The sequence below is a fragment of the Magallana gigas genome, chromosome 6, assembly GCF_963853765.1.
Source record: "Magallana gigas chromosome 6, xbMagGiga1.1, whole genome shotgun sequence".
Taxonomy (NCBI): domain Eukaryota; kingdom Metazoa; phylum Mollusca; class Bivalvia; order Ostreida; family Ostreidae; genus Magallana; species Magallana gigas.
Genome location: NC_088858.1, coordinates 51,822,508 through 51,946,068, shown reverse-complemented (window position 1 = coordinate 51,946,068; position 123,561 = coordinate 51,822,508). Strand labels below are relative to the sequence as shown.

The 123,561-nt window shown below is 34.4% G+C and overlaps 6 protein-coding genes, 2 long non-coding RNA genes and 3 other non-coding genes across 23 annotated transcripts; 5 read left to right on the top strand and 6 right to left on the bottom strand.

Annotated features, from left to right (window-relative positions):
* Positions 1–4,604: 4,604 nt before the first annotated feature.
* Positions 4,605–20,949, bottom strand: LOC105327618 (regulator of G-protein signaling 9-binding protein). Of its 2 annotated transcripts, none has more exons than XM_011428198.4 (8): positions 20,159–20,949; positions 10,963–11,249; positions 10,654–10,820; positions 9,696–9,826; positions 8,868–8,985; positions 6,761–6,864; positions 5,850–5,908; positions 4,605–5,066 (listed from the first exon to the last, which is right to left on the bottom strand). In XM_011428198.4, exons 2-8 carry the CDS (start codon positions 11,092–11,094, stop codon positions 4,956–4,958), a joined length of 822 nt encoding a protein of 273 aa, XP_011426500.3. In that variant the 5' UTR covers positions 11,095–11,249; positions 20,159–20,949; the 3' UTR covers positions 4,605–4,955. The 2 variants fall into 2 exon arrangements, with proteins under 2 accessions (XP_011426500.3, XP_019922545.3); XM_020066986.3 differs by lacking the exon at positions 20,159–20,949 and adding an exon at positions 16,199–16,223.
* Positions 20,950–27,111: 6,162 nt separating this feature from the next.
* LOC105327617 (BTB/POZ domain-containing protein KCTD7) lies at positions 27,112–29,687 on the top strand. 2 transcript variants are annotated; one of them, XM_034467237.2, is made up of 2 exons: positions 27,112–27,217; positions 28,270–29,687. In XM_034467237.2, the coding sequence occupies exons 1-2, from the start codon at positions 27,206–27,208 to the stop codon at positions 29,005–29,007; spliced, it is 750 nt and encodes a 249-aa protein (XP_034323128.2). In that variant the 5' UTR covers positions 27,112–27,205; the 3' UTR covers positions 29,008–29,687. The 2 variants fall into 2 exon arrangements, with proteins under 2 accessions (XP_034323128.2, XP_065944257.1); XM_066088185.1 differs by lacking the exon at positions 27,112–27,217 and adding an exon at positions 27,919–28,112.
* On the bottom strand, positions 27,919–27,993 carry Trnac-aca (transfer RNA cysteine (anticodon ACA)). The gene has a single exon. It is a non-coding gene; the product is annotated as a tRNA-Cys (tRNA).
* Positions 29,688–30,611: 924 nt separating the features above from the next.
* LOC105327615 (MFS-type transporter SLC18B1) lies at positions 30,612–45,649 on the bottom strand. Of its 7 annotated transcripts, none has more exons than XR_010714959.1 (17): positions 45,124–45,290; positions 44,435–44,924; positions 44,205–44,300; positions 43,367–43,440; positions 43,076–43,105; positions 42,872–42,989; positions 42,407–42,475; positions 41,895–41,985; positions 37,867–38,003; positions 37,555–37,653; positions 37,325–37,419; positions 35,285–35,380; positions 35,052–35,126; positions 34,785–34,878; positions 33,386–33,477; positions 31,674–31,853; positions 30,612–31,629 (listed from the first exon to the last, which is right to left on the bottom strand). XR_010714959.1 is itself a non-coding variant. In XM_066088588.1 (15 exons), the coding sequence occupies exons 2-15, from the start codon at positions 44,750–44,752 to the stop codon at positions 31,781–31,783; spliced, it is 1,557 nt and encodes a 518-aa protein (XP_065944660.1). In that variant the 5' UTR covers positions 44,753–44,924; positions 45,124–45,285; the 3' UTR covers positions 31,646–31,780. The 7 variants fall into 7 exon arrangements, 1 of the variants encoding a protein (XP_065944660.1); XR_010714956.1 differs by lacking the exon at positions 43,076–43,105 and adding an exon at positions 45,518–45,558 and having other exon boundaries at positions 30,613–31,629; positions 42,872–43,019; positions 45,124–45,194; XR_010714958.1 differs by lacking the exons at positions 43,076–43,105; positions 45,124–45,290 and adding an exon at positions 45,518–45,649 and having other exon boundaries at positions 30,613–31,629; positions 42,872–43,019.
* Positions 35,280–42,116, top strand: LOC109618683 (uncharacterized). Its single transcript, XR_002199544.3, has 3 exons — positions 35,280–35,417; positions 37,876–38,013; positions 41,873–42,116. It is a non-coding gene; the product is annotated as an uncharacterized lncRNA (long non-coding RNA).
* LOC117681446 (uncharacterized) lies at positions 38,239–41,831 on the bottom strand. Its single transcript, XR_004596116.2, has 4 exons — positions 41,191–41,831; positions 40,097–40,227; positions 39,793–39,880; positions 38,239–39,466 (listed from the first exon to the last, which is right to left on the bottom strand). It is a non-coding gene; the product is annotated as an uncharacterized lncRNA (long non-coding RNA).
* Positions 45,650–50,003: 4,354 nt separating the features above from the next.
* Positions 50,004–50,084, top strand: Trnas-aga (transfer RNA serine (anticodon AGA)). Its single transcript has one exon. It is a non-coding gene; the product is annotated as a tRNA-Ser (tRNA).
* Positions 50,085–50,406: 322 nt separating this feature from the next.
* Positions 50,407–70,175, top strand: LOC105327616 (alanine--tRNA ligase, cytoplasmic). The gene is made up of 22 exons (XM_066088587.1): positions 50,407–50,771; positions 53,610–53,798; positions 53,897–54,042; positions 55,388–55,585; positions 56,301–56,445; positions 56,620–56,768; positions 57,443–57,548; positions 57,645–57,683; positions 58,214–58,325; positions 58,819–58,958; positions 59,248–59,338; positions 59,747–59,916; positions 60,250–60,366; positions 60,575–60,712; positions 61,172–61,315; positions 61,788–61,864; positions 61,964–62,072; positions 64,254–64,364; positions 65,935–66,054; positions 67,087–67,158; positions 67,685–67,780; positions 68,025–70,175. Exons 1-22 carry the CDS (start codon positions 50,535–50,537, stop codon positions 68,220–68,222), a joined length of 2,904 nt encoding a protein of 967 aa, XP_065944659.1. The 5' UTR covers positions 50,407–50,534; the 3' UTR covers positions 68,223–70,175.
* On the bottom strand, positions 69,510–91,305 carry LOC105327613 (chromodomain-helicase-DNA-binding protein 1). Of its 5 annotated transcripts, none has more exons than XM_034468940.2 (40): positions 91,065–91,305; positions 90,859–90,975; positions 85,639–85,802; positions 85,331–85,550; positions 85,126–85,215; positions 84,978–85,027; positions 83,895–83,975; positions 83,106–83,246; positions 82,893–82,937; positions 82,668–82,807; positions 82,147–82,372; positions 81,921–82,021; positions 81,612–81,805; positions 81,367–81,497; positions 81,059–81,275; positions 80,440–80,529; positions 79,981–80,171; positions 79,711–79,846; positions 79,552–79,604; positions 79,302–79,452; positions 79,045–79,197; positions 78,721–78,942; positions 78,223–78,368; positions 77,928–78,027; positions 77,672–77,834; positions 77,386–77,504; positions 77,076–77,299; positions 76,844–76,983; positions 76,501–76,636; positions 76,153–76,303; positions 75,920–76,027; positions 75,528–75,797; positions 75,153–75,269; positions 74,888–75,066; positions 74,287–74,392; positions 73,839–73,996; positions 73,195–73,350; positions 72,713–72,808; positions 72,267–72,461; positions 69,510–70,585 (listed from the first exon to the last, which is right to left on the bottom strand). In XM_034468940.2, exons 2-40 carry the CDS (start codon positions 90,865–90,867, stop codon positions 70,489–70,491), a joined length of 5,466 nt encoding a protein of 1,821 aa, XP_034324831.2. In that variant the 5' UTR covers positions 90,868–90,975; positions 91,065–91,305; the 3' UTR covers positions 69,510–70,488. The 5 variants fall into 5 exon arrangements, with proteins under 5 accessions (XP_034324831.2, XP_065944656.1, XP_065944655.1 ...); XM_066088584.1 differs by having other exon boundaries at positions 82,147–82,366; XM_066088583.1 differs by having other exon boundaries at positions 85,331–85,547.
* A 206-nt stretch (positions 91,306–91,511) lies between these two features.
* Trnav-cac (transfer RNA valine (anticodon CAC)) lies at positions 91,512–91,584 on the top strand. The gene has a single exon. It is a non-coding gene; the product is annotated as a tRNA-Val (tRNA).
* Positions 91,585–100,995: 9,411 nt separating this feature from the next.
* On the bottom strand, positions 100,996–103,353 carry LOC136276486 (uncharacterized). Its single transcript, XM_066088575.1, has one exon. It carries the CDS (start codon positions 103,181–103,183, stop codon positions 101,048–101,050), a length of 2,136 nt encoding a protein of 711 aa, XP_065944647.1. The 5' UTR covers positions 103,184–103,353; the 3' UTR covers positions 100,996–101,047.
* Positions 103,354–123,561: the final 20,208 nt, after the last annotated feature.

Sequence of the window (123,561 nt, the reverse complement as noted above, 5' to 3'; positions counted from 1 at the left end):
AGGATTACAAATTCTGGTAGTATATCATATCATAAAACAAGACTCAAGTTTTTGTTAATTTCTTTATTTTTTTTAGTTTTTTTTTTATCAAACAAAGAATTATGAACACTGTTTGTCTCCTGTAACGTTACAAATTAAATTCAAATTGTGTTGAAGCTTTTAAACTCCCGAAATTATCTATTCTAGCTGAAAATTTTATGCTCAAATACCTCTACTTGTTGCAATGGAGTCGATGTATATTTACTTTTGTCAGAAAATTTGTTGGTGAAAACTGCGACTTAAAGCGAAAAAATATCACTGTAAGAGTTATGAACCGTGGTAGTTACTTAATAAATTGCCTAATATAAAAGCTATGACATTGCTTACAGCTACTTATACATGGGTTTTCGTTATATTAAGTATCAGTTTCAGATTTTTAACTAATTATAATTCTCTGTGCAATGATAATTCGATGATTTTTTTGCTTCAAAGTTTAAATAATCGTTTGATATTCGATAGTAATGAATACCTAGCTCTGGATTCAAACGATATTCAAAATGGGACCCTGACAAATCTTGTTATGGTATTACCACTACTAGGGGTAAATATTTTAACCATCATATGCCTGCAATACATGTATCTTGTTTCTGTAAAGTTTAGGGGAAACATTGCGAATCTGCACGCCAGTTATCCTGGCTCCATTGAGTTTTAGAGGAAGTCATTCAACACGAGCTACGAACATGACATGTAGATGCTCTTATTTTGATCACATAGTTATTTTTTTTTATCTACTGAGACTATAAATTGCCTGATGAAAAATACTTCTTTTTTGTTAATTATCCGACAAAAATATAGAATTCGTCAAAACACAGTTTTCTAGTCCAATTTATAATCAATCAAATACATGTATATGATTGGTTTGGACAAATATCTAATATTTCTGAACAAATACATATTTCGTCTGACAAATAAATATTTTGATCTGACTCTTCTACGTCTCTGAAAATATTACCAACTTTCTTCATTTTTTGGCGAACAAATCAACACTACACGTGTACGCTCTTACTTAGTACTGTTGACACGCCACGTAAAGACCACCACTTATTATATGAATAAATGGCTGCCGTTGCTATCACTGCGTTGTATTTACATCTACCAAGTATTATTTCCTCTATTTCTAACGGAAACATATAATGAATGCATAGCTCTAAAGGAACAGCCATACTGAAATCTACACGCCCCGTTTATCGATTGGTCGAAATCTACGGCGGCTGAAACTAACAAGAGACCGACAGGACAAAAAATTGACACGCCCTCTTTATCGATTGGTCGAAACCTACATCGACTTAGGAGAATTCACGAACTGCACGATTTAATCCTGATGATGTCAAACTCAAAGTCTCACAGGAGACTATTTGGCTGTTTCTTTTAGCTAACGTACTTATGTACATCAACAGTAATTTAGTGAATTTTCGTTACTTTTCATAACCAATTTATTAATTAACTAAAATAAGGAAAATAAAAATTAAATTTTTGATCTCAAATCGTCCCTTTAACAGTAATTTAGTGAATTTTACTAACTTTTCATAATCAATTTATTAATTAACTAAAATAAGGAAAATAAAAATTAAATTTTTGATCTCAAATCGTCCCTTTAACAGTAATTTAGTGAATTTTACTAACTTTTCATAATCAATTTATTAATTAGTTAAACAAAGATGTTAATATAAACAATAAAATGCTTTCTTTAATTATTCATGCGAGTTATGAAGGTAGCGATCTTTTCAGAAGAATTTACATAACCCGCTAACGCGGATAACGTATTTTTTTCTGCAACGTCGCTACCTTCATATCCCGAATGAATCACCAAAGAAAGCATTTTATTGTTCAAATGAATCATAAATCAATTTCAATTGCATATTCCATGTTCTTGATCAGGTTTTGATTATCTATATTCTTCGAGAAATTCTCACTGCCAAAAATCTACAAAAAAGTTTTGATGTTAAATAGCAAAAAGGTTGCGTTTGATATAAATTGGTTTTGTGCATTTTGTTCATTTATTACACTCATTGCTACATTATCTGGTAGGACTAAAAAGAGCATAACAATTATTAGATGTCGGTACCGTGATTGTACGCACTGCAGTCCTGTGTCCTTTCTTGTATTTGTAAATTGATTGTTTCGACTGAATAAATTGAATTCACAAAGAAAAATGTGTGTGAAAAAATTATTATTTATTACATATTATTATATTAAGATGTATAACAGTGGCGTTGGAAACAAATTTTAAATGGGGGGGGGGGGGTAGACTTGTCAGAAATCTTCACAAGCATATAAAATAGGATTGTGATTATGTCTAACTTTGTAAAAAAGTTGGGGGTATTAAGCCCCCCCCCCCCCCCCCCCAAGTTTCCGACGCCAATGTATAAGAGGTATAATATAATATATCATTTATATCATTTTACTACGGATTTGATGTTCAATTTTAAAACGAATCTATCGTTTGCTCACCTTACATGCAGTTTTGACCTCGTTAACCAAACGACAAAACATGCATCATATTATGTAAATTAGGTTAAAAAATAATGATGATAAAAATTGGAACCATTTTTTCAAGAGGTTGGACTTCGTGTAGTTGTGTCAAACAGCAATGTGACGTAGGCATGTTTATTTCAAAGCTGGCCACTCAACTGTGGCTCATTCAGATCAACAGTCTGAACTAAACTGCGCAATCGGTGCATACATGTCTTTCGCTGGAAACCGGCGTCATTTTTATCTTATTTTGACGTAAGATTACGTCCTGCCGAATGTTAAGGTATCCGATCCATAATAGCCTCGGATTCAATGAATCTGGATGCATAACTGATATGTTTGGGCCTAATACTCAATATATTTGGACATAATTTTCCTACTTAAGTATCAATATGTAGTAGTGGAATGTGTCCCAATTAATGACCTTTTCCTTTTTTTTGAAGAGTCGCCCCCCTTTGTTTTTATTCTATAAAAATTAATTCTAAAAAAAATCTACACGGTATAAAATTTATTTTCTATAGTTTTTGTGGTCCTTATGATAAAATACATCTTTCCACCAGAGCATTTTTTGATATTCCAAGTAATTCCTTTTTTATTTTAAAAAATGTGTTCGTCTCCATAGACCTTAATGCAATCTTCATTAATTAATTACTGCTTAGTTAATAATATTTTTCAAAATTTCTCTCGGTGAATCTTTTTCTACTCTTAAATGCTTTAATTGAATATCAAAGTATTAAATATATGATTGATATTCAAGGTTGGAAAATAAAATATGGATCGGATACCTTAAAATGGTTATATTATTTTCAATCAAAACTTCTTGAGCCTTTTCGGCAGGCTTGAAAAAACTCTTCAAATGTATGAACATTACCGGATGTTAGAATGGAGTCGGTTTCCGTTCTGTATCGGCTAGACAGTCTTGTGTGTCGCTTCTGTGTTCTATTTTGGGGTATATGATTGACTTTTATGAAGTCTAACTCACAGATCAACAGATCGTTAAATGTGTTGAATTTATATCAAGTTTCATAAAAAGGGGGTCGTCATGAACGCCTACACATGTAGGTATTTGTTTTTCCGAGCCTGCTGGAAAGGCCCAAGAAGCTCCTATTGAGATCAAGATATTGTTTTACAAAGTAAACTCTTTAAAGAATGAAATGATTTCTTTGTTAATTCGTACGGGTATATTTGGTTACGGGGAAACTGTAAACCCCATCAGTTAGTTGTGTATTCTTCAACAATGATTGCACCATAATACTGCTCTATCCCTATACATCCTTAACTACAAATAAAACGATCTATTGTTTTATTAATATCATCATTAGATGATTTGTATATTGCTTTAAAAATTATCAGAATAGTACACAAAATGAATAGCTAATATTTACAGGATCTATAAATATTGGAAGCAGACAACTGATATCTAAATTTTATCTAATTAAATATTTAAGTACAAGAATATCATCTACTCATAAAAATAAATATTTGAAATGCCTGTGATCAGGGTTAGTTGGTTGTGAATCCACGGGCCAGTTATCTTGTTTCCGTTCAGTTTTAGAGGAAGTCAACATGAGCCGTGGAAACAACACGGGCATGTAAATAGTATTTTTTTCTCTCCCTTTTTATCCTTTATAAATTACGGGTATGAAGGGCCAAATGGAAAATGTCTGCATTTACCTAATGAAAAATAGACATTTTTATCTGACTCTTTAACGCCTCTGTATTATCACCAGCTTTCCTCATATGTTGACGAGCAAATCAACATTACACATGTCCGCTCTCAAGATTATTGTTTACACGTCACTTATACTTCTATATTTATTATATTAAATAAATCGTTCTCATCATCATTTTTCTAACTAACTTACACATGAATTACAACAAACAAATACTTCTTGTAAACATATTTAATGTGTTTTTTTCAATAATTAATTTTAAACTACAACCATATATTCTAATTCTAACAAAATCACAGTATTCATATACATTAATCAAAGAGCATGTATTTCTTTTCAATTACTTATCAGGTTTAACATACATACATGTTATCTTTAATTTAAACTTAAAAAAAAACCAATATTATAAAAAATAAATATTATAACCTTTAATTAAGCAATTTCAATAAAAAATAATTTCGAATCAAATAGTATTTTCACTATATTTTTACACATATTTTATACAGAAACCATACTTCAATTTGTTTCATACCTATCTCAGAAAAAAATATTCAGATTAAATTTGTACAATTTTCTGTTCTTTTTCAAAACCATTCTAAACTGGAAATACAAAATAGATAAAGATATATATCTTTCATTTTGACAGAGTTATGGGGTTTTCATTAAGTTCACATCTAAATACGAAAATAGATAATCATGGCATACATAATTGCACCGTGTTACTTTGGTATATGGGGTCTATGATAAAACATTTGTAACAAATAGTCAAGTTTATTTCAACAGTCCTAAACAGACTCCAATAATGGCGGCTGATAACAGGACCGCAACAAAGGTCATGATGACGACACACAGCCAGCGTTTCCTCTTGTTGTTAGGTTCCACCTAAAAAAGCATAATTACTGAAAATGTTTTGACAAGCATAATCATAGTTTTCAGTACGTTTAACAGCGACACACGTCAATAATGTCAATTAACATATTTTTTAAGTATGGGATTTAGCACATGCATAAAAAACTATGTAAGGACAAAATACACTCACTAACTAATTCAATCATTTCCCCTATCAATCAATGGGATAGTTGAATTAATATTGATCGATATTTACCATTTTGATGTCAATCGATGAATCAATATTGATCGATATTTACCATTTTGATGTCAATCGATGAATCATTATTGATCGATATTTACCATTTTGATGTCAATCGATGAATCATTATTGATCGATATTTACCATTGTGATGTCAATCGATGAATCATTATTGATCGATATTTACCATTTTGATGTCAATAGATGAATTATTATTGACCGATATTTACCATTTTGATGTCAATGGATAAATCATTTGTTGATCGTTATTTACCATTTAGATGTCAATAGATGAATCATTATTGATCGATATTTACCATTGTGATGTCAATAGATAAATCATTATTGATCGATATTAACCATTTTGATGTCAATAGATGAATCATTATTGATCGATATTTACCATTGTGATGTCAATAGATAAATCATTATTGATCGATATTTACCATTTTGATGTCAATAGATGAATCAATATTGATCCATATTTACCATTTTGATGTCAATATATGAATCATTATTGATCGATATTTACCATTTTGATGTCAATCGATGAATCATTATTGATCGATATTTACCATTGTGATGTCAATCGATGACGCTGTCGACCCACTGGTTGACGATTCGGACTTGCAATCTAAATATACACGTTCCACGAAATTAATATGACTGAGTAAGGTAAAAAATATAAACTATGCAATGGTCTAATATCATTATGTATAAAAACATGCCACTGTATGCATTACTTCTAACGAACCCTTTTTACGGTTTACAATTGTTTACTCTTTGAAAAAAAAATATCAGGATTTTGTACAGGATTTGTTTTTTGGCCGCTATATACATTTGTAATTTTTTTTTTATTTCAACTTTAATAAAATTTATTATATTTCTTACTAAGTACATTTTGAGTCAATCTACATATGGTTCATTGTGAACATATGATGCATTTAAACCAGGAAACACTGACTCGTCATATAAAGTCGTCTTTTGTCTTACTTCTTTTGCATGGAAATAATCAAAGAATATTCTATCTTTTGTATATGAGTTTTTGTAATACACATATTGGTTATAATTTACAACGATCAATGTGTATTGCAGAGATTGCAAATGTTCTTCAACCAAAGGTAGACCACTCTAACTATCCAAAGCAAATCCATCACAGTGCAATTATAATTGTAGTTAATAGTTTCAAATGAATAAAACTTAAAGCAATTAATCATTTCACAGTGTTACTCGTTGTTTTACAATCCTTATAACTAGTTCGATCACCCCCCCCCCAAAAAAAAAAAATATAGAAAGTAATCAAATAAATAAAAACAACTTCTTTAGTTGTTATATGTAACCCCCGTTCAGCTACTTTGTTGACAGGTGAGTCGGCGATACATCATATGTCTTATGTCGCACACGACTACCTCTAAGCTTTATGTTGGATGTAAAATAAAGTGCACGTACCTATTACATGTATGAATAGAGTTAACCGAAAGCTTACCTTCGTCTTGCTGAGAAGTTTCGTTGTACGTGGCGGCCGCCCAGGGCTGGACGGCAATTTTCTGATTTATTGTGAAGAGGAGGTCATGAACATCGGCGATATCCCTGCAAAAAATACAAAAGCAACATTTCTTGTGCTTCCATCGCTAGGGCAATATACCATAGTAACGTACGTGGAATGTCATAAAACAAAATACCATTTTTAAAGAATCATGTTATATACCTCTATAGAACAATATACCATCGCCACACATCATATACCCTTCTCAGAACAAAACAAGATAGCCATCCACTGTGTTAAACAATTTAACATTGCCACACCCAATGCTTATTTACAACAACAAAGACATATCTGCACCCAATATACACTTCTTTAGAACAAAACAACATAGTCAAACCCCATATATTTATTTACTTATATTTTTATTTACTTATAAATTGATATACTTATTTAAAACAAAATAACATAGCCACTTCTTTTTAAAAACGAGATAACATTACATAAATAGTGCCTGTTTGGGAGGGTAACAGTTGAAATTGACACCCCGAGGAAGGTTGACGCGAAGCGGAGGTTGACAATGGTTTTCGAGGGGTGTCAATTTTAACTGCTATCCTCCCAAACAGGCACTATTTATTTTATTATACTAAATGTCTTGATTTTAGATATTTTTTTTACTGCTTTTATATAGAAATGACGTGAATTTCACGACGAACCGTCTGCGCATAATTTACGCGCATGTAACAATTCGTTGTGTTACCCGTTGCTCAGTGTGTTGCTAACGCTTAAGGTAATAGAACAGATTATCAACTACGTCTAAACCAATCAGATTTCAGCATTTAACATGAAAGTATAATAATACCCTTTGTTATAATTTACAATACCAAACACATATCTACACCCTATTTATACTTTCTTATTAGAAGATGATATAGCTTCATCCCAGTTAACACTCCCTTAGAAAAAAAAATAGCTAACATCACACAATATACAATTCCTGTGAACAAAATGCTATCATTTTTCATAGCATTGTGATAGGTCAGATTGTGAAACAGAAAGACAAAGAAGAGTCAAATAAATACCGTTCATTTGTCTTTAAAAAAAAATTACCTAACATTCAGGTGACTTAGACAGTTTCATTTTGTGGATATCCTTAAAACAAACAATGTCTTGCAAATATTTTCTAATTGTGATGGTATATTATTGCTTTATACAAGAATTGTCTTTAGTTTATATTACCTCCCCCCCCCCCAAAAAAAAAAAAAATTAGGACAAATAAAATACTGTGTTGGTCTATTTTATACATTTTAACAGGGTCACGATACATCAAGTCGTTAGATGTATGACACTTGTGTTCTTCATTGGTTTCTGCACATTGAATATTTTCAAAAGGACATTCATCAGTCAATTTTATTGAAATATTTCAGGATTTTCTTATTATACAAATCTTTCTTACGTCAAAATGTGAAATATAACAAACTTTTTTTAAACATCATTAGGATAATTAAAACATTGATTTACACACAAAATCAATTGTTAGAAAAGTTTTTTTCATATCGTTGATTAAATCATTCTGCCATGCATGTGTCGATTTTTAGATGAATATTTTCATCGATTGAAACCATGAATAAAACTCAAAAGAAGAAAAGAAATATTTCAAATATTAAAGTTATGAAGTGTTTAAAAAATAGTATTTTTAGTCTTTAGAGCAAAATTGGACCTTTACAAATTTGTCAAAAAGAAAAATTCGTTTCATTTCATTCCTTTTTAAATTCATTGATTTCTTTTAACTTGCAGTACATGTATATGATTTTCTAGACTTAGTTGTTATGCTACAAACTGAGGGACATTCTTCAAAGACGTTTGATTGATTCTTTAATATTAAAGTTCTTCTCGAGAATCTTTAAAATATATCAAGATGAGAACCGCATATAAACCGAATGTTAAGGAGGCTGCATGGTCAACAAAGTAACCGTGAGGTCTTCCTTAATCATTGAAAGCTGAATCCTTTGCTACATCTCATACAGAGCTCTTCTTCGTGGGGAGATAAATATAATCTAAGAATGGCCAAAACCATCCAGCCCTCTTAATACCCTAGAACCTTTTGTACCTCTCTAACAAATTGATTTCCTCCGACTCTTTCTGTAAGGACACCTCGGATATGTTGATCTGTGACTTACATCCCAGAAAGGGTTCTGATGTCCCCACGTTTATCAGAAAGTGGACACCTATAGGAAAGTAAATGCAAACTGTCGTGAAGCAAAAGTAATGCTCTAAAAGAAAGAAAACATAAAGTCGGGGACATTGGCGACATTTCGCGTAACGCTAAAGAGATCGTATCTAATTCACTTTAAATTGCTTCACAAAAATTATTCAGTTAACATTTTAAATCAAGGACAACTGATCAACCCGTTGTTGTTGCCAAGATGCAGTCATGTAGAGGAGACACCCGATCATTGTTTTACCAGAGTCCATCATATAACTATCTTCACCTATAGGCAACAACTCAGGAGAGTTCCGATCAGAAAATTAACAGTATTTGTGTAATATATTAGGAAGTAGTACTCGATAGCATTACTTGGTTGGAGGGAGCTTTTTATGGAGTCTAAAGTGGGTGTTCGATAGCATTCCCCGATTGGAAAGGGTTGGGGTATTCTTCCATCTAATAAAAAAGGCTGGAACTACTTGAATGAAGAGGAACATTGGAGGTGTGTACTTGATAGCATTACCTGGTAAGAGGCCCCCAGAGGGCATTTTCTGTTACGAATCAATAAAAGTTGTTCAATATAATAACTATTTGATTGGAGGGGAAACACAGGGTTTCCTCAATTATATTTTCCGATTAGGGGGGGGGGCATTCTTTGTTATGAATTAATTAAAATGTGTTCGGTAATTTTTTTTATCACAGTGAAACGTTGGGGGTGCTCGAAAACATTACCTGATTGTAGTGGGAACATTTTCTGAAGTCGGAGGGTTTGGAACAGCTCCACCTCTAGGAGTTCAAGGCAAGAGGAGAACATATTGTACAGCCGCTCTAGCTGCTTAGCATCTTCTTCACACACATTTTTTCTGTAGTTTATCAGAGTGTTATATAATGTAAGATAATACAAATGAATACAAAAACAAAACCAATAAGCCCATACACACATTTTTCCTGTAGCTTATCAAAGTGTCATATAATGTAAGATTAAATTGCATAATACAAATGAAAATAAAAAGAAACAAATAAACCCATACATACATTCTTTATAATGTTTGATTTACTCGTATCTTGCTAAGAAAAATCAAAACAAATCAAATAGACCCATACGTGCATTCGTTTGTAGATATTAACGCAAACAGTGATGATTATACAGAACTAATACAAATATCAGAGCGCAATTATAGGAATGATAAATACAAAACCAAAAAAATCGATATCCTCTACAAGATATCACTAGCGTCAAATTGACCAATTAACACTTGACTATATGAAATATGAATTATAAGATAGTAAGTAAACTATAGCAAAAAAACATTCATAAGAGATTACCTTTCACTCTTTGAATAACGTTAGTTGCTATGAAACAAGTTGCAAAATAAAAACGAAATCTTTTGTTGATTCGTCATTATTCATGACACCTATGTCTATCATACATAATTGCATAATTGTAAATACAAGGCATTGTTTAAACTATATTGCATTGTGATATTATTCAAAGTATCATCATGACATCAAAAAGGGCAAATAAATGCAAGTGTTTCGACAAAAAATCTAAATTTTTTAATATTTGGTAAATTAAGCAAAAGAAAAAAAACCTATTCTTATGCAAGATGTTTTCATAGCATTGACGTTTAATTTGTCAAATAATCGATAGTTTGTTTTTTCAGTGTTATTTAAAGTAACATTGTCTTACTTTCGTAAGGCAGGAATCAGTTTCTGTTTGTTTTGGCGCGCTATTTCGAATGCCCTCTGGCGGATGTGCTTCAGTTCATCGCGCAGGTCTAAGGTGTCTTGACTTCCGCCAAGGGCAACGGCCAAGTTGCAGTACTGGGCAGTTTCGTGGTTTAGGTCACCTGTGAGCTGGATGATCAATGTTAAGCTTGTCATTTCAATGTAGCATTTATATTATTCTCCCATAAAACATACTCAAAATTTGATGATTTGCTTTTAATATTTCTCAATTATACATTAAATACCTTTACTAGTGGTTTTAAAAACAAACCTTTGTAATTTCCTGTTTTAGGTTGTTGTCGATTTTTTCCGTCCTGCAGTCTTGAACCAGAGAGAATGACGTCAGTTGCACAAGATTACCTCCCTTGTTCCTGATGCATCCTGCCACGGGTGAGGTCATCATTTGGTAAGGTCATTCTGACGTATCACGTGACAATATTATCGTGTTCGAAGTGAATCATAGGTCAGACCATAGAATATCCCTTGGAGTCGAATGCCTTAAATCCAACGTATGATTGAATATGTTCATCGAACGGAACCTTCACTGTGTGATCTGTCCTGAAAAGGCCAAGTATATAAAGATAGATTTCTTGTTAATACAGGGTTTATATAGTTCGCTTCAGAGCACGTGAATCTGCGCGCAGTTGGAGTTGGTTACGAATCAATGCCGCAATAGAATGAAATTGTCAGCCTTATTAGCGCTTAATTTGCACGTCTTCGTCATTCCGTTAATTAAGTTTTTAGTAAATTCATCCCCCGTGAGGGATTCATCATTAGCTAATGGGTACGGTCAAGATTGTGCGGGATCATCTCTCATTCGATCGACTCCACACACTGAATACATACGACGAAGAAACCAATCTTTTCATTTTTTTTACGTATAAATTTCAACGCTCATGAAAATTGAAACAAATCCCTGAAGGCAGACATTGCAGGATAACCATCCACAGATATAGGTTAACAGTCTATTCCACAAACAACAATGAAGCTTCATTAAAGATTAGCATGTTTAGAGGTATCAATTCTTGTGGACTAATCTTGGAGGGTTATTGTTCCATACATACCTTATGGTCTGCTCAATCAATGCCTCTAGCTTCCGGGTAAAATAATCATTGGTAAAATAGTTACAGAATATTGGCTGAAAATTTGGCTAAATTTTAAAAAAATTACATCAAAAATTGTTAGCTTTTCTTTAAAACCCATGTAATTCTTATTTTGCTGAATAATAAGGTGGTTTGTATGAAAAGGCTAATGAGATCATCATTACTTTTCATCTGCATGATTATGATATAACGCGTGTAAGGGTTGAATGTTGAGTATAATTCAATGTACATGTATGAGAGAGAGAGAGAGAGAGAGAGAGAGAGAGAGAGAGAGAGAGAGAGAGAGAGAGAGAGAGAGAGTGAGTGAGTTTTTTTTCTCAGAACTCCATCGTATATTTCTGGATAATCTATAATCTACGTTCCAGATCACCGAGTACGGTGCCGTCCAATGTTTTCTTGACATGAAACCCGTTATTAATTGCATAAAGCTATCTTATGAAAACAAGAGAATGAAGAGCAATTCATCAGACAGGATGAAGGAATGGTCATCAAAGACTGTTCCGTCGTGTTTCAACTGTACACACAGACGGTGACATAGTAAACGACGCGACCACGGACAGACACCGAGGGAAATACATCAACTACTTCTTATACCTAGAACTTCCTTTGTAGTGAGGAAGCGCATATTTCTGAGAATTTTAAGATGAAATAACTCTAGATGGTGTTCGATCTATTTACCAGTATTAAACCGGCATTCTCACGCAAGCATCTAATGGCTTCAAGCTTCAACCTATGCATTAAGTGTCTTTCTGTGTTCTAAACACGCCACCGAGCGATGGAAACAATAGTAGATCTATGGCTCTTGTACCGAGACCTGATGGAAATAAATGCTGTGTCGGTAACAACATCTGTTTGTTACGAGTTTATCCGAGAGAAAAAAAACCATCCGGATGCAGTCAGCTGGCGCGGATTAATACATAACTGCCCGATCGGGCGATCCGCTGCACTTTAAAAACTCAGAAGATAAATGTCTGAAGATGAAATTATTTTCAACGATACTGCGGTATGGTGAATATATTTTCTAAATCGTAAATTGTAAATTAATTTTGTTATAACAGATACATGTAAGCTGTCCTATAATAAGTCAGCGAAGTGGTGCATATATAAAAAAGGGCCGCGGTTAATTTGATTAAAGTCATCGACCATCAGAAGTGCAACTTTATAAACTCTGGATACGCACGATATGGTTACAGGCAGAACAGGTGCAAATACAGAAAAACTGGTACAGTTACAGACAAAATGGTACAGTTACAAATAGATACATATATTATAGATAGGTATAATTACAGACAGACATGTTTATTACAGACAGTTACAGAACAAACAGGTATATTACAGACAAGTATATTCAACAGAATCTTTCAGATAGTTACGTTCAGACTGAGACAGTTGCAAAAGAGAACAGATAAAGACAGACAGACGGGCACTTTACAACAAAAGTCCTACTAGAATGTTGTTGGTCCGCTGGGACCAGTCCTACTAAAATGTTGTTGGTCCGCTTGGACCAGTCATACTAGAATGTTGTTGGTCCGCTGGGACCAGTGGGATAATTCTGGTAAATATAGATTCTATATAGTTATAAAGCGATGTAGCTTGTTTTCCTACGATTCATCGTTATGCCTCACTATGGGGACTAATGTTTACTGATGATCGACTATGCCTCACTATGGGGACTAATGTTTATTGATGATCGACTAGCTTTTTATTGAAACTCTCACTGCTTGAAGCAAAGTGTCTTGCGTTTTAACGCAGGTATCTAGGGATGAAGGAATACAAGCAACTCTGTCGAAAGTTTAAAATGATTCACAGATCAGTTATATATCAGCAAATACAAAGGACTTCCGATTAATGCTGATTAATGGCTATGTCTCTCATCGCTGAAGAATATTAATTATTTAACAGAAAGTACATCTTAAATTGGACAATATCACAAAAAGACTGCATCACCCAGTCAGTATCGTACCCCGTGTGCACGTGTGCGCATGCTACGGTACCACCGAGTTCATTGCTGTTTCAGGCTGTTGAAGATTTTAGATTGAGTAGGATAAAACTTCTTTCAGTGAACGTATAATTCACGGGAAATATCAATTCATAGAACATTCAGAGGCACGGCATTTAGAAAATTAGTCTGATTGAACTATCTTCTGAAATTATAAATGCTACTGAAACTCGAGTTCGAATTTGCAAGTGTCTCCTGCTTGGAATAAATACAGAGGCAAAACGTATCCATCTTATTGATTGGATGGATAAATATTGAGATAAATATTAATTTGGACCTGCTTCGCTGAGAGCGGACCTTCAGGGCCCTCAACAAACGGAGAGAAGATAGATCAATCGTCCATGCCAAATATGGCATAAATATTACCCTATAAATCTTGAAAACTGGAATTGGTCCAATTTGAATGATTATATATTTATGACATAGCAATTACATCACTTTGCGATGAGAAGAAGTTTGAAATTCAAACAGAATTCGTAAAATAGGTATTCATATCTTTTTATTCTATCTCTCCGTACGATGACACAGAAAAATGGTGAAAGAGGTTCTAAGATATACATAGAACTATTCAATTAATCGTGCAAGTATCCCTGCACATTGTAAGAGCTGATTGGTTGAGAATTAATGACAGTTGGCATATTTGCCGTGTAGTAAATATTTCACTTTTATCTAGAAACAGGTGCTCCTAAAACCTTACCTCACAGACCTGACCTCGCAGACATTACCTCGCAGACCTTACCTCGCAGACCTTACCTCGCAGACATTACCTCACAGACCTTACCTCGCAGACCTTACCTCGCAGTCCTTACCTCACAGACCTTACCTCGCAGTCCTTACCTCGCAGTCCTTACCTCGCAGACATTACCTCGCAGACCTTACCTTGCAGTCCTTACCTCGCAGACATTACCTCGCAGACCTTACCTCGCAGACCTTACCTCACAGACCTGACCTCGCAGACCTTACCTCGCAGTCCTTACCTCGCAGAACTCGCAATGATTTCTGATTTTTAGACCATGGTATGATGTGGTTTTTTTTTTTAAACAAAACCCTGTATTTTGTCATGCGCACAGAGAGTGTCTACATGTAGCAAGGTCAAAAAGGGCGCAGTAAGTCTCCGTTATTAGTAATATTAAAAATAACCGTCATTGAAACGCTTGATAAAGCAATAAAGTTGTATGGTTTGTCAATAACTGGCTAGTGCGGACTGCAGTGATTCAATGCTATCTCAAACAGCTCGCTTTAATAGTCTCTAATTTCTCAGTCTGCTGATATTAGCATGACATAATATCAGCTTTCGGATATTAGATGCTGTGTATTTAAGATTAATATTGATTGTCACATAAATTTTATTAAAAATCGAGCAAAAATGCAAAAATCGCTTATTAAGGCAGATATCTCAATCCGCTAACCACATCTGGTCAATAACTCAGGAGAATAGCAAGCATTCCAAGCCATATGAAAATACGTCCAGATAATTATGGAAAATATTCATATTACTCTATAATAAAAGTTTTTTTTTTATTTTAGATTATTTTGATAAAAAAAAAAAATTTTCAATTACAAATTATATACTACATCCTACATATCGAGGATAAATCATATTGTTTTGCCTCGGACTAGAATGTCGCGACGTGATTGGATGAAACGCGTCACGTGGCTGCCTTACAATATTACTTATTAGGTTTGTTACTGACTGTTTAAAGAAATTTGTGGGGTCGGTAAAGTCCATAGAAGGCGAGGCGGAGCCGAGCCTTCTATGGACTTTACCGACCCCACAAATTTCTTTAAACAGTCAGTAACAAACCTAATAAGTGTTTTGTTTTGTCGAGGACCTAAAGTTTGATAAGTAAACAAACGTTTGTGTAGAAAATCAGTTCAAATAACGTTACGTCCGCCATGTTGCGCTATAAATTTTGACGCTTGCCTTTTAAAGAAATTTGTAAGGCAGCCACGTGACGCGTTTCATCCAATGACGTCGCGACATTCTAGTCCGAGGCAAAACAAATTTCTTTAAAAGGCAAGCGTCAAAATTTATAGCGCAACATGGCGGACGTAACGTTATTTGAACTGATTTTCTACACAAACGTTTGTTTACTTATCAAACTTTAGGTCCTCGACAAAACAAAACACTTATTAGGTTTGTTACTGACTGTTTAAAGAAATTTGTGGGGTCGGTAAAGTCCATAGAAGGCGAGGCGGAGTTTAAAGAAATTTGTGGGGTCGGTAAAGTCCATAGAAGGCTCGGCTCCGCCTCGCCTTCTATGGACTTTACCGACCCCACAAATTTCTTTAAACAGTCAGTAACAAACCTAATAAGTAATATTATGACGTCACTTGCAAATTTAAGGCTCATTAATTTCTGAGGAAATTAAAACCTATTTTTATGAACTTCATCATAAACTAACCTTCAGCCAGTATATTCAGATTACTGGAGAATTAAACCAAGTTCAATCACTTATTAGACATCATCCGATCCCTGGTCTGACCTGTCTTCTTCCTGGCTTGATTGAAAAATCCTTTTATTTTGACTTGTCTGATCCTAGGTTTGACTTGTTTGCTATAAATTATCGACTCACTGACTTGTCTTATTCCTGACTTGATTGTAAAATCCTTTCATTCTGACTTGTCATAGGTTTGACTTGTCTGTTGTGTATTACCGAGTCTATATATCTGAGGCTCACAGTTTGACTTGTCAGATCCAAGTCCGACTTGTCCATTACTTGTTGACTTGCACGCCTATGCCTTGTAATCTGACTTCCCTGATACTTATAACCTGATTTCTCTTAGCCCTTTGATACAACTAATCTCATTTATGTGGTACCTTAAAGCTGAACACCGCTCGTAAATAGGCACCGTCACACAGATCCCTTCGATTTCGTTACACCCGATTGCACACCTGAACCTCGTGGCCGACATGTAGTATTCCTTTCGTGGTCTTTAGATTTTATGCATTTTTTCTTATCTTATGTTCATTTTCTGTTCGTAAATAATGCATTGGCCAATTTATTTGATGTTAGTATTCTCCTGGCTTCAAAAAGGTGCGTAAAATTTGATAATTTCATCGCGACCGAGTAACACGGCGAGGCAAAATGTACGTCCACACAGGTGAGACCTCTACAGCGAAGTACTTTGAACTGTTTAGAGGTCTGTCCCTTATATAAGGGTTGTAGAGACAGCAGTGATTAAAGAGAAATATGGCGGACAGTGCCTATTTACGAGCTGTGTTCAGCTTTAATTCTTACCTTTCTATTTACATTTTTTGATTCAATCGTCTTAATTATGTCTGTCATCTTAATTTATTTGATCTTGTAGAATGACATTTCTGATCCATATGGTCGGACTTGTCTACTTTCTATAGTCGTGACTTGTCCGATCTGATTTGCCCGAGTTTTATATTTGATCTGCCAGATCCCTATAGTTGGACTTGTCCGATCTGATTTGCCCGAGTTTTATATTTGATCTGCCAGATCCCTATAGTTGGACTTGTCCGATCTGATTTGCATGAGTTTTAGATTTGATCTGCTTGATTTCTTTAGTATGACTTTTCTGGCGTGGTCTCGCCAAAATGTTCTTATAAATCGTAAATCAGACTTGATGCTGCCTGAGTATAGACTAAATGAAAGTTGGTGACGTCAGGGTCTGGTCCTCTAAGTTTGACTTATCTCTATAGTTTGACTTTCTGGTCCCTATAATTTGACCGATCTGTTATCTTGTTAAATCCGTATTCTGGCCAGGTTGATATCTGGTTTCACTCGTATGATCAGTATAATCAGTAAAGCTTAATTTATTTAATATATTTTAAGAGTGTGAATTAGCAGTAAATGGTTCATTTTATTTTGGATTATAATTGGTTTTAATAAAATTAGAATTTTAATTTCATATTATCATAAAATGTTTACAAATACTTATACTTAATAAAGTTTTCAAAAATCGAAAAATTCTATAAATTCCTCAAAATTGGTTTCTTACATAATTTGCTCCGAACATTAACATTTTATGATGATCCTTGTTTCTCTTTCAGTTGTTTGACTTATCTCTATTAGTTATATTTTTACAACATACTAGTATAAATATGTACGTGTAGATTTTGACTTGTCTGTCTCATTCCATCAACAAGTACCTGGAGGGAATTCTCTAATCTCCAAGTCGACAGATCTTTACATTTTGATATTCCACGTCGCTGATTTTTTTTTCTCATTATAATAAATAGTAAGTAAAAGTAGGGAAGTAATCATAATTAATTGTCAGAATCTAGTAAGCTTACAGGGTGATGACATAGGTCAAAATGCATGTGGTAAAAATATGAATTAAGGTAGTCCTATACTCGGCACTAAATGGGCTCAATCAATAAAAGCTTAGCTTTAAATGATAAATATACATTCTAGCAATACATATACAAAAGAAAATATGTATGTTTACATGCTAGTTTGTTTGTTATCACCTCTCAGACGGGTGTACCCCCTTGCGAAAATTATTGACAATTATGAAATTTGCCAAACGTCCGTTTTTCCTAAAAATAATTACCAATTTTGGGAAAATTAGAACTGAAGATACAAAATAGAGTATAAATATTTATTTAAGCCATATCTCATCAATAATTTTGCGCAAATTTTTGTAAGTAAGTACGCTTTATGAACCTGATGTATCAAAATAGAATACAAAAAATGCAATGCTAGTATCGCGTTTGGTAATTTTTTTTACTATTTTATGGACTCAAACTTAAATTCATGGTTTTTATTCTATAGATTGACATCTTAGAAAAAAGATTTGGTAAAATAAATTATATGTTGACGGATTACTTTTCACGCTATAAGCTTTAAACCAAGTAGACCCTGACGAAAAAATCCGTAAAAATCACTTTTTGCTACAGTTTTCTGCCTAGATCTGTCAACAATGTTAGATATCATTTAAACATTAATTAATTGACGATTGATTAAATTCGAAATAGCTTCTGTCTCTGAATTTAAACCGGTTTTAGTAAAAGAAAAAGAAAAATTCGGGGGGAGGGGGATCAAAACAAAGAAGATATAAGCATACCTGAGATCCTGGTTAATCAGAAGCTTCGTTTTTCATTTTACAGATTCAACGTCATGTTAATTAATAAATTTCAAACAATTCTTAATAAAGACAAAAAAAAAAAAATTGAAAAAATTCTATAAACAACGTGCGTACAGATAAATATATTTTTATCTTCATTTGAAATAATTTAATGTTCATTGAAAATGGCAAAAATAGTTTTTTCTCATCTAAAGAATGAGATAATGTATCATATTGCAATTTCAGCATAAAACCCGCACTACTTTTACATAATGACTAATTTAAGGGTGTTAACGTGACAGAGACATTATTTGATTTTCTAATGTGCATTGAATCCAGCTTACTATGAGTTCAACATTACATGGTTTTATACTATTCAGCTCGCAGATAGAAGATTCTGAGAGCATCCGGTACACAGCGCAAAAGGCTTTTGTGAAGAATTATTTGGTTCACCTTAGATCGGTTATCTTTCAATCGACTGCAAGCAGGTAGGTATAACTACCGGGAACACGAACATTGACCTGAGTGGGTTCGTCACACTGCTGGTTTCTGGTAAAAATACTGCTATTGATTCTGGTTACGTGCAATAATCATTATTTTTATATATAGATGTTATATATAAATCTTATTGTCTGGTGTTTTTTTTTATATATAGATGTTATTGTCTGGTGTTTTTTTATATATAAATGTTATTGTCTGGTGTTGAATAAGTTCTGTAGTGATTTCCGTAGAAAAGTTCCATGTAATTAGCGAGTCGCATATAGTAGAACGACCAGATAATAAAGAGAGGCTGTTTGTTTGTTGAATGCGCTTAACGTTGTACAATGTATAGAAATATCTTAAAATACTTTTTTATGAAAATAAATTATTTAGGCCTACAGATTAAAACCAGTAGGTCTACATTAATCGTATGACTTAAGTACATGTACGTTTTAAAAAGGCATTTAAAATCGAAACAAATCAAGCCAAAACACTATTGTGTATCAAAGCAGATTGTTTGACTTAATTTATTGACCAATATATAGATAAAATCCCTCTGTTGTACTTTATTTTATCAAATTAAAAACAGCAACTTTAGTAGGCAAAGTTTTGCTAATCCTTATTGGTATTTTTAACAAAGCCCACCCTTGATTACATATAACAATATGGTATAACCATCATCTCTAAACTTTATGACCTTCGTTTCATTTTCCAAACATTCGACAAAAAACAAACGTGATTATAGATATATCAGTTGACTCACATATATTCTAGAGATATTAACTGATCTACTCTAACACACACAGTATATATAGCATTTATAGAAGCATGGCGTGGGACACACCTACCTTGGCTTGAGGACTCTGATTCTTCTACAGGAAATTTGTCTGCGTTCGGTTTCTCTCCGTAAATATCATAACCATAGACTCCAGGATGCAGACTATCGATAACCCGTCGCAGGCAATAGAGATGGATGGAGGCAAATATTTACAAGGTCGATTTTGAAGTTTGATAAATGTGCAGGCTAACGCATGAAGAATTTGACACAGCGTTGCTGAGATCCCGCACTAATGGATATCCCCGTCCACAGCAGTACTTATATCAGTGCCATAAACCGTTCATGCACACAACACTATTTATGGTTCTATTTAAAACGACTGAAGTCCACAGAGTTCACGCATAATATCGAAAATAGCCACATTCAGCAAGAGGCTGGAAAAAATGTCACATTGGCCAACGTTGGCAGTTTCCATAGTTTAACAATTATCTGTCCATTTCGGTCACCTAACTAGCAGCAGCCGGTCATCTGTCGCAGTAATAAGGTCCGTAACGGTTCTGTAAATGACGATCAATTATTTCGTCAACCGCTGAACACAATGTGGAGTCACAGATCTACCTGTGCATCGATGGACCGGCGCTGTTGCCTCCGCTATCAAAGTGTTGGAACACTCAATCAATCGCGGAATTTTATGGCAATGTTTCTAAGACTACCAGCGCATGTCACCTGTAACTCTATATGTTTCAATATCGTATAGATTATTAACACGATCTCAATTTCTCACTTAGAACCGCCGTAAGAGGACTTCTGTCCTCAAACTCAAACGATGCGATGACGTCACTGTTAGTGGACACCAGTGGTTCTTTTCCCAAGAAAGTCTTTCTTGGAAAATTGTGATTTCTTTATGAGTGTATGATGTTGCCAACGTAAAGAGAAAATACCGATACTCTGCTATTAATTAATGTTCCTTTTTGTGATATCGCTTTGTTCAGCTTATTGAATGAATACTGTAAAATGACGGGAAAAAACATTGTCTATCGATCCTGTGTCTTGAAAATTCTCAGATAAGGTTTATTCATCACATATACCTGTTAAGTCAATAAAATTACCTGCACGACATAACGAAAACTGGTAAAAGTCTTTCTTATTTTTACGCCCAAAAGCGCTTCTTTTAAGAGCAACACCGTACTTAAGAACTCTTTCCTTTACCAAATGCTATAGAAACGATGAGGTTTAAGTTTCGATGCTACAGTATAGTCTACTATGTTTACATCTTAAACCGGCGCTACAAGTGTATGTCATTGAGTTTTAAGAAGCCGAACTGAAATAAACGGTGGTCGTCATCAGCTCTGACAGCAGCGTTATAATCGTTCCAAATTTTGTTTATATGTCATTTCTGAAAAGAATTAGGAATTCGTTTTCCTATGCTTTGCAATAGAAATCTCCGTAGTTTTCTTTAGGTTGACGTTGTAGTGGAATTTATAGTAGCTTTCTTTTAAGTTGTCTTTGTATGCTCATTATAATTCAACTTAATCAGTTCCATGGTTATTGATCAAAGATCAAACGCATGTATATATTCATACATCAGTGCTGGCAATGCCATAGCTGAAAGCAATATTCCCAGATTGTTTTGACAATACAGAAATCAATCAATAGATTCAAACAATCAATAATAAAACCCTCAATAGAATGCAAATTTCCTGTACTGTACAGCTACTTTTGACTATATGTATTCTAAAATAGTAATTAAACCGCTTTTTCTCATGGGTGTGCTACCAGTCTATACCTTCAGATGAACAGATTTTTTCCCCATATCAATAATCAGCTTTTTTGTAATTAGGAATGGCCAGATTTCAATTAATTAATGCGATTCCGCGTTTATTAGTTTTATTTGCTTGCGTTTTCAATTAATTTCATTGGAACTCTTCCAAACACAAGTTGTTGTTTACACGTTTTGCTGAGTCACGTGACTAGGATAAGTTGAGGAGCTATCGATCCGAACGAATACTTTTTTCTCAGTTGAATATATTTTTTATTGGTTCCATTTTACCGGTAATTATTTGCTAATATATCGACAAACATTGATGTTATTATTAAACGTTAGATTAATCAGCGCGTTTCTTATGCACGCAGTTTGGCACGACTTGGCAGTAAACATATACTGAATTGTTAATAATAAAATATTTTTAATAGAAAATACAAGAAGCTCGCGTGTATCGATTGATTTTCTATTCTTTATGAATGACGGAAGCTTTTCAAGATTTATGTCGTACCTACTAACTTTACTGTTTCTACTGTAATTGCCACTGTACTAAGACTCCATATGCATACCAAGTCATTTTGGAGAAATAAAAAGATAAAGTCGGTCTGAATGATAATAGAACAATAAGGATTTGTTTAAGATTAGTTTGGTTGTCTGGTGGTTTCCTATATTCTATGTATCACATATAACTGTATCCACGACATACATTTACTGTGGTTTCATCAATATTCGTTGAATACCAATTTTCGTTGATTTCGTTAAGTTTATCCTTGAAATTAAATATTCATTGAACTGCACTTTCTACTAATATATTGTATTGATAGAGTCATTGGCCACAAATTTACATATCCTTGAAACTGTGATTTCCACTTTATCCACGAAAATTGATACCCTTTAATATTAATGAAACCACAGTATGCATGCAGACCAAATACATGTAGTTTCAAAAGAATTTCCATGAATTTTCATACGAGCTGCTAAACCGAACACTTGTTAATGTTTCTGCGCGCAACTACTTTGAATAATCATCATTTTTACAAGTTTCAAATATCGATTATCATCCCCGATTGGAGAGGATCGTACACATGGCGATGTAAATGAAAGAATTACAGAAAATGTATGGAGCTCCAGTTGATAGGACCAAACACTGGAGTGACAATGACCGCAAGCATGCAAGCCTCCCTATCCAGGGGCAACAAGGTGTTTATATTGTAGATTGGTTAAGGGGTCGATTTCACTTCCTCTCGAGGTTATTTCATGCATTTGATCTTGAATATATTTATCTCGATAACTCGTTGTAGTATATTGTTTCAGTGGGATACCCCCATGTTTATGTTTGTAGCAAACTGATTCCTTTGGAAAGAGTCCGGATGTATTCATGTGGCATCACAGGAACTCGTACTCTATTTGCTTGAGGTGACCGTTGAATACCCTTTGTGTGTATCTAATAAAGACATCGAATTTGGAAAACAAGGGCTCATTCAGGGAAGCATTCACTGCTGATTCATAAATCAAACGTTAATAGGTATAGAGTCCACGCATTGAATGAATTTGTGACAAATTGATGATCCAGGAAATCGATGGGCACGGCTAATTTAATACTAAATACATGTATATGTATTATTACGTCAAAATTAACTTTAAACACAGATTGGAATAAGTAACAGACGTTCTAATCTAGGACGTTGTGATTTTTGGGGTAAAATGCCCAGACCTCTTAACCACAGCAAGGTGCTTTTCATTCTCTCTGACGTCGATATATATGTGTCCAATTATATTAGAATCATTTTAACAGGAGCTTGGACTTAGGTAGTTTTGTCAAACAGCAATCATGCATTGAATGTGACGTAGGTCTGTCTATGTCATAACTGGCAGCTCTTTGAAATAAACATGATTTGTCTGGCTTTTGAGCTAAGTCTACGCAATCTATGCAGATTTCACCCGAAACCAACGTCACTATAACTTGTTTTGATGCAAGAAATAGATAGATACGTCCTAACGAAAGGTTCTACTTGTAAAGACAAGTGCAGCGTTGCTTAGATCGCGTTCTACGTCATTATGACGCATTTTCATCCTCTGAATTACTAATTATTTCATATGTACATGTGTTGTCCACAAATTTTATGAAACGTGTTTTTGGATAATATCAAAGGTACATGAATATAGTTTTAGATTGTCCAACAAAGGATGCTTTATATGAGGGGCTTGTTTGTGCCATTTTTCATATCATGATTTATCGCCGATGTAAAACTCATTTTGTAAACGTATTTCAGAAATGGCAATAGTCTATTCGTTTATTTAATCAGCTGGGAATAAATTATTCTAAGCTATACCCGAATTTTTTTTTTTATTCCTTGTGAAGATCAACTGCGGTCAAACAAAACAGCCAATATATAGTTAGAGCCAATATATAGTTAGAGCTGACGTGGAAAATAAGTTAGAATTAGACTGTAAGGACAGCGACACGTTGCATGGTTTTTCAGTGACCTAAGGGTCGGGGGGGGGGGGGGAGGGATGAAGGCGGGGAGGGGTTTTTCTGTCATACTAATTTGAGGGATTCGCCAAACCATCCTTCAAATCAGTATTTCCACTTGATTGCACCTGACGTCATCATACCAGTTGATGAGTCTCAGAGGAGATCCAAGCTGGAGATGAACAGATTGTCGCCCCTGCCTTAACGAACATGTCCGCCCTTTAGGTCAGCGGTCAGAAGCTTTGAATAGACCTCAATAGACCTAATCCTGAATCAGGTGACTGACAAGAAATTTTAGATGTCAGTGCTGAGGTCGCTAGCGTTCGTTCCTTGATAATATCAATTATTTCAAGACATAAAAACCGGGTTTTTTTTTAATAATAGGATTAAAAAAGAAATAAATACACTTATCATTCTATCATTTAGATGCATTGATTTCTTGTTATATATAATGTAAAATATTATGTAGTTACGCACTGACACACCCAGTTGTTTGTTAAAATACTGACATTTGGAATCCAATGCATTGATCAGTCTGTAGAGGCGTTCTGTGAGGACAATGACCAGTCAATCATAAGTCAACGCGTGTTCAAACTCTCAGACATTATCAGCGTGGCTACTAAAAGAGAGAGAGAGAGAGAGAGAGAGAGAGAGAGAGAGAGAGAGAAAGAGAGAGAGAGAGAGAGAGAGTATTTCGTGGTCAGTTTTCTAGGAATTATTAGTTTTCTTTTTAATTACATGAAAAATTTTCCTGTTTTGATTTATATTTTTTGCCATGCACATACCCAATAATTTTTGGATACATGTATGTTGTTGCCCAAAAAAATATTAAGTATGTTTATGCAAATTGAAAAAAAATGTCTTTCTTTTCTGTTACCTGTTCAAATTTTTATATAGTGTACATCTTACGTTGTACCATTTTCACCACCGCACGTAAAACATGTAAATATGATGGTAAGTGTATTCATAAATATGATGAAATTCAATAGAAATAAAAGTAAGTTACCATCGCTCACAGTTTTAATCTTCGTCTAATATGTCAAATTGTCAATCTCAATGTTTTTACAAAGTACATCTATTATTGAAATATTTCATGTGTATTTTAATATTGGTTATAAACAGTACGAAACCTCATTGTCAGTGGTTACCATGACTTCCATATAGGAAACAGGTACTCACCACTTTTTTGGTGGTGGTGGTGGGTGGGGTGAGGAAATTTCCTTTTGGAACCAGTGTGATTTAAAATGTCAAAAATAGTCTCGACAAGTACCGGTATCTTTTTTAGCCAAAATAACCATAATCTTTCTTATTACAAATTTTTAACAGAAATAATTTTTTTCAAGAGTTTGGTTTAAAACTTTATATATATATATGTTAAAGATTTTTAAAATGGTAGCTTTAAGTTTGATTTTTTTTTCTTAACAATAAACTTACACAATAGTTTTTACAATAATTAAGATGCTTTCATGTGACAAAAATGTTAATCCTTTTGACACTAGTATTTGTAATTATCTTCTTAGCTTAATCTCCAGGTAAATCAAATATTTGCGGAAGTAAAGAATTGTATAGTTATCGTTACATTTATATGTGTGAATGCTTACTTCTGTGGAATTTAATTTGCATACTTGTATTATCTAACAAAACCATGGCATATCACAACAATAGATGACAGGCTTTAAGAACCAAGTATTGTTGGGCCGGCGGTGATGGAACACGAAACGAAATAAGCTTCCCTTTGGAATGTCCATTTGGATTTTTGGGACAATTATCATTAGATTTTATTGTTGATTAATACAAATTCAAAAAAATACCCCTTTGAAATTAAAAAAAAAAATTATGTAACTTACAGGACATATTTTAGGGGGGAAAAATGATTTTTTTTAAACATTCATGAAGGACAGACTGCAGAGTTCATTTGATTGACTGTATAACAATATATCCAATCTCAAGGATTTGTCAGCCTCGTAAAAATACTTATTTAGTGTATTGTTTTGATATGATGGACTACCTTGATTGTTGGTATCATCCGAGAAGGGATTCGTGATCTTAATTAAAAAATGTTAACAATGTATCTCAAAATGATGGCAAAGAGTGAGCGTAATTATGTACATCAGTAAGTCATCAATTTTAGATGAGAGAGTAATTGAAAAACTTACTGTTGCGTATCATATTTATAATCAGGCATCATTTTGACATCAATTGATTTTCAGTACATATGAATCTGCTTTCTAAAAATAGTACAGTGCAATTTTCCTTTTACTATGCTTTATATTATGTTTGTTAATAATTTTGTAGAGCGTGGGCTTAATAAGTTATGGAATTTGTGCCCAATCCCATTGTGTACATATACAATAAAATATGTTCAAACCAAACCAATGTACATTAGTAGATTCTTAAATCATAATACAGACATGCGCGGATCCAGAAAATTTTTCCAGGGGGGGTCCGAAGGATAATTGTGTTTGCCAGGGGGGGGGGGGGGTCCGAGGCATATTTTCGTGATAATTTTACTATGTAAATTTAATAAATTTTCATTTTCCAGGGGGGGTCGGGACCCCCCCCCCCCGACCCCCCCTCTAGATCCGCGCATGATAGACTTCAATGAAAGCCGACTGTTCGGTTGCTATTTGGACGGGATTTAAAAGCACAAGTGTAGCAACCTGAATTACATTTAACTTGTGATAAAGAAGCAATAAGCATTTCATTAATTAAAGTGTTTAATTATTTACGTGGTTTAGACGTAATTGTCCCCTCCCTTTGGCCTCTCTCGGATTGCTAGCGGTTTTAATCACGTGATTTTCACGAAGATCGCCGATGATTGCCGAGTAGTCATTGCGTATGAGTCACCGTTTGTTTATAAACATTGCAAGGTGGAAAAAAGAATGGAGAAAAAAGTAAGTGTTTTTCGCCCCCTTTGTGAAAATTTGTGAAACTATAATGAATTGACACAGTTGCTATATTGTGACATATGTTTTCTGTATTTAACTTGTTTTGCAAGGATGTTGATTAGGCATATTGCCATGAGATCCTCCTGCCTCAGTAATTACTATGATTACGCAATGCTGTGACGTGAATGTACGTGTATACATAGCGATGAAAAACACAAAATATCAATTGATCACTGTTTAGTTGCAAACTTTATGACTAAATTCCGTAATCCTAAGGAAGTATGCCTCAAATCACAATACTTTTATCAGTGTAACTGTTTGCAGAATCAAGAGAAAGGTTGGGGGGGGGGGGAGGGGGGTTACAAGAACAGAAACTGTTGTTGATACGCATAATGCACGGGCAGGTTAACTTATTACTTACAATAACCATGTTTACTGTTGCGCTAGGTAATCGTATAGGTCAGTTAATTCACAGGAGTTCGAATTTTTATCAATAAAGCCAAAAAACTTACTTTATTGACTGGCCCATGAGCTATGCGTAAGCAAGTTTTTTGGCTTTATTGATAAAAATTCGAACTCCTGTGGTTAATTGGAGCAGGGATAGGGGAGTCAGGATCATCCGTACATGTACATGATTTAAACCCCCTGACCCCAGCCTGTGTGATGTTCTGGATCTTTGCATATGTAATGGGATGGGAGAAATAATGACGGACCAGACCGGGATTTGAACCCGGGCCCTCTGAATCTGTAGTCAGGTGCTCTTCCAACTGAGCTATCTGGCGCTCACTGGTATTCCATTAACCGGTCTGACCGTCACATTCCTCCCTCCTTAAATGATCTTCGCCCTTGAAGATCACCCCAGGCTCTTACCGTGGCAGGAGTTAACCTGTCAGTTCTAGGGGTTAGTCACAGCACAGTCAGGTGCTCTACCAACTGAGCTATATATAATCTGGCATCTGTATTCGAACCGGTCTGACCGTCAAACATATTTTTAAAAATTGCTTCAGATATATGCCCAATCAATTAAATTGAATATTATAATGATCTTTACATTGTAGTTTCCGCCAGTCATTGAACTGAATGTGGGAGGAAAACATTACACCACCACCTTGCTCACCCTCGTAAAATGTAAGGACACCATGCTAGCCGCCATGTTCAGTGGGAACTATGATGTGAAGATGGACCAACATGGCCGCTACTTCATTGATGCGGATGGGGAGAACTTCCACTATATTCTGAACTACCTCAGGTATGGGGAGCTTCCCCCACAAGAGATCTCTCCAAAGATTTACAGGGAGGCGGTGTACTTCGGTCTACAGGGGATGGTAGAGGAGTTAGAAAAGCACCCAATATTCCTCGCAAAGATCCACAGGGAAAGTTTTAGAGCCCAATTTCCAGGCTACACAAAACTGGTGAACTCCATAATAAACAAAGTTCATCAGGAGTCATCCAAAAACAAGGAGACTGTTTCATCAATGCTGCTCACTCTATTCGCAAAGGACAAAAAACCCAAACTGGAGACATTTGACAAGAACCATTGGTGCACTTTGAAATCCAAGAACAAAAAGAAAGCAAAAACAGATTTTATTCTGGGTCCCTGGACGAGCAAGTCGACAGAGAAGGAAGTGATGGACTGTATTGCGTTTGACCTGAGGGAGCGGGGGTTTAGTCTGACCCAGGAGGGGGTCGGTCAGTGTTCCTATAAATGTGACAGTGCCCCAGACTACCCAGGGGAGGCTACTGTAGAAAACTGCCCTAGATCCGTTTTCAAATTGACTTTTTATTGGTGGAAATAAACCACTCAAAAAAATGACTATGAACCGAATATACCTCATCATGTTGCTGAAGTTTATAGCAATGAAATGAACTTTTTTTGCTTATTTGTACATATGATATTCAATTTTACCTGTTTTACCTTTCATTTATAATGTTAATGATTTTCATATTTTATCCATTGTTTTAATCCTTGTTGCACAAATTAAGTTTTTGGAAAAGTCTTACAAAACGAAAGAAAAATTTATCATCAAGCTATATTTATGAGAGTCTATCCATTACCATAATGTTTATTTCTATGCTTTTTTATGTCCCTGAGGTCAGCAGTGTCAGTGGTATCTTTTACTACCGGTATTTGTTTTTGCTTTTGTTTAAGGTAACTGTAATCTGATGAAAACTTTTTACAGACATGAAATATGACATATAGTGCTATTTCTGTTGTAAAACATTCAGTCTGGCCGGATTACATGTTTTTTTATTTAACAAGGAGTCGACAAAGACACCTAATACATTTTACTTGCATGGATTAAATTGAGAGAATCCTTTTCAGTAACTGTGAACACCTTTTTTGGTATCTGTTTTTCAATATTTTTGGCACAGAAGTATAATCTGTTTATAGCATGGTACTTAGTACATTGCTTTGTCATTCCAGTCTATTCACACAAATTAAATAAAGTCTGGAGCAAACATTTACATTTAATAATATGTTAAAGTTCACTTAATTTTTATAGTATGCTTACTATTTACTTATTAACCATACATTGAAATTTAGAACATAACCAAGTTATTCAGCCAATAAAATGTCCCCAATTCTTACAAAAAAATTATTCTTCTTGGTAAAGAATTTTTCTTTTTCCCTTACACTGAAGAGTTTTTGATTGGTTGAAACTTTAAGAAAGGGTGATACTAAGTATAACCCCCACAAGAAAAAAACTACCTGTGAAAGACAAAAATCTTAATCACAATGAATTTGTGCAAGTTTATGGTGTTAATTCTTTTTCTTTATAATTCCACAAATGTTTTGTTGCCTTCCTAATGTACTCATCACGTAATAAGTCTCCCCATTTTCTTGCAAACTTAACATTTATCAGAATTCATCTACCGGTAACTTGTTGTGTGTTTTCTATCCCCTCGCCAAGGCTCAGGGATAGGAAAACACACAACTTGTTGGATAAAAATCATATACCATTGCAAATCATGAGAGATCATATATATATATATTTACATTTTCCAGTGTCTTTGCCTGTGATAACACTACGCATCGATTTTGTACTATATAACCCATAATACAAATGACGCCAAATCGAGGCGCCAGCGGGGTTTGCTTACTAGTATTTAAATATATAATCGTACGATTGCTTAAAATTATATAAATATAAGTAATAAGGAATCATTCTTTGAATATTATGAGATGATAATTTCGGTCGGGGTGTGATCAAATCTATCATAAAGCCCTTCGGGCTTTATTGGATATGATCACACCCCGACCGAAATTATCACCTCATAATACTCAAAGAATGATTCCTTATTCCTTTTATATATATATATATATATATATATATATATATATATATATATATATATATATATATATATATAGTCCTGAGTTTCTCAAGTTCTCTTATTACAGAAACAAAAAATGACAGAACTCTGAAAATCAATTCACACCATACAACAATGAACACAGGGAATTTTCTGAAACATTGTCCTTTATGAATAAGAACAGATTTATGTTGGAAAGACAAATATTAGCTATTGAATATTCTTTAAGCATTTTAAAAAGTTTGTTCAGCATTCTTTATAAGTACAATAGGATCTAAGTTTAGATTGTGTAGACATTTCAATTTAAAATGCTTCCACAAGTCAGACATTGAAAATCGAACACAGCTGCTGTCAAAAGATATTGGGCTTTTATTTAATAGATAAAAATGCTACTGTAATATAAATGTACAATGCAACAAAAGTTTTCACAGATTTGGTAAGCATCATATCATATATCATTACGAGTATGCATGGGTATGATTGAATTTTTCTTTGATAGAAAAAAAAAGAATTTTACGAGGCAATAAGCAGCTACTTAGATTGAAAATTTAATAAGTTTATAAACAGAGTACTATCATGCTTTGTTAACTCAAAATGGCTTTTTCTGAATTTTACAATGAATATGAATGAATTACTAGGATCTCAAAATTTTCATACATCTGTTCTCCATTAGTTATTTCTCGCAATCAAACTATCATTGTCAACTATCCCATCTCCTTCGCAGTTATCATTATCTTAACTATCCTTTCTCCATATTGACAATATCCTTCAGCTATCCTCACTCATGATCGTTCAGGTCATGGTTCTCCTTCACTATCCTTCAGCTATCCTCATCTACTATCCTTTCCACATAATAACACTATAGTTTCTGTATAATTACACTATTCCTTCTGTATTTCTGTATAATTACACTATCCTTTCTAAATAACTACACTATCCTTTCTGTATAATCACACTGTCCTTTCTGTATAATTACACTATCCTTTCTGTATAATAACACTATAGTTTCTGTATAATTACACTATCCTTTCTGTATAATTACACTATCCTTTCTGTATAATAACACTACCCTTTCTGTATAATAACCTATAGTTTCTGTATAATTACACTATCCTTTCTGTATAATTACACTATCCTTTCTGTATAAGTACACTGTCCTTTCTGTATGATTACACTATCTGTTTTGCTTGCCTGAGTATTCTCCAGGATCACTATCCTTTCCTGGCTGGGCTGTTACGTATATCCTTACTTGTACTATAACGCCCCATTCTCCTCCCTGTCCACAAATCCACTCTCCATCTCAATGTCTGCTGATCTTCTGCCATGCCTTGGTAAAGAATGAATTTAATATATCATTGTGTGATCCACATTTGTTTATTTTATGCATTTACCAGTAAATCAAAAAATATCACCAAACAATGAATTATAAAATAAACTGTATCTAAAAATCGATATAATTTTACATCATATTTCTTTTAGATATTAATTTTTCAAATGCAAATTGAGAGTCTGTTAATGCTGAATAGAATCATTAAAGAAATTATACTGTAAAGAATCATACAGGGACAAAATATATACAGTACACCAAGGTTATAGCAAATACGCTTATAATGAACTTACGCTTACAGCGAAATGAATTTTATTCCCTGCATGTGACTTTATTACGTGTTGTAAACTTGACAGATATAGCAAATTATGCTTATAACGAAGCAAAATCATCCCTCCCTGGCACTTCGCTAGAAGTGTGTTTTACTGTTATTACAAATAAATAAAAACCATATTGAAAAAATGTATCACTGTGAACAACTTAAACCTTGAGCATTTTGATTCCAATACATTTTGATTTGTAAGCCATCTGTCTTACGGATCCAATTGAGGGTCAGCTCAAACTTAGTGATCACAAGTCCAGTATTTCTTTCTCAAGCGGTTTTATTAAGCATGATCGTATAGTTACAACAATTAAAAGCAGCCCAAATCAAGAGTCTCAGAATCTCTATAAGCGGAATCTGTTCAACATCATTTTATTAATACATGAGTATATATAAGGTTTTACTTATGATGGACAGTTCTGACTAGTTCGGCCCATTTACGACGATCATGAGTGAACATTTAGTGTTCAAAATAGTTTAATAGTTTATTCCTAAATACAGTAACAAAACCGTCAAAACTGCCAATCAAAGAGTCTGGATGCAGGATTTGAGTCTCCGAGTCCTGGGTCTCGGAGTCCCCCACCTAGTATGAGGCATCACTTACTCATAATACGTTCATTCATACATGGCATAAAAGGTTACAAAGGTTAATATATAGAATACACAATACATGACTCAATATAGAGTACCAGAGCTATCGTTGCAGACACAGAATCGCCAAATATGACACTTGTTATTAAACTCTCAATTTGGATATTATTATGCCCGTATTATTCACCTGGTTTTATAACATCATTTAGGAATACAACGCAGTGCTACAAGATTCACAGAGTTCATTCTATTAATTATCATTAACATCATTCACTGCACAGTACCTAGGTACATGAAATATCATAGTGACCATTATTTAATACTAGCAATTTAAGGTCAGAGCATGGCTATCTGTTTACAGATTTCTCTGCTTTGTTGTGGGCAATATTTCAAAACATAATCATCATTGCCCTCAACAATTTGAAACTGGGGACTTTATTGAATCCAGGAACATCCCTACCCACAAATAATAATACCATAGTGTGAGTTGCTTTATGGTGGCATACGAGGAGTATGAAACTGGAGGCTGCTGTAATATGTCATGGTTTTTAACAGTCATATATATTGCCAGGATGTTCAAATGTAGAACATCAGTGAATATAATGATCCAGAACCTTACCTAAAGGAGAATTTCCGCTGTCTGTGGAGTAGAGGCTTTACTTCTGTTAGATGCATTCTACATACTGTCATAAAGACTAGAAGTACCAATCCCTAAATTAAAACAAGCGAGATCAGATTAATGGAAAAATAATTAGAATACAGTGAATTGTTGGTAAATAGTTGTTTGACTGTAGAAGTGGGCCAAGGATATTCTTATCTAAATTGCAAAAGCATTAAATGCTTAACAACTCTCTCTCTCTCTCTCTCTCTCTCTCTCTCTCTCTCTCTCTCTCTCTCTCTCTCTCTCTCTCTTAATTTCAGTTACAATGTACCGGTATATTGCATCTGACAATTAATGCAAGCTAGGGCAACCAATTCTTAACACAGTAAACAAAAGAAAAAACAATCTTTTGTTAATATATATATATTTGCTGCATGATGATATACATGTAGATTTCTCTAAGAATGGATATTTAAACATCTGGAAATAAATCAGCAAAATAATTACTGTAGAAGCACATATTTTCGTTGGGTCAATATTTTGTGTTTTTAAACATGATAAGATTTCGCTGGCATTTAATTTTGTCATATTATAATCTCTTAGTATTCATTACTACTTGGGTTAAAAATTCATCATGGATTTAATTTCGTTGATTTATACTGCCAACAAAAATAATGAAATTAAATCCCCAACGAATATTTCTGCTTCTACAGTACATTAATAAAAGTTAGTAGGTGGATAGTTAGAATTTTTGACTCAGTAAGAGAAGGATTTTTTTTAAATTTTGCAAGATTTTGTTAAAATGTCAGAAAATTGGGCAAAAATTTTGATAGGTCAATACAGAGAAGCACCTCCATATTCCTAAAGTCTGCAATTTCTTTGTATTTTATAAATTTGATATCTATGTTACGGTAATTATTTCTATTAAAAAACAGTAAACAAATAAAAAGATCCAAGTTGATTATCCATACATCAGTTTGTTGTTTTTTCGTTGCATATAATAAGTTTGATCCTCTACAAAGAATAGCCTCATATACCGTAATTACATAGTTTTCGTTTGGTAACATCTTGTATATTAAACAGTGGAGTAGAGATGTAGCCTAGCGTTAACTTTTGTGAAGAAACATGTTTTATATTCAACGGTGGAGTAGCCTACCTTAAGTTTTCTAAAGAAACATGTTTTATATTCAACGGTGGAGTAGCCTACCTTAAGTTTTCTAAAGAAACATGTTTTATATTCAACGGTGGAGTAGCCTAGCGTTAACTTTTGTGAAGAAACATGTTTTATATTCAACGGTGGAGTAGCCTACCTTAAGTTTTCTAAAGAAACATGTTTTATATTCAACGGTGGAGTAGCCTACCTTTAGCTTTTGTTAAGAAACATGTTTCATATTTAACAGTTGAGTATCTTGCCTACCGTCAGGAGGAGCAGACCAGAACACAGAGTTGACCCCCAGCCAAACCCAGCAACCTCCAGCAGGGCACTCCCTGAGATCGGGCCCATGAAGGCTCTGTCAGAGTGAACAGAAAGTCGTCAGTCATAATGAGTGTTCCTTATATTGTTATGCATGCTTCTTTTATTTTTTATTTCCTTTGGATAAATAGATTAATGATGATTTAAAAGTGAACAATTCAAAAAGTTATAATATGATATAAGCAAGAACGTAATCTGCACAAATCTTACCCTAGTGAATAACATGAGTTGAAGAATCCAGATACAATTCCAAATGTACCCAGGTTATCTTCCATTCCTAGACGCCTGTAAATAAATGATATATACATTCCATTGTATATCTCATGACCACTTACTAAGATTATCTAACAAATTTAATATTCAGTTTTAAACATAAAATGTTTGAGTTTCTCAATCTGCTGTCAATCCATCTCTCTACCTTATGACCAGTGTTGAACACTTACTCTGCTCCCACAAGGATTGCGGTGAAGCTGGGAATCAGGAGACAGCTGAGGAAAATCCCGACCCCCACGAGGGACAGTGACACCAGCCATAGGGAGCTGAAAGAGGAAGTGTACTCAGTTATCTCCCTGTAAGGTGAGCTGAAGATCAGGAACTGTACTCAGTAATCTCCCTATATGGTACATGTTAGCTGAAAGAGGAAGTTTACTTAGTAATCTCCCTATTAGGTGAAATGAAAGATCAGGAACTGTACTCAGTAATCTCCCTATAAGGTACATGTTAGCTGAAAGAGGAAGTTAAATTTTACTTAGTAATCTCCCTATTAGGTGAAATGAAAGATCAGGAACTGTACTCAGTAATCTCCCTATAAGGTACATGTTAGCTGAAAGAGGAAGTTTACTTAGTAATCTCCCTATTAGGTGAAATGAAAGATCAGGAACTGTACTCAGTAATCTCCCTATAAGGTACATGTTAGCTGAAAGAGGAAGTTTACTTAGTAATCTCCCTATTAGGTGAAATGAAAGATCAGGAACTGTACTCAGTAATCTCCCTATAAGGTACATGTTAGCTGAAAGAGGAAGTTTACTTAGTAATCTCCCTATTAGGTGAAATGAAAGATCAGGAACTGTACTCAGTAATCTCCCTATAAGGTACATGTTAGCTGAAAGAGGAAGTGTAATTAATTATCTCCCTGTAAGGTGAGCTGAAAGAGGAAGTGTACTCAGTAATCTCCCTGTAAGGTGAGCTGAAAGAGGAAGTGTACTCAGTAATCTCCCTGTAAGGTGAGCTGAAAGAGGAAGTGTACTCAGTAATCTCCCTGTAAGGTGAGCTGAAAGAGGAAGTGTACTCAGTAATCTCCCAGAAAGGTGTCTATTTAAAAATAGAATAAAAGTCAAAATACATACTAGCTCCCTCTAAAACCAAAAACAACTCCCTTGAAACCGTTCAAGTCCATAGATTTCATAAAACGTTTTCATGCAGTCCGGTCTCTCTTAAAGCTATTTAAAACCATATTTGCTAATTCATTGTCATGGGAATTGCTTAAATGCTTGTGCCTTAATTGCTACTTTTACACAGTGAATTACAAAACCCCACAAATAATTAAAGTCATTACGTCACATAAATATTGACGTAACATCAAAAGACAGAGGTTTAATATTAACAGTGCTCTCCCTTTGATAACAGGGAGCTAAAAGACAGAGGTATAATATTAACAGTGCTCTCCCTTTGATAACAGGGAGCTAAAAAACAGAGGTATAATATTTACAGTGTTCTCCCTTTGATAACAGGGGGTATAATATTTACAGTGTTCTCCCTTTGATAACAGGGAGCTAAAAGACAGAGGTATGATATTAACCGTGTTCTCCCTTTGAACTCTCTTTAACACAGAAAATGCTATGTTCACTAGTTTCTATAATTCCATAAAGCTATAAACACTACGTCAATCTGTCCTACAGATATGACCTACATGAATCCTATATATAGAAATGAGGAATGTTGGCACATTTTTCAGAGCAATTCTGAGAGTATATTTCTACTTGTAAATCAATTTATGAAATAGAATGAGTAGGGAGATCTAACAATGTCTTTTTAAACCTTTTCATCTGTCCTCATAGTAATAAGAAATATGTAAGCTTAAAAGATGGTAAACTCTGCAGAGACAGGTTAAAAAGTGCAGGAAAAAAATCAAGGATTGTCTCCCTTAAATTGTTTTTCATATGTACAAAAACTAAGTACTTTTGAAATTTTCTTGAACATAAAGTCTCTGCCATCCAGAAGTTAATGTATCAAAAATTGTCCAATATCTTGTAATACTAGTATTCAGATTCTGAAACTTAATTAATCATGATTGAATAATGGTTTATGCCATCTCTTTATTGTATCAAATATAAAGGCAACTCAGAGATTGGGTCATTGACAATTTTATCTTCTACATGTGTGATTGGTGAATTATAACTCTGTGATACTCTCATAAAAATAAATTAAATGATTGAGTTTTTATGAAATAAAATTGACTGAATAACCTGTAGTAATCAACTTACAAAGGAAGGAATGAAAACAAGGGTGAGGGTCCCAGGGTGAAGAAAAAAATGGAGGTCAGGAGGGCACCTGCCGTCACCAGGGAAACCACGTAGTTCTGTAAAAAAGAATATGACATTACATGCACTTTAAGGATACAGAGTCTGAATGTTTTATAGTAGTAGAAGATTGAGGAAGACTGCAGTACTAATCGTGGTTCGGTGTATTTATTGTACGGTTTCTGGAGTCTTACCTTTGAGTCCGAGACCCAGCCCCACACCGGGGAGGTGATCGCGTAGAGAGCTGGTGGAATAAGGAACATCAGACTCACAGACACTGTCCCAATTTCCAGCTGTCAAAACACAGCAAATTCCATTTCACACAACAAGCATCTTATTCAATGATTGAATGGATACAAAAAGTGAATCAAAGGGATACAGACAACATTAATTTTAAGCTTTAAATTTATATATACACTCATATACAGGTAATCCAATTTGAGTAAAGAATCATAAAACTGCCAAAGATCATTTAAAGTAATGTAATACTTAATTATCCCCCTTACTTTGTTTAGGTGACCCGCTAAAGTTGCCTCCAGGTAACTGATGCTGTAGGACCCACTTATGATGCAACCAGCCACAAACCACACTAGTGGACTCTTCAGCAGGTGGAGGACAGATATGGACAGAGTGCGATGGACACCTTATTTAAAGTATTAGATTAATTAATGCCATTAAACGTTTCAAATTATGAAATAAGCATGTGTTACTTAAATTATTCTTTATTACATATTTTATTTAACTGGTGTTTTTTAGTTTTTTTGGTTTTTTTTTTTTGGGGGGGGGGGGTTCAAAAATGGTTTTCTGTTCAATTATCATCAATTAAAACCTTTGAAACACATCATTTCTGTGTCTCTCAGAATCAATATATACACAGGGGATTTCGCCACATATCATTCTCATATCAAAATGATATGATTCTTATATAATTGCGCTGATATGAGATGATAAAAAAAGGGCATCATATCAGAATCATATCATTGGTATCATATGAGAATCATATAATTCTGATATGCGAATTATATAATAAGGGCATCATATCAAAATTATATGATCGCTTATATAATGATTATATAATTCTTATATGACAATCATGTAATTTTGAATTGATATGAGAATCATATGAATATAATATGTGTGGATACTATGGCATTGCAATGCAAAATATGTCCCATATTTGATACATGTTAAACTTCGGTAGTAAATAAGATACTTAGAATGTATGCTAACCACATATTTCACATTCAAATACATATATTTACATTCTACTGTGTTTTTCCATTAAATTCCGTGATGTTTAAATGCCTCTAAATGCAACACCTATTCACTGCGTATGAATTTACGAGTAATTTACATAAGTAGTTCTCAAACAGTGATTCCTATGTTATCTGTTAAAAAAAACATTGCATGAATGTTGTCAAAACACCATGTTTTATAATTATTCAACAAAAAAGTTGACTTTATTGTTAAAAACAACATTTCAAGAGTTATTTATCATGAATCATATTTTCATGCTCGTCGATCACATCTCAACAGTCTATGTGAAAACCAGTTTGAACCGGTTTTGCAAAACAGCTGTTCTTGCTGTTACTTACTCACTCCCTCCGTGATCTGCACTTTATATCGATTTATTTAAGTAAACAATTGATTTCTTCAGTAAGGGAATGTAAATATAAGCATTAAATGATTTATTTTTGACGTCGTCGTGTCAATAACTGCCGTCAGGTGAGCAAACAAATTATCATAACGCGCTAACGCGCGTTATTCAATTTGTCTGCTCACCTGACGGCAGTTATTGACACGACGACGTCAAAAATAAATCATTCAATGCTATAGTAAAATAAATGCCTTTAAATGTTGTCAGTCTTTACAATCATTTGTTGATACTCCTCAACTTGCTGTTCTAACCTCCCATTAATTGATCTTGAGAAATTTCATTTGTTTTCCTTTCCAAGCCACTTGAGTTTATCTAAAATTATAGCTAGAGAAAAAAAAAATACAACAATTATCAGAATTAAAATAAATTTAATTCCTGCAAATGATAACATATGGATATTTCTATTCTTCTTGTTCTTTGGTGCTTCATTAGTTTTCTTCGTTAGTTTTCTGAAAAAGAAATATATTTTAACACTTAGAAATTAAGATATCAATTTTAATGATTTGTAAATAAGCACAATGCTATAGTACACAGGTAGCTCCTGTATGCGACGATATGTCAATGTTATTCACCAGATTTAGTGACAATTTGTTGCAAATAAAACATGAATTTCCCATCCTCTTACACATTTATTTCCCATGTAATAATAATTGCTAAATCATTACAATTGCAAGCATGGAGGGAGAGAGAGAGAGAGAGAGAGAGAGAGAGAGAGAGAGAGAGAGAGAGATTAAATGTCCAACATCAGTATCAATTTGACAAAGTAAAGTATTACCTAAGTTCATTTGGCCCTTCATGTCTTTTCATCCACTTCTTTCTTTCTGATGTGTTAACCAAAGCATAAGACAAGTTCGGATTTTATTCTGAAATGTTAATGCAACTTCAATATAGCCATGCTTAAGACAAGGAACATAACAACTTTTAGAATCAAATTTTTAAAAAGCAGAATCATTCATGTGTTGTTGGCTATTAAATGAGCTTTCAAAAGGTTTAATGTCATTTTTAGGAATCTGGAAATTTTAAATAAAAGTATTAACTTAAATTTTAAATCAATCTTCATGATGCCATATGTATCATACCAGATTCAGTACAGGATGCAATCTTTCTATGAACTTAGGAGAATGCCAGGATCTTTGAATTATAGTCATACATCTTCAGACTTCATCCAGCCAAATCTTAGTACTAAGTTTGTGTACTATAATAGCCTTTGCTGAAAAAAATAAAACACAAAATAAAATGTTGAATATACACATAGTTTAAATACATTCATTTTTTTTTTTATAAATACTGACTTTTATACTACAATATTACTGAAGGTTTAGTAGAAATAAATGACATGCTATGATGTGAGCAAATTGTGAATGACCTGTTTTAATTAAATTGTAATAAAATAACATTAATTTATGTGACTGACTGTTCATTTCCAACAAATACTTGTACTTTTCTTGAGTTAACTTGTTAAAGAAGAAAAAATAAACAATGAACATATTAACATTATACATATTTGTAAAATTTATATTTGTTTGCAAAGTAAATTAATTTTTTAAATAAAATAAATAACACAAAAATGTCAATGAATAGTTATACATAATTTTATGCTTGACATGCCACATGATATAATCAGTGAGTCATTCCCTGTTGATCTTCGACAGCTGAGAAGAAGGCCTACTCGTTGCTTCACATCAAGCTTTGCTCTAGATTTCGGCTACTTTCACTTTGAAAGTTTTTATTGCCCAGAATACGCTTGATCTTCCATTAATTAATATATATTTTGAGTTGGTGATTGTTTTACAAAAGTGTTGGTTTATCTAAATCAAATTCAATTAGCTAGGCTATATCTGCACAGAGCTGTCTCTGTGGGAAATAGGCCTATAATTTAACACGCAGGTCTAAATTTTAAATATAAAATTGTTTATTGTTGCATTAAATTTTGTAACTGAATTCCCTCACACGTTTATATAAACACTCCGGCTCTCTTCAGAGAAGGAATATAATAGTTTTTATAAATATTGGCCTAAATGATGAATGCGATTCCGATCGTCGATCTACTCGAATTTTCTTGGAAAACACAGCAACAGTTCTATAGTATGTGCAGATCAATTCGCAGTCTATCGTCAGTTGAGTAATGTAATTGCTTGTAAATGAAAAAGAAATACGACTGGTAAATACTTACCTATTATCTGAAATCATCCTGCAGTTTCTGATCTCTTCTGCGTTCATGACGTAAAAATATGACGTGTACATGTGAACGACAAACTTGAAGCCGATTCAGGTTTCATTCCGGAATTGTTAACATGTTGCTTAAGTTGATTATATAATTCGTAAAAAATATATTTTTATACTATACCAGTATGCCTTTATCAATAGTGGTTTTATTCATTAAACAAAAATATAGGAAGTAATTAAGATGTCTACACTGTTTACCTACTTTACTTGAAAGCAATAGAAATCCACTCATTTAAATATAATTCGCTTATAATTTCAAACAAAATTTCATATCAAACCAATAATCACCATGCCACAATGAATTCGAAGGTATCTAAAATGATTTTCGTACATTTCCCTTGGAAATATTTTAATGTAAATCACAATCATATAATTATGATATGAATCTTATATAATTTTGATATGATTTTATTATGATATAATTCTCATATGAAGTTGTTATCATATAATTCAAATCATATCAGAATCATATGATAGGGATGATATAATTCTTATATGAATCAATTTTGATATCATTCTCATGTGATTTCGATATGATTCTTATATGAAGAGCACTTCATATCAGAATCATATGTGGCGAAATTGCCTATGTATTTATATCTGAAAAGAAGCTCTTCTATTTTTAAAAGCAGCTTAAGTGTGATTACATACTGTCAAGTTTGGGCATGATGAAGAAGCTGACGATCCCTGCTGCTACTAACACACAGCCCAGCACATAGAACGGGAGACTGTAGCCACTCAACTGGAAACAATATCATCAACTCTTGACAGAATAGACAGCCAAAATCAAAGTCATAAAATGATTGTGTAACCAGACAATGCTGTCTTTTATTTCTGAATTTAATTTTGTATCAAATTAAATCTGGACTCAAGGACTGAGGAAGGAAAATGGAGTTGCTAAGTATGAGAAATGACTGTAAATTTGAAAAGTGTTTCCCATTTTATTTTATGCTGAACTTTGCAACTTTGCACAAATCTTTGGGCCCCTGCCATTTTTTACTTAGATTTGTTATAAGCTACAGTACTGATAATTTGTCAGAAAGGCCAGGGTTGGGGGGGGGGGTCAAATAGAGTGGACATGGCCTTGATATTTGTCTATCACTGCCATTATTGTTTTTTTAGGGGGATGGGGGTCAGGGGTTGCGGAAGTAAAGGTCACTTACTGAGTACAGTCCTCCACCAATAGCTGGCCCTACCATCATCCCTACCCCTGTAAACAACTCAAGGTAGCCCTGGGGAAACACAGGTTCATAGATTTTACTGAACAAAAAAGTTTAAGAAAATTTAAGCCATATGTATTTTTCAATTTCAATGAAATTAAGCCTAGAAATTTGTTTGTTGACCTATTGAAGTTGCTGAAAATTAACTTTCTTTGTTTATTTGAACTTATTATGGTTGATATTAACCTGTAGGATAATTAATGATTGATATTAACCTGTAGGATAATTAATGATTGATATTAACCTGTAGGATAATTAATGATGTTCAGTGAGCATGTTTATCTTTTAAATGATGCAATACTTTACTATAATTTTACTAAAGTTCTTACTATAATAAATAATAAAATCACATTATGTAACATTTGATGGTCAAGTATTTAAGGAAATAATATTCAAGGAAATACATACCACTACAGTGGCAATGTACTTTGGAAATGCATCAGCAAGAATGGCATAGCTGGAGGTGACAAAGGCTGCAGATGCCAGAGCTTCCAAAGTTCGACACAAGAAACACAGGAGGATAAACCTGTACCCCCCGGGGCAGTAGTACAGGACCCTGTAAGTACAGGCGCCTAGTTAAAATAGTGTCAAAAAAAACACAGGAGGATAAACCTGCACCCCCCGGGGCAGTAGTACAAGACCCTGTAAGTACAGGCACCTTGTTAAAATAGTGTCAGAGATGGACAGACAGATTCTGACAGACAGATAGAATGGTGGATCTCAGACAAAAAGATGGAATAAAGGAGCATGAATGATAGAAAGACAGATGGGCAGACAGACAAAGAAAGAAGAAAAACGCAGAGGTGACTTGAATAGATCTTTTTTAAGAGAGAGAGAGAGAGAGAGAGAGAGAGAGAGAGAGAGAGAGAGAGAGAGAGAGAGAGAAAACAATCACAAACTTACCCAAACAAAATTGTACAAATTCCACTTACAAGCACACCAGAAACAAACAGGAATTTGGTGCCAATTTTTGTCATCTAAAACAGAATTTAGGAAGTTTTTTAATCCCAAGCATAGGTGCTGATAGTAAATATTCACCAGTGTTGATTAGATGTGCCTCAATGATAATCTCTACTTATCCATAGTTTTTGTCTAGTCATTTTATAGTTTAAAATTCATACTTTATATTCCAAAAGAAATTGTTTTATGAAAAATAAAGTACTATACTATAATCACAAAATATTTATACAGTACTAGTTAAAAAATTGACCAAAATCAGATGAGTGAAATATTAATTTTGAGTATATATATTAATTATCAATGCAATGTTCTATATGAAAAAAGTGGTAAAGCTCTAGCCAATATCAGATTCTTTTGCAAATAATTTTGTACATTGAATGGAAGGTGAATCAAAATACATGTACTATTAAAACACACCTGTCAACTGCACCTGGTATGATAACCTAGCTGATATTTTCCATATATTTAGAAGATTAATGCAAATGAATAATTCATGACATTATTGAGCAAAAAATCTTCTTCTATAAGGTATGCATATTTTGAATGACTGTTATAAAGATACAAATCATAGAAGCGTATTCTATACAACACACGCTTAAAACAATGATAAAAGATATCATATTGAAAGTTTCAGATTGAGAAACATAAAACATCACAAAAACATTGCATTTGGGGAAAATCGTGCAAAACATATGGTTAAAAATGGAGTGCTTTTATGGTGGAGGTGTCTAATACCTTACAAGACTAGATAAACCAAAATGTATATGCTGAAATTTCTTACGTAATTTCCAAAGATCGGAGATGCTAGAAAGGAAACCAGCTCAAAGATGCCAAAAATCAGACCAACAAGGGTCAAACTCGTGCCCTTCCTTGCCGCCTGTACAAGGAAATTAAAGGAAGTTATATCCAACAAGGAAATTAAAGGAAGTTATATCCAAAGTAGTGTTCATAGATCTTTTGTCTCAAGTGTTTTTCTTTGGACTATTTTCATAAAGAAAAAAAATTATATACCTCTCCTGGGAAGAAAGGTCCGAGGATGGAGAAGTTGGCGGCAGCACAGAAGTTACAGACGGCCATCATCAGGAGGAGGATCTTCTTCTCTCGAGGTATCTCACACAGGGAGAAGGCCTTCGCTGGGCGGTCCGATCCCCCCTCTTCCACCTCCTGGATCTTGGCATACTCCGAGCTGGGGATCGCCACCTCGTGATCCCCACCCCCCTCCACGCTGGAGTACAGCGAGGGTTCGGGGTCACGGTCCGTACTGTCCACGGGGTGATAGGCCCCGGACGGTGGAGCCCCGCCCCTTCGATCTTTGTCAGCTAGAGACATCACAATTCAACACGTAATTCGTAAGACTTCGTTTGTAATACACATCAACAGTCGCCAAACGCACTTCACAGTTCCGTTGATTGCAATATATTAGGGGGGGATTTTTTGCCGTCTTGTTCTTTCGATGGTCGTATTCACACACGAGACCCCTCCTGTTTGTTTCGTCAAAATTCTGAGAAACAAAATTAATGCTTTTTTACTTCATGCCACCTAAGTCATGTTTTGTTATTATTAGAGAAGAAAAAGCACTTATGTCAGATCTGAATCGCTGGAGATTAATTGACATGCCATTCCTTCTTGACTTTTTGTTTTGTAGGGGGAGGGGGTAATTTTGTGTTTTACCTGGCTAGCTATGAATCACATTGTCTCACCTGTAACCATTAAGGCCATCCCCAGTCCATCGCCGAGTGTATGTAGATCCTGTTACACATAGCGATTCACACTAAACAGGTACATTACGATGGATTAGTCCATATATATACATTAAGTCTCATATATACTATACACAGACAGGTAAACAACGATTACTGGAGGGCCCACACAAAGTGCATGCCAGATAAAAGAATTCTTCAATGCAAATATTCTTATGAAATCAAGGAGTGTGACCGAAATATCCCTATTTTGCATTAAAATGCATCTATTTGATATTCAATCCTATAGATTTTCACTCAATTTCCATCAAGTTTTCCCCCCAAATTTTACGATTTAATAGAGCCAGTTATACATTTTAGATTTTACGAAAATATATAAAACGTTCATTCCTACCTTCAGAAGTGTAGTCTAGCCTATCACGGTATAGACGGTGTACATCCTATTTAAATAAAATAGCAAACTATGCCCCCGCAACTTGCCCTTCTTCCTTCAGACAGAAAAATCGGAGACAAATCAACTTATAAAACAAACAAATGGAGAAATATTTTCTTTACTCTCCCACGAATTTTTTTTTAATTTTTTAAAGTCAATCACGATTTTCTAGGTAAATATAAGGTCGTGAAAAAAATTTAAAAAAAACCCCAAAAAGTACAAATGAGAAAACATGCAACTTAAATGGTTTTTCAGACTTAATTTGCGGTATAACCTTTAGCTATCATATTAAATGACGACAATAAAGCGGACATTCTTTAAAAAAGTTATTACAATTTAATGGACCGTTTTACCTGGGGCCATGACGTTAATTAGAACACTTCACTTACGGTTGGGAACACCGAATTTTTGGCGACCAGGTAGATTTACTTCCCAGGTAATTTGATAATTAATTTCCTATTTTACAATGATGTGGGAAACAGTTTTAAATATTGGCTTCAAGTTCAAGTTCTTTAATGTCTCATAGGTTATATATATGAACATATACATATTAAATAAACAGTAAGAAAAACAAAGTGCACATAATCAATTTGGATAATTCACATGGAGAGATCGTTGCTTGTTTGCATAATATAAATATTTACCTAAATTACACAGTTCTTTAGTATTAGAGGTAGATAATAACTGAATAACTTTATAGACACTTGGTTTTCGGGAGTATTATTTTTTAATATACTAATCTCTTAAACTACGAAGTGATGGACAAATAAGTAAAAAATGGAACTCATCTTCAATTACATTTAAGATGCAAGATTCACATTTTCGACAATCACGTGTTAAATTATCATACCTCCCTGTTTCAATCTTTAAGTCACGTGAGGACAACCGTAGGCGTGTAATTAATTTACGATATTTTACATGAATTGGTTTCTTAAGGTAAACTTGTAAACAAAAATGATCAACAACATGTTTATATAATATACATTTTGATGCATTGCTTATATCGTTAACAACTTTTTGTTTAAAGACATCACACATGGCTTAAACAGAGCAAAGAGCAAGTTACAAGACACTCCCCCTCTTGAATTACGAGAGAGAGAGAGAGAGAGAGAGAGAGAGAGAGAGAGAGAGAGAGAGAGAGAGAGATTAGTGGTTTTAGATGTGGATACAAGTGATAAACAAAACGTCCTGTTATACATGTTTATTTTTGAACATGGTAAAAGATTCAATTAATGTATAGATATTTCTGTCATTGTATATGTACATGCATACTTTTTTTAATGAAAATGTTATCGCTTAACATATCTGCATTGTCTTATGATCATTGACATTCATTTATACACTTGACACTGATACTGTCTATAATCACTGACACTTAATACAAAGTTACGTATTTATAAATATAACATTATATAATATTATATATTTATATATTCAAATTCAATATTGTAAAATAATGTTTACATTGACAGTAATTTAGTGAATTTTACTTACTTTTCATAATCAATTCATCAGTCAGCTAAAAGAAAGATGTTAATATAAACAATAAAATGCTTTTTTTGATGATTCATTCGGGTTATGAAGGTAGCGATCATTGCAGAAAAAATTTACATAACCCGCTAACGCTTAGGTACATTAACAGTAATTTAGTGAATTTTACTGACTTTTCATAATCAATTTATTAATTAGTTAAACAAAGATGTTAATATAAACAATAAAATGCTTTCTTTGATGATTCATTCGGGTTATGAAGGTAGCGATCATTGCAGGAAAAATTAACATAACCCGCTAACGCGGGTTAATGTATTTTTCCTGCAATGTCGCTACCTTCATACCCCGAATGAATCACCAAAAAAAGCATTTTATTGTTTAAATATTCACCAATATAAATTGTTTGATTTGTTTGATATAAATATCAACAGTGGTCGTAATGATCTATAACATTTTCCATAAACCGGTAGTATGCAAGTGGACTGCTGAATAGGTTGTAAACACGTTATGGTCGGTTTACAAGAAGTGCATATATAAACTCGCTAAACTTGAGAAACGTTTGAAGACAGAAAAACCCTGAGTGATTTTAAAGACGACGATTTCCTCATATTACGATATTACGCCACAGGCAGTCTTCGAGAACGACTAAAATAGTGAATATTCGTCAGAACAAACAAGCAACAACAATAGACTGAATATATTGTCCGAGATCCATCGCTTTGAGCTTTTTAAATTTTTTAGGTACATATGTATATATACTAATGTCACCTTGAATGTTGTGTCTGTACATTTACATCTACCCCCATCTAATATTAATGATGTCATGCACGTGTATCTATAAAAACTAATACATTAAAATTCGACAAAAGAAATGAAAAATAGTTTTTACTTTTTAACATAAACATGACTTTACTAAGACATTGCTAAGTTTGCTTTATGTTACGGTATAAGACATACTTAGCAGGACTTATGTAGGTCCTAAGATTCCGCATAAGTCCTACTTATGACCCTACTTAAGTCAAAGTCTTAGCATGCTTTACGCTACGAGTCCCAGGTGCTTGTGATTGCCGGGTATTTTGAATATGGTATAGTTCCCCCCCCCCCCCCCCCCCTACTAACTGATATTATATCCGAAATTTGCCGACACCTGCTGAGCACCCGATCCTTACCGTTATCATCTTTTCCTAAAAGAAATCTATCAAGTTTTTTCATATGTTAAACATAAAGCCTCTATGGTAACAAGATGATTTTAATCATGTCATATTGGTTAAAAAAAGATAATGAAAGATTTTTCTCTGTTCATTCCTATATAAAAATTTGATCCTCCATTGTGGCCCACTTTCACCCCAGGGATCATCGAATCATCACTATCTGTTGATGATTACCAACAAGTATCAACATACATGGTCTATTGGTTTTGGGATTGAACTTTTTAAAAATGAATTTTCTCTATAGATTTCTATGTAAAAATTTGACCCCCTCATTGTGGTCCAAACCAACACCTGGGGAATTTGAATAACCACTACCTTGGAATGCTTTCACACAAGTTGCAGCTAGCTAGCATTCCTGACCAAATGGTGTTTTAGAAGAAGATTTTTAAAGACTTCTTTCTTTATATTCCTATGTAAAAATTTGACCCTCACCCCATTGTGGCCCAAGCCTACCCAGGGAATCGCTCTTTGTTGCCGTAGCACGACCGGATGAAAAACACAACTCGTTGAAAAAAAACCCAACTACTTTTACCTTAGGCACCTATATATAAACAAACAAAAATGGAATGCCACAGCTGCCTTAATTACCGGTATATATATTTACCGTCCGTACAGCCTGGTGATTTATAAGACCGACGATGTCTAAACATAAAAAAAATTAATATGACTCCCTCCCCCATGCATCAATGGACTATTCATTCGAGGCACGAGAGATGTCACCCTTAATTCGGGTGAAAGGTAGAGCAGAACTTCGCGCCATTATTAATGTTACCCGTTCCTAATTGCGTTGCTAACGCTGAGGGTAATAGAACAGATTATGAACTGCGTCTAAACCAATCAGATTTCAGTATTTAACATGAAAGTATAACAAAATCAGATAATGTACGTCATTCATAATATTTACATACCCATATCGTAAACGAGTTCAAAAATGGGATCAGTAGTGTCAAAACGTTTTAAAGAAATGTCTTTCATTAAGAATATTTTATTTGAAAAAAAAACACAAAACATTCCTGTTGCTTGGAAATGACGGGAATTTTTTTTGTTTTTTTCCAATAAAATTACAAATGCAATTAAAAACTTGATCGACTGTTTTCTGTTGCGTTTTCAGGTTAAATAAAACTCATTCATAATTTACAATAAACGCTCGGAGCAGATCCAGAGGGACCCCCCCCCCCCCCCCCGGAAGACTTAATTCAAACTTATTTAATTCAAATAGTAATTTTATCGAAAATAGGCATTATAGGACCCCCCGGAATTTATTTTTTACTTTCCTGGAATAATTTGAAATAATTCAATTATAAAAATGCAAATAATATGCAAAAATATCAAAAGAAAAAGACTTAGTTTCGTTTAAGAATTTATGAACGGCAGCAAAAATTTATACTTTTTTTTTTTGGATACATACCTCGAAAAAAAATACTTTTGCTAAGTCAGGGAAGCGTTTTGTAAAGCTATTGCTTGTCAATCTTTGGATTCCATTTATGTTGTCTTTAACGTTATATAGATAAATTTCGTGTTGAAATCGATAAATAAAGGAACGGCTGTCAGTTCTTTAAATCATCCAGCTCTTTCCCTCTTGTATATGTTTATTGAATGTTTTATGTTCATTGGATGTTGTATGTCAACAGTCTTCATTTTGCCCCTTGAGGGCCCTTAATTGGTTAATAAAGAAATTCAATTCAATTCAATTGAATTGAATTGAATTGAATTATGAAGAGATCTTACCTTGACGTACTTAAGCAGTCGTCGTGGCCGAGTGGTTAAGGCGATGGACTAGAAATCCATTGGGGTCTCCCGCGTAGGTTCGAATCCTACCGGCGACGCATATTTTTCTTGTATTGGTATTTTCAATACCGGAAAAACAAGAGTTGTATCATCGGCCCTACTGCTGTCACATGTTTAGGCTTTAACGGCTAAAAAGCAAATCCCCAATATATAATTACATATTGCATATAATAAATCATAGGCATTAATGGTTGAAAACTTCTATAATAATAAAAATAATTTCTTTTTCTTTTCATATATCATCAGAAATATATATAACATTTATTGTTATTTATTTCTCTGAGATCATGAACAATATTCCACATAAAATAAAAAAAAAATACGGTAAAAAATATCGGACTCGAAATTCAAAGAATATTTTTAACGCAATTTCGAATTTCCTCTGCTGATAAAGCATGTCATGCAGTTGAATGTCGATCTTTGTTTTATGATTTGTAATTGACATTTTCTTATGTCCAACACTCGTTAAGTACTAATTTATCTTAAATATGCTGATGAGAGTATTCGGAAATCACAAAGTGTGTCGGAATTGCTTGAGGAGGCTAAGGACCCTGAATAAGTCTTTCCAGAGAGAGGGGAGTTCGCACAGCTGGAGATCTGCGTCCGTTCGTTCCACTTTCCTGGACTTCTTCTGTGGGAAGCACGAACACCTGTTTGTACCTTCATCCTCGATCATTGCGAAGAAAGGGGAAGGTTCTTACTTCACGAATGCAGGAATGAACCAGGTGAACATTTATTTCGCTCTGATCCTCAAATCTCTATATCTCTTATTCAAACTTTGGCGATGTCTACTATATAAGCTAGCAGATTAATGTGTTTTTTTTTTAAACTCTAAGTGGGCTATCTTACTAAGGTTCGTAGTCGCTAGCTCCATTTTCAAGCTTAACTTAACCCCAACTGACAATTCATCCCAACGTGCATCCATTTCTAATCTAGTTTTATTCTTCTTCTCCTTCTTCTTCCTATAATGTGCTGGCCTCGGTTTCCGAGTGTTATAGCACGCATCGAACACAGCTAAAAGCCTCCTATTTACAGTTAAAATCGGGTAAAAACAATGGTCTGCATGTCACTTAAGGGTCATAGGACACAGCTAAGGTGTTGTTTAGCTGCTTCCTGAAGCCATCGATGGTACTGGCTTCTTTAACGTCATCTGACAGGCTGTTCCAGTCCCTGATGGTCCTTGGGAAGAAGGAGAACTTATACACGTCTTTGTATGTTGGTGGCTGACGGTATTTGCTGCCCCTTGTGCGAGTATCCCCTGGTGTTAGATATGATGTTGCTGGGATGTCGATGAGGTCGTTCCTGATCTTGTACATCATGATGAGCCGTGATCTTAGTCGGCGTGTTTCGAGGGGCTCCCATTGTAGGTCCTCCATCATAGATGTTACACAGCCTGGTGTTCTTACATAATAGTTGCCCTTGACAAACCTTGCAGCTCTCCTCTGGACACCCTCCAACAGTTGTATTTGGGCTTGCTGATATGGGTCCCAGACAGTCGCTGCATACTCCAGGGTGGGCCTGACGATTGTACTGTAAGCAGCTGATTTAATGTCGGCTCTACATCCCTGTATGTTGCGACGGAGAAAACCTAGGGTCTTGCTTGATTTGGCTCGGACATTGTTGATGTGTTCCGTCCAGTTTAGCCTGTTGTTTATGGTTACACCTAGGTACTTTCCACTGCTGACTGATTCGAGGGTGTGGCCATGGAGGAGGTAGTTGTTGGTTATGGGACGTTGTTTCCTGGATACATGGATGACTGTGCATTTCTGGGGGTGGAATTCCATTTGCCATTCTCGTTCCCATTTCTCTAGTGACTTCAGATCTTTTTGGAGCTGCTCAGCATCGGCTCTGGAGTTTATTTTCCGATAAAGCAGACAATCATCAGCAAATAATCTTGCGTCTGATGATGTATGCTCCGGCAAGTCATTGATATAGGTGAGAATTAGTAATGGTCCCATCACAGTACCCTGGGGAACCCCTGAGATGACATCAGCTCTGGTAGAGGATTGACCCTCTAAGTTGACTTGCTGTGTCCGTTTCGCAAGGAAATCCTTGATCCAGTTCCATGTGTTACCTCTGATACCATAGAAGTGCAATTTGTGTAGGAGGCGCTGGTGTGGCACTTTGTCAAAGGCCTTGGAGAAGTCCAACAACACTATGTCTACTTGCTCTCCATGGGCCAGTGACTTGGCCACCTCGTCCACTGTAATCAACAACTGCGACTCGCATGATCGTCTTGCTCTAAAATTGTGTTGCTGGTCTGCCAGAATATGGTTACTGTCGTAGTGATCCATGATTTGGCTATGTATGATATGTTCCAACAACTTACATGATATGGAAGTTAAGGAGACTGGGCGGTAGTTTGAGGCTAAGTGTCTCTCTCCTTTCTTAAATATGGGGACAATAGATGCTTCCCTCCAGTCATCTGGCACTTTTCCGGTATCAAGTGAGAGTTGGAACAGTTTTGTCATGATTGGGGTTAGTTCTGGTGCAAAGTCATGGAGGAATCTCGCTGGAATTGTGTCTGGTCCGGTTGCTTTGTGTACATATAGGCCCTTCAGGAGCTTGCATACACCACTTCTTCCTATGCGGATGTTGTTCATAGAAGGGTGTGGGCTATCTCCTTTTGATGGCATGTCTGTTAGGTCTTCCTTTGTGTAAACCGAATGAAATTGGTTGTTTAGGATTTCTGCCTTGGACACTGTGTCACTATGGAGCAGGCCATCTGGACCCTTAAGTGGAGACACGCAGCTGGAGTCCTGTTTTTGATGTTTAATGTAGGACCAGAATCTCTTTGAATCCTCACTTATCACTTCCTGTAGGTATTTTTCCCTTGCCAGTCGTATCTCTCGCTGGCATGATGTTTTCAGTTTGTTGTATCGATTTCTGTCTCTGTTATTTTTGGTTCTTCTTGCTTTTTGATGTGCTCTATTTATTCTTCTTGTGAGCCTGTTTAGGTGGGTATCAATCCATGGATGTGATGGCCTTGATCTAGTAAACTTAGTTGGTATATGTTTCCTCATCAAGTCATTGATCATACCCTTGAACTTGGCCCATATTAGATTAATGTCCCTGATGTTGTCACATTCCTTATAGTTGTTCTTTATTTCTTCTCTGATGGCATCCATATTGGCCCTTTTCCACAGAAAGATCTCTCTTCGTTGGTGTTTCGATCTTACTGGTTCCACTGCTGCATCACATAAGATAACATCGTGATCAGCTTTGCCAATGGGTGGTAAACTCCTAAACTCCTAAACTCCTAATCTTTTCTATCATGGCTTTGGAACTAACGTTACCTTATAATAATAACACTCTCCCCCCCCCCCCCAACACACACACACTGTTTCATTTTACTATGGAGTTATACTCTGTAGTATAGTGATAAATCAAAATCATGCAATTAAAATTTTGTGAGATTGAAACCTGTAATTTCCAAGTATTATTTAAAAAATTGATAATTTAATTGAACAATGCTGAAAGCAAAATAAAAATTACACTAACAAATATTTGTTCTGAATCGGTTTTCAGTATAATATCATGTTCAAGAACAACATTTTTTCCAGTTTAAGCCTATTTTTCTTAATGATGTTGGGGACGGAAGCCCAATGTCACACTACAGGAGAGTAGCCAACAGCCAGAAATGTGTTCGGATTGGAGGAAAGCACAATGACCTTGAAGATGTTGGCCATGACCTTACACATCACACATTCTTTGAAATGCTGGGAAGCTGGTCATTTGGAGACTACTTCAAAGTTAGCCTGCCTATTCCTCCTGTGAATTACAGCTTATTCTATTGTACCGGTAACTGACTGTAGCACATTGTCTCTAACAAATATGTGTTCTTGTTCAGAGAGAAGCGTGTGCCATGGCTTTGGAACTACTGAGGGATGTCTACAAGATCCCCATGTCAGCACTTTATTTTACCTATTTCAAGGGAGACAACTCCCTGCAGTTGGAGGAAGATTTAGAAACCAGAGATTTATGGCTCAGCTTGGGGTAATAAAGAATGGACACTCAATATATTATCTATGTAGTACATTACAAGTAATCCACGGTCACTCATTTAAATTAGGGATGGCAATCGATGGAAAACTGCTAATCAGTTAATCGCAATTTGTCCTGACTATTAACTGGTTACTTGTATCAAAATTCACATGCAAATTATTCTTTTTTTCTGAATTTACTGTGACAGTCTTTTAAGGTAAGGTTTGCGGTTACAGGGAGATAACTCACACATTTTCATTGTGACGTAACACCAACTACCCTTTATTTCAGTTATGACGTCAAAATTTATATGACGTCATAATTGATTTCATTTTTTTAATTCGCAGGTTTTTTTAGTTTCAATGAAAAACTAAGAGGACACAAGCATTTTATCAATTTCCACGAAAACGAAATCCGCATCATATGGTTTTGAATAGTATTTTAGAAACATCAGATTACACATATTCTAAGATATGTTTTTCCTGAAATCGGTGGACTTGGAAAGGTTTCAAATAAGATGTTTTCAATTACATAATAGTAGTCCAAAATTAAGACTTTTGTTGCATTTTATTCTATTTTTAGATAGTTCATCAGATAACCCCCATAATAGTCACATATAAAATGTACATATTTTCACGAAATTGTTTACATTTCATCGAAATGAAAATTGGAAATCATGAACTTTGACCTTTTGTAGTTATAAAACGGGACGGGCAAAATTCATTTGAATTTCATGAGAAAAAAGACTTTAGTATAGTAAACAAATTGGTATGTAACTTTGGTACAACCTCTAAAAAATGCAAGCCGCAAACCTTACCTTAAGCCACTGATAGCAATATTCTGTAGTTCCTATTAATATTATATGAAAATTGTTTAACATTTTAATTTTCAATAAAAAGTCAAAAACAATGAGCAAAAAACAATGAGCAAACGGCTGTGAAATAATTTCCCTGCCAACAATTTACTATTCATTTCAGTACAACTTGTCAAGTAAAAGGAAATCAGGGAAGGTTGATTCAAGTTTGCAAAATACAAGATCTAGATTTTCTGTTTGAAATAAACTTCCCTTGTGATTGTAGAAGTAACATATACATGTATGTATCTAACATGGACAAAACTGTTTGCTACATGATAAATTATTGTCTTGCTAAACAAAAAAAGTTAAATAAACACATTGGAAGGTTCAAAGAGATAATGAGTGAGACAGTACTAATTAGCGATTTTTATCATCATTCATTAAGGCCATGATAAATTGCCATCACTAATTTAAATAGATTATATCTGTGGTAATTGCATTTTCAAGTCATTACAAAGTTACAATTTAGGATTTTGACCTGTATCTCTGTTCTTCTTTCAGTGTTCACAAGGAGCGGGTTCTACCGTTTGGAATGAGGGACAATTTCTGGGACATGGGGGTGACCGGTCCGTGCGGTCCCTGTACAGAGATCCACTATGACCACCACCACTCAGGGAACCGCCTGGTGCCCCACCTAGTGAATGCCAACAGTCCACAGGTGGTGGAGATCTGGAACCTCGTCTTCATGCAGTACAACAGGTAAGCTAATGAATTGTAAAACAGGTAAGCTAATAAATTATAGAACAGGTAAGCTAATGTGTTGTATGAAAGGTAGACTCATGAGTTTGATTCCCCTCTTGGTAATTGGATATGGGTGCATTAAGTCTCCTTGGCCTGACCTGTAATGTCCACCTTCTACCAGTAAAGAAGTATAACCCAATTACAATCACAGATAGTTGGATCAAAATGACCAGCTTACCTTTGTACTGCATGATGCATCCATATCCAATTACCAAGAGGGGAATCAAACTCATGTGTCTACCTTTCATACATGTAGTTATTGGTACAGTACATGTAGTACATGTAACGATAAATTAGGGTACTGTTAAGTTAAATCGCATGGAAATGTACATGTTAATAATCCTTTAAGAATTAAGATGAAATACAAATTATCGTTATCACTATGTAACTTTTATATTCTAAGATGATCTCTATACAAGTATACATAAAAAAGTACATATTTTATTTTTTGCAAATCAAATCAAGTGTTTTATTCTTCTTCTATAAAGAAGAAGAAATTAGTCAATTTTAGTAAATGATTACCAGTACATGTAAATCGCCAAGTATACAACAGAGAGTAAATTCAGATTCCTGTGAGAAGATGGAAAAACCAATAGATATATATAGACAGTGCATTTCTTTTATAATTGTTTCATGACACTCCAGTAACTGATGAAAGATTATGTTTCTACAGACAACTGGACCAGTCTTTGGTGCCCCTCCTCCAGAGACACGTGGACACAGGCCTGGGTCTGGAGAGACTGACCGCCACCTTACAGAACTCAACCTCTAACTACGACACTGACCTCTTCACGCCCATATTTGATGCCATTCATAAAGTAGGAGTGAACTCAATAATTTCAGAACATACCCGACAACTTCTTCCATTTATTTTTTAGATGTAAAAACTTTTTTGTTAGGACTGTGAAACTGCACCCTTGCTTGCTGACTTCTTTCATGTAGTACTACCCATTTATTAATGGGACAACATTACCTTTAACTTTCTTTGGTAGGACTGTGGAACTCCGCGTTACCAGGGTCGTGTTGGCTCGGATGACCTTGGGGGTCGGGACATGGCCTACCGAGTGGTGGCTGACCACATCCGAATGTTGTGTGTGTGTCTGTCTGAGGGAATACTGCCAGATCGAGTGGACCAGCACGGGTAAGACAATGGAACAAAATCAGTTTTTTTTAATTTTTAATACTTCAGGTTTTTCAATCATCTGTGATACATGTAAGGTTGTTTTGGTATTGAGTATCTTAAGCTCATTGTAAGTTATGTGGTTGAGTCCTGGCTCAGGATCATGAATGATTTTTAGACTTAAGCCTAAATTTCAATCATACATAAAACTTAATTATATCATAGAATTACGCTTGAAATTTGTCACTATCAAGGTAATATGGAGACACATTGATAGTATTTCCTTTTTCCAATGTTGAATAATTACAAGACAACAATACAGTGTACAAATTTTGACTTTTAAAGTGTAATACTGCTTCATGATCTTTAGGCCTGGTCATCAGACGATGAAGCAAACTTAAGTCAGAATTTGTATGTAGTATTCAAAGTTTTATGAGAACATGCATACAAATTCAATTGAAATTTAGGATTATTTCTTTCATCTTGTTAACATATACACATTTTAAGAGTTAATCTATGATTACCAAGTAATAGCATTTGACAGATGAGGGAAATTTTGACCAAATTCAAGAGTTTTATGATCTTAGACCCAGAACAAAGTATTAAACAATGTGACAACAAGTAATTATACTTGATAAATTGATAATCTGACAACCAGTTCCAGTAATTGATGTTTTGAACCGTTTGACCTCCAGACACAAGGTGAGGTTGGTGCTGTACCGCTGTCTCCAGTCAGCCAAGGTTCTGGGTGTGAACCCCGGCTACATCTCCAGCCTAGTGGACATTATAGTGGACAGCCTGGTTAGTGTATGAATTCAAGCATCTCAGTGATAAATCTCAATTTCTCTGTATCTAATTTTGTTTAGAATACCTGGAATGTTTTTGTCATTTTTGCAGGGAGGTACATATCCAGAGCTAAACCAGAGTTGTAAAAGGGTTAGTTTATTGTTTTCTTTTAACGTGTGTTTGAAACTGAGAGAAAAAGAGTCCAGACAGACAATTCTTCCCTCTATGAAACATATGCATCTCATAGGCTAGCTGAAAAACACAGATATTCAATAACTGTATAGACACATGCAAGACAAGCTAGATAGGGCAGACATAGAAACAGAGAGAATGGAGAGAAAGAGAGAATGGAGAGAGAGAGAGAATGGAGAGAAAGAGGGAATGGTAAAGAAAGAGAATGGAGAGAAAGAGAGAATGGAGAGAAAGAGAGAATGGAAAGAAAGAGGAAATGGAGAGAAAGAGAGAATGGAAAGAAAGAGGGAATGGTAAAGAAAGAGAGAATGGAGAAAAAGAGAGAATGGAGAGAAAGAGAGAATGGAGAAAAAGAGAGAATGGAGAGAAAGAGAGAATGGAGAGATAGGAGAATGGAAAGAAGGACAGAATAGTGATGGAGAAAGAGAATAATTGAGAGAGAATCAGTAGATAGAGATTTAGCTTTATCCTTTGTATTTTGTGACCAGATAAAGGATGTCATCAATTCATCGGAGGGCCATTACTACCACACACTGGAACAAGGCACCAACACTTTCAAAAAGTTCCTCAGAAAAAGAAAGAAGACTGGCCCCATATCTGGTAAATATGAACCTGTACAAACACAGTGTCTTTATAGTGTCACCATCCAAGTGAAGATAATAGTTCTGTCTGATTATTTTTTTGTCCATATGTTTCATTATCCATTCTAGTCTACTCTTTTCATTAATATGCAACAAATAACATGCATTTAGCCATGATGGTGAGGTCATATGTGATGATGCAAATAGGGTATCTTCAGTTAGCACTTATTGTAATGAAAAACTCAACTACCGTACTGCAGTGTAAATTGAAAATGCATTAATACAGCTCTTAGATATACATTGCATTGAGTACTATTGCAGAATTTCCATCTGACGTCACAGATTTTCATTGCCATGTTGTACAAAATAGTCATTGATATTTAAGACTATCTAACTAGTCTTCATAAGAAATTCTTTGCTTAAACAGTAAGATTCTGTGGTGCCTTCATTTCTTAAAATTGAACCTGAGACATATGGCTGGACTAGGGTACAACTGTGTGTGGCTTTTCCAGAGTTAGAATCCGGTGATTTGTTGTCGGGACATTATGGCTATCCTGTTCCCATGGAGATTTTAACAAGTCTGGCACAGCAACATAAACTGTCCATACAGATTCCACAAAGAGGCTCTGAGAAACAGACTGACAAACAGAAGGCAAGTACATGTACTGCTTATAGCATACAGCTGATACATGCACACCTTCATGCACCAGGGTTTTATGTGGAAAAATAAATCTCTTCACATACTTACTATGGCATTATTTACCATTATGATAGTTATGGCAACAAGAACCAACATTTATCTCAATGAACTAATGAATGCCTGACAAAAAAAATGCATCTACCTACGTAAAAAAAATAATAATACTCGATGCAAAAGTATTTCTTAAATAGCATATTTCCTTTCTATTGTACCCTAGTGTAAAGTTGTAAACTACTTGTAGGAACAAGTATATGATCTGAGTCACCTGCAGAGTCTACCACGTACTGATGACCATTACAAATACCTGTATAGAAGGACAGGGTCAGACTATGGTAAGGACAATCTAAAGGACAGGTACAGTAAAACACAGTTATATCTAACATGCTTATAATGAATCAATGCTTACAGCAAATTGATTTCATTCCCCTGTGACTTTATAAGATGTTGTAAATTTGACCAATATAACGAATTATGCTTATACATGTAAGGAAGCAAAATTGCCCGTCCTTGGGACTTCATTAAAGGTGTGTCTCTTTGTGTGTGGTATAATATTTAGAACATCTGTAAAACTGTAACATGCTCTGCAACAAGGACATACACATGTAATAGATTTATTTAATTAATGTTCAAAATATATCTTGTATGAAATGTACATGTTGCTTTCCTCTAACAGTTTATTATATGTCTTTAAATTGAATTAAATTTTGCTTAAGATGACATTCATGATTTTTTTCTGGTAGAGTTTCCAGACTTGTCAGATACCAGTGTAGTGGGAATTCTGTCTAGACGGTCCGGGGAATCCGAGGAGTCCCTCCAGTCCGGACAGGAAGCCAGCCTCTTTCTGGATAAGACCTGCTTCTATGCAGAGTGTGGGGGACAGATAGGGGACACAGGAGTTCTCCAAAACGAGGTCAGTTCTATAGACAGATTTATTTCTGATTGACAAAGTACTAAAAATGTACCACAGATTGATAATGTGTGCCAGTGTAAGATATTTAAAAATCCGTTTCATTTAAAGTCATTCGAGTGTAAACTTTATCTCTTCTAGACTTTTTTGATTCTGAGATGTTTACTGTGGTATTATTATTGTTCATGCACATATCCATAGAATATGACGACAGTATATGGTACATATATGGTGTACATGTGATTTGGGTTTCATGACACACCTGTATATACATGTTCACTGTTGATCAGCTTGATACCTTGCCATGCTTTGACATCATTTCTCTCTGTGTTTTAGACGTCAGTCTTTGTTGTGACTGATACACAGAGAGTAGGAGAACTCATACAGCATGTTGGTTATGTAGAGAAAGGGGAGATAAGAAAAGGTGATAAACTCACAGCCAGAATTAATCAGGTAAATCATTCACCTAGTATACACTGGACTTGATGTACATCATACTGTGGAAGAATCAAAAGATTAATTGTGGTCAGTTTTCATGTAATATCAATTTTCAGTTTCCTCAGAAGGTATTTTCATGAATTTACCTGCATGATAAATGAATGAGTACTAACTGTGTTTTATAGTTGGTTGAGGGTGAAAATTTCTTATCTTGATGTTGTAGGGTAGGAGACTTGGTAACATGAGAGCCCATACAGCCACTCACCTTCTGAACTGGTCCCTGAGAAAGCTGACCAGTGATGCTAGACAAAATGGCTCCCAGGTCGGGGAGGATCGACTGTATTTTGAAGTGTTCACGGCAGTAAGTGTACAATCAGATCAAAGAATCAGGGCTGTGCTTTACAAAAGAACTTATGACTTACAACCAAATTAATGAATGCTTATTAATCACAAACTAATCAATATTTGAATTTAAATGGCTGTAAAATATAATTTTAGAAATCAAAATGAGAGTAAATTAATGGTTTTGTAAAAATTTTGTTCGTTAAAGTTTATTCTTCAAGACTGAAAATATTTACGACTTTGTATGCAGCAGTAAATGTCGAATCAAAATTTTAGATTAGGCACTGTTTATAACAGCATATCTAATTAGGACCATTACAGCAACATGTATAAGTGTCCAGTGAGAACAGGGGGATCCAAACAACATCAAACACACTTCATGTTTCCTCTTGCCCTTACAGCTGTCCACTTTTACTTGTGAGAGATATGCACTCTGTCTGTAATTTGCTAGTGATTACAATTATTTGTTTTTTTTCAGAGAGCGATGGACACGGTGGCTGATGTGAATCAGCTACAGGACGGAGTGCGGGGGCTGATTGGTCGCGGACTTCCTGTCTCCAGTCATAGTCTCCCCCTCAGTGAGGCCCAGTCATTGGACCATGTTGTCTATCTACTCAACGAGGTCAGTGACCCCTGGTGAATCAAAAAGTCCTGTCATAAAGCCCCACATGTTATGTTTTAAATAGCCCCTGGTTCAGACCCCTCCCAATTTTAAAAAAAAAAAAATTTTTTTTGGGGGGGGGGGGGGGGGGGGGAGTTGGAGTTGTGTGATATTCTATAGAAATATTATTCTAAGAAAGATACATGATATGTGTGATAATAATCTGTTGAAAGGCCTATTAGCTATCTATTTTTATGTAAACAAGGCCAGGATTTATTAAGACATTAAAAATAACCCTGTGTACATGAATTCAAGATACATGCAGCTTTTGTCTTTATTATGGAGTATAATGTGACTATTCTGTGGCTTGATTATGGAGTGTAATGTGACTATTCTGTGGCTTGTTTATGGAGTGTAATGTGACTATTCTGTAGCTTGTTTATGGAGTGTAATGTGACTATTCTGTGACGTGACTTGATTGGTTGTTTTGTAGGTTTACCCTCACACTGTCAATGTGGTATCCATAGAAACAGAGGAGGAATCTAAGTCTGTGGAGCTGTGTGGTGGAACGTAAGAGCCCCGTGTGTGAATATCAAGTTCTTGTCCCCATGTATCCTAAATATTGTATTACACAGTAATGGTGAAATAAATGTTCATTTTAACTTCTAGGCATGTATTAAACACCCAGGACATTGGTGATTTCTGCATCGAGAAATTTAAAGGAGTGGGACAAGGAAGGAAGTGTTTCTACTGCTTCACAGGACAGCTAGCCACTCAAGTAAGTCAATAAAACTTCACAGCTAGGCAGCTAGCCACTAAAGTAAGTCAATAAAACTTCACAGGGCAACTAGCCACTCAAGTAAGGCTATAAAACTTCACAGGGCAGCTAGCCACTCAAGTAAGGCTATAAAACTTCACAAGGCAGCTAGCCACTCAAGTAAGGCTTTAAAACTTCACAGGGCAGCTAGCCACTCAATTAAGGCTATAGAAGTTCACAGGGCAGCTAGCCACTCAAGTAAGGCTACAGAAGTTCACAGGGCAGCTAGCCACTCAAGTAAGACTATAGAAGTTCACAGGGCAGCTAGCCACTCAAGTAAGACTATAGAAGTTCACAGGGCAGCTAGCCACTCAAGTAAGACTATAGAAGTTCACAGGGCAGCTAGCGGGGGAGCTAGCCACTCAAGGCTTTAGAAGTTCACAGGGCAGCTAGCCACTCAAGTAAGGCTATAAAACTTCACAGGGCAGCTAGCCACTCAAGTAAGGCTATAGAAGTTCACAGGGCAGCTAGCGGGGGAGCTAGCCACTTAAGGCTATAGAAGTTCACAGGACAGCTAGTCACTCTAATAAGGCTATAAAGCTTCACAGGTAAAGGGGTTGGGGGTGGGATACAACTCACCACTCAAGTAAGGTTATAGAGAGATCACCACTCAGGTAAAGCTATAAAGCACACAGGTGGAAGGAGGGGTGTAGCAGCTCAATGCTATGGGTGCAAAACACAGTTTTATATGTAACGTTATAAGGACGTTTTCAGATGAGGGGCAAGCAAAACTGCCCCCTATAAAAATAAATTGTTAAAACATGTTACATATATATCTATATATCAATAGAAAGATAAAATCGTGAATTTTTTAAATATTTAAAAATAATGCACATGTAACTTAATGCTAGAATTTATTTGGCACTCAAAACATGCGGAAAATAGACAAAAGGATGCCTCTAAATGCAGTACACCCATGCATTTTAGGCTCCCCCTAAAAGCAGAATGCAACCAAATCAGCCATTTTTATTTTTGTACATTTTCAAGAACAAGTCCTTAGGCATCATTTCATAGTATTTTCAGGGTACATTCGCCAGCTTTTTAAAGAGCTATGTTACCCACTAAAAAATTCATGAAATTCTGCATGTGTAAAATCCGGATGTTTTTGGAGTTACCGCCCTTTATTTTAGAGTCTCACAAAATTAATTTTTAAAATTTTTCTACATACTTTTTTCATGTTTTCGAAAGATAATTCACTATATTATGCAACTGAGAATTTAAAAATTTGATTTTCATGTATACCGCATAAAAATTTCCCCAGAGAAAAACTCTCAAGTAAGGCTATAGTGATAACCTTACCTCTCAAGGAAGGTAATAGTTATAATCTCACTTCATAAGTTAGGTTATGGTGATAGTCTCACCTCTCAAGTTTAGTTTTAGTGGAACTCACCTCTCAACTTTAGTTGTAGTGAAAATCTCACCTCTAAAGTGGAGTTATAACTGAAATCTCAACACCCAATAAAGGATGCTGTTTTTTTTTTACATGGGAGCTGAATTAAGGCTATATTATATTTACATTTTTCAGTGTCTTTTTCTGTGATAACTTTATGAAGCAATTTTATATTATAATTGTATGTTCCAATACATTAAATCAATGACTATTTTATTATTTATTTGTACAATTGCTAAAAATTATATTAATATAAGTAATAAGGAATAATTCTTTGTATATTATGAGGTAATCAAACGTGGTCGTGCATGATGGAATCTATCATAAAGCCCTGCAGGCTTTATCGGATTATTTTTATCGCCTCATAATACTTAAAGAATGATTCCTCGATCGATATCATTCCTTAAATAGCGTAATTTTTTAGAGATATGTGTACTTAAGTACAATCTAGTGTAAGTAAATGTGATGAAAGACAAGAGATGACAATCTAATTATGTCAAATAACGTCGCAATGATGTACAAATGTACATGTATGTAATTATTTTTATGTTACACTTTCTAAAACATATGTATCTGTTCAATGCAACACAAACATCAGATAGCTCGGCTTTTTACAGAAAAATGTGTTTAAATGTTGAAGCTGCAAATAAAAATCTTTGAACTTGTTATACAGTTCTTCTTTGTTTTAATGACTAGTGAACTGTGTATAATTCTGAAAGATTTTTTTAGCAATTATTTATCTCTCTCAAAAGGCACAACATAATGGGAATACACTTCAGAAAATGATGAGTGATTTAGAAATTGCTGTGAAGACTGAGAGAGGACACCAGAAGTGGGAGGACATGATTAAGTCAATTAACACGGTAACCATGATTAAAGTCAGCAATAATAATGCGAGGTAGTCAGGCAAACATTACAAGATTGCAAACAAAATTTAAGGATGACATGACAGAGTTAAAGACATTAGTGATATTATTACATAATAGCTAACTTGATAAACAGAATACATGTTGTTAAAATAAGAACAGAACAGATACCAAAATAAACATTAAACATATGTTTTAAAATGTTACTTTCATGTAATTTAGTTGAATCCGATTGCTCAAGAAACATTTGATAAGAAATTGATTGATATTACAGATGGACAGTTTACGCAACTAGAAAAAATCTGATTTAAAACAGAATAGTAAACCTGATAGTACATACTTCTTTATTATAATGAATTATAATCTAATTCTCGTTGTAACGCGGCATTTGATTGGATAGAAAAATTTAGTTAATTTGGATAACCTGGTTTGCACATCACATGACACGTCACAATGCACCAACGTCAAAAACGTACTATTCCGCTTGACGTTACATTTGAATTTTGAACAGATTAATATCATTTTTAAAAGTAAACACTATCAATTGGTACTGTAAGTTACAGAAAATTTAATTATAAGGAATAAACTCAATGTCTACCCAAGTTATGCTCGTATAACCTGGTTTTGAGTAATTTAGGTTTTTTTATAATCCGCTTTGCGGATTATAAATCGTAAACTGTCCCAACCCAGGTTATACTCGTATAACTTGGGTAGACATTGAGTTCATTTCTTAAATATTTACATAATACAAAGTTTTAACATATTTTTATATCCTCTCTGATCCAGGGGGCCCCTGGCAACCCAGGTGAAGATATATTTTGAGGGTCTCAGCGGAGATATTACCTTCCTCTAAACTGTTCTATTTAAGGAATGAATTCAATATTTATTTGTTTTATACGATATAAAATGGTTTGGGGCAGTTTACGCTTTATAAACCGCGAAGCGGTTTATAAAAGAGCGTAAACTGTTTCAAACCATTTTATATCGTATAAAACTAATAAATATTGAATTCATTGCTTATAATTTAATTTTTTACTCTTCATTGTAGATAAAAACGGTCATTTGACCTTTAAAATGACGTACATTTGTAAAAAATCAAACGTAACGTCAGGCGTTTTGATACGTTTTTGACGTTAGTCTTACTATGACGTAGGCAACATTCTTTATACGATATAAAATAATGTTTTAGCCAATCAGAAAGCGCGTTACAACCAGAATTAAATTATTTCTTTCTGAATAAAAATTTTGAAAAAAGGAAAAGTGATGAAGCATTGTTGAATATCACAGCTAGGAAATTTAACATGATAAAGCATTTGACATTCATACCGGATATGAATGTAAGATCATAAACCCAACCTAGAGAACATGCATAAATTAAGAGGGGTAATAGAAAATAAACATAACAGTAATACGGTACATGATTAACAAGGGTTACAGTAGTAAAATTTACAAAAATATTGAAAATTGGAGAACAGTAAATATCATAATGAATAAGGGTGATCTTTACAGAATACATGTACCGGTATTAAATATGACAAAAATGATAACCTTTGATATGTGTTTACAGATGATGTTCAGTGCCATGTTACCCAAGCTGGAAAGAGACGATGTGGAAAATCGATTGAATCAAATTGAACATGTGGCTATGACAAAGCTCAATGCATTAAACACTCAAGAACTGCAAAAGGTAAACAACCTTTTTGATCACCACTGAAAAATATTACTGTAGATAGAGGTTCGATATCACTTCTGTTTTCTCAACTCAAATTATGTGAAGGTCAAAATAGTTTTGGGTGTTAGGTACAATATTATATATACTTGTATTACTATTTTCATTATCTTGCTACTTTAAAATATTTGAATACATGTATGGGCATGTGTTTTTTTTTTCTTTTTACTAAACTCAATAACTGTAGATTCCTTATTTTAATTACTCTTAAATTAGTACTTAAATGTAATTCCAAATTCCCACCATCAAGTATCAATTAATTTTGATTTTAAAAATTGCAAACGCCAAATTTTTAGAATGGTTTCATATACATGTACATGCATGTAGTTCATAAAAGTTAGAAAAATAATTATTGCAAGATTTTAAAATTCATGATGGATCATGCTTCTCCTGATTTTTGTGGATAATTAGGAATCAACAGAAGTCATGATGAACATATACATGTACTGTATATACCTGGTTTCTAAAATTAAATGCACTGAACTATTTTATACATACAAATGATCTCTTCATCATTTAATTAAACAACCAAGGACAAGAGAAAATGTGTGCCCTCCATGTTCAAAGTCATAGTTACACATACATTTTGAAGATAAACTTGTAAATACTGTAGACACTTTATTTTAAACATTCCAAGTACTTAATTCCACATCTCAACCGTTTTGCATCAAAAGGCAAGAATATAAAATCGCAAACACCAAATTGTTATCATTATACTTTGATTGAGTTTTCATCCCTCCATGAAATAAAAGCAAGAAATTAAAGTCTGCAAAATGTCTTTCTTGCAATTTTGCTTGGAAATTAATTCCTTGCATTTAATTTTGTATATCTATAGTAATACATGAACTGCAAATAGGCATATACAGAAGAGTTTTAAAATTAATTGCTGTTATTATTGCAAGCATAAAACAGAGATACACCAACATTTGGCTTGTTTTACATTTGGCTGAAGCATTTTCTCTGATGATTTCGATCTGTTGTATTTTTCAGGAAATAATGATAAGTATACGAAAAATTCGAAGCTGGCTTCAGTTGACCATAGACTATGGAAATACTAATGTGGTAGGTAAAAAAAGCTACTACTTAACTTACACATTATGTATGTATGAATGTATGTATATACATGTATGCATGTATGGATAATTGATAATGATCATCCCTTACATTTGCAAAACCTCATCCTAAAAATGTCAAATCCAGCCTGACTTAGTCTTTTACTGCCAAACACCATGCAGTGAATATCAGGGTAAAAGCCATTTTCTGCAACATATGATGGTTATAATCATTATGAAGTTCTTTTGGTTTTCCTTTGGAATTGGTTTTAACTGAGTTTAGAGACAAATAACTAAAGACAAAACATGTTATATGGGCCTAGCGTTTTTGAAATGTCTAATTATAAGAAGCATAATGTATGATGTATATTTTTACTCAATCTCATGTCAAAAATTTTACTCCAAATGTGCCACATATACCTTGTTGTGCTGTTTCTGTGATAAATAAACTTGTCGATATGTACGTGTAGTTCTGTAGTACATGTATGATGAATGTGAACCATCTAACATAATGTTGATTTTTAATATATTTGTAGATTAAAAAGGCTTTACTCACAACCTCTATAGACAGACCAGTGGTTGTCATGAAATCTGACAGCAAGACGACACATTTTGGGGTGGCGTTTCCTAAGGTGAGTCCAAATGTTTATGTCTGCTCTCATATCGAATTTAAAGACTCAGGTGGCATACACATTCAATTCTTCTTTACTTTCAAAACTATGTGCTTGCTGGGTGTATTAAAAACAACTATACTGATGTATATTCATTTGATAAAGATGTGCTGAGCCTTGCAAAAAGACCGTCTTTTATCCTTGTGAATACTGTAATATCATTTGCTATGAGATTTTTCTGATAACAATGAAAATCTATTCCCAGAATTGTGATGCTAAATTAAAAGAAGAAATTTTGAAAGTGTTCAGAGACCATGATGTCAAACTGAGGCAGCAGAAGAAGACGAACAAGATTGAGTTCTGGTGTGTGAACGTCCACGACCTTGTTAAAAGCGAGGAGATCCAGTGGGCCTTGTCGGTCCTATATTACAGATCACTGAGGGAAGACTCTAAGACCAGATAACAAACAGGACACTGAGGGAAGACATGGATACAAGATAACCACCTTGTCTAGAAATACGCTCGGATTGATAAATTGAACTGTGATATTTCATGATTTACCAGTAAACCCGATGAATATTTGCCAGTATCAAGGACATTGTTTGCCTTTCTAGGTGAAATAATCTACCAGTCATATAAGTTGTAAAATTCCAAGATGTTTTTTTTATAATTTGTGTACTTGCATGCATAAAAATATATGTACCGGTACATGCATATGTACTTGTGTTGCAGGGTATTTTATTCATATATATGTATTAGGTATTGTAAGTACAGGAGTAGGAAAGGTGTCCCAGAAGAAATATGGGCGTTTTGTCAAGCAAAACTTAAACCACCATAATGATTATAAAATGGATTGCTAACTCTCAGGAACGTGACAAATTTCATAACACTTCACAGAAATCTATCAGTTTTTGTTTACAAGTGTCTGCTGCAGGAAATTTAAACAAGTAGTTCTATTTGTTCAAAGAACATCCGAAAAATACCCTTAAAAAGTTTCTGCAAAGAAATAAATGCATGATTGCAACACATTGGCCAAGAAAATGTTATTGTCAATAGTTATATTGTTAGAGGAAACCCTTTGATGTTCAATACTACATGTATTGGTAAATTACATGTAAATCTAGCTTTATATCCTTCTCTCAAAAGGTTACCTGTTGACCGCTTTCTTTTAAACTTATAAATGCCCACATTTTGCATGTAACTAGTCAGAATAATCTCGATTCTGTCTACTGATACATGATTTTTTTATTAATCACATACAGTATACTGAGTAACCTATTTTGTAGGTCGAGTAATGACCTGAACTAAAAATGTTGCTCTTTAAGAATGTAGCATTACATTTTGCAATCGTCTGTAGTGATATTGTACATTACAAAAGCATTTTCATGATGCATTACTTTTATCATATATGTAAAATAGTAAGCATCCAACAGCAAATCTATTTTGACATAATTTTGTGCAAGTTTAAAACATCAAATCTAAAATTTAGCCTGTGTATTATTATACACCTGTATAAATTTCCATCCCCTTATAAATAAAAGCACACCTTGGCATTCCGAGTAAACATGCATTGACAAGCTTTTTTTATCACAATTTTTTGCCAAATATTGTAAATTTTGAATTTTAAAACAATTTTATTTTAAATATTTACATGTTGTATTGCGCCCTGTATTCATTCATATTCATACATCCCAACTAAGGGTTTAAGGGTCAAACTAAGGGTCCAAAATCTCCGGAAAAAAACACCTCGTTTCAATTTGCCAGTTTTTTAATTATTTCATTTCATACATGTACAGTATTTTTATTTTACATACAAAATGAATATGTACAAATAATAGATGAATTGATTTGACTCATTCTTTGACAACTGAACACATAAACCTTGGCTGAACATTATCACAGACTTGATCTCACCATACAGCTACAGGCACACAGCACTGGTACATTGTACAACCAGACCAGCTCCGATAGCACACACGTAGTCCTCATACTCCCTAATAAGCATACACACTACGCAAATTATCTTTAATTAGTGCTCTTAAAATGGCCACTGACTGGGCTGCGTAATTGAATATGTCTAAAAATAACTTAACCTTGCTCATATAAGAAGGTGTACAACTTTGAAGAATTTGTTGCTACTTGCCGCTGAGAAAGAAATAATCGCCAATAGTTTTTTTGTGTGTGATTGAAAGATATCAGACCTGATCACGAGAGACCTACATGTACATGTATGTAGGAGATAATAGCACTGATATAAAAGGAACACCATACCAAGTGATCACCAACACTCGATACATAAAACCTATGTCCTTGTAAGTCTTTATGAGACCAGCTGCACTTAGAAGTGGGGAAACAAGGAACGAAGACACATGAATAAAACAGCAAAGTTAAAATGGTTTTAGACTGTAGTCTAATGCTTGACAAGCAAAAACAAGGACACACTAATAAAACAAGCACTTTTCTGTTGGTACAGATCACAGGTCCTAGATGTCAGCTGTGAATTAGTCCATCACATTTACCAGAATGTGTCTTTCATCACTAAAACACACTGATCTTGTGAGATGAGGCAGTGTGGTTTGAGAAATCAGTCCAGATTGGGGTGTTCACAAAGCCCGCTCTGGCTGTGGTGAGGAGGGTGGCGGCAGACTGACCCCGGGAGATGAACGGGAGACCCTGCCCTGTAATGTTGGGGGGTGACTGATGAGGGAGGTGGGACCCAACAGGAGTTACTACCGGCTGGTGTCCTCATGGAGTCGAGGGTCTTTCTGAGATCTCCGGTCCGTGATTGGGTCCCCTTTACGCTTCCTGTCTGTATGAGACTGGTAACTGTACACAAACAATAAAAAAGGCTGAATACGGTGTAAAATGTTGTACAGTCGCACCTGTTTTAAGCGGCCACCTGTGGGACAATGCCAAACTGGCCGCTAAGGACAGGTGGCCTCTTATTCCAGGTTTCAAATTAATGGGAAAAAAACATCGAGTATTTTCATTTTGGCTCTATTGCACAGAATTATTAATAGCATCTGTAATGGCGGCGTACACAGAGATGATGAATGCACAGCTCGGGTTGCTAAATAAACAGTTTATATTAATTTTAAATGGCCGTTTTAATTCCATTTATCTATCAAGGGATTAAGAACAAAACATTTTCTGCTTAATACGCCCAAATGATAATTTTCAAGGGATTAAATGCGGTGAACAAACAGAAGTAGCGTTTCCGTACAAAGGCTACTTACTGAACTACGATGGTCGATGTTTTATCTTTTGAAAAAGTATTAAAATTCCATTATTATATATATTAAGAACCCGTTTTATTATCTCAAAGAAATTTTCTAGGGAAAAAAAGTGCATATTACCGACTAATTGCTGCACATGTTAAGCTGTTCCGCGCAAGACTGGCCATATACAATGACTTTGTAATGAAGTATATAAGTACGTGTCGATATATAAACAACACAAAACAGGTGTTATGATAATCAATTATCACATTATATTTACATTCTACTGTGTTTTTCCATTAAATTCCGTGATGTTTAAATGCCTCTAAATGCAACACCTATTCACTGCGTATGAATTTACATGTAATTTACATAAGTAGTTCTCAAACAGTGATTTCTATGTAATCGGTTAAAAAATGTATTTCATAAATGTTGTCAAAACACCATGTTTTATAATTATTCAACAAAACAGTTGACTTTATTGTTAAAAGCAACATTTCAATAGTTATTTTTCATGGATTATATTTTCATGCTCGTCGATCTCATCTCAACGGTCTCTGTGAAAACCAGTTTAAACCGGTATTACAAATCAGCTGTTCTTGCTGTTACTAATTTACTCCCTCCGTGGTCTTCACTTTATATCGATTTATTTCAGTAAACAATTGATTTCTTCAGTAAGGGAATGTAAATATAAGCATTAAATGATTTATTTTTGACGTCGTCTGTCAATAACTGCCGTCAGGTGAGCAGACAAATTATCATAACGCGCTAACGCGCGTTATTCAATTTGTCTGCTCACCTGACGGCAGTTATTGACACGACGACGTCAAAAATAAATCATTCAATGCTATAAAATATCAGCAGACTTCAAATAACACACTCAATTATTTGTCATTAACTCATTATCAGCTTTCGAAGTTTGGCTTCTTTCGATACGTGGTCACATGTCAGATTCAAAAGTCATGTGACAAAACAGACAAAATGGCCGTTGAAACAGGCATGTTGAAGCCATGGGACCTACAAACAGTGGCCACTGGCCGCGTTAGACAGGTGGCCGCTTAAATCAGTTAAAATATAGTGTAAAACTAAACGGGCGGGATTAAAACTGGCCGCTCATGGCGAGTGGCCGCTGATTAAAGGTGGCCGTAACAGCAGGTGCGACTGTACATAACAAAAAGAAGAGCAATTTTCATATAACTTCAAAAGAAACCCTCAAATTGATCTTGACCTGGGGACAAATTAGTCATGTGAGATGGAGGGTTGCCTAGCGATTCCTACAAGATACATACCTACTACTATCGGGACGGTTGCTGCCATAGTCGCGGTGACCGTACTGTCCATAGTCAGGACGCCGGTCACCACGGTGATCTGATCGGTAGTTACCGTGGTGATCGTGATGAGAATGGTAACTTGATGATGAATGATCACCTCGATCGCGATGATATGCATGACTGGAAGAATACTCTCGCCGATCATTGTTGAACCTGATAAAAGAGTAATAATGATAAAATTATCCTCGATTAAATCAAACAAATAAAAGATCAAAATGTCACCTTTTTAAAGACCCTTTTACATTGTATAACTGTGCACATTGTTGGCCTAACGCCTTGAAATATCTTAGATCAAAATCTTAGAGACTGCATCACTGTCTACATAAAATTTACAAGTGGGAAGAATGAATTTTAACCATTTTTACAAATTTGACAAATCTCTCACTTCTTGACAGTGTACTTGCCTATGGTGTGAGTCCCCAAACCTGGGGTCATTGCCATGGTAATTCCTCTCTGGATAATGCTGCGAACGCCCATATGCACTGGAACTGTTCTCATACCTATACAGAGACAAATCCACTCATGATAAAGATCTGGTCTTGGATCAAACTCTGTAAACTCTGGCAATGTTACACACAAAGGCCAAACAAAAGAACTACTTCGCAGAGAAACTTAAAACATTACAACAGTACATGCATCAGAAACAAGGAGAATTTAGATACATAGACTTAAGACCCCTTTATTTTCAAAATCAAAACAAAGGCGTTCATTTTTAATTTATATGAAAGGAGTTTAATTTAAAATAAAATAACCATTATTCTAATTGACTAAATCTGGAAAACAAGTTTCCTAATGAGCTAAGGATTGACTCTGATGCCAGAATTTCTAGACGCAAGTCCAGCGAGATATCCCTCCCCGGAGCAGACAGCACACACACAAGACTTGCCTAGTTCTAGGTTGATCTTCGGCCCGTGCTAAGGGACTAGCATGAGTCCACCTATCGTTAGAGTTGGAGTCGTGACTAGAATCAAGGACACTGTGTTTGTGAGTTAAGCTGTTGGTGCTGGCACTATGACGGGGACCGTTACTTACAGAGGCAGAACTTAAGAAGGAAACAAAAACGCAAATCAAAATCACACCAACAAAATCAGTGATCCGCAACCTAGTTCTGTGCTGGTTTCTGAGGGCGGCTTCTTGTAAATGTATATGAATTTAACTGGTGTAACACTTATTTCCTCTTTAATTGTTGCCTTGCTTATAAAATAATGGTGCAGTTTTCTGGTTTAATTGCCTATATAGCCGCTGGTCCTCACTTTTTAAATCCACTAAATACAACACTAATGTCAGAAAACTAAACTTAATACAGAGATAAATGAAATAAAAAAAGCACTTAAAAATACAAAGTGATATTGTACATGCTGTTTATAAAAAACTATACACAATTGTCTAATATAGTCTTTGTAATACACAGTCATTATTCTCTAAAGGAGACAAGTACATGGATAGAACTGAAGTATTGTAGCATGCCATTACATACACTACTAAGCCAGAGAGGACTACACTGAGCGGGGCGTTTACTGCCTGCCTCACCTTTTGTGATCCTTGGGCCGGTGCTCAAGCTGGGCTTTCTTGGCCGCTTTCTCGCCTCCATCCCCGGACTCTGGGGGCCGTTTGTGTTTCTTACCCTCCCCATGCTTTTCCACATGGTTCCCATGTTTTTCCGATGACTGTGGTTTGTTGTTACCACCCTAAACGATAACAGCATAGTGTCAATTGACATGAAGAAAAGTCTCTGCGTGTTGAATAGAAAGTAAAGAGAAAGGAGGAGGTTGTCTCATCAAGGAGTAAATGTATAAAAAAATCCTATTAAGTTTGTTCAATGCTTGAGTGTTCTAAAACAATGACAGGATTAGAAAGTCTAGCAGAATCTTTCTGTCGGACAAGATTTTAGTGTACAGTGCTGTTTACATCACATCAGAGGAGTTAATGACCAGTTATACAGTAAAATGTAGAACGTAAGTAGTACATGTGTTCTGACCTCGTGTTCCTGCTCCTCCTCTCTCCTCCTGTAGGCATGCTTATACAACTTGTGGAGCTTCTTAGCATCAAACTCAGTGAACTTGGACACAAAAATCCACAGAAAACTGCAATATATCAAATACATGTGAACATAAAGAACATTGTTATACTTTCATGTTAAATACTGAAATCTGATTGGTTAAGACGCAGTTAATAATATTTACTATTACCCTCAGCGTTAGCAACGCACTTGGCAACGGGTAACATTAAAAAATGTTACATGCGCGAAAATTATGCGCGTACGGTTCGCTGTAGAATTCACGTTATTCCTATATAAAAGCAGTAAAATTTTCTTAAAAAATTTAAAAAAGACATTCAGTATAACAAAATAAATAGTGCCTGTTTGGGAGGAAAACAGTTGAAATTGACACCCCTCGAAAACCATTGTCAACCTCCGCTTCGCGTCGGTTGACAATGGTTTTCTCGGGGTGTCAATTTCAACTGTTACCCTCCCAAACAGGCACTATTTATATATTACTATCTGTTATAGTAATTTTGCTGATACATTTGCAATTATCTTGTTGGAGTAAGCTTGACTGACGTCTCCCACATTTCCTCACCTGCGCCACTGCTTGATGACCTCAGGGTCGTTGTAGTGACCCATACACTCATTGATCCGGTCCCCGATCTTCAGAAGACACTGACGAGTGTGTACCAGCTGCTCTTTGTCTGACATTCCCTCATCGGGGTTGTCCAAGCGTTTTAGTGCTCTTTTTACTGGCCGCATCATCTCCTTGCACTGAAAGGAATATTTGTTTCTATACAGTGTGTTACGGATGGGAATGAGGATAATTGGTTTCTTGAGTTTCTGATGAACCACTATACCTTTGAGAAAACTTCAGCTGGTAGCTCCCCGGTGAACTCGGATTCCAGAGCTACCGGAACAGGTACCGCTCCAGCAGTGAAATGCATTGCATCATTCTGCTTGGACTTTTTGGCTGCCTGTAAAATACAGTGTAGTAAGTCAGTTCAAGTTTTGTGTCACTTAGAAACATATAACATATATTATACTTCCTCTGGTGAACAAATATATAAACAAATTTTGATTTCACAAACCATCTCAAGCCTACTGACATTTCATACAGTTTATCAATGTAAAGAACATTAGTCACCTAATATACAAGTAATCGCATCACATAGAAAGAGCTTCTTAACAGAGGAATCAGCAACAGAACTGGAGTAATTGGAATTCTCCGTTACCTTTTTCTTTTTCTTTTTTATATCCACAGAATCCCTTGTAAGTGTATCTTCCTCCTCTGGAATCTTGTCAGGCTTTAAAGTCTTTTTCTTTTTCTTATGTTGATCAAAAAAGCTATCACGACTGGTCTCTTCTCTAGCACTATTATTGTTAAAATTAGCACGGGAATCTTCCTCGGAATCACTGAAGTCCTTCTCTATTATCTCGGCCGTCGTCTTGGGTTTACCCTTCCTCTTCTTCCTAGGCTTGCCCAATCCTGTGGACACCGTGTCCTTAGGAAGATAAAGAAAAGTTACGGCTCTGAAGTCTACCTGTATGTCTTAATCCAATATCCAAAATATAGCAATAAATCATAAAGTATAATTCAAAATCAATGTGTTTGTGATAGTAGTACCCCTCCATTCTCCTGACTTGAGTTCTTCTTTAGCACCTTCAGGAGATAATCAGCTCGTGTAGCCAAGTGTTTTCCTTGTGGTTTCAGATCAATTCCATCAGGCAGAATCTAAAACATGACAAAAGTTTAAAAACTCAAATGTCAGTGATAGCGACCTGTCTCAGTAGAGGTCTTATATGCTTCAGTGCTTTCATTACCTGTACAATCCATCTCTGCACCGAGTAATTACTCACCTTATCATGAAGCTGAAGGCTGGGGTCCATTTTAATGGCCTCCCAGCTGCCCAGTCCGTACTCATAGATGCCCTTCAGAAGGTTGGAGTCCTCCTCTACATCCCAGATGCAGTCCCAGTGTACAGCCTTGGCTTTGAATGGTAGCTGGTATCTAGAGAACAAACACAACTATTACTCAACTACATGACCTTAACAGGAACAAATTACAGACCTATCAGCCAATCTTAGCTGCAGTGTACACAGAGTTTGCCCATTTTTATTACTGTATAGGAATATCAACTGGCAATTGTGGAATATATGCACAAAATAATTTAATCTTAATGGTATAAAAAAGGTTCCATTACTTACCTCTTCCTCTCATCAGCATCAGCAGGGATAGTTGCTGCCAGGGGCTCTAACTCCTGCCCCGCCTTCACAATTGCCTGGGCGTTGACAGAGACACTGGAAATCTTGCAAGAGGGACCCCTGTTACCTTTCTTACCTCCTTAAGAAACAAGAGTATGTCTAATTCATAAATATTCTATGTGCATGCAAAACAAGAATCAGTCTTCGAAGAGATCATACATGTAAATCCACAATGTCAATAACTATAAACTTATACAACTTTAAAAAAATTGTTATTATTAATTGTAGTAAGAACTAACTGTGATGTACACATATATATGCGATAACAGATGACAGCAGGTCTTACCTTCATTATTGTCCTGCTCTGTCTTGTTCTTGGCCTCCTCTATGGCTTGTTCACAGTTTCTTATCAGTATTTCTGCCAGCCTCTGGAGATCACTCTCTGATTTCTCTTGAAGCTCAGCATCACAGGCGATTGCATCCAACCTGTAATCCACACCCATCCATTGACCCTTGTACAAATACTCCAATATTAACTTCTCTAACAAATTCTTCATTCTTTTGTCAGAAATACAAACCTTGTCATTGGTCTTCCAAATTTTTTAAAGCTTTTGATAAAGCGTCGGATTTCAGAGTCATTGAAGCCCCGAACTGATGTCTTGGACATTTTTGGTCTACCACGTTTCCTTGGCTGGTCATCATCATCTTCATCATCATCATCGTCTTCTTCGCTGTCTTCATCATCCACATTCCTTTTACCTTTTCTCCTGCTATTGTCATCCGAGTCATCACCAACCTGAGGCTGAAGATAAAAAGAATGACTGTTATTGGGATTCTGGATTGGCAGAGTTCAGCATGAATTGGATCATTGTTGATGCTTAGTCTGACCTGTTGCAGTGATTTCCTGGATCGTGGAGGGAGGTTAAGTTCTAACAAGCGTTTCTGTTCCTCCTCTTCCTCTATTTTTCGTCTATCTGCTTCAGGGATGATGGAATCCCAGGACTTGTCTGTAAAGTGAATCAGTAAGTATGAGACGCTACCATACTGTTATATAGGAGATCTAAAATGGGAGCCTAGCGCCCAAACTAGGACTTTTTCCATTCAGGTGATCACAGTATGCACTGTATAACACTAACAGTCATACAGTCTACACCCGACTCTCCAGTAGTCTTACCTTCCTCCTCAGTCCTCGTCCCTGGTGTTTGTTCTATTTCCTCATCCTCCATGTTGTCAAAGCTGACCACTTTAAACTGAGACAGCAGCTCGTCCCCTACACCTGTATTATTTTCCTCCACTTCTCTGGTTTCAGCTCGCTTTAGAATTTCATCTATATCCACCTAAACACGGGATAAATTTAAAGAAATGTCCACAACCTTCTTTCTTCAATGATGTTTGACACACATGTATATGTGATTGAATCTGCTTTTTACCTGTGGTTCATCCTCATCTTCATCATTTTCTTTAAATAATTCTTCAGCACCAAATTTAAGAATGGAAGTCAATTCATCTTTGTTGAATGGGGTAGAATTACTAAAACAAAATCAATCACACATTAAATCGTCATCTCAAAATAAAAACTGCACAGTACATTTACTGTATGTTATACACATACACACAGAGAAAGCCCTGACAAACTTCAGCAGAATTTTGTGAAGCAGTGGTTGTGTACATCATAGCAGTAGGACTATACAGCACCGACACTGACAATGTGATAGTGAGACTGACCTGGAAGGAATGCCCCGGTTGAGCACGGTCCGGCCCGTGGTGTCCATTCTCTGGATGACCAGATGATCCAGCACCATTTTCCTTTTGGCTCGCTCCACTATGTCCTCCTCCACGCTGTTCTTGGTGACCAGTCTGTACACACTCACCTGTCACAGAAATTCAAATAAACTTGCACCGATCAATAAGAAAGATATTATGAACATGTAATTAGACCAAAATTAATGTAGAATACAGAGTATGTTAATTTTTCCATTGAGTTTCTTTATCTGATTTTTTAATCTTATCCGGTTAGCTTCTTTACCTGGAATGTTTGCCCTATCCTGCATTTTTCTACCTGATTTTTTTTGCCACATCCTGAAAGCTTCCTTACCTGATTCTTCTGTCCTATTCTGGGAGCTCCTATACCTGATTTTTCTGCCCTAATTATTGAGTTTTCTTTACCTAACATTTCCAGCCTATTCACTGATTTTTTTTACTCTATCCTGTGAGTTCCTTTACCTGATTTTTCTGCCCTATTCTGTGAGCTCGAGCCTGAGCCTGCAGGTCATTTTGAGGATTCCAGTCACTGTCAAAAATAATGACTGTGTCGGCAGTGGCTAAGTTAACCCCGAGACCCCCAGCCCGAGTTGACAAAAGGAAACAGAAGTCCTCTGATCCCTCGGCATTGAAGTGGTCCATGGCCTGCTTCCGGAGGTCTCCCCTCACCGACCCGTCTAATCTCTGTCAATAAGCAAGTCAACATTCAGAATTCTAATCCCTTCAGAGTGTTTCGCTATAGGTAGGATTCTGTCAATCAAGGATACAGTGAATTTAGTAGCTTACTTGGTATTGAAAATGCCTCATTTGTAGATATTCTGCCAGGATGTCCAGCATTCTAACCATCTGGGAGAAAATCAGGACACGGTGACCAGATTCCTTGAGCCTTAATAATAGTTTATCCAGCAAAATTAATTTGCCACTTCCTTTGACCAAAGACTACAAAACACAGAATACACATCTTTATTATAAAGGCGTAAATTATTCAACAGATTAATATAGATACTAGTATAATACTGATGTCATAGAGAATGATAACTCACAGCAAGTCTGTCAGAGAACTCTTCCTCTGGGGGCCTGATCAGCTGAGAATGGTTACAACACTTCTTCAGTTCCATTATTATGTTCACAAAACTGGACACATTACCCTTCAGTCCTTTACTTAATGCTTTATAGTTCTTTGTTAATATCCACCTATAAAACAGAAACATGTACAACCTTAGCAATGCAACATGATCTTGAGTGCAATCTACAAAAGGATTGTAATTTCTCGCTTTGGTTTATAATATTCACCTGTAATACTGTTTTTGTATAGATGACATCTCTACTCGTAGAATTTGCTCCGTCTAAAATTAAAGAGTATAAGATTAATAAATGGGTTCAACCATCACCAACTCTCCGTAGAATGAACAGTAAGAAGTGTTTACACCTACTTAATGAGTGGTCACAAACCTTGGCTGGTAGAGATTTCTCCACATCTTTCTTTACACGACGTAACAGGAAGGATTCCAGCTCTTTGTGCAAATTAACAAACCCTGTCTTCTGAGCAGATGAATGTTTCTCCTCAAAATCAGCCCACTTGTAAAACCTTTAACAATGTTAAATTTACTTTAACTCAGACACTGAAGACGTGAAAATAACCCTCAACACAGATGGCAAATGAAACCATAAGTCATGCATCAAACAATACATGGTCATTCGCATAGAGGAAATAGCTCTTACTTGTCTGGCATGATGAAGTGGAGAAGAGCCCACAGTTCTTTGAGGGAGTTCTGTAGAGGGGTACCCGTAATCAGAAGTCTATGGTTGGAATTAAATTCAAAAAGAGTCTTGTAGAGGAGAGAATCATCGTTCTTCAGCCGATGGGCCTCGTCCACAATCAGGGTGGCCCAGTTCACACTACCCAGGAAAGACTGAAAGGCAAGGAACAAAGGTGGTAAGCTACTTGTCATCATATGGCTTTTTGTCCATTTGTAAAAGAGAATCACATTAACTGTTTCATTCCATATGCTTTATGTACATGAAATAGAATAACTTATTTTCAAGCTTAGTTTTATGTGTAATGACAGATGTATGGGTATGTATAAAAGAAATTGACACATTCTGACAATCATTGCTACATTTAGATTCCCTACAGAAGACGCATGGATTCCTTTGCTACCTGTACAGTCTGATCCTTACCTTGTCTTTCAGGAGGATTTCATAGGTTGTAACCAACACATTGAACTTTAACCTCTTGTTTCCACTGTGGCACCATTCATGTTCCCGTATCTGTACAGAATTCAATAATTGTTCACACAGACTGCACATTCATAAGCTTACAACATATTCTGTTGATTTTGTAGTGTATCTATTACCTCTGATTCAGCATTGTTTAAATCTCACACCATTTATACATCATGCTATACAGTTAAACTTCGATATCTCGAACACCGATATCTCGAATACAATGGATATGTCGAAGTAATTTTTTAGTCCCAACCACCTATTTTTAAAGTATTTTACCCTGGATATCTCGAATATTCAGATATCGGAAGTTTTTATAACAGCCCCGTCTAGTTCGAGATAACGGAGTTTGACTGTATATTGTTTACAAATACTTCCTAGCTAGTTACATGTATATGATGTATGGTTTTACAGAGAATGTTAAATATAACTACCTTATTCCGACTACTTATATCCCCTAAGTATATGATGTATGGTTTTACAGAGAATGTTTAATATAACTACCTTATTTCGACTACTTATATCCCCTAAGTATATGATGTATGGTTTTACAGAGAATGTTTAATATAACTACCTTATTTCGACTACTTATATCCCCTAAGTATATCACAACATTCATTTCTGGAGCCCAGAGTTTAAATTCTCTCTGCCAAGCAGCAATGGTGGAGAGAGGTACAACTAACACATTAGGTCCATACACTTGGAATGTATTGTATAAAATTGATAAAAATCCTATGGTTTGAATGGTCTTCCCAAGGCCCATTTCATCTGCTAATATCACACTGTTTTCTCTGAAGAAAAAAAAGAAGGTTGAATTGAAAATACATAAACTGGTAAATGTTATTGTGTGTTGAAGAACTTAAGGCAGGATTGATTACTTACTTAGACCATGTATGCATGAGCCAATTAACACCATCTAACTGATAATCCCTCAACACAAGCTGATTATTTTCTCCACCCAGGAATGAAGGCTGATTTTTCAATGGTGCGAACTTTGGACGGTATCGAAGGGCCTGCAAGAATAAACCACAGGTGATAACTACCTTACTCCCTTCGAATGCTTTAGATACCCTGTATTTCTGATTATCAATTCATTAGTTGTTATGGATGATATGGAGTGCTCTTACTTTGCAATATTTGGCTGGAGTGGGGGTCCTCTGCGACTTGTTTCGTACATTGTACTCATCCACTAACACTTGAAATTTGCGTGACACAAGCTCGCCTTCCTCCCATGTACATTCCGAGTATGGAAGACCTTCCCACTTACAAAGGTAATCTGGGTAACCATTGTTCTCATTGGCCATTTTTTGGTTTGAGTGAGCTAGAGAATAAACGAAATCAATACTCTCTGAGTCATATAATAAATGCCATAAAACCTCTACACAGTCAGGTTTTTATGTTTTATCTGAATGATTTCAGCACATTGAAGAGCTTACCAATAATTCTTTCCACATGCATATGTTGCTGGTACAACTCCTGTACCATTTCCTGCTGACATTCAAAATAATCAATATCTTCAGGCGTTGCTTGATCTTTCCTGTTTAAAACAAAAATTCACAAGGTTTACATTTTGATCAACAAAGTTAGTTGCCCTAATAAGCTCTTTCTGACTCAATAGTTCAGTCTGAATGTGACGGGTAACATCAGAACATGTTGACCTACCACTCTCTGATCTCGTCCTGCTTTTTGATGTAGTTGTCCAGCTTCTTCAGACCGTGGACTTTCTGTTCCTTCAGTGTTTTATATGACTCCCAGGTGTTGTGGATGTGTGCCCAGTTCTTCCACTTGATCAGGAACTGCTTCTCCGTCTCCTCGGTGGCTGGGTCCACTCCATCGTTAGGGTCTCCATTGTCTTGTACATTATATATGGTCGTTTTGCTTCCTGTTGCTGCCAGAAAAATGCCATTCTTCATGCATTCTTTAAATTTTCATTTAATACAGAAATATAATTTAAAAAAACCCCCAAAGACATGTTTTAGTATTTCATATAGACTTAACCTGACTTACATCAACTTTTCGTCAAAGGTAAACAAGTGTTTACTTGATTTAAGACAAGTATGTTCAACAGCAAGTCACAAGACTAATATGTTTTCAAACATGTCCTAAAAATATTATGAGATGGTTTGTTTCAGTAACAGACAGACAGGAAAACAGACAGACAGACAGTCCTGACAAGTGTGTACCTGTGACACGTCCGATCCGGTCGTCCAGCACCTTCTCTATGATCTCCTTATTATCGTCCTCCTCCTCGGCCTCCATCTGATCCTGTGTGACCTCAATAATATCATCCGAGTCCGTCTGGTCGTCCGAGTCTTCCTTGTAACTACAATTACAAAACATCACAATGATCACAATTCTGAAAAAAGCTCATTTTATTGTTTTCATGCGTGTTCTCCAATTAGACTTACCTGACTTTACTCTTAGTTCCTTTCCTTCTTGTGGTATAGTCACGTCTACAAGATAAAATTCAGATTACTGTCAGACTTTTTTAGAACTTGCATGTTGGAGACTTAATTTCATCAGTTTGATCTGATGTGTTTGTCCAATTTATTGGTGGAGTATATGTACAAGAATTTTTGGTGGAGTATGTTAATCTGAAGTTTGTTGGTGAGTCTGTTTACCTGATTTTTTTGTTGGAATAAATCCTTGAAGAACTGCGAGTATCCTCCTCACTGTTGGACTCATCTGAATCGCTCAGATTACTGGTGGCCTGTCTGCCTCGCCTCGGTGGTGCGGCCCGCAAGTTTCTTCTACCTCCCGGCCTGAAAGCAGCCAAAATACTCAGCATCAAACTTTTTCACCAAACAAAGTAGATGTTCATCCCATTTTCAATCTTTCATATTTAAAATTGCATAGGAAACAATTATTTTCTGTTATCTTTAGAATAATAATTTAGAAAGAGAATATAACTGGTTAAGTAAATTAGTTATCAATTCAACACTAATCTAAGTGAGTATTTTAGATACACACATACTGTAGAATACAGGAAATTAAAATTCATATCACACATGTTGATTAAAAGTTCAACTGGTATTTATTTTCAAGATAAATCATTTAAGAGACAACAAAAAAGTGTTCACTGTACAACACTGCATTCCCTAAATTATCATACTTGTTTTGAACATAATCATATTTATATCTTTATTCTTTGTTGTTGTTATAGATGTATTTACCCAAAATTCAAACCAGGAAAATAAAAATAAGGGAGAGTAGAGAAGGGCACTACATCTAAAATGTAGATTCACAACATTTTCTCTCAGTCTGTATAGAAAAAAATCCATAATCCTTACTTTCACTATTCCTCAAAGTTTGAACGATGAGAGTACAACAATAAATTTTATCTTTTCTGTTCTGGGCTTGCCAGTCAGTCAGGTGACAGGGGTCACATGACTGTCATGTGGAACATGTACCTGGACAAGGCCCTTGAGGAAGGTTTGTAATCGTCACTACTCTCACCACTGCCACTATCAGAAGCATTCCAGTCATCTGAACTGAAAAAGTGTACACAGAGACTGGTCAGTACTGAAGAGCCAGTAACCACTGGAACAAAGCCAAACACCGTCACCAACTCTCCAACCACAAAAACACGGCCAACAGTTGATAGAGGGACTAGCACAGAGTATGATATAACAGTCAATTAGTCTAAACTATATCAATGGGGGGACTTACCACAGAGTATGATATAACAGTCAATTAGTCTAAGATTATATCAATCAACTGTGATTCATACAATATCCAAAAACATTACCAATCAATTTCTGTAGTTTCAATTGAAAGTTCACATATATATAGGTTACAAAAAGCCTAATAATTTCCAAATTTTAACAATTAAGACAAATCTATAGATGAGGCTATGACGTGGTCTAAGCAGATAAATCTGATATAACATGAAAACCATGTCCTGTGTGTCCTTATTCCTTATTAAAATCAAATGAAAATATTGTTGAAATTTCAATTCTTTCAAAGAAAAACTACAGTATTTTTACAATGCTAATAGAAAGTTGTGTTTGTCAATTTTCCTAATTCAAGCATTTCAAACAAGAAATTATAGTCTATCCCGAGCACAAACTTAACACAATGACAATCTTAGAAATTAACACCATCGACATCAGGAAAAAATAATTATGTGGTTACATGTTAGTATGGCCTACAATAGAAGATAAATTTGATAGAACTACATGTATTTGAAAACAATTCAAGGCCTACGAAAAAAAATGTGTAAATCTCTTCAGTGTTCTTTTTATCGACTGTAATTTTACTAAATAATAGCAACAAATCAAAAATACTTTTTATCATAAAAAAAATAATACTGAACAGTCAACATAATAATTATAGCAAATAATAGACTTGCAATACATCATGCAATTTGTGCTTACAAATACATGTATGAGAAATCAAGTCACATCTACTAAAGCTACATGTATAAATAGAGGATACAAGAGGGTCTTTACAGGTAGTAAATGAGAATCATGAATCATCACAGAAACACCCACCCCTTTCTTCCTCCTTTTCTTCTTGGCTTATCATCTGTGTCACTGTCACCCTGAAGGAGAATAAATTGGGGAATTAAATCATCTTTAAATGAAATAATTATTTTGTATGCTTAAAGTGAAAACAGTGCTGATGAAATCAAATTCTTACCAAAGCATTATATCTAACAGGTTCTTTTTTCGCCCTTCCTGATCGTCTAAGTCCCAAAAGGTCAGGATCATCTGACATTTCCCGCAAAATCTACCAAACAAAAAACGATTATTAAACACAATGAATAAATCTTTATTTTTCAAATATAATTTCGTTTTTATTATCTAAATTTAATCTGTTTATTATGTTATAAAGTTTGTTGCACCTGTTTGATGTCATTGATACTAGATTTGCGTGGCCGGCCTCTCTTTGAGGACAGATTGGTACTCTGAGTATCCTGGGAGTCATCATCTAAGTGGGAAGCCGTCTTCCTCTCACTCCTCTCATTGGACTCCGAATCATCCGATTCTGATGATGAAGTTTCCGAGTTAGAACCCGACCTTGACCCAGATTCTGAGTCGCTCTCATCTGAGCTTGAACCACTACTGATATAAACAATACCTAAATAAGTTTACTGCAACTAGCTAATAGGGTGCGGGTAAGTTATATTATGTATATCACCACATAACTCACCTTGAGTTTCCAGAGTCCGACCCAGACCCACTGGCATTGTTCTCTATCTCCTTTTTTATGGAATCTTTATTCTCTTTGTTAGAGGAACCTGCTTTTGGACTTTTGTCATTACTCAATGGTCCAAAGAGGGGACTGTCAAAGTCAGCAGGATCTTCAATAGAAGGCTAAAGAAGAAGAAAAAATACAAATTACCAATGCAATTCACACTTATGTTCTTAAATTAATCTATCTTAAAAGTAACATTAAAGAAATTTATGATCATCATACAAAACATATGCAAAAGATCATCATGACCCCTTTCAAATGAAATTGTTGCATTTTGTTACTGAAGAATGACTTAGCCAATCGGTTCTCACTGATTACTGAGCCAGGGTCATGACTTTTAATCAAGTTTTGTGAAAATGGGCCCTCTTCAAAAATTTAAAATTTTACCCTAAATATAAAGTACATATATGAGAAAAGCACTGGGTAAAGTATCATCATGGTTCACAGCTGTATTATAGTTCTCCCATGAACTTGTGTCTTAGTAACAGTCATACTGAATACCCCAAAATTTACTAAAGTTAAGATTTTTTTTAAGTTATTAATGGAAAATTTTATATCAAATTTAAAATTATGAAGATATCATTAAAAAACTTAAACTCTTCATTAATGGTTATCAAATGGTGCATATTATCTTTTTCACTACTATAAAAAAAATATACCGCCCCAACCCAATTTTTCAAATCAAAGTACCAACATAAAAATATTCAAAAAATGTTAAGTCAATTATGTATTATAAATCCTTAAATAATACAAAAACAATATAATACAAGTTATTTTCTTCCATAGATAACTTAAACTTGATGTGGAAGCTCAATTTCTTATCAAATCCATTGACTAAAATGTCCTATTACTATTTCAGCAAGGTCAGCCATTTTGATTATTTTGGCATCCATTTTGTTTATTGCAGTTACCTCCTCTTGAATATACCATTCATAGTTACCACATATTCATTAGAAAAGCAGGTTCAACTTTATATTTGTACTTTATGATGCAAAAAACAAATAATAAAAAAATTTCTCGACTGAGAAAAAATTTCTAAGTGTCAAACTAACCACCCAGCAGTTATGGTTGTAGTATAAATCTAATACATTGGTTGAAAGACCTAGATAAATTAAATGTATCTGATTCATAGGTCTTGATCAATGAAGAAATGATATAAAAACTGAATGTATTTTCTTTGTAACAATTCATGGGTGCTAACCCTTAGTAACACTGTCTTCCTAGGATGATCTAGTGCCTTGTATTCTGAAACTTGTAACACAAGATTTAATGCAAACTATCTTAAAATAGACATAAGAACCCCATTGAAAGCTTTAAATGTTTTAGAATTAGATACAGTGGACCATGTTATGATTAATACAGAATTAAAACAACAAAAAATTGAAAGGAAAAGCACCCTAAGTATAAAAGTATCAAATGTAAACAGCACCCACTTTTCTAAAATTGGGTTTTAAAGACAGAATTTTATTTAACTCCTCTAGAGAATAAATACGATCATTGAAGTAGATTACTAAAAAATAAAAAAATATATACATACAAGAATTATTGATTTGCCTTCAATGCACATAAAATCCCTACAAATCATCATCATAAAACTTCAACATGCGTAAAATTTCTGAAAATAGGTCCTCTCAAAAAATTTAAAAATCTTTATCCTTAAACAAAAGTAGGTGAATGTTATAGATCTCACTATTTTTTAGTTGATCCTCCTTGAGGTTCATAACTGAATACCAGAAATTCAATGATTTGTTCGCCTCCTGATTAAGGTGCAAGACAATGCAACTTTTATAAAGGACAATGCTATGCTATTTTGAGAATATCTAATTCAACACAAAATTTGAAAAACCACAAAATGCATGAAAAAAGACACACAAAATGCTCTAAGTTGAGGGAGTAAATGAGATCTATCTTTTTTCAGATCAAGTGTAATATGTGCAAGACAAATCCATCTCTTAACACCTCCCTTTCCCCCTGAATAGATACCTATGACATTAGCTGCTTGATTTTTTTTTTTATAACTATGTGAAAAAAAATGTAAAATAACTGTCTTAAGCAAAATGTATTTAAAAAACCACCAAATATCAGTCATTTTAAAAAAAAAAAAACAACATACAAATGTCACAAACATATGTAAGAATCTTTGAAGTCCAACATCACAAGTAAATTTGGAGTGGGCCACTCTCATATACAGCATCCATATTGTGCATTTTCAGTTACCTTTTCCTCAACAAGGGGATAAAATACAACATACAAAATTAAAAAAACTGCAAGTTGTAGACACAGCTCATATAATCTTATATAAAGTGGAGGACATCAAATACAAACAAACTTGGATTACACCATCTGCACTGTGAATGGCATGTCTAATTATTAGTAACAACCCTCTCAAACAACCCTATTAACAACTTAATAGTAGATATATATATGAACATCTGTAAAATAAACAAATACTTATTTAAAGAAATAAATTTATTTACATTCTTTTATACAAATCATCTCCCTCCCCACGAAACCTTAGAAGCACTATAGATAAAGTCCCTAATACATTGTAGTAACTGTACATTCAAAGCATTCAGTTAACATCATATATATATGTAAGACAAGCTTCAATTTTATTGGAATAATGCTCAGATTCATTAAATTCAGCAGGATAGATTATCAAATATATCTGAGTTATTCCACATCTCAAATTTAATCAATGTGCATTTTTAGTTGTAGTTAAGAACACTCTCCTTTCAATGAATTTCCATCTAAAATAATCTGGACTACAGAAAGATAAGGAAGAAGTAGGAAAATAATACATTTTCTCTTTTCAGCTGAAAAATCAAGAAATCTACTTCAGGTTACAGAACAGATTATAATCCTTATTGATGTCTCTGGTGCAGACGGTGAATTCTCATGCAGATTCATTAATATTACAGTACTTTTTAAGCATAAACCACAAGGACTTTAGAACCTTGTTAACCAACATTCCTACTTTCTACACTTTACAGCAATATCACATGTACAGAAATCTTCAATTTTATCAATTCTCTATTTAACGAATTAAATTTTAAAAAGATTGTTTTCAAGTTTTTCATGATCAATTATAAGCATGATCTTATAATAAATGATAATTTTTCTCATTTTAAGTTTCTCTCTTAATCTTTTTGCTAACCACTCTATAGATGTTTTCTAAATAAGTGATACCATAAACTTATCAAATAGTTAAATGAACAAACAAATTCAAACACATAAGCTTACACTGTTAAACATTAAAATTTAAATATTTTGCAAATTTTTGTAGGTCTACGGATTTAAATTATACATCAATTTAAAACTTAACTTAAATATACATAATTCAACAAAATTATATAGCAAATCTATGGTACATATCGTGAAAAAAAAAATATGAGAGATTAAAAACCATGTTGCACTGAACTCATTATACAACGGCATATATAACTAATCCCTTTTTAACTTGTTGAGAAAAAAGCATTACATTTAATTTTAAGTTTTGTCTCCCTTTTTTGATTTGAAAAAGTGTATACATTTGTAGAATATTTTTTTGCCACATACTAATCATTTTTATGACTTTCTGTGTCTACACAATTTTTCTAGACCTTCCTTTCAATAAAATTGAGGTAAATATATTTCTAGCATTATAGACAATGCACTGTATATCATTCTGACCTCTGACATAAAATTCAATTTATATAAATTTTCACTTTCTCATACATCCAATAACTGATTACTATCTGCTTTTCTAACAGCTTTCTAAATAATAATCTTCGAGCATATTTTCAGAGAATAACTTTTAAAGATTAAATCAAATTTACAAATTGCTAGCAAATTCATTATCTTTGCAATCAACAAATAAACATATTGAATAATGAAAATCTTGCTGCTCATTATGTTAAAAATTTTATTCAATGATAATAATTTTAATGTAATTACAATATTACATTTTTTCTTAACCCCCCCCCCCCCCCCAAACTGAACACAATATTTTTTACTGCAAGTTACAATGGTCTGCGTTTAAATTTTTTAATAAAAAATAAGTGTTCCTCAAGAAAAGACTTTTACAGCAAATGAATAATTTTAAAAGTTTTTAACATATGATACTCTTGTACGGTACATAATCATTTATCATTCTACATATCTGACCCTCATTAAAAAAGGGTATGTGGAAATAAATGATATCCTTTTTAACATTCTTTCAAAATCACAATGCATCATTATCACACAGGATTACAGTATCTTGTAATATCATTTTAATACTTAGTATCAATAATTATCTTAGAACTTTGAGTTGGGTATCATTTACTCAAAGGAAACTTGCAATACCGATGCAAGCATTAAAAACAAAAACATTCCAATTTGCTTATAAAAATAAAGATGTTCTGATACAATTTTGTACTTTAATGTCTAAACACATTCACATATGCAGATAAACAGCAAAGATCCTTAAATTTCACCAAGACTGAGAAAATTAGTGGCAGCATAGTAAAAATCATTAAAAATTGTAATTTACAGCATAAACAATCATTAAAATAGGAGAAATCATAAGCTTCCAAGAACTTTTTGCTTTCCAAACTGTGTGTGTAAAGATAGGCACAAGAACTCAATACATAACCACATGTGGTGAAAATATCATTTTCACATTTCTGTCTGAAAAATACTAAGTCCAAATACATGGTAATTTTTCAAAAATGGGTCCCATTTAAAATCTTTTTAAACAAAGGTCAAATCAAAGTCAATGCTTCAATTCTGCTAAATCAATGAAAATTTGACATGATCAACACCTATTTTATGGAAAAATTTAAAATTAACATCTAAAATACACAAATTTACCCTTGGAAAGCATCAACTTCTCTCCCAAAACATAATATATTTTTCACATATTTCCCCTTGTTTATCCAACAAAAATACTTTTTTTACGCTAGAAATGATAATTACACCCTAGAGAAGCTGGTTACACCACAATATCAGGTCAAATACTTCTATTACTGACATCCAAAGCACAATAAGTGCCAGACTTCCACAAAATCAAAATTTTTCAAGATGGCGGCCAAAGCACATAACGTTGGAAATATCTTTTTCAGAAGGCTGACTCCAGTATTTCTCCATATTCCTGCAAATATCCTAAAAACAAAACATATTTTATCAAGAAAAAAAGTAAATGATAGTGCAAACCTTGCTCATCCTGACTGGTGCATAGCCCGTGTCATGGCTTCTCTTACGGGTTGCACTGCGGTAAAATCGAACAAAATTCCTTTCTAATCACGTGTCATGCTCACGTCATGAGAGTTCCTAAAATGCAAAAATCAGAAAAACAAACACTGAAAAGAAACAAACCCAAAAATTTTGAAAACGTGGTCATAATCAAGAGAAAAACGAACCTTTGTTACATGTGCTTGTCTTCCAAGTTCTTTTCCATTTTCAAAACGAAGACGTGAAGTTACTACGGCACCGCGAAGGAAAACATGTTTAAATGCAAACCAAGATACGCATAAACTATCACAAATCTAACTGAACACAATTTTAGGTCGTTTTCATCACTCTATCCTCCATTGTTTACATATTTCTTTATCAGAAGCTTCTCAGACGATAATCAACAAATATGGCTGCTGACGAGTTATTCGTAACGATGCATTCTGGGTAATATTATGATAATGATATTTCCTGTAGGCTAAACGATAAAATATAAAAATGTAAGAATCAGCGAAATCATATCTTTCTTTCATTTAATTTCTCTATCAGTATCTGTTTTTAACCCTATTTTTGAAATAATTTTTTTTGTTAAGCTACATTTAACTATTCAACATTTATTCCACACGTGTGCGGCTGGTTCAGTAGTGTAGTGGTTATCACGTTCGCCTCACACGCGAAAGGTCCTGGGTTCGACCCCCAGCTGAACCAATATTTTTTTCCAAACATGATAAGGATCTTCCACTACCTGAACAAAACCACGAACTTCTAAAGATATGGATTTCTTGCATGTCTTCGACTTGGAATAGATAAAAAAAATCAATTTTGGGGGAAAATCTTTTTTTTTTAAATTGTACTACTGTTCATGAAGAAAAAAAACCTTGCGGTATTCGGACTCGCGACCTGCAAATTGGTAGATTTAAGCTATATCCATAGCAACATAGAGGTAGTCAACATATATTGGCAATATAAACTCTGAACACTTTTACAATGCGTTCAAATCGCCATGTTGTGACAGTAATTAAAGCACTTTTCATGGACGCCCATCCGTATAATACACGAGCTCAATTATGCTGCTTTCTTTTAGTCGGTTGGTAAGGTTACCTCTTCTGATTGTACTTCACTGCTTTCAGATGTCATAAAAAGTAAGCAAAAATTGACATTCCTTAGTATAGCATAATCGCTGGTGATCGTTAGCCTTCTCTGTCACCAATAAGTCCATTACTAGTATACTGTGATGTAGTAAGTATGTCCTATTGCAAATGAGGGGTAGACATGTACAGCCTTTTTTCGTTGAAATATAAAAGTGAATTTCAAGATATACTCAATTCAATTGTTCATTGACATCACCATGTTGGCATACATTCAAAATGAAATCAAATGACAGACAAAAGAATATTATTACATAATATTCAACATTTTTAATCATCACGGACGGAAAATTAGCTTCATTTAGGAATCTGTGCTAATAAGATTTCTTGTCCAAATATTTGCGGGGGTGATACCTAGCGCATTAAGTTATCATGTCGATTTTTATGCTTCAAAGTTGTTGTAGAATCATTAATATTGGAACTTGTGATTGTTGAATCCATTTTTCATGTGTTAGTGTGTATATATATAGACCTGTTTTAAAAAGAGCTTGGACTTTGGGCATTACATGGAAAACTCCAATTTGATGAAGGCAAAAATCATGGCTAACTGTCCAGCCATGAATATTTTGAACGCAATGGTACATGCCCAACTTCATCCAGTGCCGTATATTTCAGTTAAAACAGCGCCACTATCACAAAACAGAGCAGATCAAAGTAAACTTTACTGATTTTGACAGTATGTAGCAATTAATGAGCAAATTAGAAGAAAATATATCAGTATTTTACAGCTTGTTCTGATGAGCAAACTATAGATACTAACATTCCATCGAAATCCAAGCTCTTGTCAAAACGGCTTTAATTTACTCAAAACCGCCATGCAGTCTCCTTGTAGCGCTAGTTGGTGGGTAAAACGATGTACCCTAGTAGTTGCAACTCTCCTAAGGTAAATTGTTATACTGAAACAAGGGCGCTGTACCTCGATCTAACGAGCCCGTGAAATCGTAAAAAATAAAACTGGCTCTCACAAAAATTGAATTGATTCCAGTGATTACTTCTTTCTGTTATATGCAATGGACTAGCTAGTAGTTTCTGAGATATCACAATGTAAGTGTACACCATTTTTAATATTGGACAAATAGTTTCCCATAAGACTAGTACTCGCAGTATTATGGATTTCTATGTATGAACATTCTATTAGGTTTAATACATTGTTAGAGCCTACAGTTACCTCGCCTGCGTTATAGAGACGGCCATTTCAGTGAAATTTAGTATCATTAGAAATTTATAAGGAAAACATTATATATTAAAATAGCCCTGGTTTTTTTTATGTATTAATTGGTTTAAATTTAATCAATTAATTCAATTTATCATCTATCAAGGAATTTATCAACATCTTGTCTAATTAAAAAGATATTTTTTTTAAAGAAAAGATAGAGGCTTCATCATTCACATCATTTCAATACTTTGGAATTCGGCACTGGTACACGTTATAATCGATAACGTATACGGCACACGTTATAATATATTACGGTAGGATGGTACTGGATGGTACACGTAATAATCTATTACGATAGGATAGTACTAGATGGTACACGTAATAATCTATTACGGTAGGATGGTACTGGATGGTACACGTAATAATCTATTACGGTAGGATGGTACTAGATGGTACACGTAATAATCTATTACGGTAGGATGGTACTGGATGGTACACGTAATAATCTATTACAGTAGGATGGTACTAGATGGAACACGTAATAATCTATTACGGTAGGATGGTACTAGATGGTACACGTAATAATCTATTATGGTAGGATGGTACTGGATGGTACACGTAATAATCTATTACGGTAGGATGGTACTGGATGGTACACGTAATAATCTATTACGGTAGGATGGTACTAGATGGTACACGTAATAATCTATTCCGGTAGGATGGTACTAGATGGTACACGTAATAATCTATTACGGTAGGATGGTACTGGATGGTACACGTAATAATCTATTACGGTAGCACGGTTAGTACGCCACTGTTAATACACATTATAATCTATTACGATAGGATGGTACTGGTACACGTTGTAATCTATATAACGATAATACAGCTCTGGTACACGATACAATCAATTAAGGTGATACGGCACTTGTAAACATTATACATATGATCTATTATGGTATTACAGCACTGATACACAAAATAATTTATTACGATAATATGGCACTGGTACACGTTATAATCTATATAACGATAATGCATCACTGGTAAACATCATAATCTATTTCGGTAAAAGGGCACAAGTACACGTTATAATCTATTACGATATAACGGCAATAGTACACGTTAGAATCTATTACGGTGATTCAGTTAGTACGGTTCTGGTACACGTTATAATCTATTACGGTGATTCAGTTAGTACGGCACTAGTACACGTTATAATCTATTACGGTGATTCAGTTAGTATGGTTCTGGTACACGTTCGAATCTATTACGGTGATTCAGTTAGTATGGTTCTGGTAAACGTTATAATCTATTACGGTGATTCAGTTAGTATGGTTCTGGTAAACGTTATAATCTATTACGGTGATTCAGTTAGTATGGTTCTGGTAAACGTAATAATCTATTACGGTGATTCAGTTAGTATGGTTCTGGTAAACGTTATAATCAATTACGGTGATTCAGTTAGTATGGTTCTGGTAAACGTTATTATCTATTACGTTGATTCAGTTAGTACGGTTCTGGTACACTTTATAATCTATTACGGTGATTCAGCTAGTACAGTTCTGGTACACGTTATAATCTATTACGGTGATTCAGCTAGTACAGTTCTGGTACACGTTATAATCTATTACGGTGATTCAGCTAGTACAGTTCTGGTACACGTTATAATCTATTACGGTGATTCAGTTAGTAGGCACTGGTACACGTTATGATCTATTACGGTAATACAGTTAGTACGGTTCTGGTACACTTTATAATCCATTACGATAATACACTTAGTACAGAACTGGTTCACATTATAATCTTTAACAGTGATTCAGTTAGTACGGCATTGGTAGACGTTATAATCTATTATAAAATTACATTTAGTACGGCACTAGTACACGTTATAATCTATTATAAAATTACAGTTAGTACAGCACTAGTGCACGTTATAATCTATTATAAAATTACAGTTGGTACGGCACTAGTACACGTTATAATCAATTACGGTGATACGATTTGTACGGTTCTGATACATGTTATAATCTATTACGGTAATACGGTTAGTACAGCATTGGTACACGTTATGATCTATTACGACAATACGGTTAGTAAGGCACTTGTACACGTTACAATCTATTACGGTAATGCGGTTAGTACAGCATTGGTACACGTCATAATCTATTACGGCAATACGGTTAGTAAGGAACTGGTACACGTTATAATCTATTACGGTAATATGGTTAGTACGGCACTGGTACACGTTATGATCTATTACGGTAATACGGTTAGTACGACACTGGTACACGTTATAATCTATTACAGTGATTCAGTTAGTATAGTTCTGGTAAACGTATGGTTCTGGTAAACGTTATAATCAATTACGGTGATTCAGTTAGTATGGTTCTGGTAAACGTTATTATCTATTACGTTGATTCAGTTAGTACGGTTCTGGTACACTTTATAATCTATTACGGTGATTCAGCTAGTACAGTTCTGGTACACGTTATAATCTATTAAGGTGATTCAGTTAGTAGGCACTGGTACACGTTATGATCTATTACGGTAATACAGTTAGTACGGTTCTGGTACACTTTATAATCCATTACGATAATACACTTAGTACAGAACTGGTTCACATTATAATCTTTAACAGTGATTCAGTTAGTACGGCATTGGTAGACGTTATATTCTATTATAAAATTACATTTAGTACGGCACTAGTACACGTTATAATCTATTATAAAATTACAGTTAGTACAGCACTAGTGCACGTTATAATCTATTATAAAATTACAGTTAGTACGGCACTAGTACACGTTATAATCAATTACGGTGATACGATTTGTACGGTTCTGATACACGTTATAATCTATTACGGTAATACGGTTAGTACAGCATTGGTACACGTTATAATCTATTACGACAATACGGTTAGTACGGCACTTGTACACGTTACAATCTATTACGGTAATGCGGTTAGTACAGCATTGGTACACGTCATAATCTATTACGGCAATACGGTTAGTAAGGCACTGGTACACGTTATAATCTATTACGGTAATATGGTTAGTACGGCACTGGTACACGTTATGATCTATTACGGTCATATGGTTAGAGCGGCACTGGTACACGTTATGATCTATTACGGTAATACGGTTAGTAAGGCACTGGTACACGTTATAATCTATAACTTTTTTTTATCTGTATCTAAATTTCATAGTCCTATTAAACTTGTTTAGCAAACAGCAAAAATTGGAATGTTATAAGAAAATGATACACTCACTTGTATATTACTCTTATATTATATATCATTTTTTTTCAATGGGGGCTACTGAGCTAGAATCTTCGTTTATTATACAGCACGCATGCAGCTACACCAAACGTGTCAATTTTCTTCGATATTATTAGTGTAAGTTTCTCCAATGCTTAAGTTCATTAGGAAATCTCTCCCTCTTGTATTGTTATATATTGAATTTCATAATACTTCTTAATTTTATCGTAGAGACTATGTTGATAAGTTGGTAAGTCTTTGCGATGACATGGTTATTGTGTTTAGTTAAAAATTGCAATTGTAAAACTAAATGTTAGTGAAGAAGACAATATTCTTTGTGCGAAGTTTTATTTGAATCAAGTTATAATAATCGCAATTGTGTTTTTTCTTGAAGAATTCAATGTTGAGAATATTTTTATAGTTTTATTTTTCTCCCTACATTTGGATTAAAATACAAAACAGCACATATCTAATCAACGAAAATGCTAAAGAGGTGATTAATCTGTATGTTATCACATTTTTATGTACACGGGTTTAATCTCTCAATCTGCACTGCACTGGCAATTAATGACATGTTATATCAGAGAATAATAATAGATCAATATATACTAGACAAAAAAGTTAGAGATACCCAAATAAAATATATTTCACATGTAATTTATAACAGAAAACAAAACACACGTAGAACATCAGCTTTTATATTTAAAGTTTAAAAATTATTCATTAAATGTGATGAGTTGGTAAATACACATGCAATAGATTGTTTCTTTCGTTCACTCTAAATAGCGTTTGATATAGACATGACAATGCCAATAGAGTGGTTGTCAGTATTTTGTACATACATGATCTCCACGCTAGGCAGTAACAGCCCCACATCGCCGCCCTATACTGCCCCTGATCCACGCAAGGCTTGCCTGAGGGATCTGTTGCCATTCCTCCTGCAACGTATTCGGAGGCTCTTGTTGATTTTGTGGAAGTGCTGGAAGATGCTGAAGTGCGTTTCTTTGCTGAAGAATGTTCCAATCATGTTCAATTGGATTAAGGTCTGCAGAAAGACTTGGCCTGTTCATACGCTGAGTTGTTTCGCTTTCGAAGTTCTCGTTTACTATTCGGGCTCTATGAAGTCGGGCGTTATCGTCCATGAAGATAAAACCCTCTCCAACAGAACCTGCAATGAGTCTAACAATTGAATGAAGAATATTTTCTGCGTATTTTAAACCTGTCATGGAACCTTCAATAAAGCGCAAATCAGTTTTGGGCAACACTAATGCCTGCCCAAATCATTACCGAGCATCCTCCAAATCTATCATGCTCAGAAATGTAATAATCGGCATATTTGATCTCCAAACTTGTCGTCTGACATCATGAAAGTCAACATAAAATCGTGACTCGTCTTAGAAATAAAAGGAGCAGACCGCCAATGACGTTGCTGCTGTGTACTTTTGCCTAACGTAGGCGATTTCTGCGATGCTCCAGTTTTAATCTGTTTCTAACAGTTTGAATAGAGATCCGTCTTTCTATTGCCCTCTGAAATTTAGCATTAAGCTTAATAGCACTTTGAAAACGGTGCCCTTTGGCACGGTTACTTGGCCAATGTTGTCCCCACGGAATGTACATATTGGACGTTCCGAGTTTGGTCTTTTTAAAATATTTTCTGCCTGTAAATATCGGTTCTATAAACGACTAATTACACTTTGGGAAACAATAAGTCTTTCTGCAACGTGTTTTGCCAGCTTCCAGAATCCCTATTGCCCTGGAGCGTTCGTCCGTGCTTAACGCCTCCTCATAGCGTCAAATCACCAGTTCCGACCAAAAAAGGATGTATCTATCCCAATGTCACTAAAAGAAATCTTATATCATACTTCTTTAACCAATTTGTTCCACTCACTTTTTTAATGCTTCGTCCTTTATTGGGATAATATACCACGAAACTAATCAAAAACGTGTTACGCGAGCTTACTAGATTTTGTTTTAAACTATTAAAGCCTGGTTTCACATAAATTTAAACGATGAAAATAAATCTTCAGTGTAAAATTATGATACCGAACCTATTTTGTGCATTATTTACAGATACTAATCTATAAACAATTTGAATATAGTCAGATTTTATATGATACAAACAATTTAGATATTTTCGAAGTCTCATGTATTCCTACGCCAGAATTTAATAAAGTCTTGTTTAACTAAACGCTCTGCTGTCTCCGTAAATCTCCTACAAGCAGAGAGAGGCTCTCTTGCTTGTCGGTGATTAACGGAGACAGCCGAGCGTCTGTTTGAACGAGACTAGAGTTCCAGGCACGTAGCATCGTTTTTGAAAGTGGGGGGGGGGGGGGGCCAGACCCATCCAAAAAATCGGGGGGGGGGGGGGGCTCAACTATACTTCCAAAAATATTCTTCCCTACCAAAATTTTTTTTCCTCCAAATCTCCTAATCCGTGGGGGGGGGGGGGGTAGTACCTTCAATTTGACTACTCATTTCCTTATTTTCATATCAATTTTTTACTAACTTCCAAAAAAGTGGGGGGCCAACTCCATTATCATTCATTTTTTTATATGTAAATTTTAAAAAAAATTGTTGCTGCGAGAAAAAGTGGGGGGGCCAGGCCCCCCCTGGCCCCCCCCTGATGCTACGTGCCTGAGTTCAATGTCAATAGTGTTTGGATCCATTTTTAGAATTGTTTCAATTACTAATACATAGTTTGTAATCTATCTTTAAATATTACACAACATGAGTCATATGGGGTTTCTTGAAATTCTTGCCGGAAAAGTCTAAAAATTCATATTTTAAAAAAGTGCGTAATTCAAATACGCCGATACATGACAAACAAGAAAATCGCATGAAAACTGCTTGTTTTCATACATTGTTTAATCGATGAACAGTTGTTTCTGTATTTTTATACCTTTATCAACACTAAATGACTAAATATACTGTTGTTTGAGTTTAAACTTGATGATGAAGTGAATATTTTTTGAGTGAACAGAAATAAATATCAAAATTAAAATTCATTCCAACAATGGCCTTTCTACACAAAAGTATCATAATTTTACGAAAATATTGATAAAATCAACATAATTTCGATATCACATTTTAAAAACAAATATAACTTTGTCATTTTGATCAATTTTACAGGTTAGGGATAAAGGAACGGAACAAAAACTAGAAGGAAAATTCATCGCACCACCGCCCCCCCCCCTCCCCCAGTATAAAAGAAAATACAATCTAGGACGAATTAAAAACAAAACCATCAACTTAAAAAATCATGATATCAACAATATTCATATAGCTTTTTTAAACATTTATTTCATATTTTCATTATAACAAACAATCCACAATCAAAGTAATTAAAGTTATATATTTCTATGTAGTTTTGTTTTCTGAGCATTCATAGCTCTTTTCGCACTCTTACACATTACAATATTCATATGACTGATATTTAAGGAGGCCGATTTGGGTTTTTTTGCGGAAAAACTACAATAGCATAACTCTTTATTTTTTAACCATATGTAATTTAAACCAACTCTAGTTTATATACGAAGGATCATGAAAATCGACCGTCTGGTTTTTTTAGGGACCATCTCAAAATAGAGGTACATTTACTATAGGAATATATAGGAAACTGTCATTTTCCGCACATCAAAGCAGTTTTAAAAAATACTACAATAGCTTTTTTTCTCAAATTGTTATATATGATAAGTAATATCATTTCCTACCTTATATGTAAAAAACACAAAATTCTACCGTCTGGTTTTTAGTGGGGGCCATCTCAAAATATTAAAATGCATCAAATTTTGCTATATATTTGGATCATCACGAATGATGATTGGTATAATGGATTCATTCCAAAAATGAGGAAAATATCCTCGAGGATAGCATTATTCTGTATATAAAATTTCAACAGCGTACAATTTTTACTTTTTCTTTTCTGTTATTTCTTATAATGTACTCCTACAAAGCTTCATTTTATCATAACGTCATAAAAGCGCAATGGCAATGCTCCCCTACCGCACAGCGTAAAAATCGTGTTAAAAATAAAAATTTCCTTAAAAAATCTAAAAAAAAAATTCTGTATTTTGTTTATTGTGTTCAGTTTTATAAATGATATCGACAAAAAATCATAAGAAGTATAAAACAACTGTATTATATTAGAATGTGCAAAAACATGCGCAATGCAAACTAAAGTCGGCCTCCTTAAATAAATCGTTCATGTTATGTCTTGATATAGTCTGTTGTTTTTGTAAAGGTCTCCACCAAGTGCGTGAAACAAGGACACAGTGTCTATTTCTAAAATGCTTCGTGAGAATGGGCTTGTGCCAGTATTTTAAACAAAATACAATGTCTCGATTTGAGCAGTGTTGTATTACTCAGAGAGCACAATAAAAAAAAAATCAAAATGACATGCATTTGCTAATGTTCAAGAGTTTAAAATCTTTCTAAAAATACCCCTCTACAACCACGTCTATGAATAAATGGTCAACAAAAACCATTGTTATAAAAGTAAACAAAAGAATTAAATCTTTTAAAGAAATAATAAGATCTGACATATTTCGCAAAGAACAACAATTGTGGGAATTTCCACGTTGGACGGAAATTACCGGTATTTTAAAACAGCTATTTTACAAACGTATTCGAGATCTGTGAAAATGTTTTCTTTTCGCCCTCTGCAAAATTAATAACATTGCCAACACGTAAGAAAGCTTCAAGTTTTCGACAGGACACATCGCCTGGTTTCATCAAATCAAAATTAATGACCAGTAGGTTTTTTCTTGAATCGGACATGTAATGGTTCCAAATGTTCTTCCATTCATTGTGCGTCACGACGGACTCTTCGTCGGAATAACCTTCAGACAGAATCACCAGGTAATACCTGGACACAGATATGTGGTATGCTGCTTCCTCTGCTCTTACACTTCCCAAGGACAGGTCACGAGAGGGCACAAAAGCACTCAAACCACTCCCAAATAAAAATGGTTCCAGTGTCTTGAACACCCATGGACCAATTTTTGCAACATTGACATCGTACGAGATGTAAACCACACAGTCTTCGTCTGAATGTTCGATACATTTTGTGCATAGTTTTCTTAGCACAATTTTTAGTTCATACTTCCAAACATTGACAATTATTATAATTAAACAAACTAGTATCAAAATAGAGGAGCTGATAAACATCCAATTATATTTATGAAAATCTCCCGTATCGGAGCAATTCAGACTTTGAAGAAAAATAGTTAATTTTTCTTTAGCAGTGCCATTCAAACATCTGAAAACGTAAGAAGCACATTCGCTGGCCAAAAAACTACCTATCCAGTCCAACATCCACAGATGGGAGCAAGTACAGACCATAACAAAATCTGTTTTTTGGAGAAAGACACAGGGACTAAGACGCGACAGGGATCGAGATATTCCTTTTCGCTGCTCCGACTCTGGTACGGAAAATATTTGGAGACGTATAAGATTATCTAGGGCATCCTTATCGAACACGGGCATCATTTCTAAATCTAACACACTTACGTGGTTCAAGTAATGGTTGTTAGGTATCTCGTGTATCATGTTCCCCCTCATGTGAAACTCGATACGATCACTGTAGGGAAGAACACGAGGAAGGCGCTTTACACCAGCCCCGGAGCAGTTAATAATGAGAGTCAGTGTCAAAGACTTGCTTCTATAGTCAATGTGTTTAGGACTTTCTTCACATGTACAACCAGCTGGACACAAAGGAGTCGAAGTATAGTTACAGAGCAAATCTTTTATTTGGTTTTCCATGATAATGCTTGGTAACGACTTATCCTTGAACTGCTCTGCTGAACCACACGTTAAGTCAAAGTAATCCCTTTTCATTACATCAATGTAATCTTTAAAACGTAACAAGAGCTTGGCGATGTTACAATCACAAATTATCGGGTTATAACGAAAATCAAACCCAAAATCAAACAGCTTACTATGATCGAAAATATTTGAAAAGCCAAGTTTTGTTGCATTCGGCATTCTTGTAAAGAAATTAAATGAAAACACTGCGTACCCAGGTCCATACTTTGCTTTTAGACTTACTTTCCAGTTGTTTTCATTTGTAGGTATTCTCAAGGCATTATGAGACATATTAATCACACAAAAGGGTCGTTCAAACACAACATCTGTGATATCAATTGACATAATCTGATTTCCTTTTAGGAGTATGTTGTGAGCTGACAGTGCAGCCAAAACTCCAGTCTCCAAACGTGTGATATAGTTACCTGACAGATCCACCGTTCTCAGATTCCTATTATGGGTTAACGATTTTGGCAATGAAGATAGTTTGTTGTAAGATAAATTCAAATCAGTCAAATTTTGAATACAAGAAAGGTTTGGGATATCCGTGATGAGATTAAAGGCTAGATTGATTTTTGTTATTCCTGGAAAATGGCAAATATTTTTAGGGAGAAACTGTAAGTTCTCTTTGACAAAATTGACATGTATATTTCTTGCAGACTTGTTTCCTTCCAGGTATCCATCGTTGGAAACATTTAAATGTGAAACCGTTCTACTGAAATCCCAAACACTTTTTGAATGGCACGCGCAGCAGTTATCTTTTGTTGTTTCTCCAAATGGCACGGTTTTACAGGCATTTGGACAATACAAGACATACCCACTCCAGCCTTGTGGAAACCATGGAAATGTATTCCTTTCCTGGGAAATAGTAGCACAATTAACCATTCCTACTAGTAATGGTAGAAAAGCAATTGATTTCTTCCTGGTTGTGAATTCATACATTGTTATATCTCTTGTGTCCAGATTAATTTGGCGGCTGTACACATTAAAGTTTCGTAAGTAAGCCGATTAGAACCCGCGGAAGTAAGGGAATCTACCGCTATATTCCGTTTATTAATGACTAATTTGATATTTAGATGCATTTTTCTGTCTATTGTTTATGTTAATCAGGAGTTCGGGCTTCATTTCCGGAAGTCATTGTATTTCTTCTGAATAGGGAAGTCTACGCACCACTGATACTAAACTTACATCACACGCATTTGCCAACAACATAATGCACCTATTTTGTGCTCTTTCTTTTAACTAAAATGATAAGTTATATTAAATAAACGATCTCTGCAGTGGATTTTTATTATTATAAGGAAACACTTTTTTCCCGATGAAAATTTATTCATTATGATATACCATGTAGTAAATATGTTTTCCAACTATAATTACTGTATGAAAAGTGCTTATTGAAAATATGCTTGATTTGAAATTTTTGCTATTTTGGCGAATATATCTTATTTACTGTATGTACATTTTGACAGGATCGCAATACGAAGCAATTAATTTAATCTGATTATTAATAAGTTATTTATATTAATGCGACGGAATAAGGGAAACCAGAATCAATGCATTATTTCCTTGCTCCAGCATCACAAAGCATTGTAAATTCTGAACTGTATTTTAAAAAGATGAACTCAGGATTCTTTGGAATCAAGTGTATTGAAATATTAAGTGGTAAAAGTACACCAAATATCAATCCACTCTGCTCTCGCTGGCTCTCTGCTCTCCGTTTAAAATTTGGCTCTCTGCCCAGCGCTTCCGGCTCTCTGCTTGACACTTAACTAGGTCTCACTGTTAAGACATTAGGCTCCCTAGTTAGGGCGCCTGTTAGGACATTAGGCTCCTGGCCTGTTGCACTATCGTTAAGTATCAAGACAATTAATCCATCTAGAATATCCAATATTAGGTCACTAACTAGGCTCTACGATTATGGCACTAATTATGGCCCCAATGTCTTTAGATAAGTAAAGCAAAAAGAAAACATTGTCATATAAACAAATGTATTATGTTATATGTATTATTTCATTTTCATTTTTAAAACACTTTTGACAGGTGTTCAATATGAATATTGTGGTTTATTTTTGACCATGTATTCATTTATAAAAGTAAACTTTCAACTTTTGAAGGGGAAAAATAATATTCAATCGATATTTTATCCAAACAATTACTATTAAGGCGATCAGATATTATTCTTCATGCGTTAAAAATACACAAAATAACTACCCTATTTTTGAAGTCTCAATACATGTACAACTTGTAACATGAGATATCAGGTTAAAGGATGGACGGCCAAGAAAAGAGTGTATAGAATAGGACAGTAAAAGAGATGGACGGGACAGAACAGGGTGTAAAGGATATGACAGTGTAAGAAATGGACGGCACAGAACAGGGTGTAAAGGATATGACAGTGAAAGAAATGGACGGTACAGAACAGGGTGTAAAGGATATGACAGTGTAAGAAATGGACGGTACAGAACAGGGTGTAAAGGATATGACAGTGTAAGAAATGGACGGTACAGAACAGGGTGTAAAGGATATGACAGTGTAAGAAATGGACGGTACAGAACAGGGTGTAAAGGATATGAGAGTGTAAGAAATGGACGGCACAGAACAGGGTGTAAAGGATATGAGAGTGTAAGAAATGGACGGCACAGAACAGGGTGTAAAGGATATGACAGTGTAAGAAATGGACGGCACAGAACAGGGTGTAAAGGATATGAGAGTGTAAGAAATGGACGGCACAGAACAGGGTGTAAAGGATATGACAGTGTAAGAAATGGACGGCACAGAACAGGGTGTAAAGGATATGAGAGTGTAAGAAATGGACGGCACAGAACAGGGTGTAAAGGATATGACAGTGTAAGAAATGGACGGCACAGAACAGGGTGTAAAGGATATGACAGTGTAAGAAATGGACGGCACAGAACAGGGTGTAAAGGATATGACAGTGTAAGAGATGGACGGGACAGTATTGAATTTAAAGGATATGAGAAATAGACATACTGTAGCATATTTTGTGGGATGTCAATATCCATGGTTTGGTTGCCTTATCAAATATAACACGCGTCTTCATTCTCAACGTATTACCTGTGTTCATGTCTTTCCCTGTATATGTCTTTTCAACATCTATAAGCATCCCCTGAACGTTCATCTTCTTTGAACATGTCCCCATATCATGCATTTATAAACTTAATTCATAGCGTCTGTGTTTGCAGTAATTAACCTCTCTACACATCCTCTATGTTCCCCAATAATAACAATCGCCCTCTCTTCGTCTTTGTTACATCTTTGTTTCCATTGGACATGTTTTTTTTCTGTCACCCTTTGCTCACATACCCTGCGCCCTGTGTTTCTCTCTCCTCATGCCTTTACCATCTTATACTACATACCATGTGACTTTCCCTGCAAAAAATTCTGTCACCTTCATTTCATCCATCCCGGTAGAATATTTTGACCAGTGAAAATTAAAATATGATGGCCTGTTTTTTTCATAGCTGTGAAACAAATAAACAAATTGACGAACATTCTGAAAAATGTATTTTTTTCTCATTAATGGTTTCTCTAACAATTACTTAATGCAATCCCGAAAATCATAGGATTATAGGCTTAGTTTATTGTTGCTTTGGATATATTTTTTTTTTGTAGTTTTTTTATTTCAAAAGAAGAAAAAAATCTTTACAATCTTGATATGACAACAATGAAAAAGTGACTTTTATTACTATAGATTATATCTAAAAATTTAAATGCCTAAGTACGTAATACTGTAAGGGCTTTTAGACCAAGAAACCAGTGAAACAAGAAGAGTTATTTTTCTTTTGCTCTTGTTTAATATATGCTACAATTAGTTTTGTCAAACATGACTTATTCCTTTGTAGAAAATTCTAATAAACTTCACTGTAATCTTAATCAACTACTTGTTTGAAATATGAGTGGCTTAGTAGCACTCAGACGCAGGAGGTTTGCACCTCAATTGAGAACATTTACCATCTCTTTACTGCATAAATGCTGTAAAAGTCTCTTATCAATCTACGTTTCTCACATTTCAGGGTTTTTTGTTCCTGTGTGTGTTATTAGGCACTGTCTAAAAACAACAGCGTTCTTAATATAATTATTGAATGCTCAAAAATTATGTTTACTTGTTTAAAAAAAGGCAATCCCTTTCTGGTCTTTTATTTTATTTATTCAACAAATAGAAAGTTGAAAAATATATTACTTGCTAAATGTTTGAAATGCAAACATTTTTTTTCAAGACACTTATGGCTCTTTTGTAATATTGGCAGAAAAACACTTAAAATGGGCATAATGACAAGAGCCGGAGCGATTGGAATGTTGATGTCTTGATTGTACCCAAGTTGTACTCATTTTCAAAGAGCTGTTTATTTTGTCCTCGATATTGCTTTAAATATAACGCAATCCAAAGAAAACGTTATATTAAGATAATTTTGTCCCTTCTAGAAGTGTATCGTCATTTCTATTCGAAACCTCAAACAAACCTAAAGCTCTGTGCAAAATTCAGCCAAACCGAAAATGTTCGCGATATTCAGCAAAGGTCAAGGTCTCGGGTGCCAACCAGAGGTCAAGGTTGTTCTTAACTACTTGAAAGTCAAGAAGAAATCAGGCACCCGACGGTAAGACGGATAATTCATTTCATATTGTAAAAAAAATTATACTGGGTGAACACTAATAACTTTGGTTCAGTGTACACATGCTACGAATTCTTAACTTTATACTAATAACTTGGCCGGTCTAAAAATTTTATAGTCATGAAAAGAAAGAAAAATATAAATATAGGAAGGGGACAAAATCTCAGAAAAATCACAATGTAAGAAATTTTACACATCAAGGATTTTTTCTTTAAAAAATTGTGTTAGGCTCAATATGGACTGTATTCCTGTTCAACGAGAGCAGATAAATTTTTAGTGACAGAGTTCTGAAGACACAGATCCCTGGCTTTAGTAACTTGAATCACCAAAACTGTCCTGTGCAATATAATGTCAAATAGTATCAGGGAAAAATGAAAAACTTTAAACATATTAAAATTGGTAATAGTTTCGAAAGGAGTCCTGCCTTTAATATTGAGATTTGAAATGTATGTAGTGCTGTTGACGGAATAGTCAAAGTCTTTATGTAAGACGGAATAATTGGACAGGAAAAACCAATTGACCAGTGTAGGCCCACACATATAAACAGCACACAACCAACTTCAGGGTTAGGGTCACTACCACAGTGAACAGCACAGAACAAATGATTTTTTTCTTGTTTTTCTCTCGATATGTTGTGGTAGAAAGAATGAATTGTAAATTTTTGAAAACACACACACACACATGAATTTGTTACTGGAAATTAAAAGTAGTAAATAAGCACGACAATTTTAGAATCATGTGTCTAACTAATGCGCCAGATTAGATTGTGTTTATAGAATCAACGAATGTTTCCTTATAATACAATCTAATATTGAATTACACAGTACTTTTGAATTTCATTGAAGAGGAAATGCTGACATGGTTCGCAGTTCTATGCGATGACTTGGTATTTTTGTTCAAATAGAAATTGTATAACTAAATAAGCAGTGAAAAATGCAATATTTTGGGTTTAAATCTTTGTATGAGTAACTGGTTATATTTCTTTCAATCGAGATATTTTTTTCATGAATTCTATGTGCAAGATGTATTTACTTTCGACTTTTCTCTCTCTGCATTTGGTTAAAGTGCGTAACAGTCATGGCACTTATACTAGTAGTCAAATCTGATTAAATGGGCATACAAAAAATGCAAAATAGTTTTAAGCCAAGCGCTTTATCTTTATGAGATCATATTTCGACGTATAAAGGTTAATCTTCTTTTTACCATTCAGTTTTATGTTTGATCTACATTTCTAATCCGCAAACAAACAAATGTTAACACTTTTAAAGTGTTCTACGTTTTATTTTCACGTTTTTAAATAACAAGTTCTATCAGTTTTCATTATAATATACAATGATTAAATTCATTTTCAACAAGTCTCTAACCTTGTCGCCTTCAGACACGTCACATATCTCTTTGTCCCCGAGGCCGGGTTGATCATAGGGAAACTTTTGCCGCTGACAGAATCCACAAACACTCATTGTTGATTAAGATTTAAAAGAATATATCATAGTACTCAGTTAAGTGTTTTCCCCATAAATTAGACTTTTCTTTGTCATGTTTATATCAAACAGAAGACAAAAAAAAAGAATGCTATCGTGGGTTTTCAAACATATACTAGTAATATCATGGTCATTATACACTTTGTATTCACATAACATACAGGGCACTCACGTTTTACTTTTAGTGAGTCAGGCTCTACATATGACACATTATGTAATGACCGACATAAGTATCCCATCTAAACAGGCAATCAGAACGACGAAGTACTGTGCACTTATTTGTTTTAAATTCACACTGGCTGCAGACTGTTCAAGTCGATATAACCACGAGCTTCGGATCAATTGCAATATCCAGTGATAAAACCTATGCAAGATGTGAATAATCAATAAAACAAGCAACAATTGAAATCAGAAATGTAAGTCAATGTACGTGTTTGTTTACAATGTATATAGTCTCAAGGTCTGCCATAAATAGTGAGACCGACTTCTCCAATAAATACATGCTTCTCTGCAGCGTGAAATACATTAATGATAGATCATTTTAAGGTTTCAAGGAAAGACGTATGTCAATGTATAAATTAATAAAGGGTCTTCCACACAACTGGGAAAAACTCTGCATACAATAACAGAATTTTTTTTTGGGGGGGGGGGGTAATAAATTTTACAATTGTACCACTGTTCACGAAAATAAAAGTCCCTGCATTATTCGAACTTGGGACCTGCAGATTGGTAGATTAAAGCTACACCCATAACGCCATGTACAGATACATACATGGTTAATAGATTTGGCATGTTGATTTGTACACCTACGACAGTAATGGTAGGATTTCAACCGTTAAAGAAACACAGCAGTTCTCATTTACTCACACATGCACCTTACGTATATATATATATATATATATATAATATATATATATATATATATATATATATATATATATATATATATATATATATATATATATATATATATATATATATAATTTAATAAATAAAATTTGTAAAATAGGCAGAAAAATTTTATTTAGAAAAAACATAACGGCAGGTGCCTTTGTCTTATCCGTATTTTATCAGAGCTAGCATAGTTCATTTTAAATGTAAAAAGATAACATCCCTTAACATATATACGAGGCCCCTTTTTTAAGATATATAATTTTAAAAAATAACAAATTGCTGATGCGTTGTTGCTAAGAAGCCTATAATGATATATTTCTAAGCAAGTTATCAATCTGAGAATATTGTGCCTTTTTTGGTCATCGCCAAGCTTTGATGTAAATTTGACAGTTTGATGCAGTGATTCTTACGAACGTTTTTTAAACACACATTGCTTTAACTACTTTGTAATTATATCTTTTTTAAAAAGGGTATTCTTTTTACAATTTATAATCCCCTTGCAATAAGAATGCTTTATTCCAATTTCTGTTTAATTTGATCCAATAGTTCTATGGAAAAGTCAAAATGTTATTAGTTTACAGACAGACGGACGGACAGACAGAAGACAGACACATGATCAGAAAAGCTCATTTTACATTCGGTTTTAGTATGTGAAAATAATAATGATATGATATGTTCCTATGAGAGTTTTTGCAGGGCGAGAAAGAATTCATGGTGTCAAAGTCCTTTTTTGACTATACTAAGTAAGTCCGGTATAATGACTTAAGGTGGTATGTGACACCTCCATATTGTGACGTAGACTGTAAAAAATTATAATTTTTTTTATTTATTTCTTTTCCAAACTTGTTATCTAACGGAATAGCCAATAAGTTAGAGTGTTTACTACAAATCTGAAAGTCATGACTTCGAATCCCGCTGGCGCTTTTACAATTGTACCACTCCAAAACAAAATTTTTGTCAAGTATTTTAATATTTAAAAAGCCTTAAACGTGAAATTTTTTGAAAATTGTGTACTTTTAGTTTTATCTACATTCATATCGACAGGTTTGCCATATCACAGTAAACAGCATTTGATGTGCCTTTCTTACTTTAATTATTGTAGATTTAAACAGTGGAATCACAGGTGTCATACATTTCGGTAATTGATCTTTTAAAAATACACTTGTTTTACTGATCAAAACTTAGCCATCAAGCACAATTTTATGTTCGTTTTACATTTTGAACCGTCAATCAACGTGTTGGGACATTTAAGATGTTTATCGTTTCATTTCCACGTTTCTTAGGACAGGTCACATGCAGTTTTCATTAAAATAAAACAGTACATTTGTTTGTGGATTTAACATATTTAAGGATAAAAGAACGGAGCCAAAACTATAAAACAAAATCCATCGCACCACGCCCCAGTGTATAAGAAAATGTAAGCTATAAACAAATAAATAAATAAAACAATCAACATAAAAAAGAAATCAATGCTAGTATATAAAATACCAAGATATCAAATTGATAATTCATATAACTGATTTTCTCTACATTTATTATTTTTTATCATTATCACAAATATTTCACAATCAAAGTAATAAAATAAATAATCTACATGTATTTAAAATAGTTTTGTTTTCTTAGCATTATCACCTCTTTTTACACTCATACAAACTACAGTATTCATGAAATTGATAGTTAATTAAATTACTTGTTATTTCAAGATTCCAACCAAGTATGTATAACGGAAAAACATTGTCTCTGAAATGCTTAGTGAGAATGCTTAGTGATAATTATAATGTGTTAGTATTTTAAATATGTTAAATGCTTTGATTTGAGCAGTTGTAATAGATCAGTACAATAAAAAGTTTTAATTCAAAAATGTTTTTTGCTTATATTCAAAAGTTTCACAATAATTCTACTATTATATTTAAGAAAAATACCCCTCTACAACAAAGTCTATGAATACCAGTAGAGTTTGCTAGCTATTAATATAAAAGCAAACAAAAGAATTAAATCTCCAAAAGAAAAATAGGATATGTCCTTGTTCGCAAAGAACCACAGTTCAAATATTTACATAAGTACAACGGAAATTTCCGTATTTCAAAAGAGCTCTTCTACAAACATATTGGATATTTGTAAAAATGTTTTCTTTTCGCCCTGTGAAAAATTAATTACATTGCCAAAACGTAAGAAAGCTCCAAGTTTTCGACAGGACACATCGCCTGGTTTCATCAAATCAAAATTTATGACCAGTAGTTTTTTTCTGGAATCGGACATGTAACGGTTCCAAATGTTCTTCCATTCATTGTGAGTCACAATGGACTCTTCGCTGGAATAACCTTCAGACAGAATCACCAGGTAGTACCTGGAAACTGATATTTGGTATGTTGCTTCCTCTGCTCTTACACTTCCCAAGGGCAGATCACGAGAGGGCACAAAAGCACTTAAAGCATTACTTGCTAGAAATGGTTCCAGTGTCTTGAACACCCATGGGCCAACTTTTACATTATTGACATCGTACGAAATGTAAACCACACAGTCCTGATCTACAGTTTTGATATTTTTGGTACATAATTTTCTTAATCTTAGCATAATTCGAAGTTCAATGTTCCAAACATTAACAATAAGTATGATTAAACAAACTAGTATCAAAATAGAGGAGCTAATAAACATCCAATCATATCTATGAAAATCTTTCGTGTCTGAGCAATTAAGACTAGAAATATAGGTTGTTAAATTTTCCTTGATAGTGCCATTCAAACATTTAAAAACGGAAGAAGCACATTTACTGGTCAGAAAACTACCTATCCAGTCCAACATCCACAGATGAGAGCAAGTGCAGACCATAACAAAATCTGTCTTTTGGAGAAAGACACAGGGACTCAGACGCGACAAGGATCGAGGAATTCCTTTTCGCTGCTCCGATTGCGGTACGGAAAAAAATTGGAGACGTGTTAGATTATCTAGGGCATCCTTATCGAACATGGGCATCATTTCTAAATCTAACACACTTACGTGGCTCAAGTAATGGTTGTTAGTTATATGGTGTATGCGGTTCCCCCTCATGTGAAACTCGATACGATCACTGTAGGGAAGAACACGAGGAAGGCGCTTTAGACCTGCCCCGGAAAAGTTAATGATGAGAGTCAGTGTCAAAGACATGCTTCTATAGTCAATCTGTTTAGGAATTTCTTCACAAGTACAACCAGCTGGACACAAAGGTGTCGAAGTAAAATTACAGAGCAAGTCTTTTATTTGTTTTTCCCTGATAATGCTTGGTAACGACTTACCCTGGAACTGTTCTGGTGAACCACACGTTATGTCAAAGTAATCCCTTGTCATCTTATCAATGAAATCTTTAAAGTGTAACAAGGGCTCGGCGATCTTACAATCGCAAATTATCGGATTATGCCGAACATCAAACCCATATGAAATCAGCTTACCTAAATTATACATATTCGAAAAGCCAATTTTGGTTGCATTCGGCATTCGTGTTATCAAATTATATGAAAATATTCCAAATCCAGGCCCATAGTTTGCTTTAAAGTTTACTTTCCAGTTATTTTTATTTGTAGGTGTTGTTAAGGCATTATGAGACATATCAATCACGCAATATGGTCGTTCAAACACAAGATCTGTGATATCAATCGAAATAACCTGATTTTCATGTAGGTGTATGCTGTGAGCTGACAGTGCAGCCACTACTCCGGTCTCCAAACGTGTGATGTAGTTACCAGACAGATCCACCGTTCTCAGATTCCTATTCTGGGTTAACGTTTTCGACAATGAAGATAATTTATTGTAAGATAAATTCAAATAAGTCAAATTTGGTAGACATGATAGGTCCGGAAAGTTTGTGATGAGATTAAAGGCTAGATTGATTTTGGTTAATCCTGGAAAATTGCAAATGTTTTTAGGGACAAATTGTAAGTTCTCTTTGACAAAATTGAGATGTATATTTCTGGCAGACCTGTTTCCTTCCAGGTATCCTTTAGTGGAAACATTTACATGTGAAACTGTCCTACTGAAATCCCAAACACTTTTTGAATGGCATGCGCAGCAGCTATCAAGGGTGTCTAGTCTATATGGCTCGTTTTTACATGCATTTGGACAAAACAAGACATACCCATTCCAGCCTTGTGGTTTCCATTGAAATGTATCTCTTTCCTGGGAAATAATTCCACAATGAACCATTCCTTCTAGTAATAGTAGAAAAGCAAAAGATATCTTCCGGGTTGCTTGCAAATCATACATTGTTATATCTCTTGCGTTTAGAGAGGTTTGGTGGCTGTACTCGCTAACGTTTCTTAAGTACGCCGAATGGATAACGCGGAAGAAAGGATGTCTATATTCCGTTTCAAAACAACCAATATTAAACATGCATTTTTCATGTAAATCAGGTTTTTAAGGATTATGTTTACTCAGGGGCGAAAAAATTCCACTATAAGGAACAAAAAACTACTTATTATACATTGTAGCCCTACTACTGTGGTGCTGTTTCTTCACTTTCAAGTATCTAGGTCAATGCCCTACGTTTTATGCTAGTGACCTTTGAATGTTTATTGAAAGTTTATTGAAAATTGTCAAAATTATCCACCCTTTTTAAGGTTTTCTTTATTTTGCTATTATTAGAAATAATAAAACAATTTGTTGGTTGAAAAATGATTAAACACGAATATCTTTACTAGTTTCATATTTCAAAAAATCATTTTCAGCTCATATTTTAAATCTAATTTCGTCCGAATGTCCTCTATCAATTTTCAAAATTCTAAACATTTTTTAACAAGTTTAAAAAAAACCCTGACTAATAGGAGCTCTAAACCATTGATTGCCTAAAACTACTTTTATTGTCTGTATTCTCTTGACATTAACACTATATAAGGTTAATGATCAAATTTTCAGGATATTCTTTCTGGAATTAATTTTAAGTGTTTTAAAGATTTTTCCCATCGCGTGCCAGTCAGTGATATGAAATAATACACGATGTAATACAACAATAAAATGTGTTAAATGATATGAACAAACACATAGAAACTTAACTTTTGCAATTACGTTGCTACAGAAAGTTTTTAAGAGAAAATAAGAAATGAAAAAAATAATCCGAATTTCTCTGTTTCAATTTTTATCTACCTTTATCGTAGCATATCTTCCTCAAATAAACAAAGCATGTATATCGATATTGATTTTTGTTCATAAAATTGTTATTTTGTGTTTTTAAAACAACTTTTGACTTCAGCTAATGAACTTTGAAAAAATATTCTTTGAAATCTAAAACCCTGTGTAAACGTAATCCTTAAAACAACTTCTCAGTTTTGATTTTCAGTAGTCATTGAATTTTTCTCTGAATATGGTACTCTACGCACCGCTGATGCTTAACGTACTTCTATGAGCCTTTGTTTTGTACAATAATAATTGCCCACAACATCATGTGCTCATTATGTACTCTTTTTCTTAACTACACTGACATGTGAGATTAAATAGGATCACTTGCTATACTTTTGTTGAATATTTTCGAATATTGTCTGCATAGGAGACAAAAATGCCATATAGAGAACTTTAAATTGATCTTAAGTAATTTTAATAAACCTACATTAGATTATTTTAACAGTATCATTGTTATTTTTAAAGTATATAATATTTTCTTTCGTATTTATCTCAAACACGTATAACAAATGTTTCTTTTGAATCTGGCATTTAGGTATGACTATTCATTCATTTAAATGAATTATGGCCAGTTGGAAGGAAAACTGTTAATAGCTATATACCCCTGTATTTAAAGAATATTAACTAAGCATTTACAATTAAACAGGATTATAGATTCTTCTCCATGTTTCAAAATATACACCAAACACATGTACCTACGCCATTTTTTGAAGGCTCAATATAAGTAGAACGGCACGGAACAGGATAGTAAGGATATAGCAGGGTAAGCTATGGAAGGCGCAGACCAGTATGTAAAGGATGTAGCAGGGTAAGAGACAGGTAATAGAGCACAGGGTGAATCAGGGAATATTAGGGTAAGGAATGGACGACACCGGAAAGGGCATAAAGGATGCAGCAAAGTAAGAGATAGATAATATAGCACAAGGTGAAACAAAGAGCTACAGGGTAAAAGATGACAAGGTAAGAGATGCACGACACAGAACATGGTGTAAAGGAGTTTGTCCTATTCTTCTTTTCCCTATACACCCTTTTTGATCTACTCCATTACATCGTTTTTGCATCCTTCACGCTATGTGCGCAATCTTTGTTTTCCCTGTGCATGCTCTTCACAATCCCTGAATTTGCCCTTTTACAATCTTAACGCATCTCCTACGCCGATGTCTTTCCATTACGTAACTTCCCCTAAACATACCTCTTTATATGTAACATATCTCCTGTGTTCATGTATTTCCCTGTACATGCCTTTTAAATATCAATACACATCCCCTGAACCATCATCTCTATTGTCTATGTCTCCATATCATACATCTATCACTTTGCTTTGGCTACATAATTTTTGGTTATTTATAAATATATATAATAAAAGTGGAATAAAATCTTTATCTTTATTTATTATACATTTGTGTACATTAGTAATGAGTGGACAACAATGAAAAAAAGTTTATTATTGTTAATAATATCTTAAAAGTTGATAATTTTTTGCTCTTAAGGTATCCCACTCCTCAATGTTGTTGTATCAAGATTTTCTCGAGAAGTATATCATTGAAATCTGTAGACAAAACAAACTTAAAAAATACAAAGATAATGGGGGATCAGTATCCATCCCTCTGAGTTATGGCCCATTTAATTTGACCTTTTTGCACCTAAAATGCAATTTCATCCTGATTAGGATTTTTTGTCAGTATTTTTTATGAAGCAAACTTATTTCTTCAAATATTGTTTTTAATTATGCACAATGGTCACACTGAATAGAGGGATTATGAAAAAAATTTGTACAAAGCTGCATAAATTTATGTGTGACCTTTTTGCACTTAAAATAGACAATTTCTATAATAGTTACAATTTGATTTGAAATGAAAACTTCTTGAATATCAAGAATTTTATAAGATTAATCCAGTTTGCCTAAATATGTATTCAGTATCATTTTGACATAATATAACATAGGGGTCAGTGGATTTTCTTTATGAATGTTGTGTAATTATGAAATAATAATCTATCTGTGATGATTAAATAAATAAAATCATATTCATTTTAAATATAATGGTCATCTGCGCAATGAAATCAAAATATGAGGAGTGAGATACCTTAAGCATGAAAGACATAAAACTTGGGAGCTATAAGACGTAAAAACCAGTAACACAAGAAGAGTTATCATTCTTGGGTTCTTGTAAGCCACAATCAGTATTGACATACATGTGTTATTCCTTTGTAGAAAACACCTTTGACAAAAAAAAAATTAATTGACTACTTGCAGTTTACTAACGCTCAGACGTAGGAGGAGTTTGTAACGTACCTAGTATGGTTGTATATATATCTTTGTTTTAAAGGATGACTGCACTTAAGGACGTCGTTTACTCAGGATTTTATTTCTCAAATTTGGATTGTTATAAAGTTCAATGTCATAAGTAAATTTTTTCTTAACACAAAAAGTATTTATCAAGTGAATTATTATTGATATAACATTCGATATTTTTACTATATTATTGAATTAGGCTAAAAAAAAGTTAAACTTTTAGCAGTGCAGATGAAAATTGTGACTAATTTTTCAGATTTTGTTTTTCACATAAATATGTTTGGTAGCACTGTAATATTCAAAGTTAAAATATTATTTGTTAGTCAACATAATTTTGCATATTATCTGTTGGTTTAATCTCACTTTTTTATTTAGATAATCGTATGGCACACACTACAAACATATTGAAAATTGATTAAAAACAATAAAAGACACTACATCTCAAAAGTTTGACCATTGACCTCATATAAATTCTATGCAAGCAGGGTAAGGTAAATATACTAAGTTTAGTACTATAAATATTTTAGCATTATCATCATTCAGTTTTTTGTCAAATTGAATAAAAAATGGTAGCGATTTGAAAAGTGATAGACGAAATTCGGACCAGGATATTTATAATAATTGTCAATGAAAACTTAATGTTTTGTATATATTTAGTGTCATTACCATTCATAAATTGTATTTCATTTTTAAAAGAGTTTAGCCATTGATATTTTTTTCTCACAATTAAGAAAACCTTAATCATAGTGTAAAATTTTTAGGATTTTTTTTTATATTTCCAAAAAATATTCAATGGCCATTAACTCAAAAAGAAGGTCATTGACCTACTTTTTTAAAAGTGAAAAATAACACTTCTATGAAAGGTCTATAATTCACAACAGATTGTTTTTCATTATCATCAGTTTTTTTTTAATTCAAGTAAACGTATACCTTAAGGGCATGCGATATTTGCGAGAACAAGAATTTTTCTTTCAATTGCAGAAATGGTCAACATCTAAACTGCAATTTTACGTAATTTCATTAAATAAAAGTAAGTTGTTACCAAGTACGAATTTGTTTTTATAGGCGGGGGTCTTCACAATTTCTTGAATCTCCATACGATAATGAAGACGCCAATTTTTATACTGACTTCATACATAGTCAGCGCATATTTGTCTATTGTTCTCCGTTTAACAGTAGTTTTATTCTTGCATCATCAAAGTTATGTCAAAAGGAGATTCGCTCATGGTTTAAACTGCTTCTTCTTATTTTCGCTTTCTCCGTTGTAACCAAGGGTTGATGCAAGTTGCATATTATAATTCACCACGTGTTTCTTACATCAGGTAACTTTGTGAATACAAAATTCTATCACGTGACATGTAAGATAGCATGTAATGCACTAACTAGGACACTATTTTTGAACATGTTAAGTTGTCAAGCATTGATTTAAAGTCTTCTGTACTTACATGTGCGTAGTCTACTTGTTGAAACAATAGTAAATAATATACTCGTACCTTATAGAATAGATAGGGTTATGGTGAAAGAATGTTCGCATGAACTTTTATACATGACATTGGTTATCATCTTAGTTTAAATTTTGTACCATTCTGATAATGCCAGCTCCACCTCTCATGCATTTTAATATGAATCGTTTGTTTAATCAAGGGCAAATAAGAGAAAAATCTCCTTTTTTCGAAAGTTGTAAGGAGAAAAACATAGAAAGAGCTTTTTGTATCACAGTCTAAAATCTTAATTCATGTTGAAATTTACTAGACTCTTTAAAAAAATTAACAAAAGTGATAAAGGATTAAGAAAAAAACCGCAACAGAAGCGACTGAAAAGGGCCAAAAACCCGGCGCTAAGTGAAGTCATCCTTTCCCGCTTTTCGTTTTACCCTTTAAACTGTTACTGGAATGACGTGTGCACTGCTAATTTTAAATTCTGCACTCCAGTCCATGCAGTCCAGCAATGGGGACGTGTGTCTGTTTTAGGCACGTAGTGGTCCTCAAGAGTGTCTCCCAATTTGTAGTCTATTGTGTGTTTGTCACCAATTTCAAGATATTTGTTTCGTAATTTTAAATGTTATGTGTGTTTAATTGTTTTGTTTGCATTGTTATAAAGCTTAGTTTTCAAAGAACGCGTTCGAATGGAAAATTGTCATTTAAGTAAAGAACGTTAAAGATAAAGTTTTTAAAGTTTATTCCATTCTATTTGAAAAGTCATTATGTTTGAGGAAATGATAGTTAATACCTGCTAGTATGCTGAATTGTGAAAACAACATCGAGGACGATTACGGAGGGCCAAGCCCCCCATATTTTTTATCCATTTCGGGGACACGCAGTGTTGGTGTATGGTTACCAGTAGCGGTCTACGCTGGAGACATGGGTATTTGTGTGTTCTGTTGTGGCGTCCTAAGTGTTTATGTACCGGAATAACGGTTGTATCATTAGTCAATTTACCTGTCTATATGTGTGATGTTCAGGGTTTGGTGTGAGGTCACCGGAAATATACTGGTGCCAAGAACCAGGACAATGGAAAAGTGACAAAATTTATTGACATTTTTCTTGAGTTAATTTTATTGAAATTGAATTGAAATTGATCCTCGAGTTTAAGAAAGTATTCAAAATCTAAATAACTTAATTGTTTAAAGTTTGGAAATAATATTTTGTTTATAAGTCAACTTAATGATTCGTTGTTGAAATTAAAGTAAGTTATCTCTTTTAGAATCTGGTTTAATATTTTTTCATTTATTTTTTTTCTTTTGTATACATGTATATTTTTTATTATTGAATAATTGTTTGTTTATTTTGTGTTTTAGTTGTTTCTGATACAGACATCGTACAGTTCCAAAGAACTCGTCTGAACATAATCAGTTCAGGATGTGTGATTCACGACAGAGTTATGGGTCTTTCTGTAATCAAGAACAGTTACTGTTGCTTTATTGCATAAATTCTATAAAAGTCTCAAATTCTATTTGTCTCACATTTCAGGATTTGATATGTTGTATTTTTATAGTTTTTTTTTAATTTCAGGGAGATTAAAAATTTTCAAAGATGATATAATCATGATTTTATTAAAGAAAAATATTAATATATGTAATTCAAATTCATGCAATCCCCCCCCCCCTTTTTATTCTAAAGTCATTACAGCAGATTTTCTTTCAAAAAATGTCAAGTAAAATTTATATCCATACATTATCAATTTCTACAAGAAAAATGATTGTCTTAATAATACATTACATTTACGATGATTAAATGTTTTTCTTAATGTAGTGGAAGAAACATTACAGTAATGTATGCCACGTCAAAAGTAATAGATCCGATTTCTTCCTACAAATTACCTCTCATAATTTTCTTGTTCAATATACAGACATCTAACGTTTTAATTGCTTCTGAAATGAAAACTGTTCCCTCGATCCGATACTAGTATATCATCACAGCCATCTTGAGGCTTATGCATGAACTCTTTTTAAAGAGGATATGCAAATCTAAGAAATGTTAATGAAAAGTTGTGTTTTCTATGTTTATTTTCCGTTAATTTTAAAACATATTTTGCATTCTACTTGCCTTTTGTAATTGTCAGCAGACAGATTTGCCAACATTTATATTGATCAGGTATTGCTGCTCTCTACTTGATTACTTTGTGTATCGAAAGATTCATTTGTAAACTCATAATCTTAATAATGCAGCATGCATATCAATGTCTACCTGGATATATAAATGTACTTTCTGGAGTAAGCTGAGTACCGATTTTCGTAAGCATAAAGTACTATCATATAATACTAATGTAATCCTTAATGTGTGTATCAATGCATCGATTATCTGCATTTGGTTTTCATAAAGCAACGACAGAAAATGATCATATACGATTATCAATTTTGTCATTGGTCTGCCCCTATACATCATCTTAAAAACCACATAAGATACACAGCTATTTGTATGTCTGAAAAGAATTCGAATAGACGACCTAGGGGCCACGGTGCCATAGTAAAATACTACAGTTTACAAAAATACAGTAGTTCTGGTAGTACAGGTACATGTGAAAAAAAACCCTGTATGCTTCACTTTAGGGGCTGGTAATGGTGTTTAAAATAATTTCAGAGGCATGTTAAATAACAATATATGTAGTATAAGATTTTTTTTGGAATTAAAGATCTGTACAGAGTATGTTCGGAAGTAGGATTAATAAGTCCAAACTAGCGCAAATTTTGTTGGTCGCAAATTGCAGCTTCATTTTAAGGGAGGCACTGTAGCTTCCAAGACGCTAATCCGTATGTTTTCAGACCCGGAACTATAGACCTGCAGCCAATATTCAGCAACCACTGTTTACAATTTCGGTGAAGTATATCTACATATATTTACTACAAATACTATTCAAATAAGATTTATGAATTTTGTTTACGACACCAAAGTTAGCCCAATCATATTCCAAGGAAGTTATAAAAACACATGAATTTTTCGATTGTAACTCTTGGTAAATAGAGAATGCTTCTACAAAATGTTTACATATGGTAGCAAGAAACAGTTTTGAAGAAAATATTTGTGTAAAATTGATAAATTCTGTACATATTGTTTGTGAATGTTGTTTAAACTCATTGAGTAATTTTTAATGACGATCATTAATTAGAGGAATCTCGTTTGTTAAGTAGGCACAGTGGTCCATAAATTAATCACCAGATTCCATAAATTTTCAAATATAGTATATTTAGCTTAAAACTAGCATTGAGTAAAGATAAATTACAAAACATAAAATTCTTAAAATTGGAACATTTGTTTAATACAATTTTCGTTTTTGTACGAAAGCCGAGAAGGATCATTCGAGATACGAGATTCAAAATACGAGATTCGAAATACGAGATTCAAGATTCGAAATTCGAGATTCAATATCTAATTAACCAATCAAATCAAGGATCTGAAAACACGTATCCTAGCGACATCAAACTGTTCTAAATAAAGATTATTAGTACATGCTCTTATATACAAATAAATGCTATGTTCACTTCTCCCTAGCTAACTAAATAATTGTTTGTATTTATTTTTACATAGAATATTCAAGTAGACTAGTAATAATGCAGTGTGTTTCGCAGATCTAAGTGATTTTGTTTGCCCTGGTGCATTTCCACCTGATGCGTTTGAACCCTGGGGTATTTCACCACCAATAGTTTAAACCCCGGCTTTATTAACCCTTTTTGTGTAAAAATTTTCCCGAGGAAAGTCCATACCCCCTGACCCCCTCCTTTATAGACCCTCTCCGCGCATGAAGATTACATTGTAGTATCTAAAATATGTTTTATCTAAATATAAATAATCAGTCCAGGTTTCACCAATAAATATAAGCATTACTTATCGTTTTTTATGTATACAGGCATACACTAGTACTATGGTTATAAACTAACCATTGAAATATTATCACATCATACGGAATTATTAATATATACAATTTTTTCCCCTTTTCTTGAGTAAACAACTTCTTATGAGTCTTACTTTTGGCATTGTTTTCAATATAGAATGATACATATTCTGTACAATTAAAGGTAGGGATAATAGGGTGCCAATTTGTTCACATTGCCGATTTCTTGTGCAGAGAACAGTAAAATTTTACAAATTTGATTGTGCATGAATTTTTCAAAATCCGTTGTTGTAATTTGTTACATGTATAATTCATTCATTGATATATCAACAAGAAAGAATAGACGGAATAGACAGGCATATGTATCACACCCAAGTTGAGTGTCTCTGTAGTTTCCTACCCCCCCCCCCCCCCCCCCCAACGCATCAAAATTGACAATAATTGCATATAAATCATACAAAAGTTTACTTTGTATGTAAGTAACTCTCTAAAGATGTAAATAAGCATTGCAAAGAGAGTATACACCCCTGCGAATGTTATTGTCATTCAAATTTTAGAACACGTGGTTTTATTTGACCCTTTCAGTTTCGCAGTAAAAATCGTGCCTCGTGTTTATAGTCTATTCTATAGAATCTAGGTACTTGTTGTCAAATATGAATTCTAGACGTATATGATTTTAAACTATTTTCATTAATTGGTGGATAAAATATGTTCTAAAAATAAATGTGACAATACAAAAATTAGTTTTTTTTCTGCTGTTGCAACAATTAACATGCGTAATAGAGATCCCAATTTTCGATCTGCGCCTGACCTAGTAATAACATCAATAGTGAAAGAGACTATACTATTTTATGCAGAATGTTCCTTGAAAATAGCTCGATATACTAAGTTTTTATGCAAAACATTCACCCATTATTTTTTTTAAAAACATAGTATTGCACACCACAAGCATCAAACATTGCTATGATTTTGTTTAGCAACCCAATGTTTATATTTTCAACCACTTTACACGTGGATGAACACGAACGATAACTCTGTTCTGAATATCATCGTTAAATTTAAATAACCGCTAGATGGTTAAATAAGACATAGTTACATCTTAAAAGATTTTGATGTTTTTACATAAATCAAAGTAGGATATGATATGAAAATTGACCAGTACTTACGTATTTTGAGAATATTACCCGAACACTTATACTTCCGCTCGAAATTTCACAGGAACTGAACAAATCTCGGTGAAATCTCGTGAACTTTCATTCGAGTACCTCTGGATTTATTACATACTCAGCAACGATAAAGAAAAAATTCCGAACACATTCGCAGGGGTGGTATAGCCCAACTGCCACAAACAATAAGGAATAAGGAATCATTCTTTGAGTATTATGAGGTGATAATTTTGGTCGGGGCGTGATCAAATCCAATAAAGCCTAAAGGGCTTTATAACGTGGTTTGACTAAAATACACAATGGCGGAAAGTTTAGAACGAGATACTTTGAAAATGACAAATTTGGTTTAAAAACAATGCAAATAAATATGCATTCTCTAGCG

What these genes read in the sequence shown, in the direction of transcription:
- LOC105327618 (XM_011428198.4), bottom strand. Translation starts at nt 11,094, where the DNA reads ATGATGACCTCACCCGTGGCAGGATGCATCAGGAACAAGGGAGGTAAT. An exon ending in CTGATTCCTGCCTTACGAAA is followed by an intron (nt 9,827 to 10,653) that starts GTAAGACAATGT and finishes GATAAACTACAG; the next exon opens with AAAAAATGTGTGTGAAGAAG. An exon ending in AACTTCTCAGCAAGACGAAG is followed by an intron (nt 5,909 to 6,760) that starts GTAAGCTTTCGG and finishes GTGTATATTTAG; the next exon opens with ATTGCAAGTCCGAATCGTCA.
- LOC105327615 (XM_066088588.1), bottom strand. Translation starts at nt 44,752, where the DNA reads ATGTCTCTAGCTGACAAAGATCGAAGGGGCGGGGCTCCACCGTCCGGG. An exon ending in TAGCGGGTCACCTAAACAAA is followed by an intron (nt 37,654 to 37,866) that starts GTAAGGGGGATA and finishes GTGTTTTGACAG; the next exon opens with CTGGAAATTGGGACAGTGTC. An exon ending in CTGGTCTGCTCCTCCTGACG is followed by an intron (nt 33,478 to 34,784) that starts GTAGGCAAGATA and finishes GTTTTAATTTAG; the next exon opens with GGATTGGTACTTCTAGTCTT.
- LOC105327616 (XM_066088587.1), top strand. Translation starts at nt 50,535, where the DNA reads ATGCTGATGAGAGTATTCGGAAATCACAAAGTGTGTCGGAATTGCTTG. An exon ending in TAAACCAGAGTTGTAAAAGG is followed by an intron (nt 57,684 to 58,213) that starts GTTAGTTTATTG and finishes TTTTGTGACCAG; the next exon opens with ATAAAGGATGTCATCAATTC. An exon ending in TTGTCTATCTACTCAACGAG is followed by an intron (nt 61,316 to 61,787) that starts GTCAGTGACCCC and finishes GTTGTTTTGTAG; the next exon opens with GTTTACCCTCACACTGTCAA.
- LOC105327613 (XM_034468940.2), bottom strand. An exon ending in AAATCCTCCTGAAAGACAAG is followed by an intron (nt 80,172 to 80,439) that starts GTAAGGATCAGA and finishes CTTGCCTTTCAG; the next exon opens with TCTTTCCTGGGTAGTGTGAA. An exon ending in GAATAGGGCAGAAAAATCAG is followed by an intron (nt 78,369 to 78,720) that starts GTAAAGGAACTC and finishes TTTCTGTGACAG; the next exon opens with GTGAGTGTGTACAGACTGGT.
- LOC136276486 (XM_066088575.1), bottom strand. Translation starts at nt 103,183, where the DNA reads ATGTATGAATTCACAACCAGGAAGAAATCAATTGCTTTTCTACCATTA.